Source organism: Cannabis sativa, chromosome 1 (assembly GCF_029168945.1).
Source record: "Cannabis sativa cultivar Pink pepper isolate KNU-18-1 chromosome 1, ASM2916894v1, whole genome shotgun sequence".
NCBI lineage: Eukaryota > Viridiplantae > Streptophyta > Magnoliopsida > Rosales > Cannabaceae > Cannabis > Cannabis sativa.
Window position 1 is genome coordinate 23,481,420 of NC_083601.1, and position 144,179 is coordinate 23,625,598.

General features: G+C 34.0%; 8 protein-coding genes, 1 long non-coding RNA gene and 1 other non-coding gene across 21 annotated transcripts; 3 read left to right on the forward strand and 7 right to left on the reverse strand.

Annotated features, from left to right (window-relative positions):
- Nucleotides 1-38,384: 38,384 nt before the first annotated feature.
- LOC115705225 (serine/threonine-protein kinase ATG1a) lies at nucleotides 38,385-43,879 on the forward strand. Of its 2 annotated transcripts, none has more exons than XM_030632493.2 (13): nucleotides 38,385-39,061; nucleotides 39,147-39,264; nucleotides 39,657-39,715; nucleotides 39,949-40,013; nucleotides 40,412-40,505; nucleotides 40,605-40,685; nucleotides 40,791-40,902; nucleotides 41,075-41,129; nucleotides 41,280-41,572; nucleotides 41,661-42,022; nucleotides 42,791-43,085; nucleotides 43,185-43,255; nucleotides 43,341-43,879. In XM_030632493.2, the coding sequence occupies exons 1-13, from the start codon at nucleotides 38,816-38,818 to the stop codon at nucleotides 43,572-43,574; spliced, it is 2,085 nt and encodes a 694-aa protein (XP_030488353.2). In that variant the 5' UTR covers nucleotides 38,385-38,815; the 3' UTR covers nucleotides 43,575-43,879. The 2 variants fall into 2 exon arrangements, with proteins under 2 accessions (XP_030488353.2, XP_030488354.2); XM_030632494.2 differs by having other exon boundaries at nucleotides 38,932-39,074.
- Nucleotides 43,880-44,246: 367 nt separating this feature from the next.
- Nucleotides 44,247-51,832, reverse strand: LOC115705224 (protein LATE ELONGATED HYPOCOTYL). 6 transcript variants are annotated; one of them, XM_030632492.2, is made up of 8 exons: nucleotides 51,457-51,832; nucleotides 51,009-51,034; nucleotides 50,586-50,780; nucleotides 50,354-50,465; nucleotides 50,014-50,075; nucleotides 46,598-46,819; nucleotides 45,080-46,498; nucleotides 44,247-44,962 (listed from the first exon to the last, which is right to left on the reverse strand). In XM_030632492.2, exons 3-8 carry the CDS (start codon nucleotides 50,625-50,627, stop codon nucleotides 44,546-44,548), a joined length of 2,274 nt encoding a protein of 757 aa, XP_030488352.2. In that variant the 5' UTR covers nucleotides 50,628-50,780; nucleotides 51,009-51,034; nucleotides 51,457-51,832; the 3' UTR covers nucleotides 44,247-44,545. The 6 variants fall into 6 exon arrangements, with proteins under 6 accessions (XP_030488352.2, XP_060962158.1, XP_060962154.1 ...); XM_061106175.1 differs by having other exon boundaries at nucleotides 46,685-46,819; nucleotides 51,457-51,793; XM_061106171.1 differs by having other exon boundaries at nucleotides 50,354-50,467; nucleotides 50,591-51,034; nucleotides 51,457-51,818.
- A 6,123-nt stretch (nucleotides 51,833-57,955) lies between these two features.
- On the reverse strand, nucleotides 57,956-59,457 carry LOC115705036 (uncharacterized). Of its 6 annotated transcripts, none has more exons than XM_061106157.1 (4): nucleotides 59,225-59,457; nucleotides 58,940-59,130; nucleotides 58,580-58,722; nucleotides 57,956-58,188 (listed from the first exon to the last, which is right to left on the reverse strand). In XM_061106157.1, exons 2-4 carry the CDS (start codon nucleotides 58,986-58,988, stop codon nucleotides 58,102-58,104), a joined length of 279 nt encoding a protein of 92 aa, XP_060962140.1. In that variant the 5' UTR covers nucleotides 58,989-59,130; nucleotides 59,225-59,457; the 3' UTR covers nucleotides 57,956-58,101. The 6 variants fall into 6 exon arrangements, with proteins under 6 accessions (XP_060962140.1, XP_030488134.2, XP_030488137.2 ...); XM_030632274.2 differs by having other exon boundaries at nucleotides 58,580-58,711; nucleotides 59,225-59,446; XM_030632277.2 differs by having other exon boundaries at nucleotides 58,940-59,457.
- A 3,296-nt stretch (nucleotides 59,458-62,753) lies between these two features.
- Nucleotides 62,754-64,577, forward strand: LOC115703767 (cathecol O-methyltransferase 1). The gene is made up of 4 exons (XM_030631000.2): nucleotides 62,754-63,396; nucleotides 63,491-63,801; nucleotides 63,902-63,966; nucleotides 64,086-64,577. The coding sequence occupies exons 1-4, from the start codon at nucleotides 62,978-62,980 to the stop codon at nucleotides 64,380-64,382; spliced, it is 1,092 nt and encodes a 363-aa protein (XP_030486860.2). The 5' UTR covers nucleotides 62,754-62,977; the 3' UTR covers nucleotides 64,383-64,577.
- Nucleotides 64,578-79,860: 15,283 nt separating this feature from the next.
- LOC115706440 (cathecol O-methyltransferase 1) lies at nucleotides 79,861-81,579 on the reverse strand. The gene is made up of 4 exons (XM_030634091.2): nucleotides 81,063-81,579; nucleotides 80,673-80,983; nucleotides 80,528-80,592; nucleotides 79,861-80,411 (listed from the first exon to the last, which is right to left on the reverse strand). The coding sequence occupies exons 1-4, from the start codon at nucleotides 81,473-81,475 to the stop codon at nucleotides 80,115-80,117; spliced, it is 1,086 nt and encodes a 361-aa protein (XP_030489951.2). The 5' UTR covers nucleotides 81,476-81,579; the 3' UTR covers nucleotides 79,861-80,114.
- A 4,538-nt stretch (nucleotides 81,580-86,117) lies between these two features.
- Nucleotides 86,118-86,206, reverse strand: LOC115708513 (small nucleolar RNA snoR31). The gene has a single exon (XR_004010008.2). It is a non-coding gene; the product is annotated as a small nucleolar RNA snoR31 (small nucleolar RNA).
- An 11,457-nt stretch (nucleotides 86,207-97,663) lies between these two features.
- On the reverse strand, nucleotides 97,664-98,065 carry LOC115705167 (glycine-rich RNA-binding protein-like). Its single transcript, XM_061106661.1, has 2 exons — nucleotides 98,051-98,065; nucleotides 97,664-97,891 (listed from the first exon to the last, which is right to left on the reverse strand). The coding sequence occupies exons 1-2, from the start codon at nucleotides 98,063-98,065 to the stop codon at nucleotides 97,664-97,666; spliced, it is 243 nt and encodes an 80-aa protein (XP_060962644.1).
- Nucleotides 98,066-98,229: 164 nt separating this feature from the next.
- On the reverse strand, nucleotides 98,230-100,422 carry LOC115706441 (cathecol O-methyltransferase 1). The gene is given in 5 exon segments (XM_030634092.2): nucleotides 98,230-98,718; nucleotides 98,836-98,900; nucleotides 99,054-99,144; nucleotides 99,146-99,365; nucleotides 99,935-100,422. Coding segments are annotated over 5 exon segments (1,083 nt in total). The 5' UTR covers nucleotides 100,345-100,422; the 3' UTR covers nucleotides 98,230-98,421.
- An 11,307-nt stretch (nucleotides 100,423-111,729) lies between these two features.
- Nucleotides 111,730-114,672, reverse strand: LOC115706445 (uncharacterized). Its single transcript, XR_009685032.1, has 4 exons — nucleotides 113,603-114,672; nucleotides 113,434-113,521; nucleotides 112,947-113,065; nucleotides 111,730-112,200 (listed from the first exon to the last, which is right to left on the reverse strand). It is a non-coding gene; the product is annotated as an uncharacterized LOC115706445 (long non-coding RNA).
- Nucleotides 114,673-138,186: 23,514 nt separating this feature from the next.
- Nucleotides 138,187-138,678, forward strand: LOC133032644 (uncharacterized mitochondrial protein AtMg00860-like). The gene has a single exon (XM_061106742.1). It carries the CDS (start codon nucleotides 138,187-138,189, stop codon nucleotides 138,676-138,678), a length of 492 nt encoding a protein of 163 aa, XP_060962725.1.
- Nucleotides 138,679-144,179: the final 5,501 nt, after the last annotated feature.

The window sequence follows — 144,179 nt, forward strand, 5'->3', positions numbered from 1 at the left end:
TCCAAACTACTTCAATAGCAGTAGAAGGTAGAGATCGATATTCAGATTATGTACTTGAGCGAGCAACATTTGCTTGTTTCTTTGAACCCCCATGTTATTATATTGGATCCAAACATAACACAATATCAAGTAGTAGATTTTTGATCATCTAGATTGTAGGCCCAATCTGCATCAAAATAACCTTCCAATGTGAGATGTTGTGTTAGTTTGAAGACAAGGTCAAGATGAATGGTTCCTTTGATATATCTTAGAACACGTTTGCAAGCAATTCAGTGTGCATTTGTTGGTTGTTGCATATATTGGCTAAGTTTATTGATGGCATAAAACAAATCTGGCTTTGTCAATGTGAGGTATTGCAGAGATTCAATAGTACATTTTATAGAGAGTTAGATCATGAAAAAGTGCACTACCTGAGATAGCAAGCTTATGGCCAAGAGATATAATAGTAGTGCAAATCTTGGCATCTTCCATGTTTATTTTCCTTAATATTTCTTTAGCATATTGAGCTTGATTGAGATAAAGAGTTGATTGTTCTTGGGTTGCTGGAAAATCTAAGAAAAAGATGACTGACCCCATAGCTTTTAAGGCAAACTAGTATCTTTTCCTGCAATTATCATGTTGCTGACATCGCTTTTAGCCAACGATAGTGAGTTAAATTAAAATGATTGAAATAACAAATATGAATAATGTAAAGTAAAGAAAATGATTTCTTACCAAAAAAAAAAAAATTAAAATGATTAAGAATGATTGAAATAACAAATATGAATAATGGAAAGTAAAGAAAATACGAGAATTATAAAGGCCCGACCCCTTAATGATGGTAACTACTCTCCCTTAGTTGTATTGACTTATGAGTAGATGAACAAGAAAACCTTGATCTTTCTCGAAAGCTCTTACAGTGATCTCTGAGTATTTTACTCTTAAATCTAGATTTCTCTCATGAGTTTTCTCTGAATGAAATTCGTGTCCTTGAATGATGAGATGAGTCCACGATGAGTCCATTTTTGTCTTATAAATATGATCAATTTATGTATTAATATTCTTAAATTGATTCTTTAAATTATTGATTAATGTAATTTTTTTTTAATATTTTAAAGACTAATCATGCATTTAGAGTCATTTGGAGGGATGTTAGCATATTTTGGTAGAAAATAGTGGAAGTCGGCGAGCTCAGTTTTACAAGACAAAGCTTAATTACAAATTTTGACAACCTTAGATGCAGAACTAGACTTGGAGCTCAACATAAAAGTTTTAGATCTCATTCTTAGCTTTCCAGAACATCTTAAATCGTCCAATTCGGAGTTGTAATGAAGAAGTTATGGCCAAAATACTAATCAGTAGCGTTGTACTTATATTTTTTTAAAAAAATAATAAAAAATTCCTAATTCTAAGGGGATTCATCTATCTTTTCAAGCACTATAAATAGAATCTTTTAGGCTGGAATTAAAGAATTCTAAAGCTACAAAATAGAGAGAGAAACTCAGAGAGAGAGAGAGAGAGAGAGAGAGAGAGAGAGAGAGAGAGAGAGAGAGAGAGAGAGAGAGAGAGAGAGAGAGAGAGAGCAAGGAAGAGACAGATCGAGATCGCGACTTCGAAGTGTTCTTCATTATAATTCTTTTCTTCTCCTTAAACTCTTATTATTTATTATGATTATCATTATAATGTCTAGTTGTGAGTAGTTTCCTTTTACTTAAGAATTATTTCAAAACCCGAGGCATAAATTCTTAATTATATTATTGAATGTTAATTTCTATTTTTCATTAGATATCAAATTGCTTCTATGCTTCTATGTTCAATGTCATGATTATTATTTTAATCTTGTTTAGATGGCCACTAAATTAGGTTTTACTTTAATCTACCGTCATCTTAAGATTATTATTCACCTAATAGTCTAGGATTCACTACAAGAAAAGATAGTAGTAGGGGCGACAAAAGTTGCCCCTAAAAACCTTTATAATCGTCCCTAAAATGTATTAGGGACGACAAGTTGCCACTAACATGTCGCTATTAATACTTCATCCCTAATGCTCCTTTTTAGAGGCGACAAAATAAGAATAATAATTTAGGGACGACTAATGAATATCGTCCCTAATGATAGGTTATTAGAGGCAATTATTTGTCGCCCCTAAAATTATCGCCCCTAATACTATCTTTTGTTGTAGTGATTCTAAGTGTGTGATAAATTGCAATTTTTAATTGTGATGAAAAATAGAACCTAGGTTAAATAAATTATATGTTTCATTAATTTGTTGCATAGATTAATCTATCTCCACAAATCTCAAAGCTTTATCTAAGTTAAGTAAATTGCATGCTTCGTAAATAGTTAATTATTGAGCGCTTTGCCTTGATTACATACAATAGGGAGATTGATGTTGGGTTTTGTGCCCTAAATAAAATCCATTTCAATATAATCAGATTTACTAGTTAATAAAGATCAGAAATAACATTTTATGTTGCATGGTTCACATGATTTATTTCATGATTATATTTAATGTATAAATTCTATTAAGTCCAGAACATATATATGCATTTATTAATGATTATAGTGTTGTCAGTACAGTGGAATATAATCTTGATTGTATGTTCGAAAGTTTAATTCCCTGATTTGTAAGTTCACTAGATTTAGACTGGCATGATAATCAGCGATAGGTATGCTTACACCTTGGATAAGTGTTATGTCCTTTCCAGGGCATTGGCAAAGTTTGCCAGTATCGGATGTATGGAGTATACATCGGAAGGGACCGACATTGAACTTTGATTAGATATGTTAAATTTACCGTAATATCTATTCAATTCAATATCACCTAGTTGATCCTAGATCAAATGATCTTAATCCTGATATGGTTAGGTTCGATCTCAAGAGTATTATACATGCTCTTTGATTTGTTAGTTAAGCCTACTTTTCGGTCAGGGTGATACGTACATTTTGGGAACATGATAGTATAATTGAGTGGGAGCGCTAACATAGATATGGAATCTATAACTTCTATAGGTATTTAGAAGTGAAACGATGATTTATTTCGAGCTTGGCTAAACAGAGATAAATGGTTTAGTACTCATTTCACTTCGCTGAAATATCATTTATACGGAGCTAAGTATTTTAAGGATAAAATACATTGAAAGGGTGTAACGGTAATTTAGTCCCTATACAATGTAAATCATCTATTAGAGGATCATTGATCAAATTAGGATTATAACAATGGATAATTAATAGCGTATCTATATCGTGGAACATATAGAGCGTTCTATATGACTGAGAGTGCAATTCTAAGTTCTATGCGTGGATTCAACAAGGAATTAATAAGTTAGTGGATTTACTTGGTAAATTCTTGATTTGCTTATTAGAAGCTCGGTTATATAGGCCCATGGTCCCCATACTAGTTGAGACCATACTGCTTGTAAGACTCAGTTAATTGATTTTGATTAATCAATTATAATTCTAAAGTTAGACTATGTCTAGTTTATGAATTTTCACTAAGCAAGGGCAAAATTGTGAAGAAAAGAGATTCTAGGTTTTATTTGTTAATTAAGAGACTTTATATGTCTAATTAATAAATATATTAAATGACAATATTATTTAATAATTAATTTTTAGTTATTAAATAATTGGAATTGGCATTTAAGTGGTTAAATTGGAAAATTGGCGTTTTTGAGAAAATGGGATGGAAAAATGACAAAATGGCAAAATTGCAAAGTGGGGCCCAATAACATCCTATGGCCGGCCACACTAAGATTTTACCATTTATTTTTCTATTATTTTAATGCCAAATAAATCTAACCTAAACCTAGGTGGTTACCTATAAATAGATAGTGATGGCTTAAGAGAAAGAGATTGATCAGACATCACATTCCTTCAGTAAAATTTTAAGCCTTCTTTCTCTATAGTCGAAACCATTCCCTTCTCTTTTCTTCTTCAACAATTTTGAACCTTGAGTGAATGAGTGAGTGCCCACACACATCAAGTGGTATCTCAATCATAGTGTGGAAGATTGTGAAGAATCCAATCAATAAGAAGGAGAATCATACTCAAGAAGGAGAGAAAGAGATCCAGGTTCAGATCTTGGTGATGCTTAGCTATAGAAAGGAATCAAGGGCTAGAGATATGAACGGAAGGAGTCATTATATTCCGCTGCACCAAATGTAAGGTTTCCTAAACTTTATATGTGTTTATTTCATTGTTTTAGAATTCATATTAGGATGTTAATGAAACATACTTGTTAGTAAATCTAGATCATGGTAAAATATTTCTAACAATTGAGATAATTGACTGCTTCAGCTTTATCTTCGAGATTAATAGTTTGATTGGAAACTGAAATTACATTCATTAAAAGGAATTAAAAATGATTGTCAAGGGTGGAGAATAACCTTTAACTATTTATCTCATATCGTAGTCTCAATTATAATTTGTTTTTATTTTCTTTTTATGCTATTTAATTACAACTCAAAACCCCCCTTTAATTTCTGTTTGATAGTGAATAATAAATTAATCATAGTTCTCATGGGATCGACCCTTACTTACAATTATACTAAAATGATTGGAGGTATATGAAATAAATATTAGTAAATTTGTTGTGGCTTACGACAGACATCAGTCCACGATTTATAGAGATTAATTACATCAATTTTATTTTCCAAAATCAATAAGGAATTAAATGAGAAATTTGTTTACTTTCTATAATTACAATAAACAGAATGAGAAACTAGGCAGGTTTTATTTCTTCTTTATTACTGCGAATCTATCCCATAAATTTAAGGATATTATTGTACCTTGGAAGCTTGAGGATATATATCTCTGAAATTATCTAATTCGCATCCCCTAGTTGGTGTATCCAAGCCACCTGCGTGATAGAAGCTGGTCAGGTGTTTTCGCATGCTCTGCTCGAAAATCTTAACATCTGTTTACTATTAAATCTCCCTACACAGTTCATTATAAGTGGGATTACCCATCCTGCTTATAGAATCTGTCACGTGTCACCCAAGTAGATATCACATCACCTTGTGTAGAAATTTGGGTAATACTTTCCCCAAGTCTGCGCGTGTAATACCCGGAATTAAGAAAAGGATTAGCAAAACCCTAATTAGATAATTATGAGTGAATTGAGGAATTATATTATTATATAGTTCAATATATGTGAAATTATATGAAATTTAACATGTTAAAGACCCCGTTGGTGAGCCAGGGGCATTTTGGTAATTATGACCCGAGAAGGGTAAATTGTTGAGATTAATTTAATTACGTGCTTAATAGAACTATATTATTATATAGTATGTCTGTGTTGTCTTTTCAGGTGTGTTCTGACAGGTTGGCGCGATATAGTCACAACCGGGAATTTCGGGCCGAACTAGGTTCGGGCTCGAAATGTAAATTGGATTGTTTATTTGGCATTTTTATTGGATATGTGATAATCTGAAATTTATTTGAAATTAATTGAGTATTGAATGACTATTTTACCCTTGTGAAGGTTTATGTGAGTATTTAAGCCCTAAGGACATTTTGGTCATTTGACCCCTAATTACTATATTTGGAAAATGGATTTTGTTAAGTTTATCAAAGTGAAAATTCTGGTTTTATTTTCCCCATCTCACCCGACCCCTCTCTCTCTCTTTCACTCAAAACCTCATGATTTTCAAAGCTTGAATTGTTGAAGAAAAGCTTAGTTTTGGCTTGTGTGAGGCTTGAGTTTGGAGGAAAGACCAATTGCTCTTATTTTATTGTGAATTGAGGTAACTTTTTATGATTTTAATCTTGTTTTTGTTGCTGAATTATTATGTTTGAAAAGCATGATTTTGGTGTTGATGATGATGGGTTGCATGTTGAGTAATTTGATGTTAATCTTGTGGAATTGGGTTTCTATTGGCTGTATGCTTTGTTGTTGAGCTTGGGCAGAAATTTAATGATATTTTTAGGTTGGATTTTCATGCTTAATGTGGTGTTATGCTGCTGGTTTTTTTTAGGATTGTGTTGGGTGAGTTCATGCCCTTGAACATGAAGTTTTGATGAGTTTGAGCATGATTTTGCTATGTTTCTCAATCTGGATTTTTGGTAATCTTATGAGGATTTAGATGCATGTAATGTGTTAATTGAGTACCTGTTATATGCTAGTAATCCTATATGTTAATTTGAGTGTTTAGTTGAGAAATTGGGGTTAAAAGTTTGGTTTGGAAGCTGAAAATTCGAAGAGGGGCTGCTGGTTTTCTGGGTTCTGCACCCAGATGCCGCGGCATGCGCTAAGCATGCCGCGACCCGCCCCTTGTAGCTGGAACCTGGGTTTTGTCCCAGGTGCCGCGGCATGGTCTGAGCATGCCGCGGCCCGCCCTCGTGTTTTTGTGCAGTTTCGAGTTGATTTTCGAAAGTTCGTAACTTTTGATTCCGAACTCCGATTTGGGAGTTCTTTATATCGTTGGAAAGCTCATTCCGAGCTCTGTATGATTATTTAAGTTGTAAATGCCATGCTTGAATTTTTATGAGTTGAAAATCAGGGGTTAACCCTAAGTGTGAATTATCCCGGATTTGTGTGACTAGGATTACCGGCACCTGATCAGGAGCACCCGGGGATTCGAAATCTTTTTCTATAGCTGGACAACAGGTAAGACAGTAGTTTGCACGTAGAGTATGCGCAGTGGCGCTTATGTGAATATGATATATGTGAGTTATTGTACCCGGGATTAGGGTTATTACCCTAATAGGAACGGTTTGCTAGCCTAGGGTTATTACTCTAGTGGAATATGTGTATAAATGCCATGCATGTTAATTGAAATGAAATTTAAGGATTATGCGCTCAAGGCATAATCAGGTTGGACTCGGTACACATAACCGAGATGAACCACTTCTAAGGCCTTAATGTAATTAGACGTGTGAGAGCAACACGTGGGTCTACGTCACGTAGATTTAATTAGATGTGTGAGCGCAACACATAGGTCTACGCCACGTAGACATAAATGGGCATGTTGATATAGTGATCAAGTCTGTGCTATACAGACATATATGTGAATAAGCATAATATATTTGTTATGATTTATATTGTCTTGCTGGGCTTGGCTCACGGGTGCTCTACTGTGCAGGAAAGGGTAAGGCATTAGCTGATCAGCCATGAGTTTCTGGAGCAGATGAAGAATGTACATGTTCACGCCACTTCAGACCAAGCGGGTTATGGGTCTAACAGTGTTGACTTTTGTATTCTGTTTTGCCGCTTAGGTCGGCTAGTAAGAAGGAACTTGTAATAATTTTGTAAATATTTTTGGGATCCCAACTATTTTTAAAAGTTTAAATATATTACAAGTTTATTTTCAGTCTGTTTAATATAAAGTTTAAATTCTGCGCTATTTTAATTAGTAATCCCGATTAGGGGATTAGGGTTTCATAATTATTTTTGGGTAGCATGCCTAATTATTTAGGACGTTACAATTTGGTATCAGAGCGCAAAGGTTTTTAAACTTCCTGTAGATCGGCCGAACATGTACATTCGTCGTCAGAGATAAGCTCGACTCATGGTGCAGTAAGTATTGAGAGTAAATACTTGACTGTATGTGTGATCATCTGTTTATCGCTTTCCATTTTAGGCAGTATGCAAGCATCTAGAGTATGTATGTGTTATGTGATGCCATGCTATAAATGTTAATTATTTACGTAAATATGTATGAGGTAAATAGATGAGTTAGGGTTTAAGGCATTAAATGCGTAAGTGTGGTATCGGTGCTTAACTCGCTGGGGTTGTTGATTTCAGGGGTACTAGTAATGGACCATCCGCAATCATCCAGACCACAGGGTGAGCAAGTAGAGCCCGGGGCTACTCGAACCGATCCACCAGCACCGCCTCTACCTCCGCAAAATCTGAGGGATAATGCGGAGGCTGTTAATGCTAATCCTCCTGCTGATTGGCAGCAGATGTTTCATGAAAAGTGAAGTGTTATACTTCGTCAAGAAGAAGAGTTGCAACGTTTGAGGCAACAAGCTACCCCAGTTAATTAAGGGTTACCACCAGCTCCTGTGCCTATGGTGGGTAACCAAGGGTTTGTTATGCCGCATCGGGACTCTGTGTTCGAGCGGTTTGTGAAGCTGCAACCTCCGGTTTTTCTGGGAGGTATCGACATTATTAAGGCCGATCACTGGATGGGCACTGTTACCCGGATCCTCGATAATATGGGGGTGACGGGAACTGAAAGGGTAAATTGTGCGGCCTTTATGTTTCAAGATCATGCCCGCGTCTGGTGGGACATAGTGAATCAAACCCGGGATGTCAGTGTGATGACATGGGATGAATTTAAGAAACTTTTTGAGGAAAAATTCTATAATGTGGCTGTAAGGACTTCACACCAGGAAGACTTTGTGAAGTTGACTCAAGGGAAGATGTCGCTGGCCGAATATACTCTGGAATTTGACCGGTTATCTAAATTTGCTGGTGATTTGGTGCCTACCGATTTTACCAAGAAACAAAAGTATGTTCGAGGACTGAATGCTACAATCAGCCGAGACTTGAAAATTACCACATCCCATGACACCCTGTATAAGAGGGTGGCAGACTTGGCCTTAATTGCTGAAGAGGCTGAGCAGCAAGTGATGAAAGAGCAGGCTGTAAAGGATGCCGCCATGGCATCAAATCCTCTTGCTGGTGGTAATTTCAGTAAGGGGATCGACAATAGCAACCCTGAGCACAAGCGGAAGGCTGAAGCTTCCGGAGCTTCAGGAGGAAATAGAAAGTTTCGGGGAAACAGAGGTGGCCGTCAAGGCTCCCGAGTGTCCTAAATGTAAGAAGCATCATCCTGGTGAGTGCCGAGCCAAGGCATGTTTCCAGTGTGGCGTGATGGGCCACTTTATCAGGGATTGTCCCCAAGCTAAGAGAGAAGAGCCTAAGAAGAATGTTACTCAGAACCCGGGGCGACTTTTCACTATAACTCAGGCAGATGCTGATGCTAGTCAGTCAGTTGTGACAGGTCAGTTATCTATTAATGGTTGTGCTTATACTGTGTTATTTGATTCGGGAGCTACTCATTCATATGTATCGAGTAGAGTGATAGAAAGTTTGCATAAGCCATGTGCTATTTATGCTTCGGGGTTTGGAACCCTGTTACCCTCGGGAGACCTGATAGTATCCACAAGGTGGATTCGGTCCTTGTCTTTTTGGATTGACGGTTGAGAATTGACCGCCAATCTAATTGAACTGCAATTATCTGATTTTGACATAATCCTGGGAATAGATTTTTTGTCTAAGTATGGAGCAATGATTGATTGTAAACGAAAGATGGTGGTGTTTGAGCCCGAGAGTGCTATCCAGCGGTGTTCGTAGGTAAAGTTCAGGGGGCACGCATACCGAGAATATCGTTGTTGAAAGCTAAAGACCTGATGGGTAGAGGTTGTCTAGGGTTCATAGTCACTGCAGTGGACACTAGCCAACCTGTGACATCAGGGCCTGAGAATACGAAATTGGTATGTGAGTTCCTTGATGTCTTTCCAGAAGATTTGCCGGGATTGCCACCTGTTCGGGAAATTGAATTTGTTATTGAACTGGCTCCGGGAGTAGATCCAGTGTCTAAGGCACCGTACCGTATGGCTCCAGCCGAGTTGAAGGAATTGAAGATACAGTTGCAAGAGCTATTGAATCTGGGATTCATTAGACCGAGCTACTCACCTTGGGGTGCTCCGGTTTTATTTGTGAAGAAGAAAGACGGAACCCTGCGAATGTGTATTGACCACCGAGAGTTGAACAAGCTTACCATTAAGAACAAATATCCTTTACCTCAAATTGATGATCTGTTTGATCAACTGAAAGGGAAGACGGTCTTTTCTAAGATCGATCTTCGCTCAGGCTATCATCAGCTGAGAATCCGAGAGGAAGATATCCCGAAAACTGCGTTCCGTACTCGGTATGGACACTATGAATTTCTTGTGATGTCTTTTGGACTCACTAATGCCCCGGCGGCATTCGTGGATTTGATGAATCAGGTGTTTATGGATTATTTGGATAGGTTCGTGATTGTGTTTATTGACGACATTTTAGTGTACTCTGAGACGGAAGAAGAGCATGAATTGCATCTCAGAGCGGTTTTACAAAGGTTACGGGATCACAAGCTTTATGCTAAATTTAAAAAGTGTGAGTTCTGGTTATCTCGTGTCTCATTCTTGGGGCACATAGTGGATAAAGATGGGATCATGGTGGATCCGGCCAAGATTGAAGCTGTTCGGGATTGGCCAGCACCGAAATCAGCTACAGAGGTTAGAAGTTTTCTGGGTTTGGTTGGTTATTACCGTCGATTCGTTGAGGGTTTTTCTAAGATTGTTGTACCCTTAACGGAGCTGACTCGAAAGAATCAGAAATTTGTTTGGACTGATCGGTGTGAGAAAAGTTTCCTGGAGTTAAAGCAACGCTTGATTACCGCTCCTATACTAACTCTTCCTTTAGATAAGGAAAAGTTTGTGGTATATTGTGATGCCTCGAGACAGGGTCTCGGCTGTGTGCTTATGCAGGCTGGGAGGGTAATAGCTTATGCTTCTCGGCAGTTAAAGGAGTACGAGCAGAGGTACCCTACTCACGATTTAGAACTCGCAGCGGTGGTATTTGCGCTAAAGATTTGGCGGCATTACCTTTATGGCGAGAAATGTGAGATATACACTGATCACAAAAGTCTGAAGTATTTCTTTACCCAGAAAGACTTGAATATGAGACAGAGGCGTTGGCTAGAACTGGTGAAAGATTATGATTGTGAGATTCTTTATCACCCTGGTAAAGCCAACGTGGTTGATGATGCCCTGAGTAGAAAAGGTCAGAGTCAGCTGAGTTCTATGAAGCAAATCTCCCAACAACTGGCAAATGAAATGACTCGAGCTCAAATTGAGTTGGTTGTGGGGCAATTGGCTAATATTACCCTGCAATCCACTCTTCTTGAGAGAATTAAAGAAGCGCAAAAACAGGATTCAGAATCGATAAAAACCCGAGCTAGGGTTTCGGCCGGGAAGGCTAGTGATTTTTCAGTGGATGAAACGGGAATGCTGAGATTTGGGAATCGAATTTGTGTGCCTATGGATGAGAACATCAAGAAAGAGATCATGGATGAGTCTCACACGACTCCTTATTCAGTTCATCCAGGGTCGACAAAGATGTACCAAGACCTAAAAACCATGTTTTGGTGGCCAGGCATGAAGAATGACATCGCTGAGTTTGTTGCAAAGTGCCTTACGTGTCAGCAAGTAAAAGCTGAACATCAGCGACCTGCAGGGTTGCTGCAACCGCTGAAAATACCAGAATGGAAATGGGAAGATATAGCTATGGATTTTGTGGTAGGTACGCCTAGAACCACGGGACAATTTGACTCTGTGTGGGTCATAGTGGACAGATTTACAAAGTCTGCTCACTTTTTACCTGTTCGGATGAACTTCTCCATTGATCAGTATGCTGAGTTATATGTTAGAGAAATTGTTCGTCTGCATGGTGTCCCAAAATCCATTGTATCGGATAGAGATCCGAAGTTTACATCAAGATTCTGGGAAAGTCTGCATCGAGCTATGGGAACTCAGTTAAAGTTCAGCACAGCTTTTTATCCTCAGACGGATGGACAATCCGAGAGAACTATTCAGATTTTAGAAGACATGCTACGGGCATGCGTGCTTGACTTTAAAGGATCATGGGTAAAGTACCTTCCCTTGATCGAGTTTTCTTATAATAACAGCTATCAGGCAACAATCAGGATGGCTCCTTATGAACTTTTGTATGGAAGGAAATGTAGATCGCCCATTCACCGGGATGAAGTGGGTGAAAGAAAGTTCTTGGGTCCCGAAGCTGTTCAGAAAACAAGTGAGGCAGTTGACAAAATTAGAGCGCGAATGCTCGCGGCTCAGAGTAGGCAGAAGAGTTATGCCGATCCAAAGCGTCGAGACATTGATTTTCAGGTCGGAGACATGGTATTTCTCCGAATATCTCCGATGAAAGGCATAAAACGCTTTGGGAAGAAAGGAAAACTTAGCCCGAGGTTCATTGGACCTTTTGAAATCCTTGAGAGGATAGGGCAAGTAGCGTACAGGTTGGCTATGCCCCCAGCGCTGGCAGCTGTACATAATGTGTTTCATGTTTCAATGCTTCGGAAGTATGTCTCAGACTCGTCCCATGTTCTGAGTTATGAAGCGTTGGAACTACAACCGGACTTATCATACGAGGAACAACCAGTGCAGATACTTGATAGAAGAGAGAAAGTCTTGAGAAGTAAGACCGTGGCACTGGTGAAAGTACTGTGGAGGAACAGTAAAGTAGAAGAGGCAACCTGGGAGCTCGAGACGGATATGCAGCAGAAATATTCGGAGTTGTTCAGGTAAAATTTTGGGACGAAATTTCTATAAGGAGGGGGTAATTGTAATACCCGGAATTAAGAAAAGGATCAGCAAAACCCTAATTAGATAATTATGAGTTAATTGAGGAATTATATTATTATATAGTTCAATATATGTGAAATTATATGAAATTTAACATGTTAAAGACCCCGTTGGTGAGCCAGGGGCATTTTGGTAATTATGACCCGAGAAGGGTAAATTGTTGAGATTAATTTAATTACGTGCTTAATAGAACTATATTATTATATAGTATGCCTGTGTTGTCTTTTCAGGTGTGTTCTGACAGGTTGGCGCGGTATAGTCACAACCGGAAATTTCGGGCCGAACTAGGTTCGGGCCCGAAATGTAAATTGGATTGTTTATTTGGCATTTTTATTGGATATGTGATAATCTGAAATTTATTTGAAATTAATTGAGTATTGAATGACTATTTTACCCTTGTGAAGGTTTATGTGAGTATTTAAGCCCTAAGGGCATTTTGGTCATTTGACCCCTAATTACTATATTTGGAAAATGGATTTTGTTAAGTTTATCAAAGTGAAAATTCTGGTTTTATTTTCCCCATCTCACCCGACCCCTCTCTCTCTCTTTCACTCAAAACCTCATGATTTTCAAAGCTTGAATTGTTGAAGAAAAGCTTAGTTTTGGCTTGTGTGAGGCTTGAGTTTGGAGGAAAGACCAATTGCTCTTATTTTATTGTGAATTGAGGTAACTTTTTATGATTTTAATCTTGTTTTTGTTGCTGAATTATTATGTTTGTAAATCATGATTTTGGTGTTGATGATGATGGGTTGCATGTTGAGTAATTTGATGTGAATCTTGTGGAATTGGGTTTCTATTGGTTGTATGCCTTGTTGTTGAGCTTGGGCAGAAATTTAATGATATTTTTAGGTTGGATTTTCATGCTTAATGTGGTGTTATGCTGCTGGTTTTTTTTAGGATTGTGTTGGGTGAGTTCATGCCCTTGAACATGAAGTTTTGATGAGTTTGAGCATGATTTTGCTATGTTTCTCAATTTGGATTTTTGGTAATCTTATGAGGATTTAGATGCATGTAATGTGTTAATTGAGTACCTGTATATGCTAGTAATCCTATATGTTAATCTGAGTGTTTAGTTGAGAAATTGGGGTTAAAAGTTTGGTTTGGAAGCTGAAAATTCGAAGAGGGGCTGCTCGTTTTCTGGGTTCTGCACCCAGATGCCGCGGCATGCTCTAAGCATGCCGCGGCCCGCCCCTTGTAGCTGGAACCTGGGTTTTGTCCCAGGTACCGCGGCATGGTCTGAGCATGCCGCGGCCCGCCCTCGTGTTTTTGTGCAGTTTCGAGTTGATTTTCGAAAGTTCGTAACTTTTGATTCCGAACTCCGATTTGGGAGTTCTTTATATCGTTGGAAAGCTTGTTCCGAGCTCTGTATGATTATCTAAGTTGTAAATGCCACGCTTGAATTTTTATGAGTTGAAAATCAGGGGTTAACCCTAAGTGTGAATTATTCCAGATTTGTGTGACTAGGATTACCGGCACCTGATCAGGAGCACCCGGGGATTCGAAATCTCTTTCTATAGCTGGACAACAGGTAAGACAGTAGTTTGCACGTAGAGTATGCGCAGTGGCGCTTATGTGAATATGATATATGTGAGTTTTTGTACCCGGGATTAGGGTTATTACCCTAATAGGAACGGTTTGCTAGCCTAGGGTTATTACTCTAGTGGAATATGTGTATATATGCCATGCATGTTAATTGAAATGAAATTTAAGGATTATGCGCTCAAGGCATAATCAGGTTGGACTCGGTACACATAACCGAGATGAACCACTTCTAAGGCCTTAATGTAATTAGACGTGTGAGAGCAACACGTGGGTCTACCTCACGTAGATTTAATTAGATGTGTGAGCGCAACACATAGGTCTACGCCACGTAGACATAAATGGGCATGTTGATATAGTGATCAAGTTTGTGCTATACAGACATATATGTGAATAAGCATAATATATTTGTTATGATTTATATTGTCTTGCTGGGCTTGGCTCACGGGTGCTCTACTGTGCAGGAAAGGATAAGGCATTAGCTGATCAGCCATGAGTTTCTGGAGCAGACGAAGAATGTACATGTTCACGCCACTTCAGACCAAGCGGGTTATGGGTCTAACAGTGTTGACTTTTGTATTCTGTTTTGCCGCTTAGGTCGGCTAGTAAGAAGGAACTTGTAATAATTTTGTAAATATTTTTGGGATCCCAACTATTTTGAAAAGTTTAAATATATTACAAGTTTATTTTCAGTCTGTTTAATATAAAGTTTAAATTCTGCGCTATTTTAATTAGTAATCCCGATTAGGGGATTAGGGTTTCATAATTATTTTTGGGTAGCGTGCCTAATTATTTAGGGCGTTACAGCGCGGGATCTTTTTGGTCGCATGTGGACTTATTCGGTCATTATCTGGTCAGATGATTGACACGTGTCCATTTTCTTCCCTTGATCCAACGTGACTAATGGAGTGTCTCTTCGCAATCTAGAGCATTAAATACCTTACTTTGAAGTTGTACCTCGATTCACGCAATGACAGTTATATGACACTGGATGCATGACGTTTGTACTTATTCAATGAGTGCTAACGTTCCTTTTTGGGGGAAAACTCCAAAATTTAAATTTTAAATTACTTAATTATCCCTCCAAATTCTTATAAAAAGGAATTTAAGCTTTCTTGACAATCTTTTAGCCATTTTTATTTCTTGCATATTACGAGAGCGAAAAATTCTCTTTTTCTTCTCAAACCAACAAAGAACCCTCTGTTGGAGATCATTTGCTGAAGTTGTCAAAGCAAACTCAAGAATATGCGAACAGTGAGTAAGTCATCTTCTTTTCTTTTTTATGTGATTTCCTTTGAATACATGCATTACATTTTTGAATTTTTTGATGTAATTCTGGGTCCTTGAATTTGTTCTTGACTGATCTAAGATTTAGACAATATTAGAGCTTTTAACTTCTAACTGATATACGTGTTGATTCTTTATGCTTCTAATTTCTCGCCATTTTGGCCAGAAATTATTTGAAAATATCCATTCATAAGTTTATGAATATCAGTGTTCTTTTAAACCCTTAATTTTTGGGGTTTCATTTTTGAGGTGAAATCCCTTCTTTTTTCTTTGAATTGGCTTGGTTGGCATATTCGATATGTTTTACCTTATTTTTCCCCATCTAGCTCTCACCCTTTGTCTCCCTCCTTTTGTAGATGAACCCTGGTGAGTTCTAGGGAGGTGAACATCATATCGACCAGGATCTCCTTCAACTTCTACAAGAATCATCCTTGGCTCGGTGCAGATTCATCTCCATTTAATGAAAGCTCCTCAACTTCTAACTTTGACGATTGGAAAGTTAACAGTGATCATTCTACGTCTCTAGAGCCTATGGTACAACATCAACAATACCCTGGCGGATAAGCAGAGAAGGGTACGATCGGTTCATTTTGGAATTGAACAAGGGTTAGAGGTGTTATCTTCCTGCTTCTTGGGCGTATAGGTTTTGACCTGGTGTTGTTGATATACTACCAAAAGGTTGACCGGCTCCATTGACCAAGAACACTACAGTAGCAGAAGTTGTTATCGTTGTAAGGCACACCTCTAATTTGAATTCTCTGTCCAAGGGTAGAATGATGGCAAGGACAAAATAGACCATGAAGAAGGCTTCGAAGTCCAACCCTCACTTTGCTCGGCTATTTACAATGGATGGAGTGAAGTAGGCTAGGCCTTTGAGCGTGGATGGTGAAATGGTAACTTGGGACATTGAAGTCCAAGAGATTGAGGATCAAGGCGAGGTCCATCCTGTTGGTCCCTCCGATGCTAAAGCAGAAGAAGAGGAAGATGGAATTCAAGTACTTCTTTTTGGCAGCTATAATGAGGTCAGAGAACCTATCTTTGAGCTAGGTGACGTCTTGGTGGTGAATTAGGACTATGTTGATGAGGAATACAAGGAGGCTCAACCCATGGGCACAAAAGGGAAAAAGGTCCTCGGTGGGTTTCTCCTCCGTCCACACTCACTTTTAAGAGATTAACAAATCTCTTTGAGGAAGGTCTCCTTAGGAAGGTGGAGGCATTCTTGCCTAGTCTCGGCCAACTGGCAATGAACCCTGGAGGTGGGTTTTGTGCATAGTCGGGTCTCATGCCAAACAAGGCACAATCCTACCCTTGCATCCATACTTTAAGGAGATAGACAACTACTATAAGATCTGTCCGACCCAATTCACCCCCAAAGGTATTAAGTACTTGGTCGTGTTCTTCGTATTGTACACCACACAGGGATGGAGTCAACCTTTCGCCCACGACAAAAACTAGTTATTTGACTTAAAATCAAGTCCAAAGCAAAATAGGTTGGGATATTTCTACTTTTCCCATGATGAATACCAGTGGCTGAGCGGCAGTACAAACAAGGAGGTGTCTAAGATCGCTGGGTTTATCGAAGATTACAACTTCGTCAAAGGCATGGATGCTGACCACCTTTCCTTCCATCATATTCCCTCCAACTTTCATCCTCGTTTTACCTTGGGTCTTAGGTCAAGATCCCAAAAGATTCTTCAGCTGTCAAAGTCAGCTGGAACATTTCCCTCCTGGCCACTACAACCAATTGTATTAAGTATGGGCTTTACGCGTTTTAGGAGGTTCGGGAGTCTGAACATGCAGCTGGGGGGATTAGTGCCGATCAGGAGCTCCAAATAATAAGAAAACTTTCAAGGCGAGTCAGGTGCCAATTGAACGGTCTATCAAGATTAGAGATGGCCTTGAAGAAGTTGCCTGTTCTACTGTCCAGGTGAAAGGAAAGGGGAAGGACGTAACAATGGAGGATGATGGGGATTATTTTGATGAGGATGCCCTATCATTTCTTGTTCGGGAGGGTGCAGCCCCCGAATTCCAAGGTATCTATTTTTCTACTTATCTTTATTTATTCTTACTTGTTTAGGTTTTTAACAAGTGTTTTCTTTCGTGAAGTCTTGTCAAAGAAAATGAAGTGAGCACTCAAGAAGAGGTCTGGTGATGCCTCTGGCCAAAAGTCACTCGCCAAACTCCCAAAGGTGGATAACGCTCTTCCCACTAGCATTACTTTAAGCTCCAAGACACGCCAAGTAAATGTTGAGAGGATCTCGACTGCCGTTGTTGTAGATATCCCCGAGACTATTCCCCTAACCAAGAAGAATTCCAAGACTTAACCTTTAGATGCATTAGCCAAAGGCTCTAAGGGGGCTAACACTAAGGGGCCCGACCTGCCAAAACCAATTGCTACTCTACTCACACTCCAACCAGAGACGAAGAAGGGCAAAGAGATGCTCAGTTTTTACCAGAATCATTTGATGCCCTAGGTTAACGAGCAGCTCACTAGGGTGGAGGATATGCTAGTGGAACTCTTGGTCGGCAGAGTTATGAAGGAAGTCACCAGGGTAAGCTTTTATCTTAAGATTTTTCTGTATGAATTTTTCCGTATATAAGTTTTAACTTTTTTTTATCCTTGCGGGTTAATTTGAAGTTGGCATATAATACTCCTGTGCCAAATCAGTAGCTCTAAAGGCTACCACGACCACCAATGACTTGAAGAAGGCACTAGAAGAGGCCAAAAAAGATGATGAATCGAAAGGCAAGTAGTTGGGCGAAGTGAACAAACAACTTATTGTTGCAAAAAAGTCTATAGATGACTTGAAACGGGAAATAAAAGACATTTCATCCACTGCCAAGCTTGGAGCAGATCTTGAGGAGGAATATAAGAAGGTGCGATAGCTGCTCAATGAAAGGGACGAACACACTTTTTCAAAACCAAGAGGTAAAAATTAAAGAACTAGCGAGTCTCTTTAGAAAGAGTTCGAGGGGAAGACTGTTGTGGAAGGGACCCTAGCCACTCAGAGGGAAGCACACCAAAAGGAGGTTAAGGAGTACGAAACAGGGACTTTAGAGGTCTTTTACGAGTTCTGGTCGACAAACCCTGAGGCTAACTTCGATTACTTAAGGGAAGATTTCCGTGCTAACTTCTTGGGCTTTTGTGAAGCTAAGAAAGCTGAGTAAGCAACAAAGAAATATGACGAGGGTTCTTCTGTCGCCCAAACTCATGAAGGCCTAATTGCTCAAGACTTGACTGCTCAGTATCAAGACCCTAGGACCCTCCTAGAGTGAACTTCTAAACTTTTTTTTTATATGTTCGACCTACAGGCCTTTTATTTGATACAACACGGCTGATGAGGCGGGTTAAACTTGGAATTATATTTACATTTTTTAAGATAAACGGCTGGCTAGGTAGCTTTTAATCCCGGAATCATTCTGCTTCTTTATCTTAATATAAATAGTTTCCTAAAATTTTGAATTTTATTTTTTGCTTTAGCTTATTTTTTACCAATGCTTGTATGGGTGTAGGTGCCCCCAAGTGATCTAGTAGACTTTTGACTCTTGGTCACTTGCATTTCATAAGTTTTATTTTATCTGTCCATCTTTTTGGTTTAGGCAAACCCTCTGCACACATGTTATGTAATCAAATAACTTGCTATAATTTGCAAAAAAGTATAAAATTGACACAATTTGAATGATAATTGATATCTTTATTCATTTATTAGTTTGTATGTGTGTTACCGTGGTAACGTACATTTATTAAATAAAAAGTCATTTTAGCCAATTTAAATATAAAAACTCTTGGATGGTATATTTTGACCAAAAGACATTATTAAAGAGTAATAATTTTTTTAAACTAACTATACTTTAAAAGTGGTTATCTGACCTTAGCACCGGTTGTTCTCTAAACCTTTGAGCGAGATTCGCTCATAAGGCCATCACTTAAGAGTAATGTTCAAGCATTGTGAAATTTATGTGGTCCATGGACCTTTTGCACTTATTGGTAGTATTTTCTTAAATGTTTGCTATTCCAATATCTTAGTACAAGAACTAGCTCCATATTTTCATTATACCGACCAAGCTTGTATGCTCTAGATTTTATAACTTTAGTTACTTGGTATGGTCCTTCCCAATTAGGTTCGAGCAAACTCGTTGCACTGTATCCTTAGTGCTTAGGAATACCCTTTTGAGTACCATGTCTCCGACAAAAAAATTCCTTACTTTCACTTGCTTGTTGAAGTAGCGAGCTACTTTTTGTTGATGAGCTAGTAGCTTTAGATTTGTTAAATTTCTTTTTTCTTCAACTTCATCAAGTAATTCTGCCAGGAGGGCATGGTTAGTCTGTTGGTTGTACGTCAACCTTCTATGGGATGGAGGTTCTAATTGTTGGAAATTATTTTACCAGGATCTATTTACTATCATGTATGTTGGATTAACCACCTAATATGAATTCTAAAACAATGAAAATAAACACATATAAAGTTAGAAAACCTTACAGTGGGTGCAGCGGAATATTATGACTCCTTCCGTTCAGATCTCTAGCCCTTGATTCCTTTCTGTAGCAGAGCATCACCAAGATCTGAACCTGGATCTTCTTTTCTCCTTCTTTGATGCAGAATTTCCATAGTCTTACATACTATGATTGAGATACCACTTGATGTGTGTGGGCACTACTCATTCACTCAAAGGTTCGAAATTTAGAGAGAAGAAAAGAGAGAGAGGCGTGTGAGGCATTTTCTGAGAGAAACAAAGTGATCAAAGATGTGTGTCTGTTTCCTCAAGCCAACACTTTCTATTTATAGAAAACCCTCTAGGTTTAGGTTAGAATTGCATGGCATTAAAATAATGGAAACTACAAATGGAATTTCCTATGCATAGGGCCGGCCATACAAAGGGATTGGGCCTCACTTTGCAACTTTCCCATTTTGTTATTTTCCATTCCCATTTTCTCAAAAATGCCAATTTTCCAATTTAACCTTTTAAATGTCAATTCTAATTATTTAATAACTTGGAAATAATTATTAAATAATATTGCCATTTAATATATTTATTAATTTAGACATATAAAGTCTCTTAATCAATAAATAAACCTAAAATCTCTTTTCTTTACAATTTCGCCCTTGCTTAGTGAAAATTCATAAAGTAGACATAGTCCAACTTTTAGAATTATAATTGATTAATTAAAGTCAATTAACTGAGTCTTACAAGCAGTATGGTCTCAACTAGTATGGGGACCATGGGTCTATATAACCGAGCTTCCAATAAGTTGAACCGAATTTACCAAGTAAATTCCCTAACTTATTAATTCCTCATTGAATCCACACTTAGAACTTGGAATTGCACTCTCAGTCATATAGAACGCTCTATATGTTCCATGATATAGACACGTCATTAGTTATCCATTGTTATAACCCTAATGTGATCAATGATCCTCTATATAGATGATCTACATTGAAAAGGCACTACTGTTACCGCTACACCTTCAATGTATTTTATCCTTAAAACACTTAACCCTGTATAAATGATATTTCAGCTAAGAGAAATGAGATCTCCACCATTTATCTTCGTTTGGTTAAGCTCGAAGGAAATCATCCTTTACTTTCTATTTGCCAAATAGAAGCTATAGATTCCATATTTATGTTAGCGCTCCCACTCAATTGTATTACCGTGTTCCCAAAATGTACGTATCACCCTGACCCAAAAGTAGGCTTAACTAACAAATCAAAGAACACGAGTAACACTCTTGAGATTGAACCTAACCATATCAGGATTAAGATCATTTGATCTAGGATCAACAGGTGATATTGAATTGAATAGATATTACGGTAAGTTTTAATATATCTAATCAAAGTTCAATATCGGTCCCTTCCGATGTATACTCCATACATCCGATACTGGTAAACTTTGTCAATGTCCTAGAAAGGACATAACACTTTTCCAAGGTGTAAGAATACTTATCGCTGATTATACCATGTCAGTCTAAATCCAGTGTTCTGACAAATCAGGGAATAAACTTTTGAACATATAATTAAGATTATATTCCACTGTGCTGACAACACTATAATCTTAACAAATTCATATGTTCTGGACTTAAAAAGAATTCATACATTATATACATATAATCATGAAATAAATCATGTGAACCATGCAACATAAAATGTTATTTCTGATCTTTATTAATAAGTAAATCTGATTATATGAAATGAGTTTTATTTAGGGCATAAAACCCAACAAACTCCCACTTGCACTAATATAAAACAAAAAGTGCATTTCAAATAATCATTAACACCTTGATATACAAATCAAGTGTAATAGTAGTAAACTCCTCGTAATAGGATCTGACAGGTTGAATTAAACACAACCTCTTCTCGACCATTACTCTTCCTTTAATCACAAAATCCCTGATAATGTGAAATTCCTCTCTATATGTCTACTCTCTTGGGATACTGGATTCTATACTTTTGGCAACTACTTCTTGGTTATTCAAGAAGTAACCCTAGTAGTTAAGGCAAGTTGGAACAGTGCCACAAATGTATAAAACTTTCCTTAGACTGAATAAGTATCTTTCCTGCAACTTTTAACATTCAGTCTCTCTCTGGTAGACCAAGAGATTTCAGATAGGTTTTTACACTTCTCCAAAATCACTACTCCACCCCCAGAGTAATCACCATCTTATCAGCAGACTTTCTAGCACAAAGGCAAGTCTCGAAATCTGATGTGGTGTAGTCTAAGAGTTTCAAAACCACCCTTATCGACTAACATATAGTTCCTCCTCTTAATCTTAAGATTTACTTGATTGTCTTCCAATGTTCCTCTCCTGGATTAATCTGATACTTACTCATTACTCCCACTCAACAGCAGGTGTCTGGTCTAAGGCATACTAAAGCATATCTGAGACCTCTCACTGTTGATTTAAGAAATTCTTCCATGGATTTATCTTCTCTGGAATAGTTGAAACTTTTCCTTAGATAAATAAAATCTATGCCTAGAAGTTGTGAAGCTTCTATAGATTGCCATTGGAAAGAAAATGCTTCAGCATCTTACTAAAGTAAGTTACTTGCATTAGAGTAAGTAATTACCAGGTATACCACAAGCCATAGGTTTAGATAAACTCAAACCTATAATACTAGGAACAAGAAGTTTTGTTAAGTCCATTGAATAGACTTATTAACGAAAATTTCCTTTCATGTCCTTGTAACAGAAAACTTTAGGTTACTCCATGTGAATGGATCAAACCATAGTTTTATTGGCTTTCTTCTTAGTTTCTTATCTTGACAATCCATTACTTGTTCAAACTCACAATGGATTTTAATCACTAGTGTCTTCCAAGTCATACGAAGGTGAAGTTCCTTGAAACTCTCCCACTACGACAAGGTACCGTGAATTATGTCTAAGAAAACTAAATGGTATAGACCTCTTCAGTTGTATTAAGACAACAGAGGCAGTGGGATCATCTTGTAAAATAAGATGATAGAACACTTTTGGAATCAAGAAAAATTAATCTCCTTTATTTGCTACTTTATTTTCAGACTTAGTCATTTTCTTAGAAAAGTAGTATTTGTTTAAACAAACACTTTCTTATCTAATGACTATGGGATGCTCCACCCCTAATCACTTAGAATAGCTAACAAACATGCAAACCAAGGTTAGCAGTTCTAGCTTTTCTTAAGATTTCGATTAGGTCATCCATGAATCTAGTAATGATTTACATTAAGTATATAATAATTGCATCATTCTGAAATTTTATTACCATAGAATGATTTAGGCAATGACTAGTAACTAATTATCAAAATGCAACTCGAATTTTTGGGGAGGTAAGTTTGGATATAATTCAAAATCAAATTAATGATCTTTGAACTGCATATCTACTAACTTTTTCTCCACCCTTATCAGTTCGCAAGATCTTTAACCACTTACCATTGCTAGAAATTCATGAAATTTTTCAAACATTTCAAATTTCTTTTGCGTAAGGTAAAATCTAGAGTGATCGTTTTAAGAATACAACGAAAACTCATATCCACCCCTGAATGTACATCCATCTGCGAATGAGATGATTATACTTTCAGTGGATATAGGCATATTAACTCTTTGTAGAGAATGATCTTGTCAAAACCACTATGAACAAGATACAAATGCCATAGATTTATAAAATGTGGTTGTATCTTTTAGTTACAACAAAGAGTTCTTAGAATAGTGCAAGGGGATTCTGGTCACAGAATACTAAACTCATACAGTTTAAATCCATTGAAAGAAAATGGTTATGAAACACTTGTGAAAGTGTAACTGTATAATTAGTAACTCTTTCTTGGACCACCACTACTAATCTAACTCTATTATTTGCCTATACAAGTAGGAGATATCTAAGATTGAGGATTTATATCATTTTGGGATAGAATTCCGGGAATATAATCATATGCGTCATCTAATTTCTTAAGAGAAAATATGACTTTATATGATTTATAGACCATTCATCCAATGATATGTTATTAAGCTAATTCGAAATGAATAAGCTAAGGGGAATTAGGATAATTTCGTTTTAAATAAGAATCCAACGATGCTCCGATTAGCGAGAGTCAAAGTAATCTTATTTATACAATCTTCTTGTTTCATATTGTAACATACTAGTCTAAGGTGTCATCAATTGATGAACAGCTAGATGTTGCATATACAATATTTATCTTTCGAGATCTAACATTATTATGTTAGTCTAATGGTGAAAATCCATTAGGGATTTATCTCATTAGAAAAACAAGCCAAGTTAGACCAACAATGAAGATTCAAAATTAAACTGCAATTTAATAACAGAAAATAACATGGTTCAATACAAATTCATACACAATTCAGAAATTATGAAAGCATATAGCAAGTAGGAATGACAAGTGAAAATACTAAAACATACAATCCTAAATAATTTCCAAGGTTTTCAACAAACTGATATCAGTGTCCCGTTTAGGCGAGAGTCAAAGCTACCATTCATTGAATAGAGTTGTCAGCTCATCTAAAATGATCAACATTCTAGCAACCTTTTATTCGATCAAGATTGGAATCCGCGTTGTCCCGTTTAGGCGAGATTCAAGGCTATTCTATCTTATGAGCTTCCACCATTGTTTCATATTCTTGCAAGTTTTATACAGTCGCCACCATTAGGATGATCGTAAACTATATAAAAAACGTACAAGATTACTTATCTTTCGAGATTAAACGGTGCTAACTTGCTAATGAACGTTCCTCCATTAGGGAGGATTACTCACTAAAACAATAGCTATGTAAAACCAATAATGGAGATCGAATATCCTAATAATAATAAAGCTTATTATTTAATGAAGGTCGTATTTTCTTCTAATATTTATTTTAAATATATATTTATTTAATCAAAATTTCCAATTTAGAATTAAAAATTTCAAATATAAATTTTAATTTAATATTGATAAATTATACTTAGATGGATATGAAAATAATGTGAATTATTTCCATCTTAGTAATAATTTCCATAAATATTTAGAAAATTATTCAATTTAAGTTGTTTCAAAATTAATTTAAATTAATTTACAACTTCAAATTTAATTTTCTGTAAATATATATTGCATTTCGAAAAATGAAGTGTATAACAATACTACTTTCGAAAATGCTCTAAAATAAAATAAAAATAAATCCTGAAAAATTACTCTAATTTTATGTTGACCCAAAATTAATAAAAATTAATTTTCAACAAAAATATAATTTTCCTATTTAATTAAATATCTAAGAAAAATTTCAAATATTTAAGTATCATGATTAAAAAATCAACTTAAATATTAATTTTCTATTTAATTAAATACACTAGAAAAATACTTCAAGCAAAACAGATAATATCTATCTAGACTTTCATGGACTAATTAATTCAATTTCTAATTATAATATATTTTAGTTCATTTATTTTAATTAATCATTAAATGAAAAATCATTGATTTAAGTTGGTCCAAAATTAAATAAATAATTTTCAACTTTAATCTATTTTTCAAATAAAATTCGAAATTTCTGCATTAAAGAAATACAATTTCGAAATTTTGGGAAATGATTAATAAAATAAAATAAAATATATTTTGAAAATTATTCAAATTTAAGTTATTCTGAAATAAGATTCCAAACTTAAAATAATTTTCAACTTTAATTAAATAACATGAAATCAACAATATTTAAGTATCGTGATGAAAATCAATTTAGATATTGAAATTTTCAATTTAATTAAATGTATTAAATTCAAGAAATAAATAATTAAGTATAGAGGAAACTTAATTATTAATTCTAGTTTAATACTAGGAAAATATTCTAAACTTAGATTGTACCAAAATTAATTATGAGACAATTAATTTCACAATCAATGATATTTTCCTATTTAATATTAGAAATAATAACTAGTACTAGAAATAACTATCTAGAATATATCATTAACTAAGTGTTTTTCTAAAATTAACTTTAAAATATTACATGAAAAAAAAAATTTCATATATTTTAAAAGTTAATTATGTTGCTAATTCAATTTTAATTAGGTTAGACTAATATAATTAACCTAATACAATTATTTAAATAAGGCAAATGGGCCTTCATAATTGGGGTAGTTCATGTGAGGGGTAGCTGGGTTCAGTATGTCGTACCCACTTCTATTGGCCCCCAACTCTCACACAAGGCCCAAAAGAGAGGAATTTAACCTTTAAATAAATAATTGTTATTCATTGAATAAGCTCAAATCTAATTGGACCTAAATAAATTTACTTATGTCAAAATTTATTTTAGCAACCTAGTCCATTTACTTAGTAAAACTTAAATGGGCTTCCTATATGTATCTAAGCCCAAAAGCAAACATATAGGCTCACACAGGTCAAATGATTTGGATGGACCCTATCATGTTACTAGGTTTACACAGATGAAAGAAGTACAAAATTTACTTGTTACAAATTATTTATAAGATCTATCGTCAATTGGACTATGATTAAAATCAGATCATTGGATCTGTCAACAAGTTAATCATAGCAATTTAGATCAGATAAATAATAGGTTTGTAAAAAAAATTTGAACAAACAATATTAATAAACAAACATTGTCCATGTAACATATGTGAAATAAGATATTAATATAATTAAATTATTATTCTTAAACTAACCAAATAAAGGAAACTAATTTTAAAATATCTAGGTTTATTTGAATCAAATTAAATTAAATATCTAATAAGATCAATGATTTAAAAGGAAAGAATCTTCAATATCACTTTCAGATCTTATAATTTAATAAAATAAACCAATTTTAAAATAGATTTGGTTAGATAATTATTATTTTAGGAATAAAATAATAGATGAATAATAATCACCATAATTATATGTCAAAATATCTCAAATTAGGCAATATTCAAATTTCTACAAAAATATCTATGTTATTTAAATATTTAAGATATGATTTATAAATTTCTAATAAGGAAAAAATTATATATATAGAAAAAATATCATTTTAAACTTATAATTTATAAATAATTAAATATTTAACAAAATAACAAATTTTTGAATTTGAAAAACATTATGGTAAGTATATCTATAAAAATATCTATGTTAATTTCAAATTTATTAATTATTTAATTTGTCATATAAGATAATTTTAATATAACATTTTAAATAAAAAGACAAAGTTATCTTTTAATTTAAAATATCTTAAATATCAAAATATCTAATCTTATAATTAAATAATAAATAAATATTAAAGAAGTTAACAAATTTTTAAATCTGACCATAATAGGAAATATTTAAAATTAGAAACATTCCAAAATAGAAATATTTAAAAATTAGAAAAATTCCAAATTGAAAATATTTAAAATTGGAAACATTTCAATTTAAAAATATTTAAAAATGAAAAAATGAATTTTGGGAAACAATCCCATGAAAAAATTGGATTTTTTGGGAAAAAATCCCAAAAATCGCAACTTTAGGGGATGGCTGCCCAGTAGGCTGCAACTGCAGCCCAGGAGGGCTGCTAGCAGCCCATACGCGCGCGGATCGTGGGGAGGGGCGCCGAGAAAACTCGGCGCTAGCAGGATTTTCGTGGGCGTATGTGGGCGGACAGCAGGGTGCACACGGGCTGGATGCTCAGCTCACGCGCGCGGAGGAGGAGCTTGTCCGAAGCTCCTGGGCGTGCGATTGAGCATCCATGCATACCCGAAATCCAATTTTTTCAAAATTTCATATCTTTTTCAATTTTTATCGGAATCAAGTTCCGTAAAAAACAAAATTGCTTAATTTTTCACAAGGAATCCAAATAAAATATTTTCAAAAATCGAAAAAATATTTTTCATGGAAAAAGGTACTGTACAACATATACATTCATCAACTAACACATAAACCAACATGAAGCCATCCAAATCAACACAAAAACATACAAATCATCATTTTAATTCATATTACATGAAAGTAAATCATTACCATGGCTCTGGTGCCAGTTGTTGGAAATTATTTTACCAGGATCTATTTACTATCATGTATGTTGGATTAAAAACCTAATATGATTTCTAAAACAATGAAAATAAACACATATAAAGTTAGAAAACCTTACAGTGGGTGCAGCGGAATATTATGACTCCTTCCGTTCAGATCTCTAGCCCTTGATTCCTTTCTGTAGCAGAGCATCACCAAGATCTGAACCTGGATCTTCTTTTCTCCTTCTTTGATGCAGAATTTCCATAGTCTTACATACTATGATTGAGATACCACTTGATGTGTGTGGGCACTACTCATTCACTCAAAGGTTCGAAATTTAGAGAGAAGAAAAGAGAGAGAGGCGTGTGAGGCATTTTCTGAGAGAAATAAAGTGATCAAAGATGTGTGTCTGTTTCCTCAAGCCAACACTTTCTATTTATAGAAAACCCTCTAGGTTTAGGTTAGAATTGCATGGCATTAAAATAATGGAAACTACAAATGGAATTTCCTATGCATAGGGCCGGCCATACAAAGGGATTGGGCCTCACTTTGCAACTTTCCCATTTTGTTATTTTTCATTCCCATTTTCTCAAAAATGCCAATTTTCCAATTTAACCTTTTAAATGCCAATTCTAATTATTTACTAACTTGGAAATAATTATTAAATAATATTTCCATTTAATATATTTATTAATTTAGACATATAAAGTCTCTTAATCAATAAATAAACCTAAAATCTCTTTTCTTTACAATTTCGCCCTTGCTTAGTGAAAATTCATAAAGTAGACATAGTCTAACTTTTAGAATTATAATTGATTAATTAAAATCAATTAACTGAGTCTTACAAGCAGTATGGTCTCAACTAGTATGGGGACCATGGGTCTATGTAACCGAGCTTCCAATAAGTTGAACCGAATTTACCAAGTAAATTCCCTAACTTATTAATTCCTCATTGAATCCACACTTAGAACTTGGAATTGCACTCTCAGTCATATAGAACGCTCTATATGTTCCATGATATAGACACGTCATTAGTTATCCATTGTTATAACCCTAATGTGATCAATGATCCTCTATATAGATGATCTACATTGAAAAGGCACTACTGTTACCGCTACACCTTCAATGTATTTTATCCTTAAAACACTTAACCCTGTATAAATGATATTTCAGTTAAGTGAAATGAGATCTCCACCATTTATCTTCGTTTGGTTAAGCTCGAAGGAAATCATCCTTTACTTTCTATTTGCCAAATAGAAGCTATAGATTCCATATTTATGTTAGCGCTCCCACTCAATTACATTACCGTGTTCCCAAAATGTACGTATCACCCTGACCCAAAAGTAGGCTTAACTAACAAATCAAAGAACACGAGTAACACTCTTGAGATTGAACCTAACCATATCTGGATTAAGATCATTTGATCTAGGATCAACAGGTGATATTGAATTGAATAGATATTACGGTAAGTTCTAATATATCTAATCAAAGTTCAATATCGGTCCCTTCCGATGTATACTCCATACATCCGATACTGGTAAACTTTGCCAATGTCCTGGAAAGGACATAACACTTTTCCAAGGTGTAAGAATACTTATCGCTGATTATACCATGTCAGTCTAAATCCAGTGTTCTGACAAATCAGGGAATAAACTTTTGAACATATAATTAAGATTATATTCCACTGTGCTGACAACACTATAATCTTAACAAATTCATATGTTCTGGACTTAAAAAGAATTCATACATTATATACATATAATCATGAAATAAATCATGTGAACCATGCAACATAAAATGTTATTTCTGATCTTTATTAATAAGTAAATCTGATTATATGAAATGAGTTTTATTTAGGGCATAAAACCCAACATTAATTCAATGGGCAACATTGCCTCATAAACCATAAGTCATGGCAAAAGGTGTCTGCCTGGTTGTTATCATTTTCAGTTGCTATGTACGATCAAAGTACCTCAAGTAGTTCCTCAAGCCAGTTACCCCGTGTTGGAATTTATTTTCCAGGATCTTAGATCTACTCATAAGTATGTTGTTTAACACCCTAAATATAAACTTTCTAAAACGATAATTAAACACATATAAAGTTAAGAAAACCTTACATTGGTAGCAGCAGAATAATGTCTCCTTCCACTCAGATCTCTAACCCTTGTATCCTTTCTGTCGCAGAGTATTATCAAGATCTGAGCCCGAATGTCCTTCTCTTTGTGTGTGATCCTTCACAGTCTTCCAATCTATGATTAAGGTACCACTTGCTGTGTGTGGGCACTACTCTATCACTAAGGGTTTCGAAATTGTGAAGAGGAAAAGAGAGAGAGGTAGGGTCGGCTATAGAGAGAGAAAGTGGAAGGCTCAGTTTTTCTGAAAAGGCAATCTTTTAATTTTTTGACAAAAAGCTTATTTTTTGACTAGCCATCACTTTCTATTTATAGGCAACTACTAGGTTTAGGTTAGTAATTATTTGGCATTAAAATAATGAAAATATTAATTGGAAAAATCCTATCAAGTGGCCGGCCACAGGTGTTATTGGGCCTCACTTGAATTTTGCAGTTTTCACAATTTTTATTTTTATTTTCTCAAAAACGCCAATTTTCCAATTCTAACCAATTAAATGCCAAAACTAATTATTTAATAACTAAAATAGATTATTAAATAATATTATCATTTAATATAATTATTAATTAGACATATAGAGTCTCTTAATTAATAAATAAACCTAGAATCTCTTTTCTTTACAATTTCACCCCTGCTTAGTGAAAATTCACAAATTAGACATAGTCTAACTTTAGAATTATAATTGATTAATTATAAATCAATTATTGAGTCTTACAAGCAGTATGGTCTCAACTAGAATGGGGACCATGGATCTATATGCTGAGCTTCCAATAAGTGAACCGAATTTACTAAGTAAATCCCTACTTATTAATTCCTCGTTGAATCCACTCTTAGAACTTAGAATTGCACTCTCAGACTTATATAGAGCATTTTATATGTTTCATGATATAGATATGCTATCTCATTTAACCATTGTTATAATCTTAATGTGATCAAAGATCCTCTATATAGATGATTTACATCGAGATGGAATAATTTTACCGTTTTCACCCCTCAATGTATTTGGCCCCTTAAAACACTTAGCTACCTCTAAATGATGTTTTAGTGATCTATGAATTAGTCACTGAAACAAGAGCTCATCCATTTACTTCTATTTAGCTAAGCTCGAAGGGAATCATCACTTGACTTCTATACACCAGTAGAAGCTATAGATTTCATATTTATGTTCAGCGCTCCCACTCAATCATACTATCATGTTCTTAAAATATACGTATCACCCTGACCCAAAAGTAGGCTTAACTAATAAATCAAAGAACATGAATAGCACTCCTGAGCTGAGCCTAAGCATATCAGGATTTAGATTCTTTTAATCTAAGATCAACTACTGATATTGACTTGGAAAGATACAACGGTAAGTTTATAATATCTTAACTAAGTTCAATATCGGTCCAGTCCAATGTATACTTCATACATTCGAAACTAGTATACTTTACCAATGTCATGGAAAGAACATAACACTTACTCCAAGTGTAAGTACACATCATCGCTGATTATCACATCAGTGTAAATCCAAAACACTGATGAAACATGGACTTAGTCTTTTGAATCATATAATCACAATCACATTCCACTGTGTTGACAATACTGTAATTGTGAATAAATATATGTTCTGGACTTAACAGATTTTGTGCTTATATATATAATAAACATATTAAACTATAAGCATGTAAAATTCATGCAAACATAAATCACTTCAAATTTCTTATATTGATAACTAATCAGATTGTAAAGGGTTTTATTTAGGGCACAAAACCCAACAAACTCCCACTTGCACTAACATAAAACAAACTGTGCATTTTAATCAATCTGTTGTCTTGATCTTCAGATCAAGTGTAGTATATTTGAATCCACCCAAACTTTTGGAAACAAGTTCATAAAAACATTATGAAACATCCTTTACTGTATGCTTTACTCATCAAGGGATACAAAAATCCTTACTGTTTTTAAAGTACATCTGAATAAACAGAAGACATATCTCTCATATTTTAAAATTTGGAACTGAGATGCTTCACACACTTTCTCGAGGTGCATAATAAGCACAGGTAGGGGTGTTCATTGGATCACATCCAATATTTTTAGGCCTATCGAGATTTAATCTGATTATATATTGGATGATAGATTTTACCATATGATTCGATCCAACTAATTTCAATCATCCAATTGATCCAACATCCAATGGATATTGGATTAGATCAGTTCTATCCATTGGATGTATTTCATGTATATCTATTAGTTTAATTTGGGTTTATCCAATATTTTAGATCTAATATTTATTGGATGAGATCGGATCCATCTAATATTTTAGATCCAATATCTACTAGATTGAATTGGACCTATCCAATTTAAAAAAAGTAAAATTTTAATGTTAATTTTGATATATACATATATTTTTCTTACGTATAACAACATAAAATTTAATTTTTCATTCAAACTAAATGAAAATATTCATTAGTTTGATTAGATATTGGATGTATTGGATTTTTGGACACTCCATCCAACATCCGATCTGATCCTATTGGATATTCAAAAATAACATCCAATCTGATCTGATCACAATTAGATATCCAATATTTGGCGGTCGATTGTTATTAGATTGGATTGATTTATGCACACCCCTAAGCACGGGTCAAAGGATTCGTAACACATGTGCTACAAAAATAGGTATTTTATCCTGGTTTTTAGGGGCATTTTATTTAAGTTTTTGCTAAAATAAAAATCGAAATATATGCTAGTGGGATAAAAAAGAATTTTTAATCCTGATTTTTATATAAAAACCCAAGATAAAAGAGATTTTCTATCCCGATTTTTATGTAAAAACCAGGATTAAATGTTAAAAAATACAATAAAAAATTAAACCCAAAAAAAGTTATACCAGTTCCATGAAAGTCACTATCACTTTTACAATCAGAGACCAAAATTTTATAATCAATCAATACAAAAACTATATTAACTTTACCAACCCAAAAACTAAAACTTTATTATCAATTCAGAATTTTACAATTTTCTCAAAATATACAAATGAAATCAGTAAAAGACAAGCTAAACTTTACACCAAAAAAAATCAGTACAATCAAAGCCACCACTGCCTTCGACAACCACAAACCGACACGAACAACGACTAACCATTAACCTTCCTCAACCACCAATCGTGAAGCTCCGTCCACCACGAAACCCCACGAACCTACAAGCACCATGGTCAATGAATTGCCACAGACCTCTGTCCACCTGAGAAAAGAAAGAAGGAGAGAGATCCAAACCTCTGTCCACCAAGAATCAAAGTTTCATAAAAAAAATGTAGAACAAGATCAAACAATACCTAGAGGTTTCCATAAGAAAGATCAGCGTCGCGAAGCCCGGGAGAAAGAGCCAGCATCGCAGAGGCCGACCGGAGAAGATTAGTCCAGCCTAGAAGATGGCAGCACGGAGAACATGGAGATAGAGATAGCAGCGGATGAGAAAGAAAGTGTGGGAGAAAGAGATAAAACCCTAAACCTAAATGTCTTTTTATATGGTCAATTATAAAAAAAAATTAATGAAAATAAGTTCAAGAAACCGTGTGATAGAATGCTTTATTGAAAAGCTAGAGACATGTTTGGCAAAATACCAAATAACCATAGTGGAAATATTATTTTTTGAGGTCCAACCAAATGGGGCCCTTGTTCCAACTTTTATCCCAGTTCTTAGCTAAAAATTGGAATTAAAAGTCTCACTTAAAATGTTAAGGTTGTGTTTGGTAAATGCATAAAAATAGCCCTTCCAACATTGTTTTTTGTGTGTTTGTCAAACAAGACCCTTGTTCGAAACTTTTTTCTTTAAGAATCCAACTATAAAAGTGAGATCAAAAGTAACAAAATAACTTTTGTCCCACTTTTTTTTTTCAAATTTAAAAAGTGGGCTAAAAAGTTCCTTTTGTTGTAGTGCTAGCCGTCATTTCACATCCTCATACGTCACGCACTTTCTCGAGGTGCATAATAAGCACGAGTCAAAGGATTCATGATATGTGTACTCTACATAAGGAAAACAAAAAGGTTTGCGAGCTTTCGCAACCTTCTACTTTGGAATTCCAAAGGGCCATACCCATTTGCAGTTTTGCATTTTACGATGAATCCAAATTGGAGCTGCAAGCCTTCGCGACTCTTGAGCCTCAAAGGCTTAGGAGATAAATTTTATACGTGCTTCCGAATAAGTGACACATGTACTTTCAAGGCCTAAGGTTAGTGGATCAACTCACCACGGAGTCAAATTATGACTTCGAATTCAAAGACGAATCCAACCTACAGACATGATAAAGTAGGACCTCATGGTCCCAAAAGAGCTACATGCTTAGAAGGCAAAAGGTCTAGCAGAGCGAATTTGGATACCCTCATAGGGTAATTCAGAATGGGCAACTGAAAAAGACATCTAAAGGCATCCAAAAATCATCCTACGATGCATCCTCCACACACATAATCCTTAAATTCAGAGGTTTATCCCCTACATCATACCTAGGGGTGCACACACCACCAAAAGGAACATACCTTTTTGACCAACGCCATATTCTCTAACAGTTACTGTACATAATGGGTTGCACATGACACTTCTCACCATCAAATGGTCTCCACTCGTACGGAAGATCATTATCTCTTAAGTTGGATCTCACCTAGCAGACCCAAAGTTAATATAAATTGTATTTTACCCCATTAGTGAGCCTAGTTGACACATATAAATCCTAGCATTTCTGGGTTTACTCATAAACCCGACTCTATCTTATAAATAGAATATTACCCCTTCAAGCAGGGGCGAAGCTAGGATTAGGTCAAGGGGGGCCAATATACTCTTCGAGATTAAATTATTTAGTCCACATATAAAATAGGATTAATACTATTTTAGACTTTGTATTTTACAAAAGTTACCGAATGAATTCTCTGTTTTGTAAAATGACAAATTGGACCCTGTATTTTTCAAAATGGTACAAAATACTAGTACTCTAAGCTCAATTTTCAATATTTTTTTTTAATAAAACTAACTTGAAGACAATTTATAGCACGCACTAATGCAGAAAATGTACACAGTTTTATCATAACAACTCTAGATCGAGTTTAATTAACTTTTATTTTGACAAAAAAATTAGCTTAGGGTACTATTTTGTACCATTTTGAAAAATACAGGGTTCAATTTGTTATTTAACAAAACCGATACTTTAATCAGTAATATTTGTAAAACAAAGATTCAAAATAGTATTTATACTATAAAATATTATATTTTTCATGCAACTATCAAATAAATAAAAATCATTATCATCAATATAATTTAAGATCAAATAATATATAATGTGATAATAATAAAATTTCAAATTTTGAGAAAAAATAATTTTACATCAGTCGAGTACTACATCATTTAAATATATTGAATGATAAACTAAAATAACGGTATGATTTTTTATATATTGTATATCAAAATTATCAACTTAAGAAATTAATGAATCACACTAAAAAAACTATTGAGTTCAAATAAAATTTTAAAATCAGCTAATATTACTAATAAGCTACAAAATTCACAAATTTTAATATTTCTTGAATTCAATACGAGTATAACAAATAAATTTCTGGTGTAGAATTCCGTATAATGATTCACATAGAAACTACCGAAGAAATCACCAATCCAAACTGTAAATTGGAAAAAAAAAATTAAAAATAGTATATAAAGTAATTCCCTAATTTTTTTAGTGACTATCAAAGAATAATATTTATTAAAAAATATTCTGTATATACTAATAAAGTGGTCGTAATAGTTGTTTACATATAGAAATTTTAAATGATATATATGAATATTAATTGGATAATAAAATCATATTAAATAATTTTAATTTTATTTTTATGTGTAATTTTAAAAATATATTAAAAATAATAAATTTATACAAAGAACTCTAAAGAATTTTTTTAAAAAATATCATACGATTTCTTTTATATAAAAAAGGCTAATTACGTCAAAAAAAGGCTAATTAGTATTTTTGCTCCCTAACTATAATATGTACCAAATCATGCCCCCAAACTTTTGAGGCCGTTAAAAATTCCCTCCAACTATTGAGGATGTTGAATTCAAGGACTTCCGTCCAATTTTATTAATGGAAGTCTGACATGAATGAAACTTCAAGTGACATGATTTGATATATGTCAAAATTTCAGGCACATGATTTGATACATATTAAAGTTCGGAAAGCATGATTTGATACATATCAAAGTTCAGTGATACGATTTGGTATAAGACAATATTCATTTTAGTAAAAATAAATGAAATTGAACAGAAATCCTTGAATCTAACAATCTCAATAGTTCGAAGGAAATTTTAACGGTCTAAAAAGTTCAAGAAACATGATTTGATATATATTAAAATTTGGAGTATCAAATTCCTAATTAGCCAAAAAATTATTGGTTAACTATGTTTTCCAAATTTATATGTTTATAATGAAACAAGTTATTATTTGTAATGGAAGAAGTTACATTTATTTGTTTATTTGTAAGTGTGCTAATTTTAATACTATGTAATTTCTCTTTATTTAATTTGTTATTTTATTTTTCTTTGTTTATGTTGTTATCTACATGCATGCGTTGTTTTATTATGCTTTCCAGCGGGAATTAAAACTGCAAAGCATAATAAGTTTTTTTTTTTTTGAAAAAAAGCATAATAAGTTCTTCAACCAAAAAAAAAATTGAAAAATCAAAAACTAATAATACATTCATAAGCATAGAGAGAAGAGAACAAAAATTAGAAGAAGAAAAAATGGAGCAATTAAAAGAATGGCTATTTAGGATTTCTATTCTCAAGCTATGTCATATGCATTATTTTGTCCCTTGAGTTTTTCAATTTGTCACAAATTGATGGTGTAATGTTGTACATTAGTTTTTCTATCAAGTTTTGTCACATTTGGCAAACAAAATAATGACATAAATATTTAGTCATTTGTCACGTCATTGTTATGTCAAAGTCACGTGCTTAATTAATATTAAAAAAATAATTTTTTTAATTAAATTTTACGTTAATTGATTTTTGATTCAATAATTTTTATTTTTTTAATGTTAAATTATATATGTGTGTTGATGTGACAATTAGATAAGTATTTATATCATTATTTTATTTGCTACGTATAATAAAATTTAATAAAATAACCAATTTACGACTAAAAAGTTGAAAAGGTAAAATAATAGTCTAAAAAAAATCTAAAGTTGAGATGGTAAAATATGTCATATGGGGCAGAAATCTAAATTGCCTAAAAGAAAACTAAAAACAACTATATTCATAGAATCCATAATCAATGGTTAAAGAAAAGTGCCTCAAGGGATCATTAAAAAGAGAAGCACTTTATTTTTTTCTTTGTTGTTCTTCTTTATTGTATCTTGTTAAAAAAGAGGAAATTAAATTGTGTGAGCACGATGATGAGAAAATTAAGGAGAATAGTTAATACTTTTATATGTAAGATGTACCAAGTCGTGTTTTGGTAAGGTACTTTTTCCCTTAATTATTATTATTGTTTGCTTTCGTATTTCTGTACTTATTTTAGAGCTTTTATTGATGTTTTATCAAATCTTTGAACCATATGAGGGAAAAAAAGAAAAAGTTAAAGGTCCAATTTTGGTGCTGTTGTTTTGATAGCACATATCAGAATTAGGCATCTCCTTCAATACCATGGACTCGTAGACTTTAATAATATGCCAACCACCTTATTGATATCGTTAACTTCCTGTTATAATCTCTTAGTCAATTTCTACGCTAAAAAACAACACATGTCTTGAATAATTTTTTTTTTATTTTTTTTATGGCGGTGTTCTCTACAATATCATCTTATAAATTTTTGAAAAATTTCAAATACTGTAAATTATTCAGAATTTTTCAAAAATATATACTGTAACTATAACGAATACCGAAAAAAATTTAAAAAAATATATTTGAAATGAGAATAGTTATAATGTATTATTCTCTCAGATGTTATATTGTTATTGATGTAATTAAATATTCAATCTATATGATTTAAAAAAAATAATTTTTAAAAAATATCGATAATTATTTGTGGTTCACCTATTAAAAAAAATAACCAATAACAATCTTATTGAAATAATATTTTCTCAAATCATTCAGAGACAACCGCTGCAATCTTATTGGCTGTGAACTTCTTTTAATAAAGAATGCAAATAGACCAAATTATGTAAATTTGACACAAATGAGAAATGGGCAAACCTAAGTTTTCAAATATAATTAAAAAATATATTTCTGTTGGGAAGAAAGAATATGTGTGACTTTTGTAAAAGTAGGCCTTCGTCACTATTTGGATGTGATAAATGTAACATTTTTTTTTGAATAAAAATTTCAGTATTAATTTTAGATACATTAATTATCTTACATTACATTTATGGTTCTTTTTTTCAGTTTGAAAACGAAATTTCAGATTAATATCTATGTCAGTTTTAAAAACATTTTAAATGTTTGTTGGTGATTTTTTTTTGAGGGAGTTGTTTGTTGGTGATCAATCATCAGATTTTTACTAAACGATGATTTTTTTTATTTTTATATTTTCTGAAAAGGGATAATCATTGAAACTTCGGCAGCATTAATAATTAATAATTAATAATAACAATAATTTAAAATAAATAATCCAATATTTATTATTATTATTATTTGAATATGAGCAAGATATGAGATTTTTGTGTTGTGGTCTAATTGATAAGCCATCCACTCATCTTCTTTCTTTCAAATTCTGAGCCCAAAACACCAAATAAAGTTTTTTCAACTCAGTTTCGAACATATATTCACGATCAGCGTCGTTTCCACACATAAAGCTAATAAAGGAAACCACTTTCACTATGATCATTGTTCCATTAATTTCTTCCACTATCAACCTCCTCAGAAGAAAAACCAAAAACCCACCTTCACCATCCTCCTTCATATTCAAAACCCATTAAAAGATAAATTTTTTAAAATTTTTTTTAATAAATTTTTGGTAGTCATGTTATTCTTTTGAAACCAATCAGAAACCAACAACAACGACGACGACCCAACTGGGCATTTCGCTTATTCGTGCTATTTGGTCAACTGGGTCGGTTTCCAGATGGATTTTCGGGGGCCTAGTGAGACCCGTTTGGTCGGAGACTATATAATGGGTCCGAGAATCGGGTCTGGTTCATTCGCCGTGGTTTGGAGGTCCAGGCATCGGCAATCGGGTCTCGAAGTTGCAGTTAAGGAGATTGATAAGAAACAACTGAGTCCAAAAATCAGTGAGAGTTTGCTCAAAGAGATTTCTATTCTCAGAACAATTGATCACCCGAATATTATTCGTCTTTTGGAAGCCATCGAGGTAAATCATACATGTGAGTATCTGCTTTTTATGGTTTGTAGTGATATATGTATGTATGTAATGGTGTTGGCTATGTGTTTTGCAGACCGATGAAAAGATTTACCTTGTTTTGGAGTACTGTGACGGTGGCGATCTTTCTGGTTATATCAATCGCCATGGGAGAGTTTCAGAAGCTGTGGCTAGGCACTTTATGAGACAATTGGGTATGCCGATATTTGCCCAACCTTATAAACTTGTTTTTTTTCTTAATGTGGGGATTAAATTTGTCTTTATTATTGTTTTTAATTAATTGTTTAACTAAAAAGAAAATTAAAGATACAAATTTGTCTCCTTTTTCGTAATGCTATTTTAGCTGATCAAGCTAATGTCGTTACTGCTTAGGGAACAAAGAGTATTTGCTCAACCGAACTTAAATTTGGATTTTTATGCTTTTTTTAGTAGGCTATTAATATGCAATTAATGATTTACCTATTGGGAATAATCTGTTGTGTCTAATATTAATATCACTTAGTTTACTTTCGTGAATTGGATTGATGCATGTGATGACTAAGTAGTAACGGATTATAGTGTGCGCAATTTGGATTTTCCTTTGCAGCTGCAGGACTGCAAGTGCTTCAAGAAAAGCATCTCATTCACAGGGATTTAAAACCACAGGTATTTTCTTTCTTTCTTGCCAAGAAGCTGGATTTATATGGTTTTGCAGGCTATTTGGATGGTTTTTTTTTTTTTGTTTGTTTAAATGGGATTCATGATTCTATGTCATTAACTATCCGAGAGTTTGTTTAGTTTCTGGTCATTGGGTTTCCAGGCTGTGGTTGATTAGTCAACCGTGGTTTTACATTTTGTTTTTGGAGTGATATCCGCATTGTTTTCTGTTTAACTTGCAGAACTTACTCTTGTCAACGCATGAATCCACTCCACTACTGAAGATAGGGGATTTTGGTTTTGCAAGGTAAAAATATATGTGATAGGCTGTTTGATGTTCCAGGTCTGTTGCCTTCTCATTGTTATTACGCAAAAGGACTGTATTATTTTTCAGGAAGAAGCTATTTAGTACTTTCTTTTAGTCCCATTTATCTCTGTAAATTTTTGCATAAAGAACATGCTAAGACCTAAGAGCATGGATCAAATTATGTATCAAGGACAGATGAATTTGATTGTTTTATATGTGTAGTTGAGTTATAGCTTAATGGTTTTTAACAATGGAAAATCCAGCATTATAAAAATTGTGTACAGCTTTATTTGGCAAGACAATCTTGAAAGCTTCTGTTACTCTTGCCTAGTCATTTTTGTTTGAACTATTGAAAGATTTTTAGTTACATTGGGTTATTTTGTTGTATTAAATTCCAGATCCCTTATGCCTCAAGGTTTGGCTGACACATTGTGTGGTTCACCCTTATACATGGCTCCGGAGATCATAAAGAACCAAAAATATGATGCAAAGGTGATGCAAGATAGTAATTGGGATAATTTTGACTGTACTTATTGATATTTTTACGACTATTATATTCTCCTTTTTCATTTTGTTTTGTTTTGTTTGCAGGCTGACTTATGGAGTGTTGGGGCGATTCTTTTTCAGTTGGTGACTGGAAGGCCACCATTTGATGGCAACAGTCAATTGCAGGTTTGCAGTGAAGTTAAAATATAATTCTGTATAAAAACTAGAACATATTTTGAGGTTTGCATAATTTCGGTTTTCATTGTGCTTTTCTGATTCATTGCTGCCCAGCTTTTCGAGAATATCATAACATCTACTGAGCTGAAGTTTCCTGCTGGTTCTCTGGAAGAGTTGCATCCACACTGTGTAGATCTTTGCAGATGCCTATTACGGCAAAACCCAGGTATTGGGGGTTGCTAGTGGAAATGTGTATCTGGTTATTGGTATATTTGTTTAGTTTACAACAGAGATCAAGCATGTTTCGAAGTTTTTAACTGGCAGTGTTACATTAGTTTCATCTTCAACTTGCATAACTTAAAAGTAATATACATATAAATTGAAACACCAATTTGCAGTTGAGCGACTAACATTCAAGGAGTTTTTCAATCACAAGTTCCTCAGGGAGCCAAGGTAATCTTGTAATTTGAAATTTTGATATGCTTTTTGTATTTTGTCTTGGTCTTGGATTGGGGTTGAGCGCCATTTTAATCTTGGATCTCTCCGTTAATTAGCCTGTAAATAAGGGACTCAGAATAACTTTCTTTTTTGTATCTTCTGTAGGTCCATGCTTGATGCTAGGAAGTCTCCTTTTGTTCTGCCTATAGAATTAACTGTTGAGCCGTCCAATGCTTCTGCCCTTGGGAAGAGGTCAGAATTGCCAGCTGTTCTTCCTCTGGACTCGTGCAGTGCACATTCAAGTGCAAAATTTCCTATTGGACTTGAAAATATAATTTTGCAAAGAAAAGAGGGTGAAGGTACATCAAGCAATGTTCATGGGCTTATGCCAAATATTGTGAGTAATGAAAGAAAAAGATATATTGATCAAGAGCCACAATCATCTTATCAACGACAAGGTTTTCTTTTTCCCCTCTTTTTCTGTTTGGCATGTATAGATCTATTCACCTGCAATGTTTGACAGTTGATTTGTGATGACATGTCCAGTTTCTGATTCCATGGAGTCCATTGAGAAAGATTATGTCCTTGTCAATCCTCATTTTGCTTCATCAGAATCCATCTCTTATTTTCTGGAAACGTCACAACTGTCTAACTCCAAAACTGGAGTGTCTACCTATGCTCAAAAGCAGAATGAACAGGGAAGACCAGTTATACAAGAGGAGGAGCTGGCTGAAAGCTCTATTGGTGGTTTAGAGGGCTCACTGAAGCATGGATCAGACCTATTACCAACATCAATTCCTTTATCTTTATTGAGAGAAGTGCAAGAACTTTCTATACTGCATCCTTCCACTAGGCTCCAGTTGTTGCATCAGTATGTTGAAGTTCTTACCGAACTTGCACAAGAAAAGGTGTGTTGCTTTGTCTCTTACAAAAACGATTTTGTTTTCCTTTGCTACTCGAAGAAACCAAAATGTTCTTGAATTATAAAAGTATCATGTCAACTGTTGCCTTTGCCAAATTTCCATGGAGTTCATTCCTAGTGATGTTTTTCTCAATTTGCTGATCTCTCTCCAAACTTCGTTTCATTACATTAGCTCCAATTATGACCCATATTTGTGTATATAGTTGCATTCATGACTTGGTAGATGCTTTTGGTGAGCAATAACTTCTTTTCTCCACATACTTCATAATATTATTTGTGTCTTTGACCCTGTAATTTCTAGTTGCATGTTTCAAGCTCTTTTCTTTGTTGACATTTACATTTTTTTCTCCCTCTGTAAGAGTGGGTTATTAGAAAGCACCAATTATCAGTATAATCAAAAGTTGTTGCTTCATCATTTGAAATCTCTTTTGTTTTATTGGTCAACCATTGCTGTTTTTTTGGGATTGAAGCTGTAGTCTATACAATCCTACTAAAATAGCTTTATACATTGTACAAATTACCAACTGGAGTGTAGTAAAGGGTAATAAGTTCCCCGAACCATGTTTGCATTGCCAAAATGTACATTATCATTATTATTAGGATGAGAAGCACGTCCATGCGTCTGCATTCTGCTGATGTTCCCCCCACATTTTTGTAAAGTAACATTGAATTTTATTTGTGCTTTTTGTAAATTGACTTGCCCTTTTGAGGATGGTTGAAAATGCTTATAATCCCTTTATTACTCTACCTGCAGTACGATACAGAATTCTATCTGGAGGCTTTTTCAACTGAGTTGGTTATTTTGGCTATATGGAAAAAAGTGCTCCAAATTAGCAGCAATTGGCTGGCTTCTTCTGAGAATGAAGCAACTGGTAGCAGTGTAGCGAATGAGCCCAAACTTGATCAGAAAGGTGCTACTTTAGCATCAAACACTGAGGGAAACCTTGATTTTAGCCAACCTTCATGTGTTTCCTTGTGGGCAGAAAAATCATTTCTTGTTGCATTTAATCGTGCTGAGAAGTTATCAAATCATCTCCGAAACATAGATGGTGAGTGAGCCTCTTGTCGAATTTCTCAACTCATACTTTTCTGTTTTGCTCCGTCCATCACCGGGTTTGAGTGTTCTCAATCAAATCATTACTTTGCAGGTACTGTTGACATGCCAGATGCGATGGAAATAATATTTCGAAAGGCACTAGCATTTGGTACCAATGGTGCTGTAAGTATACTCTTATAACTGCCATGTTTGTCAATGTCTTTAGTCTTTCTTGCCATTGACTAAGACTTTATACTCCGTGTTTCAGGTGGACGAGTTCGAGAACAAAAGTACTGCAGCAGAGAATTATTCAAAAGCGCTACTTCTGCTTTCCTTTATCGCAGGAGAAGCAGCAATGCTGCCTCTAAAGCCTCCATTTTCGTTAACTCCTGCAGGCAAGAAGCGAATCCAACAATACATTTTGAACTTGCATTCTCGGCAGACTAACTTTTTAAAGGCACAGCCTTCTCTTAAAGAATTTCTTGACTCTCATAAAAAGTAAATAGAACTGGTTTGTACAGCTATTCTTGGAGGTTCATCTTTTGCCAAGGCAGATTACTAATGTTGGCCGTTGTGGCAGTAAATCAGCCGCCTATGCAGCAGGCAGTTTTTAAGTCTCTGACATGGATATACTCTTTTCTAACTTTTGTTTGGTGATGGAATACCAAAGAATGTCTATAAGTTAGATAAGTAAATACTAGATTGTTGACATTATGGAACAAGAAACTACCTTAGTCTGTGTAAATGAACTGTCTATTCTTTATTTGGACAAGAAATTGTACATATGAATAGAAATTGTTACGTGTATAACTGGTCACTACAGCAAATCTTCTGAATTTTCTAATGGCTCAAAAATGCCATCAATCAATTTGCTGATTTGTTTTGTTTTGTTTATAAAGTGATTGCACATATACAAACACATTTGCAGGCCTCGGCCTAGAGAGTAAGAAAGTTACCTAAAGTTCCCAGTTACATATGATAATGAAAGGAGAAGAGAGCCTCTTGATTACACTTTCAGAAAGTATCTATTACAATATCATAGAACAAAAAAAGAGCAGTTAATAATAATATATACCATACTTGAGAAGTAACTCTCAAGTATATGAAAAGCTTAAGTACAACAGAGAGGCTTCTTGAGCTCCCACAGCAGTGATGTAAAGTGAGAAATAAATAATGATCATAATAAGATTAACCATTCATGTAAAAAAAAAAGACATTGTCTTCGAAAGACTGGCCAGATGAGAACACGTTAAATATTTTCTTGTCTAAATGTCTATCGAGGGAGTCTTTTAAGTAGAGTGGCATAGGTTCAGATAGTAATGAGCAACGTAGACAAATAATATGGTACACACACCTACACGACAAGTTGCGTGAGATTCAATAGTCAAATAAGGCATATAAGGATAATAGACAAAGGGGAGATTTCGAAATTTACATGCAATAACAAAGGTTTCCTCAAAATTGCATGCAAAATCAGATATTAAGTTGAACCTCTCCTTCCAAGCGTAGCCTTTTGGTTCCTCTCTCCTCCACCTGGCTGCTGGTATTTCCCACGCTGTTCTCTTTGGCCTCAACTGAGCACCTTTTGTAAGGTTTGAATCCTGTTCTATGAACCTTGAGCTTTCCTTGTCCAAGCCCTATTGTCAGCAAACTTTCGTCTAAATTTTCCTCATCTCTAAGTGGTCCAATTTTCTCCAATTCTGGATGGTTAGAACAAGACCCGCAAGTCTTACTGTTGAGATCTATTAATGATGCACCTACATCTTTGTCCTCCTTTTGTTTTTCTTCCATGCAGCCATTCTGATTCTCCTGCTTCATCAGGTCAGGTGGAGGTGAAAAGCTTTGAGGTAACACCTCTCTTGAGAATAATGCTTGAAATGCCAGCCGTCCCTGAAAAAGTAACACTTCGTTAGTAATAGCATAAGCAATGAACTAAGAATCAGATGCAGCAACCTTAAAACAACAAAAGACAGTAGTAAAAGTTTATCAATAAATGTGTCAACATACCCCTTGAGAGACTTCCTTCCAAGATTCAAGAGGGTTGCAAATGCTTTTACTACGACGATTACTACACTCGGAAACTGATTGATTGGCTTCTGGTTCTTGCAATTCTTCCTTGACATTCTCTTGCTTCTCTAAGGCATCTGTCTCGACTTCACTGCTAGAAGCTGTGTTGGAACCACAAGATGAGCGGTCAACCGGCTTGGTGTTTTTTGGTTTATTAGAATCAAGCTCAGTTGCTGGGACAGTATTTTCATGATCAGCAACTTTTACATTGGAATCAGGTTTTCCTCCCCCACTTTCCTCAGAGTCTGATGAGGACCCTGTTGGAGATTTTGAACCTAAATGTTGAGCTTGCACAGCTTCCGAGTGTTCCGGATCCACTTGTTCTTGCAATAGAGGAATAAGAGGTTTGTCTTCCTCTCCTGTTTTGGGTGCAGGACCTTGATCAAAGTCCATCGAAGGAACTCCACTTGTGGATGCTGGAGGGACAGCAAATCCAGTGTGTAGGGGAGTACACAATGGAAGCATCCCATGGGCTGCCCACCATGCAGTTGCAGCAGCTACAGTAGCAGCAGCAACCGCTGCCATACTTGGAGCAGAGTTCATTTCTCTTGGTGAAAATCCACTTTGGTTGCATGCAAGAGAATCTGAAGAAGTTTCTACATTGGAATAGGGCCAATATGCAGCTGCAAAGCTTGCTGCGGCATGTGCTACTGGGTTTTGAAGAAGTGTAGATACAATGAGACTGTAAAATGTGGACGACATATGGAGGAAGGACTGATAGTCCTCTTGATTGGGGCGAATTGAGGTAAATTGAGGATGTAAAACCGGAAATGATGGATGGATTGAAGATCTTGATGCATTAGATTGATGCTCAGTAGTAGTAGATGCCGCTGAATTTGTGAAAAAATTAGTGTGGCCATTAATCTCTCCTATTGGATTAAATGTGGTGTCAGTAGGAGTTCGAGTACAATTTCCAATGTTTCCATCAAGAACATGCACAGGCACATGCCTTGGGTAGTTTTGAGTGGTTTGCATCTCCTCAGTTGGCAATCCATTATTCAAGTCATTCATTTTTTCACCTTCAACCAATTTCTCATATGAAGCATTAGGATTTTCCAACTTTAAGCCTTTGCTTGTGTCATTATCTTGTGCCATCTCCTCGGCATCGGACTTCTGCTTGTTTTCATTCCTGTCAAATTCAACAGTGACATAAGATCCACCTGTGTCATCCTGATTCGCCTTTTTCATTAAAGGCACAAATTCCCTAAAAGTGCAAGCATTTCCAAGCCCCACAGGTGGCTTAGGTAGGGAGCTTTTGTGAACAGAAGAACATTGAGTATCTTGAAGCTGGGTGAGACCTGAGCAATCGTCATCGTGGTTTTCTTTCGCCTGTGTTGGTTTTCCATCTCCATCCGGTCCCTGATTTTGAGAAAAAGAAGTCGCACAAAAATTATGAACTGAAGTAAGAACTGGGGTGAATGAACAATGTTTCAGATAACAGGGAGAGGAGGCAATAACCTCAAGAACTGGCTCTTTCTCCAAATCCAGTACTTGCTTACAGTGAGAAGATGATTCTGATAAATATTTTTCATCTTTTCCTCCTACCTGTGATGTGAGAGGACCAACACCAGTCTTTCGAGGGTAAGGATTGCTAGGTTTCCTTTTAGGGCGTGGAGGTGGAATATCTATATCAATGGCGCGCCCTACTGGAACACCTTTAACGAGAGCCTCCTTTTCCAACTGTAATCAATAAATAAATCAGCATTCCATGTATCAGTTGAAGTAAACAAAGTCCATTGTCACGTCAAACACAATAAACGGCCATAACTCAGATCATCTCTTACAAAACCAAAATTTTTCCTTCCTAGAATAACAAATTACTTATGACACAGCAGCAGTTTAAAATCAGAAAATAGCTATTTAATATTGATGCAGTAGAAGAAAATCTCAAAATTCTTACAAGTTCATGTGGGAATAAATAGATTGTGGCCTGTGGCCTGGTCTAGGACTAGATGTGATGGTAATGAGAAGAATGGAATTAGAAATTGGTGGCTTTCCATGAAATGCCATTACAAATCATGTTTAAAACTTCCAATGATGTGTGAAAGCTTTTCCCCTGAATTTACAGACAAAGCCATTTTAAAAAAGAAAAAAAAAATGTATAATGTAACAAATTGAAATGTAAAAAATAGTAAGGACTACCAGGGACTGCCCTCAGTTATTAGTGCATATTTAATTTCGTTTTATATAATCCTAGAAGTTCTATGAAGGAAAAGAAAAAACAAAAAAGCAGAAAAGGTCAATCACATCAGTAAACCAATTGACAACAATCGATCAAGTTAAACCGTTTGGACTACCCTAGAAACAGCTACCCACATGGCCCAGAAAAACTCCTGCTAGTAGTTTTTTCTTTTAGTATTTAAATGGGGTAAGAATAGATGTTATACACAATCCTAACAATTCTAATCTCAAGATTACATGATTAACCAATATCAAAGTAGCCTGACACTAGAGTATATACTTAATCAAGCAATATCAAAGTAGGTCAATACTGGATTATTTCCCTTTAGTATATATGTATATGTATACACACATAGATATAAATTATGGGAGTGAAGGGATCTAAAATGTACGCCTCCAAAATTGAAATCAATGTGAATTACTGATAGGCTAAATGTGAGATTATAACTCACGGTCTATCAACTACCAATAGGCTAAACAAGTGGCTGCAGTTCCAGTCTCTTCACCTATCCATAATTCTGTAAACGATCTATTCTGCAATGCCTCCACTCCTATTACAGACATTAAAACAGAAAATCATGCTTATTTTTTGACCAAATGACGGGTAAATCTGATCTCACCAAGAGTGGAGGTACTTAACATAAAACTCATTTGTTTTCATTGCTTTAACCCCCATGATCCATCTCAGTATGCCCACCACAAGAAAGCAACTCTTTGTAGAACTAATAAGGCGATGGAAACATTTGACATTTCTTCCTTAAGTCTCTGTATGTAGGAGAACATCTTCTATTAGTTCCACCAACTCTACTATAATAGCATTTCACTGTTAGCCGATGTCTCTGGAAAGACAAATACTTCACTAATCTAGCGAACTTCTTCAGTGACTCAAACGAACCCAAATTTTCTCTACCCCGAAAACCTAACTAGTTTATTCATATCATGACTATATCATCCATATAAAAATACTGTATCATAACTGGTAAAACTTCTTTCCAGATAACTAAGCATTCTAAGCCACAAGACATTGCTGGCCACTAGCCTAATGATGAAAAATATCCCAGTAAAAGGCCACTAAGAAGGAAGCATAAAGGATCTACTACAAAGTCATGAAGTTGGTTAATACAAGGCATATCTGCAGAGAAGAACCTACCAAAAAAGGTTTTTTTGATCTTGCCAAAACACTACTGAACAATGCCTATGATTGCCAAAAAGTAAACTGACTCCTTGTTTAAATGTTAAGAAATTCACTGGCAGACTGTACAAGATGAAGCCAAAACTAAAGTGGTGGTTGGATCTAATAAGCTGTATAATCTCCATGTACAATTGATTTGAACTTATGACCATTTCTTCAAACATTGGCTGCTTATTAATATACAAAAAAGAGGGGCGGGGTTATGGCTGGTTTGGCCAAGCCCCCCTTCTATTATAGAATGAGAATCACTAATGATATAGGGATAGAAACACAAGGATATTCGGTAAAACATTTTTTAGATTAAAGCTCCATTATCATAAGAATGTGCCAACTTGATGGGGAAATATGACCACAAAGCCCAGATCTATCAGACTGTCAAATCAACTCATCAATAATACAACTATCGGAAAAAAATATTATATTACAAGGAACCTCTAAGATTTAACTTACCTTAACAGCTGCACAAGCTAAGATAACACAAGAGCATACTAACCCAACTCATATACTGTGCTAAAAGGTTAGGCCCTTTCAGACCAAGAGTTTGCAGAATACTATAGAATCTATGCTATTCTGAACCTATAATTTATTTATCTTCATTCAAGGTGAGAGAAGTAAAAACATCCTCAAGCAATTTTGAGAAGGTAATACAAACCTCAGGTAGTGTAATGACAACCCTATTATTTAATTTTAAATCTATCTCTACTGGGTACCAAGTGCCCAACCTATCCATCAAAAGTACCTCAATATAACTTTATTTTATCTTCCAAATTTTACGTCTTCTAAATTCCCTCTTGAGATATTATGATAAGGGAGATTCGTTCATACTGATATGAAAACCAAATAATCTTTCAGTCTACAGAGGAAAAGCTAACTGTCCAAAATAAGAACTTCAGAGCTAGGAAGTTTAGCAATCTCTGCAGATGTTTTATGTAATTCATAAGCTTGCTAACTATTGTATGCTAGAGTAAATGGAACAGCTAACTTTTTCTTATTCTCATTCTTACCCTATTAGTACTAGCTGTATAAGTAGCTACCGCCAAAGTAAGATGCAAAAGGCACCCAATCAATCATGTAGCATAATAGAAACGCTACATGGACCATTAAAAACTGTGACAACATTATGCTTACATATATATTTCTGACTCATGTCATAAAAGAAAGATGTTTTTGTTCACCAGTATAAGCCTTTGCAGTGTTTCAAGGAGATCCAAAAAATTGGCCCTTTTCCCACTACAACAACTACTTACTGACCAAGATTTATTTTTCCTTAATGTATGTCTGCATGTAAAAGGAATAATAAAATATACTTCTCATAATTGTATCAAACATCAAACAGGCAAAAACAAATCTAAAATTGGTAAAACATCACTCAGGCAAACTAAGAAACTATATTTCAGACAATAGAATTGCAAATTATAAGACTGATATTACTGATCACCAAATGGTTAGTAGTAAGAAAACATATCTCATAGGAGAATAAGGTAAGAAGGTACCAATTGACCTTTGAAAAGAATTTCTGTGCATGACTTCTGATTTGCACAGCAGTCTTTGTTCCTATATGTTCTGCGAACCACCAAGTAGAAACAAAAACAGGAAGAGAGAGAGGCAGGCGCCCGATTAAGAGAAATATACAGAAACTAGCATTTATGTCATTGCTAACAGGAGATGCCTTGCGGGTTGAACTCTTTTACAAGAACTCAATTTTTTTTTTCAAGTTAGTGTAAATATGCATATACTACCTTAAACTATAAAACTTGACTTAGAGCATAATAGCCATAAGTAAGGAAGAGAAAGAACAACAAATATGAAAAAACAAGTTAGAAGTATATCCAAATAGTAACCTTCAATACGCTGCCAGGCTCGTCCATAGAGCTTCAAGGCCTCAAGGAACCTATTATGCTCCTCCTCTGTCCATCGCTCTCGTTGCTTTGTAATAGTATACGGCTTTCGTGTCTGCCATTACAGAAGTTTTATAAGTCCAACTTTAATACCCATCACACGTTTTTAAGTTCAGCATAATGTTTAATTATCACAAAGATAAAAAAAAAAAATTGAATGGCACATCAATTTCACCTTAATAATAATAAGGTCTTCTCCGGAAGAGTATGTGTCCATTATCGGACCTGGGCAGCTGCCGCTGCTTCAAATCCTCCCTGACGAGCAACGGGTAAAAAGAAAACTTCCCATGATTTCGGACGGAATCAAAAGCTATTACCAGTAGAGCCGTGGTTGTAGAAGTAGTCAACAACGCCTGATAAAGAACTGTCACTGCAAAAGAAAACAAGTGGCAGCAATCGGTAGAGATCCGTCTCAAATTCTTAATTCAAGAAGATTAAGCAATTTGATTTTCTCGAGCAGCGAAGTTACTAATTTTGAATTATATTAGTACAAAATACAATACGATTTTGAAAATTTTCAGAATCCACCGCAAAGAGAGATGCAGAGAGATACTTCTCCGAAAGAAGTAAAAGTAAATTCCTTTTTCAGAATCCTCACCAAAACGAACCCGAAGACGCCAAAACCTTTAAGAGCGAGACACAAAACAAACAAGATAAGAGAAAACTTGAATCAGTACTCAACAACAACAACAACCATTTCTACATCCACCCCTCAAACAATGCATCAATACAGTGCTTTGCTTCGTGGTTTAAGTTTAACCATCTGTTTGGTTGCCAGGAAAATAGGAAGAGAAGGAAAAACAAAATTTCAAATCAAATTTAAACCGAATCTCACATAGCCAACTAAACAAAACCTCTCCAACAGAGTCAACAGCTCAATTGGCAGGCTTACTTAGTCGATCCAGCTTTTATTTTTAAAAAATACATATATATTTTCCAATCAAATTTAGAAACCAGTTTTCCTTTTTCCTCCAAGCTCCTCAGCAACCAAACTGAAAGTAAATTTTAAAAAAGAAATAAATAAATGCATCAAAATTACTCCATACCTTCTGGTAAAGACATGGTGTAGTATTAAACAACTCCCAACCAAATCGTATGGTGCTCGATCATGCATGAAAGCCAGCTCACCGTGAAATCTTCCTTAAACTCATTGTTTCCGGCTATGGAGAGACGAAAATTGACCAAAGAAAATAAATTGTAGTCAAGCAAAATCAGAAAAGATGAATAGGGGAAGAGATCAAGGGTAGGAGAAGGAAAAGAATGAAAGAAGAGAGTTTTAGTAGTAAAGGAAGGAAGCACCATCAACAGGCAAGCATTTCTGGGTCGATCAATCTCAGCCACAACTATTTCTTGTGGGTTTATTATTTTCTAATAATATTTTTTTAAATAAAAATAAAAAATTGTACCTTTCTTTATTTTTTTGAGGCTACAAGCCCAGACCTGAAACGAGTGAGTTCTTAGGATGATGCCAAGTGGCAAGAATTTAGTGGCTAGATACACAGCATCAGCGCACCCTTTCGCTTTTTCCCTACTCCTTTTTCATTTCTTTAATATTTCTTTTTTTAATTTTCTAAAACTTGTCGTAGCTCGTCTCATCAATTCTCGTCCACAAACTCAAATACTGGGATGAGGAGGGATACGTCTGTAAAAGCGCATCGAGGGAGCCACGTGGGTCCCCTTGATGACGTGGCGAAATTGTATAGTTGGCCGACTTGGCGTTCTGGGGTCACGTGCGTACTGAGTGGACAGCTGGGTGGCTAGAAACTTCAGCTGATATGAGATGAGAGAGAAAGAAGGAGATTTTGAATGAAGAGAAAAAAGAGAGGGTTGTGTTGTGTTTTGTTTTCTTGTAATCTGCCACGTGTAGGTTCTAGAAACATGTGGTTAGTGTTGGTGTTTGTGGGCTTTGAAATAAGTTTGGCCCATGTAATGAAATCAACCAAGGAAATTGCCTCCACTAGATTCTCGTATGAAATGTTTGATACACAATCTATATACATAACTACAAAATAGCATTGCTCTAACTCAACTACAAATGCTAACGGTGCTCACTTAGCTACTCAGTGGAGGAGCCAGCCACAAATATTAGGGGTAAATTTTTTTTATATATATAAATGGGCATTAATAAAAAAAATATTTTTATTAGAGAAAGAAATATAAACTTTATAACGAAAAAAATTAATATATTAAAATAAAGTGAAAAATAAAAATTTTATGAGAATAAATATGAAATTATGTGAAGAAAAAAAATGAGAAATATAAATTTATAAAGAAAAAAAAAATGTGATGACAAAATTAAAAAAAATAAATTTATGGAGGTAAATTTAAAAATATACAAAAAAATTTATACAAAAAACTAAATTATTAAAAGTTGAGTGGGAAACATGTGTCCACACATGACCCCATGTCTCTTCGCCTCAGTAGTTAGTGTTAAATTATTATGGTTATTAGGATTTTTGACTTCGGAATTTTCACTTATATTAAATTATGTTCTCAAATTTATTTAGTTGTTAAAATTTTATTTTGAGATGATCAGATTTAAGAATTTTTATTTAGTTCAATTATACTAATATGATGATTATCTAAGTATTAAATTGTACTATTTAAATTTTAATATGCACAAAATCATGTTTCTAAATTTTAACATATACAAATGTTGTTATTTGAATTTTTATTTACTTTTTGTTTGTAAGATTAGAAGAAAATTTTTGAATTCAACAATTTAAATAGTTCAATAGAGATTTTTAGTGGCCTAAAAATTTAAAAAATACGATTTGGTATATATTAAAATTTAGAAAACACAAATACTAATTAAGTTATTGTAATTGGTATAATTTAATATTATATCATTTATTTTATTTCAATAATAAATATAAAATACCATTAATTATTTACAGGACAATCCTAATTCCTAACTGCTCTAACTCAATACTATATTTTATGTAGAAACAGGTAGCGAGTTTATATCTTTTATTGTAAAAAAAAATATATATATAGTGGTATTGGTTGATCCCTCTTAGTAATTCTCTTTTAAAAAATATATATTTATACATTAAGGACGTGTATAAAAAATAATGAAAGAATATTAAAAAATAAAAATATGTTTTTAGTCATAACTTTGGATATATGAGTCCCATTTCGTTTTTTAAATACATTTTTGTGAAATCATACTTCTATTATTTTGGGTCAAAATTTTATCATAAATTATAAATTTAAAGTGTGTTTTGGAACACTTTTTTAATGAGTTTTTATTTTTTTAGTTAAAAAAATAAAAATGTTTTTTTAAAAAAAAAAAAAAACATATTTTATAAATTTGTTTCCACTATTTAATTTTTAAAATGAGAATAAAAGATTTTCAAAATTTTGAAAAAAAAAATACAATTTCAAAAGAGAAAAACTTAACAATTTTTTTCTCTTTCTTAATTATAGTCAATTTATATTTTCTTTCATCAATATTTTGGACTCTAACCCTTACTCCAAACTCGAAACCTGGACCTGAACCCCGAAATCAACCCTCGATTCCCATCTTAGACCCAGACCCAACCTTGAACTAAATTAGACCTTGGACCCGACCTCAGACCCAAAGCTTGGACCCGGACCAGCCTTGACCCCGGACGGTCGGACCCTTGGACCCCCACCCTACTGGAGCACGAACCCCTACCTCGACTCTAGACCCGAACCCCAGACTCAAAATCCAACACTAACTCGACCCCAAACTCGAACCTCAAACTCAGATCCCAGCCCTGAACTTGGAGCCTGACCCCACGCTCAGATTCGGACCCCAAACCTCGACCTCGAACTCAAATCCTAACCCGAACCTTAAACTGTTGGGTTTTATGCCCTAAATAAAACTCCATTTCAATGCAATCCATTTTATTCAACATCAATAAAGAAACAGAAGTATTTTTCATTCATTTGTGTATGTTTTGGTTCATCTTATCAATTGCTTGTCTATTTGATTTATAAATTCATCTGAAACCCTTTTCACATATTTGATCATGTTTATTGTGTTGTCAACACATTGGAAAGTAAACATGACTATGTGAATAAAGATTCCTAGATTTATCAGACACAAAGTTTTACTGATATGATAATCTAGAACAGAGTTTACTTGCATTTGGAGAAATGCTATGTTCTTTCCAGAGCATTGGTTAAAGTAAAGCTTAGGTTGGGTGCATGGAGTATGCATCGGAAGGGACCGATATTGAACTTTGACATAGATTTAATTAAACTTACCGTAATATCTATTCAAGTCAATATCGTCTAGTTGATCCTAGATCAAATGATCTTAATCCTGATATGATTAGGCTCAATCTCAAGAGTGTTATTCGTGTTCTTTGATTTGTTAGTTAAGCCTACTTTTGAGTCAGGGCGATACGTACATTTTGGGAACACGGTAGTGCAATTGAGTGGGAGTGCTAACATAAATATGGAATCTATAGCTTCTATCTGGCGAATAGAAAGTAAAAGATGATTTCCTTCGAGCTTGACCAAACGAAATAAATGGTGGAGTACTCATTTCACATAGCTGAAATATCAATACGGAGTTAAGTGTTTTAAGGATAAAATACATTGTAGGGTGTTACGGTATTCTAATCCATTTACAGTGTAGATCATTCATATAGAGGATCATTGAACAAATTAGGATTATAACAATGGATAACTAATGACGTGTCTATATGGTGGAACATATAGAGCGTTCTATATACTGAGAGTGCAATTCTAAGTTCTATGTGTGGATTCAACGAAGAATTAATAGGTTAGTGAATTTAGGTTATAAATTCTTGATCTACTTATTGGAAGCTCGGTTATATAGACCCATGGTCCCCCCACTAGTTTAGACAATATTACTTGTAAGACTCATTTAATTGGTTTTGATTAATCAATTATAATTCTCAAATTAGACTATGTCTATTTGTGAATTTTTCACTAAGTAAGGGTGAAATTGTAAAGAAAGAGTTTTTAGGGCATATTTGTTAATTAAGATACTTTGTATGGTTCAATTAATAAATACGATAAATGATAATATTATTTAATAATTATTTATAGTTATTAAATAGTTAGAATTGGCATTTAAATGGTTGAATTTGAAAATTGGCGTTTTTGAGAAAATGAGATGCAGAAATGATAAAACTGCAAAATTGCAAAAGTGAGGCCCAAATCCATAATGCCATGGCCGGCCACTTTTATAGGCTTTATCATCTGATATTTTCATTATTTTAATATCAAATAATTCAAACCTAACCCTATGTGGAATGCTATAAATAGATAGTGAAGGCTTCAGGAAATAAACAACTTTTCACATCTTGTTTCCTTTAGAGAAAAACCTAAGCCTTCTCTCTCCATACCTAGCCGCCACCTTCATTCTCTTCTTCTCTCTTGTAAATTTCGAACCTCTTAGTGATAGAGTAGTGCCCACACACAGCAAGTGATACCTCAATCATAGTGAGGAAGATCGTGAAGAAAGACATTCAACAAGAAGGAGATTCAACACTAAAGAAAGGAGAGAAAGAGATCCAAGTTCAGATCTTGATAATACTCTGCGACAGAAAGGATACAAGGGTTAGAGATCTAAACGGAAGGAGACATATTATTCCGCTGCACCCAATGTAAGGTTTCTCATACTTTATATGTGTTTAATTTATAATCGTTTTAGAAGTTCATATTTAGGGTGTTAATCAACATACTTGTGAGTAGATATAAGATCCTGGTAAAATAATTTCCAACATGAACCTCATAAGTCATAATCCAGACCCTGAATCCCAGCCCCAAACCTAAACCCCAGACTTAGACTCACATTTTCTCACCTAGGGGTGTTCGCGGTGCAGAGTTCAAATTGGTCTATGTGATTTAGAGCTGAGTTCATTGTTTCCTATTGTTTAAATTTTTCATAGAAATATAGAGAATCTACATTAGGTCGAGTTTATATTTCTTAATCCTAATATTTAACATTTTTTTTCATGTCTTTCATCTTAGTGAGAAGAATTATCTTGTAATTGCATTAATGAATAATAAAGTGGATAGTAAAGGAGATTAGAATCTCTAATTTCTCATTTATATATTTGAATTAAGTTTATTGTTCTTAATCTTCATTAAATTTTGTTATTTATTATTTTTATAACAATTCCAATTTTGATTGTCAAATAGAAAATAAAATAGGCTATTGGTACTTCATAATCAATCTTTGTGTGAACAATATCGGTCTTACCGAATTAAACTACAAAAGTGATTACATATACTTGCGTAGCTCATAAATCTCACAACATAGGTAAAGGTCAGGACTGAACAGTTGTGAGTATTGGAGCTTAGTGAATATTATACTATCTAGATGGTTAGATCTAAGTGTTTAGATCTTCAAGACAGTATGTGCTCAATTTTGTTAATCGATGGGTGACACTTTTTGTTACAGGGTATTTTGTTGTATTTAAATTAGTACGAGATCCCGAAATTTGTAAATCTTGTATTTTAGTTATATGTATAAGTAAAGTTGTGTTTATTATAAAATTTTTTGTTAATCATGTTTTTCAATGAACCCTTTAGTTAGCAAAGGCTTGCACAGTAATTAAAAAAGTACTACAGCGTGCCTAATCTAGTAGAGTTACACTTTGTTAATGGATCCAGTCCATTATCTTGATTGGACCTTCGGTCGGGCCTGTTGTAGCTAAATTTAATCATATTAAAATTAAATGTGTTCTTTAACCGAAAACACACATAACATTTACCCCCTAAATTTTCAAAACTCAAAGGATTTCAGAGGCTTTCATTCTTCTTTCTAGATGGCGTGAGGGTAGGTGGCTACTTAAAAAAGGTGAAAATACTTTTTGAATTCCAAGTAGAAAATTTGTGGGTGACAACTTCTCTCTTTTTGAAATGAAGTGACATGTGGCATTATTTCTTTGGTTCATACAAATTGCGTTCATTAATAGAGCGCGTACAACATAGATTTACGAAACGACAGTTGATCATATCAGCGAGTGTCCCAAGAAAAATATCATCATTTGAATATTTCGATTCTAAGTAATGCATTGGATGCAAACTGACATCTTTCTAGATTGTTGGTTGTATTTGGTGTTTTCTTGGATATTTTAGCCATTGATCTGAGAGCACGTAAATCACCATCTTTGTTGTATAAATACAGTAACATTTCGATTTTTGTTTTATTTTTTATTTTTATAATTTCATTTAATTTTAAAATGAATTTAGAATAATATTATTAGTTGTACTAATATAACGTACCACGTACACAAGAATATACACATAATAGTGTAATAAGTCTATGGTGAAAGTTAATTGGATGACACCTTAAATTTGCTAACAGTTCAGTAGTCCGTTAAAATTTAAACTTGGAGAGTTAAGTGCAAATGAAACGATAGCTAAGTTTAACCGCTATCACTCAAATCTTTTGCACGAAAAGTCCCAAATTATTCAATAGAGTTACAAAGCTTGTCAATTGACATGCACACATATGAAATAATCTCTTTCATTCCTTTAATGTGGAAGGCAAGTTTCCGTTTACTTAACACATAGATAAACAAATATATAAGATATGAGAACAAATTAATATATTACTTTAAATGCAATTTGCAAGATGTTGGCTGAAACAAAGAATCACATAAATCAGATATGGAAAGTAATACAAATGGGATAAAGCTTATAATAAGCCTTAACCCTTGTATCAGTGAGAGGCTCACTCAAAAGGATAATTCATCACCATCGGTGTAATTTGGGAATGTTACACATTTGTAAACTTTGCAACTTGTACACAGGACATATCCAACCTGCACTAATGAAAACATTGCAAAGGTTTACCCTAAACCAACTGTAGATCAAAATCAAGAGTTTTCGGTCAATTATTAAACAACCTTCATTTAACTAGTTTTCAAAATCCTACTAAGCAGATTTGAATATTATTGTTCTAGTTTTACTCAAGACTATAATGTAATGAAAAATGCTAAAAAAAATTCTAACCAGTTCTTCTCCTTTCAATTTGGAGTAGCATGGACACTCAAAGCTACACTATCTAGCATAATGTGTGTGTTTTAAGAGTAGCTCTTACAGATCAATTTTGCACCTACTGCAAGCTAAATTTTCAAAATTCAACCAAATAACATTAAAAATTCTAAACACTATTTTCACTACTAACATATTCAAGGAAATCAAATTACTTACAGCTCTACAAGTTGGGCATCGACGGTAGATTCGATTGTTTTCAGCCTTCACATTGGTTTTTTGCCCTTTACAAAACTCACAAACTAACCATCCTCTACCATTGCAAGGCTCACACAAAATCCCACCTTCAACCTTTAAAATAACTGGACCATTGTCAGAATATAACAACTATACTATATCAAAAAAACCAATCTAACCCAATAAACACGAGCATTTCTATATATATGTGGCGCGTTATAAGTGGGTAGTAAATTCTTATTTAATTATTAAATCAAAATATGTAAGACTTAATATTAAATATATGTAATTCATGTAATAAATTTACATCATTAAAGAAAAACTTAAACAGTCAAAATCTACCTGTTGTTGTTGGACCGACGCACAACGCAGAGGTTTTACGAAACGACATGTCGTTAAGGGAGACAAGGAGAAAAGTGGCGACCTTGGGAGTACAGGCGACGGTGCCATAGATATTGTCAGGTAAGAATTTGTCATTGGAGTGAGTTGAGCATTTTGATTAAGCATTTTGATTTTGGGCAGCAGTGAAGTTACTAATAATGATATTAGTACAAAATAGAATTAGACGGTGAGAGAGATTACTTCTCCCAAGAAAGTAAGAGTAAATTCCTAATTCAGGATACTCACCAAAACCTTTTAGAGCGAGAAACAAGATAGAGAAGACTTAATGAATCAGTACTCAACAACAACACCAACCATTTTCTACATTTACCTCTCAACAATGCATCAATATTCAATAATTTGCTTTGCTAGAAAATTGGGGATGAAAAAAATTTAAAATCAAATTTAGTTACACAGAACCACCATACACTAAAACAAACCAAGCATTTTCTGGGCTGATCAACCTCAGCCACAACTATTTCTTGTGGATTTATTATTTTTTTTACAAATATTAAAAAAAAAAAAAAATTGGACTCCTTCCTTTATTTTCTTGGTGTTGGTGGGCTTTGAAGTAAGTTTGACCCATTTTAATAAAAATTGGGATTTTTTTAAGAATATACTAAATTAAGTAACTTTTTACAAAAATGACGTTTTTTTTAAAATGAAAACAAAATGACGTGACACGACAAGGAGTGTGTTTTAAAAAATTGGGCCGAAAAAACCGGAATTACAAGCCCAATATACAAATCGTTAAAAAATAGAAAATTACCATAAAAACGTCAACTAAACTTAACATAATAAAAATAACGTCATTTTTGAAAATAATTTCCAAAATAAGGTGGCCCATGAAAATTTCCCTAAAAAAAATTGGACTCCTACTTTATTTTCTCGATTCTAAATAGATACTTAAATTTTGTTTTTAAACGTAATACTTATATTATAATTTTAGAATTTTTAGAAATAATGAGCTGTTAAATGTCAAATAATTAGGGAAATTTACATGGTATACTAACTTTTGTAATTTTTTTACAAAAATACTGTCAGGCAGAATTTTTTACTTTTTTACTGTGTTTTTTTATAAGTTTCATACTGCAGTATACTGTGTTAAGTTTTCACTGGTGTTCTACTAGTGTTTTACTAGTATTCTACTGTTGTTTTGAGTTGTTCTGCTTTGTGTTTTACTGGTGTTTTATAAAAACACAGTATTTTTGAAAAGATTTCCGTGTGACAGTATTTTTGTAAAAGTTAACCAAAATTCCAGTATTTTTGTAAATTTTCCAATAATTATAACGTAATAATTTGATTGATAAAAACTATTAATTTAAATATTTTATTTAAAAATTAATTTAAATATACCAATAAAAAAATAACATGTGAATAATAATTGACATTTAACGGCTATATAGCTACGAAAGTTCCAAAAATATAACTTAAATATTAAGGGCTTTTTTATTTTTACACTTTAAAAAATATTTTTTTTTCGCATTTTTACAGAATTCTACATAGAAACTCCTATTGCACCTAGTGCTGCAACCTAAATTGCAACAAAAAATCGTATAGAAACCCTATTGCAACCACTTTAGAAACCCAAACCGTAAATTTAAAAAAAACAAAAATTAAAAAAACAGTATATAAGGTAATTCTCCTAAATATTATTATTGTTAAATATTAAACTTAAATATTTATCTACAATCAAGAATTAAATGTAACTATTTATATTGCAAATTACTCTGGGTACACAATCTATTGTTGCACTACTTTTTTTTTTTTTGAACAATAATGTCAGATAATTACTTGTCGGAGTCTGATGGCTGGACTTGAGGAAATTACACTCTATACCTTTTTATATTGTCTTTTTTTTTTTTTTTTTTTTTTTTTTTTTTTTTTTTTACCCTCTTTTTAAAGTCTATCATTTTTTCCTTTTTTTTTTTTTAAATATTGTACAAATTTTACCCCTGTCACTTCAAGATACTCTCCATGTGACTCTCTTATGTCAGGGTATTTTGAGTACAATACATATAAAAAGAGGTATGTTTCAATTAAATATAAAATTAGAGGTCAATTTGATCAATTAATTCATACAAGTGGTATTTTTCAACTTACCCGCTGGACTTTAAACGGATAAGCCCATTTACCTCTCAAATAGAAACCGTGTTCATTTTGGGCCTACATTGGGCACAAGAAACTCTGAACAAAAAAAAAACCATTTTATTCAAAGCAATTTAAATCGGAAATCTTACAAAAATAGTCATCTTTTTTTTTTTATTATTATTATTTTTACATTTTTACTCATATATATATATTTATATTTTTACTGTACTATATTTTAAAAAATATTTTGCTAAAGTTTAAAAATTAAAACAACTAAAAAAATTAAAAAAAATAACTCTAGAGGAACTTAACAAACAAAATGAAAAACAACTATAAAACAATATAAAAACAACTACAGAACAACAAAAAAATAATAAAACATTGACCATGCAATATGTAAAACAATATCAGCTCCTCAACATATTTTTGTATTACGAAATTATTATTATTTTTTACTTAGTTTTAGTAATTTTTTTTTTGTTGTTGGTATTATTACATTATCTTTTTTTCATAAAATTTATTGTTACAATGTCATACTTTTAACTTCTTTTTCTCTCTCTCTCTCTTCCTTTTTTTTTCTTTTAAAAAAAAATTAATAACAATTAAAATGACAATTTATTTTTAAAAGCTAAATAAATAATTACATTAATAATAAAAATATTAAATCTTCAGATTTCAAAATAGGGTATATAATATAGGGTGATTCTACAATGCACCTCTTTAAAAGGGATCTACTGATGCACCCTCTACTTGTTTCGGCATCCAGAAGATTTTTTTAATCTATTTTTTTTCATATTCATGTGTGCGTTATAACTATTTAAGATATCCTATAAAATTTTGAGAAATTCGGAATAATTTAGAATATGGAAAACAATGTTCAAATAATCTATTTCACACGCAAATAAAATAAAATATTCACGCATGCAACACACTGTTTGAACACGATTTTCGACGTATTAAACTTTTTCGAATTTCTTAAATTTTTGCAGGATATCTTAAATAACTATAATTTACATGGCTACGAGAAAAAAATTGAGTAAAAAATTATTTCGGACACTAAAATATATGGAGATGTATCAATGTATCTCTTTTAAGGGAGTGCATTATAGAAGAGATGTATCAATGCATCATTTTAAGGGTTGCATTATAGAATTTTCCTATAATATAATGCCTAATATATAATTAATATGTCAACATCTGCATATTGTGCCAATAAAAAAACAAAAAAAACTTATCATTGTATTTAAAAAAAAAATAGCAAGAAAATAAATTAAATATATGTATCTACATCTACAAAGCAACTGATTCAAGAAACAAAAAATTATCAAGAATAAACTAAAAATATACACAATAAAAAATACACATGAATAAAAAATAACTATAAAATAATTGTTCAACGAAAAAAAATTAAAAATCACTTAAAAACAACTAAAAAATAAGCCTTGTTATGAATTTTTTTTTTTTTTTCAAAATATATTTATATAGTGTTTGTTTGCAGGTTAGTATATATTATAATTATTTTTAATGTAAAGAGTGGTTGGTTGTTGGTGTATGGTGTACGGGCAAATTCTATATTGAATAATTATGTTTAGGTAAAACAGAGTATTTCTGTTATCTACTACCAATGATGCTATCATGCTAATATAAATAATGCCCTACTTTACGTAAAGCTGAAAATTTGTGCAAATATTTTATCATGTTAAATGTTTTTTTAGTTATGAATTTGAATGTCAACAAAATACACGCGTATATTAGGTGAAATCAACTTTTAATTTCTGGTTTTAAATCGATAATCATTCAGCAGTGGCTATATAAACCACCCAAAATTCATTGAAAGAGGTCACAAACAACGTTACTCTAAATTTCCAAACCTTAATTTACTTTTCTTCCAAATACAACAAAATTGTGATGGGTTCTGAATTGGAAGGCACCACAGAAGTAGTAGTTGATCTTAAAAGAAAACAAGAAGAAGAAAGCTTCTGTTATGCTGCTCAGTTGTTGAACACAAATGTGTTAACCAAGTCCTTGCAAACCACAATTGAGCTAGGAATCTTCGATATCATAGCGAAAGCCGGGGAAGGAGCTAAGCTCTCTGCGCGGGAGATAGTGGCGCAGTTGCCAACCAACAACCCCGATGCGCCCATGATGGTGGACCGCATCCTTAGGATGCTGGCCAGCTACTCTGTGCTCGTATGCTCTGTAGTGGCCGATGATCAAAGGGCTTACAGTCTTAATAATGTCTCCAAATGCTTTGTCACTAATGAAGATGGTGTTTCTTTAGGCCCCTTGATGTTGTTGTTAGAAGATAAGGTCTTCTCGGATAGTTGGTATAGTATAGTTTGCAATTTTTTTAATTTGACTTATTTTTCTTATGTTATTTTAGTTCCATAAACTATTCTAACCCTGAAACAATAATTTCAGGTCACAACTTAAAGGTGCAATACTTGAAGGAGGGATACCATTTAACAGATTCCATGGAATGAATGCCTTTGAGTATCCAGCTTTGGACTCAAGATTTAATAAGGTTTTTAATAAAGCAATGCAAAACCAAACCACTATGATTATGAAGCAGATTCTTGAGTTTTACAAAGGCTTTGAAAACCTTAAGCAACTTGTAGATGTTGGGGGTGGTTTGGGAGTGACTCTAAAAGAGATTACCTCCACATATCCACATATTAAGGGTATTAACTTTGATTTGCCTCATGTTGTACAACATGCCCCATCTTATCCAGGTATTTAATATATATAATTAATGTTATAGCTTAATCATTATAATTTTATACAAAGGATTTGGTCTTTAATTAGTCTAGTTTATCAATATTAATGTTGCAGGGGTCGAACATGTGGGTGGAGACATGTTTGAAAGTGTTCCAAGTGGCGATGCCATTTTTATGAAGGTCAGCATTAAAAGCTTCCCAATTAATTATTTTAGTAGCTAATATAATAGGCTCTGTTTCTTTTTATAGTGTATAGTAGTAGTACTTTAACTAATTAACGTTACATACATATATTTTAGTGGATACTTCATGATTGGAGTGATGAGCAGTGTGTGAAAGTATTGAAGAATTGCTACAAAGCTATACCAGAGAATGGAAAGGTTATAGTGATGGAAGGGCTTCTTCCAATGTTGCCTGAAGCTAGTTATGGTGATAACATAATGTCCAAAACAGATGTGTTAATGATGACTCAAAATCCAGGAGGAAAAGAGAGGAGCAAACAAGAGTTCCAAGCCTTGGCAAGTGGTGCTGGATTCAGTGGCATCAGATTTGAATGTTGTGTTAGCGGCTTTTGGATCGTGGAATTTTTCAAGTAGAGAATATATATGGCTTTTTTCAATTATGAATAAAAATTGCCATGCATATGGCTTTGATTGAAGATATTAGTAGAGGGATTATTTACTCATAATAATATGTGTATAATTAATATAGGGAATTATGCTGTACTGTATATCAATTTAAGAGCGTACGCTGTTATCATATTCTTATCATATATTTTAGTGAAGTTAAAAGAATTGAGGAAAAAACAGAGTAAATGGCAGAGCATCTGGCAGAGGGCACAATCGACTTTCTGCTTCCTTTGTTTTCCAAATTTATTGGAGTGCTGATGTAATAGAATTTTTGTGATTTTATGCCTTTACCGTTAGGATTGGGATATGCAATATTCCTTTTGTTTTGCTTTAACAAACTCTGTACGCGTAGACCATTTATTGGCTCTTGTAATATTCCTTCCCTGTGCCCAGTGGCTATATAATATGCAGCAGCCTCACTTATAATTTTGAGCTGAGTTTTACCATTTCTATTCTCTGTTACTTTCTTCACTTGGTATCAGAGCAAACCTTAGGCGTCTGCCATGGCCGATCCAACTTCAGCTCCAGAACAATAGCAACAACATGTGGAAGGTTCAGCTACTGCGCCCTCTTCAGAAACTTCACACCAGCACCAATCGAGACCATCAGCCCAAGCTATGAGTCCCTCACTAGTGACTACACCTTTCAGTAGCACTCTAAGCCAACCATTCACAATGAAGCTCGACAGAAACAATTTTCCCTTGTGGAGAACGATGGTCTTTACCATCATTCGAGGTCACAGACTCGAAGGCTTCATCAACGGCAAAAGAGCGTACCCTGAGGAGTTCATTACTTCAGGTATCCCTGGCTCTCCCGACTATACTATTTCCATTAATCCTGACTATGAGAACTGGCTTGTTCATGACCAGTTATTAATGGGTTGGCTTTACGATTCGATGATGGAAAGCATCGCGTCCGAAGTTATGGGCTGTCAATCGGCCTTTGCTCTCTGGACAGCCCTTGAGAATCTCTTTGGAGCCTATTCTCGTGCTCATACTGACGATCTTCGCACCAGACTACAGACAACAAGGAAGGGCTCAACAACCATGACCGAGTACCTCAAACAAAAACATATGTGGGCTGACTCACTCGCACTTGCTGGTGAACCATACCCAGAAAGACATCTTGTGTCTAATGTTCTCTCTGGCTTGGAGATTGAATATCTCTCAATCGTCTCCCTCATTGAGTCCAGATCTGAAACAACATGGCAAGAGTTACAAAGTATCCTTCTCAGCTTTGACAACAAGCTCGAACGTCTATCTGCCGTTCCTCCAAGCTCACAGACCCACTGGTCAGTATGGACCGAGAAATACAAACCAGCAACATCAGCAAGGGCGTGGTTCGTCGACAAATTCAGGTTCCTGTGGACGAAGTGGAAACCGAGGCAGGGGTCGTGGAGGTCGATTTGGAGGACCGAAGCCTACTTGCCAAGTCTGTGGCAAGTATGGCCACTCAGCTGCAATTTGCTACAACAGATACGACGAAAATTACATGAGAAATCAACCACCAGGAGACCAAAATCAAGATAAACAGATCAATGCTCTTGTTGCTACTCCACAGGTTCTAAATGACGATAGCTGGTATGTGGATAGTGGGGCAAGCAACCACTTAACCACTAATGAAGGACAGATGAACAATAAAACAATGTATGGTGGTAAGGAGAAGATTACTGTTGGTAATGGTAATAAGCTGACTATTTCTCACATTGGCTCAAGTCAACTTAAAATTATTTCTCACTCTCCTTTAGTTCTTAAAAACTTACTCCATGTTCCAAACATTACCGAAAACTTGATTAGTGTCTCCCAACTTACTGCTGATAATGATGTATCTATTGAATTCTTTTCTCTTGTTTGTTGTGTGAAGGATCGAGAGACAGGGAGAGTGGTTCTGCAAGGAGCTCTTAAAGACGGTCTCTACAAGCTCAAGACATCTCTTTCCTCACAGTAATACAACTCAAGTGTCCAACCTCCTATTTCCAAGTCGTCCCCCTTTACGGATGTTGCTACTGCAACTTTAGAGTCCAATAAACCTAGTGTTAGTGAGTCTGTCTTAAGTTTGTGGCATAGAAGGCTTGGTCACCCTTCTCATGCCGTGTTGAATCAAGTTTTAAAAACTATTGATGTAAGGCCTTTTATGAATGAAAAACTAGAGTTTTGTGATGCTTGCCAATATGGGAAATCCCATTGTTTGCCCTTTAAAAATTCAACCAGCCGTGCCCCAGGGATTCTAGACTTTGTTCATACGGATCTATGGGGGCCAACACCTGTTAATTCCCACACAAATTTCAGGTTTTACATCCACTTTGTGGATGATCACAGCCGTTATACTTGGCTCTTTCCCTTAAAACACAAGTCTGAAGCTCTCTCAGCATTCACTAGATTTAAGGCCTTGGTGGAAAACCAATTTGATAGGAAGATTAAAGCCTTGAGAACTGATTGGGGGGGGGGGGGTGAATTCCAAGCATTTACTGACATTTTCAATCAAAGTGGTATTTCTTTCCAACACTCTTGTCCCCATACTTCAGAACAAAACGGAAGGGCTGAGCGTAAGCATCGACATATAGTCGAAACTGGCCTCACCCTTCTAGCTCAGGCACACATGCCTCTAAGGTACTGGTCAGATGCATTTCATACTGCTGTACAACTTATTAATCGGCTTCCTACTGGCGTACTCAATGGGAAATCTCCATATGAAATCATCTTCTCCCCGAAACCCGACTATAAGTCCTTAAAAATTTTTGGTTCAGCATGTTTCCCGTGTCTGCGTTCTTACCAAACGCACAAGTTTCAGTTTCACTCTACCAAGTGTATCAATCTTGGTTATAGTGAAGCACATAAAGGGTTTAAGTGCCTCAGTCCCCAGGGTCGTATCTACATCTCCAGACATGTTATTTTTAATGAACAAGAGTTCCCATGTGAACATGGATTCTTTAACAACTATCAGCCTGAACAAATTGTCACTCTTGACACTCCTAACTCATGGTTCACTCTTCCCACTGTCACCCGTGACACTTCTACTGAGTCCACACCAGATATCACTCTTTCGACTCACACAAATGACGGCTCTTCTACTGCAGAACCACTTCCACAGTCCCCTGATCGCACACAACAGCAGGTAACTTCTCCATTACATCATACTGACTCTGTTCTCTCACCACACTATCAGTCCTCTTCTGTTGCTTCACAGGCTCAAGACTCTCCAATTTCCACTCATAACTCATCACAAGTAAACTCTCCTGCTGCTGCATCACCATTGATGCCTTCTCATCCTATGATTACTAGGGCCAAGGTCGGCATTTACAAGCCGAAGGTGTATCTCAACCACGCCAAATTTGATCTCTCGCTTCATGAACCATACTCTCTCGAAGATGCACTTCGGCATGAGGGGTGGAACCGTGCTATGAGCGAAGAAATGACAGCCCTCTGTCGCAACCGAACCTGGATACTTGTTGACCTAAATACCATCCATGTTGCACATATAGTTGGCTACAAATGGGTCCATAAGATCAAGCTTAATCTTGATGGTAGCTTCCAACGCTTCAAAGCACGTCTTGTTGCCAAAGGTTTCCACCAACGTCCTGGAGTTGACTTTGGTGAAACCTTCAGTCCCGTGATCAAAGTCGCTATTGTTCGTGTTGTTCTAACAATTGCTGTCTCTCACAACTGGGAAATTCAACAACTCGACGTTAATAATGCATTTCTCAATGGGGTACTTGAGGAAGATGTATACATGATGCAACCACCGGGCTTTGATGACGCTACTAAACCTCACCATGTCTGCAAGTTAAAGAAGTCCATTTATGGGTTGCAACAAGCTCCTCGGTCTTGGTACGATCAGCTAAAAAGAACCTTACTTGACTGGGAATTTGTTAATTCGAAGGCCGACTCATCTCTATTCATGCTGAAGACTCAAAAATTTATTATTATGGTCCTAATTTATGTGGATGATATCATAATAACAGGGAACAACTCCAAAGAAATCGAACAGTTTATTGACAGGTTTAACAAAGTGTTCTCACTAAAAGACTTGGGTGACTTGAACTACTTCCTTGGGATAAATGTGTTTAGGGATGACACTGGGATTTATCTATCCCAAAGGAAATACATAGCAGAGATACTACAGAAATATAAAATGGAGAATGTCAAGCCAAGCCCGACACCTATGACAGCAGGGAGAGTTATCTCAATTAATGATGGAGTTCAACTTGAAAATCCATCTCTCTACAGAAGCATAATCGGCGCGGCCCGACATCTCCTTCGCCGTCAATAAACTGAGCCAATTCCTTAAGTGTCCTACTTCTGTCCATTGGGGGGCTGCCAAAACAGTGCTAAGATACTTAAGGGCACCATGCGCCTTGGCATTCACATTGCACCGAGTGACAATCTGAGCTTACAAGGTTTTTTAGACGCAGATTGGGCATGTTGCCCTGATGATTGTAGATCAGTTGCTGGATATTGTGTGTTCCTTGGTGAATCTCTGATCTCGTGGTCGTCGAAGAAGCAAACAGTGGTTGCACGCTCTAGCACCGAGTCAGAATACAGATCGTTGGCACATCTTGCTGCTGAATTGGCTTGGCTGCAAGAACTCTTGAAAGAAATGAAGTTTGAAATGCCAACAACACCGATAATTTGGTGTGACAACATGAGCGCGAGTGCTTTGGCTTCTAATCCTGTGTACCATGCGCGTACAAAACACATAGAATTAGATGTCCACTTCGTGAGAGACAAGGTGCTGCAGAAGAAACTCGAAATCCGCTACATTTCCTCGCATGATCAGGTTGCAGACTGCTTGACAAAGAGCCTGTCACCTAGCCGCTTTCAATTCCTTGTAAACAAGCTCAGCATGACAGAATCTCCGCTTCGCTTGAGAGGTGGAGTTAAAAGAATTGGGGAAAAAGCAGAGTAAATGGCAGAGCATCTGGCAGAGGGCACAATCGACTTTCTGCTTCCTTTGTTTTCCAAATTTGTTGGAGTGTTGATGTAATAGAATCTTTGTGATTTTATGCATTTACCGTTAGGATTGGGATATGCAATATTCCCTTTGTTTTGCTTTAACAAACTCTGTACGTGTAGACTATTTATTGGCTCTTGTAATATTCCTTCCCTGTGTCTAGTGGCTATATAATATGCAGCAGCCTCACTCATAATTTTGAGCTGAGAGTTTTACCATTTCTATTCTCTGTTACTTTCTTCACTAGTGATATAATTAGAGATATTTTAACTACTATTCTACGAGATTATTAATCGAAATAATATAAATTATGTTATCATGATTACCTGATCATGTAAGTTCTTTTACTAATAATTTATAGAAACCAAACCATTGACAATTATGTTGGAATTAGGATAATCAATAACTATTTGATAACTAGTTTATTATTATTATATATCAAAGTTGTTAAACAGACCCTTAATAGAAAAACGTTTCTTTCTCCTTTATTGTATGTATAAGAGAAATGAGATCTAGTAGTTGGGACTTGGGGGGCTGCTACTTTGAAAATGTCTTATTAAGTCGTTGTTGCTCTACTTTGTTTTGACTAAACTAATACAAGTAATTAAATCCAAAACTAGATATATATAAATATTAATGGTATTAGGTATGGGTTATGTACTGAAATAATTATTTATAACAAAAATGCACATTATCCTATAACTTTATTTATATATAAATTTATGTCACAATTCTATAAATTTGCTACATCAAGTTTTTAATTGTATACTGCAGCACAATATTACAAAATTGATGTAAATATATCATAAAATCAATTTTTTTTTTTGTTGTACATAGCATATTTTTATATCTTTAATTAAAAATAGTTCAATTGGTGAAAAATTCTAAATTTGAAATGGTGAACATGTTCCATCTTTGAAATTAAAAAGTTGATCCTTTAAAAAGAAACTCTAAAATAAAAAAAATATAAAAAATTATTTTTATATATAATTAAAATCCTTTAATTATTTTAAATTACATGATTATTGTGTAATTACTTAATTAAACAAATATGTCAAACTTTATAATTATTGTATTTTTTTTTATTTAAGCGTTTATATATTACATCAGCATAACCTGAGACTCGAACCCAGGACCTCCAATACACACGCACCCCCTATGGCCACTTGAACTAGTCTCAAGTGGTTAACTTTATAATTATTGTAAATTACACTAAGTTCCAGTTTCATAGTAATTTTCTAAATGTGCCCTCATCTAAAAAAATTTAGCGGAACTATGATTTTACTTAATTAATATAAATTAATAAATTCGTAAAGTTTTATTGTATTAATTTAATATGGCCAATATAGTCAATTTTGATTTATTAGGCCTATTCAATTTAGGTTTATGTAGTAAGTATGTTCTTGGTTTAGGGAAAACTGAGAGGGAAATTTAATTAGTTATACATTTATTACATAATTTTTTTTTTTTCAAAACCAAAACTATTTAACATTAGTAAAATATGTCATTTTTCCCTAAAACCCCATTCTATTCCTCTCATTTGAACAACCATCTCTCTCTTTCCCCCTTCTCTCTCTTGCTCTCTACAACACGCACATGGAGGAGGTACACAATCGACCCACAACCACAAACTTGGTCCCTTCTTTCCACGACCACCATGACCACAGACCCAAGGATCCACGGACCCAATGACCACCGCGGACCCAACGACTTCTCCATCAACCACGGCTTCACAATTGGCAATGTTGTCAAGGAAATAAATTGTATAATCAATGTTTGTTATGTGTGAGTAGATGTTAGATTTAGGGTTTAAAATGGCCAAATTTAGGTTTTGGGTAAAAAATTGGTTTTTTTGTCAGGCCCGATGGTGGTCCGATAGTGGTATCATGCCTTCTTATTGTTAAAACGAGTAAAGGTTGAAAACGAAGGTCCGATGGTAGCCCGATGATATGGTTTGATAGGATCCGATAGTGGTCTGATGCCTTCCTGGCGAGCTTAATGAATGGAGCTTAACATTTCTATAAATGTAGATATAGTCCGAATAGTACTCCGATAGGCACCTGATGCTACTTTTTTTATGTACAAAAACATAAAAAAACATAATAAAAAAAATGGGTAGCATCGAGCTACCATCGGACCACTATCGGACACCATCAATATAAATGAGATTAGGGAGTATGGATGGTGAAGTTAGAAGAGAATAGAAGAAATAAAGGTATAATATATATGAATATAAAGTGTGCCTATTTTTTTAATTTTAGTAAGCTTGTGTTCAAAAATTTAATATACTAAATTTCCCAACTCAGATATAATGATACACTTTCGGGAGTGGAGACTTCCCAAATACCTTCCTTCTAGTCTCTACATTATTAAATCCAGTCTAAATTATTATATAAATTCATAAAAAAAATTATATATTAAATATTTGAGACCTATCCACTTTTTTGTTTTTTAAAAAAGCTATTAGTGGAATAAAAAATTGTAAGTTGAGGATTTTTTTTTTTTGATATTAATGTTTTATTATTTAATTTTTTTGAGACCTTAGACAATATATATATATATTTTTTAAAATGGATGAAGCCCCAACCCATTCTGATCCTTTATTGGTTACTGTTAACCAAAAGAAACGGTTAGTTAGTTTGTTAGAGTTAGTTAATTCAAGATTTCTTTTAATTATAAGTTGTTGTAGCTACACTAATAGAATTAAGATCCCTTTAATTCGGGTTCGTCTTCCCTCGACTTTGAAGGGCTTCCGGTGTACTGGACTGGTGTTTACTCGCCTGCAATGGAGGAATTTCTATCCAAGACCACTCAACTTCATGTCTCGGATGAAGAAGAATGGGAGGTGGATAAGAGTTTATCTTTGACGATTGCTAAAAACAATTTGCGAGGGAGACTTTGCACTAATGTGGATCACAGCAGGGGCTTTCTCAAGAAAGTCCTGGGGAGAATATGGAGACTCAAGGAAGCGGAATGGAACATTAAAATTCAAGAGAAATTCGATTCAGGTATGTTCCTATCCTTTTCTTTTGCCTCTGAACAAAACCAGTCAAGAATTCTAGCCAAGATGCCGTGGTATTTATCTAATGGATTACTGATTTTGGGGAAGATGGTGAATACTAATGATTCTTGGAAGGATGATCTTACAGCCTTTCCTATTTGGGGTAGAGCTCTTGGGGTACCAATAGACTATTTAACTGAAAAAAAAAAAACTTTGAGATTGGCTTCCATGGCAGGGACGGTCATTTCGATCAATAATGCTGATGTATCAAAAATGGTGACTAATGGTTTCTTTAGATTTCAGATTTGGATGTCGATCAACAAACCAGTTTGTCCGGGGTATCTATTACCATGTGGGGGATCAAAGAAGTGGATCGCATTCAAATACGACGAACTGCCATTCATGTGTTTTCAGTGCGGACGTATCGGACATAATCAAAAAGATTGTTCTGTGGAATACAAAGAAATCGCAGGAGTTATGGGGGAGAAGGCTAAAGCTTACGGGATATGGCTAAAAGTGGAACAAGAAATACGGGATGGCTTTCAAGAAGGATTAACAGGACCAAGAATAGAACTACAGAAGGGGATAAAGGAACAGAGGAATGGGATAGGGCCTGACAGGGGAATGAAACTTTCGAACTCCTTTTCTCTTCTCACAGACCCCATGGAAACAAGGAAGATAATTATGGATGAAACACAAATGGGTAATGATAATGACGGTAGTACCGTAGAAAAAGGCACAACAAGTGTCAATGTTATGATACCACAAAAGCTAACTACAAGCGATCTTAGGGAGGATTTGGGTATCCAGGAAGAGGTGAATAGGGCGAAAAGAAGAATGTTGGAAGTTGAATCAATATCGGGGGTTGGCAAACTCCAAAGAACTGCGAACCTACCTATGACAACCATGGAAACACAACAGCTATATGATGTTCCAATCACGTTTCAACAAGAGAAGGATGGGATAGAAGGAGGACCATCTTTCGTCTTTGGCCCGAGTCAACAATCAATATCTAAGGCACAAAGGCGAAAGGTAGCAGTGAAAAAAGATGGAAAGAACAGGAAAAGCAAGGCGGAGAAGATACCGATTGGGGTTTCTCAGGAAGGGGATTCGACAATTGGAGGTACGATGGAAGAGGTGCACTCTGCAGGGCAGGGTCGCCTACAGCCATGAAAACACTTTTGTGGAACGTTCAAGGGATGGGGAACCCTTGGACGGTCCGTACATTGAAATCCCTGGTGAAACGATGGAATCCTGATCTAATTTTTCTTTCGGAGACTCGATTGAAAAAGGAGAAAGCTGAAAATCTTCGGGTTGCTCTGAGTTTTGAGGGTTGTTTTGTGGTGGAAGCGCGGGGTAAAAGCGGTGGTCTCATCTTACTTTGGTCCAACTTGATCGATTGTAATATCCTTTCCTTTTCCTCTTTTCACATTGATTCTTTCATAAGAAAAGAGGAGGATCAAGGTTGGCGATTTACGGGGTTCTATGGCGATCCGGATCCTAATCAAAGATGCGAATCTTGGAAACTACTTACAAGGATTGGAAGGATGTACTCGGGGCCTTGGGTGATAGGGGGTGACTTTAATGAGATTTTGAGAAGAAAAGAGAAGATGGGAGGACAACCAAAACTGGGTCATCTTATTACGAATTTTTGAAAAGCACTTGATGGAAGTAATTTGAAGGAAGTAGACTATGAGGGTAGTTGCTACACTTGGTGTAACGGACGGCAAAATAACTTCATTTTTGAGAGACTTGATCGAGTGTGTGGTAACTCGGAGTGGTTTCATATCTTCCCTGCTGCCAAAGTTTTTCATCTCGAAAGAGTGAACTCGGACCATTGTCCTCTCCTCCTTCAGTGTTTGTATCAAACCAATGAGAATGTGACAGGATCTAGGTGGCATTCTAGGTTCCATTTTGAGAGTGCTTGGGCTGAAGAAGAAAAATGTTCTCAGATTGTGACAGAAAATTGGAATAGAGGGAACAGTAGTACCACGGCTTATGAGCTGAAGAAGAAACTAACCGATTGTGGGAATGCTCTCAATCATTGGAACAAGGCAAAAAAGAAAGAAATGAACTTGAAGCTCAAGGAGTTGGAAGACAAAATAGCCAGTCTTTCTTTGAGTACGGCTTCAACAGATTGGCAGCACCTAAAAGAGGTTGAACGGAAAAATAATATTCTCCTTGATAAAGAAGAAAAGTTTTGGAAGCAACGGAGCCGCGCTATTTGGCTAAAAGAAGGGGATCGAAACACAAAGTACTTCCACAGGAAAGCAAATACTCGAAAAAAGAAGAACTCTATACTGGGTATCATGGACTGCAATGACAATTGGGTTACTGGAAACAAACGGGTGGGCCAGGTTGCTTGTAACTACTTCCAGCAGCTGTTTGAAGCTAATTCAGCAACTAAGGAAGAATTGGAAGAGTTCAAAAGTGCAATTCCGAACAAAATATCCCGAGAAACAAATGAATTCCTCAAAGCTCCTTTCACTGCCGAAGATGTTTTCCAAGCTATGCGTAATATTCACCCTCAAAAGGCTCCGGGAAATGATGGAATGTCGGGGCTGTTCTACAGAATGTTTTGGCCGAAAATAGGAGAAGAAGTGACCAAAGTTTGCTTGGGAATCTTGAATGATGGAAAACCGATTGAGGACATAAATGACACCCTTATCTGCCTAATTCCGAAAATAGACAAGCCTACCCGAATGTCGAACTTCCGTCCTATTAGCCTTTGTAATGTGGTGTACAAGATCATAGCAAAATGCCTTGCGGGCCGTATGAAAAATAGCCTTTACCAAGACATCTCGGAAGAACAAAGTGCCTTTCTGGCGGGTAGGTTGATTCAAGACAATGCTATCATTGGTTTTGAAAGCCTTCATTGTATGAAAACGAGAAGATTCGGTAATGGAAGGAAAATGGCGCTCAAGTTGGATATGTCAAAGGCTTATGACTGGGTGGAGTGGAATTTCCTTACTACCATGATGGAAGGGCTTGGGTATGATGAGGAATGGATAAACAAAATCATGAGATGTGTGACTAGTGTTTCTTTCTCGGTTCTAATTAATGGGGAAAAGATAGGAAATTTTAAGCCTTCTCGGGGTCTTCGTCAAGGTGACTCTCTATCCCCCTATCTTTTCCTTATTTGCTCGGAAGGTTTATCTTGTCTAATACAAGCGGCTGAGAGGGCTGGCACTATTAATGGGGTTCGGTTTGGTAGAGATGGAGTTAAAGTGTCTCATCTATTCTTTGCGGATGATAGCTTCATGTTCCTTGATGGAAATATCGACGAATGTGATACTATGTCCCACATTCTGCATCACTACTCTCGGCTTTCGGGGCCACAAATCAATCTTGATAAATCTGAAGTGAGCATGGGCAGCCGCATTTCTCCTCAATTGGGTCAAAGCCTAGCTAGTCGTTTGGGGGTTAAACTTGTCGCACATCACACGAAATACTTGGGGCTGCCTAGTTTCATCGGTAGAAGGAAAAAATAGGTGTTTGAGGTAATCAAAGATAAGGTGTGGAATAAACTTAAAGGCTGGAAAGCTTCAATGTTCTCCCAAGCGGGGAAAGAAATTCTGATAAAGGCAGTCATCCAAGCCATCCCGAGCTATTCCATGAGTTGTTTCCGCCTCCCAAAGAAGCTCATTACTAGCCTTCATTCTTTGGCTGCCAACTTTTGGTGGGGGGATACAAAAGAAAATAAAAAGATCCATTGGGGCATGTGGGCCAAAATGTGCAAACCAAAGGAAGAAGGAGGTTTAGGCTTTCAAAGTTTAACGGAGTTTAATCAAGCTCTCTTAGCCAAACAAGGGTGGAGGTTGATTCACAAACCCCACTCCCTTTTGGCTAGAGTTTTGAAATATAGTTACTATCCTAATACTTCCTTTCTTCAAGCCAAGTGTCCCCCTGGAGCTTCATGTATTTGGCAAGGCATCATATGGGGTAGGCAAATTATTGAAGAAGGAGGCCGGTGGAGAATTGGGAATGGAAGAACGACTCGAATTTGGGAAGACAAGTGGATCCCCCGCCCAAATGGTACTATTCTTTATCGGCATGAAGGAATAGCCCCAAACACCACTGTTCATACCCTTTTGAATGAGGAAGAAGATTGGAATAAAGAGAAGATCCTCATCTATTTCCACTCCGAAGACATCCCCTGGATATTGGGAACGCCCATAGATACGCAAGTGGAAGATACCATGATATGGCCTTTCTCCCCGAATGGAAATTACTTAGTAAAGAGTGGTTATAGAGTGGCTCGGGAACGAAATCTCCACCCGACTCGATGTTCAAACATGGAGCCCATCCACGCGTGGTGGAAAATGTGGTGGCAACTTCAACTCCCCCCCCCCCCCCCCGGATCAAGCTTTTTGGTTGGAAGCTTTGCCATAATTGGCTTCCGGCTAAACTCAACTTGGTTCATAAGGGCATGTCAATTGATCCCCTTTGCAATCAATGTGGAAGGTATGTGGAATCTCTCCCTCACGCTTTATGGTCTTGTACTAAGGCTAAACTAATTTGGAAATGTATGCCTTACTATAAGCTTATTAAAGATTGTCACAGCCATTCTATGTTTGATATACTCATGGAGATTCGACATAAGCTGTCCAAAGTGGAGTTTGAGGAAGTGATTAAAATTTTTTGGGCCATTTGGGAGAACCGAAACAAACATTGGAACAATCTTCCTGTGTTAGAAGGGGCTCAGCTTATTGAGTGGGTTTTGAATAACTACCCCCCAGTAACAACCACAACATCTCCTTATGTACTGAAAAGACCGAACCTAAGACTGATCTAGGCAGGTGGTTGGCCCCCCCAGAAGGAGTGTACTGCGTCAACTGTGATGCAGCTATGGATCCTGGAAAAGAAGGTGTGGGTTTGGGTTACATTTGGAGAGACTGGTGCGGGAATCCTATAGCAGCAGGTATGGTCTTTCTCCCCCAATTCTGCTCTGTTCTCTTAGCTGAAGCTGAAGCAGTTTTAGCTGCTATGAAGGCCGGTCCGATGGAAACCAGCAGCCATTTTGAGGTTAGAACTTATTGCAAGCAGCTGGTGGATGGGTTCAAGATGGACAACAATGATCTAAGTGATGTTTGTATCATCTACAATAAGATAAAGCGTCATCATCGTTTCCCCTATTGTACAAAGCTCAAGTTTGTAAATAGAAACTATAACGAGATTGCTCATAGGTTAGCAAAAAGGAGCCTTGAGAACAAGTTATCTCAATCCTTTTTCACTATTTTTCCCAATTGGTTAGCTAATTTTTGTAAAGCTGACCTCTATCATTCTTTGTAAGTTTTGAGCTTTGTTTATAAAGATGATTTTTCAAAAAAAAAAAAAAAAAAAGAAAAAAAGAATTAAGATCCCTTTTAAAAAGTGGTGGCTCATATGTTAAACCAATTTAAATTTGACACGTTAAATTAATTTTTTATTTGAATTAAATCTTTAACTAAGTTAACAAGTCAAATTTAAATTAGTTTAATACCGAGATACCATTTTTTAACCATGAATCTTAAATACTCAATTTTTTCAGTAAAATTGATAAGCTTTTTTGAGCAATCTTTTCTTTTATTCCCTATGCTCTCTTTTTTCTGTTCTTAGTTTTCTTTCATTGCCCTCGTTAAGCTCTTATAGTTACCACTCTCCTAACAAAATAAGTTCTTGAGAGTCAATAATTTTAAATATATAATTACAATATTACTTACTATGAGTGTTATGTTTGGAGATTTTATAAGGCTTAATTATTCAATATTAAACATGTAATGTTAATTAATTTGTCACAAAAAGAGAACTCTTATGGCACGTTTACTATACAGTAATCAAAATCAGAATAAATTAATGGAGAAATATAATAGAATAAATAAAAAATAATCGGAATCAATATTTGTAATATGCTGTTAACTAAAATTTTTTTGGAAATGAAATAATTGTGATTTATCTTGTTTACTTTATAGAAAACGTAATTGAAATGCTTAAATTGACTAAATTTCCCTTTTAAGTTAAACTATATTATATGGTAGTTATTTTGTAAGACATATTTTAAAAGATAAAATTGTCATAATATATTTAATATTAAAAATAAAATAAAAATAATTAAAATTCATTACTCTTAATGACATTCCTTACAAAATTAGTGGGGGAAGTTCTCCTTTTCTTTTCTCCCTTATTTAATCAATTAATTCTCTATTTCCTAATTTTAATAATGTGAGTAAATAAATGTAAGAAAATGATTACTTTACCATTAATTTCTATTACGTATTAAGTTCGTCTAAGTGACAACTAACAGTTATTATTATTTATTTATTTTTAAGACGTTAGAATCTTTTATAAATTGGTTATATTGTTCTATGTATTAGGATCAATTTTTTAAAAAGAAAGTAGTCATGTTATTTAATAATTTTTTTAAAAAAATGGAGTTATGATTCTATAATATTACTTCCCTATTATCTTTGTTATTGGTTCTTAAGGATTAGTTATTGATACTGATTATTGGATATTACATCTATCTTTTTGGAGGTTTAGGCTAATTATTATTTTTACCCCTAAACTTTAACTATCTAACTATTGAGATAGTTAGATTTAAAGATTTTTGTCTAATTTTAGTAAAAAAAGTCTAACATGGATGAAAGTTCAGGTGACATGATTTAGTATATGTCAAAGTTCGAGGGGCATGATTTGGTAGATATCAAAATCTGGGGAGTATGATTTAGTACATAAACAATCACTGAAATAGTAAAATTAAATGAAATTAAACATTAAATTTAACGGCCGGAAAAATTTAGGGACATCATTTAGTACATGTTAAAATTTCAGAGGTAAATATCCTAATTAGCCTTTATTAAACTGCACAAATTTAATTAATTATAAGATTGTTATTAATAAAAATATTAATTTTTGTTATATTTTACTTCAGTACTATAAAAATATTAGTGGTTATTTGTGTACTTATACTTCATATTATGTTTGTAACTAAAGTTAGTATATTTTCTTGTTTTTTCTTTTCTTTTACATGTTGCTTCTCTGTGGTTTAAGCAAAGTGTATGGCTGTTATGATAATATTAGAGTGGTTTATTTCTTTAGGCTTTACAACTTATCATGTAATTGAAACGGTTTGTCTAGTAGCTACGTCTAGTTTTAATAAAGGCAATCATTTTTAAATAATCTTGTATTATTATTAGATGTTTCAGCAAATTTGTTATCTAAATTTTTAACAACATCCTTAATTCATATTCGTTGGACGACGAATGACTGCACATAGATTAGCAATGCATGCAAATGGATGAACAACTTGTTTCGTAAGATAATTTTCCTTATTATTTTTCGGATACTTAGTTTATTGGTTATTAGATTGTTCAACTCTATTTTATTATTTTTCTATTAAGGTCTTTTAACAACTTTGATATATAATAATAATAAACTAGTGATCAAATAGTTATTGATTATCCTAATTCCAACATAATTGATTATCCTATAAATTATTAGTAAAAGAACTTACATGATCAGGTAATCATGATAACATAATTTATATTATTTCGATTAATAATGTCGTAGAATAGTAGTTAAAATATCACTAAAATATATGATAAGAATATGATAACAGCGTACGCTCTTAAATTGATATACAGTACAGAATTCCCTATATTAATTGTACACATATTATTATGAGTAAATAATCCCTCTACTAATATCTTCAATCAAAGCCATATGCATGGTAATTTTTATTCATAATTGGAAAAAGCCATATATATTCTCTACTTGAAAAATTCCATGATCCAAAAGCCGCTAACACAACATTCAAATCTGATGCCACTGAATCCAGCACCACTTGCCAAGGCTTGGAACTCTTGTTTGCTCCTCTCTTTTCCTCCTGGATTTTGAGTCATCATTAACACATCTGTTTTGGACATTATGTTATCACCATAACTAGCTTCAGGCAACATTGGAAGAAGCCCTTCCATCACTATAACCTTTCCATTCTCTGGTATAGCTTTGTAGCAATTCTTCAATACTTTCACACACTGCTCATCACTCCAATCATGAAGTATCCACTAAAATATATGTATGTAACGTTAATTAGTTAAAGTACTACTATACACTATAAAAAGAAACAGAGCCTATTATATTAGCTACTAAAATAATTAATTGGGAAGCTTTTAATGCTGACCTTCATAAAAATGGCATCGCCACTTGGAACACTTTCAAACATGTCTCCACCCACATGTTCGACCCCTGCAACATTAATATTGATAAACTAGACTAATTAAAGACCAAATCCTTTGTATAAAATTATAATTATTAAGCTTAATTACCTGGATAAGATGGGGCATGTTGTACAACATGAGGCAAATCAAAGTTAATACCCTTAATATGTGGATATGTGGAGGTAATCTCTTTTAGAGTCACTCCCAAACCACCCCCAACATCTACCAGTTGTTTAAGGTTTTCAAAGCCTTTGTAAGACTCAATTGTCTGTTTGGCAAGCATAGTGGTCATGCTTTGCATTGCTCTATTGAAAACCTTATTAAATCTTGAGTCCAAAGCTGTATACTCGAAGTAGTTCATTCCATGTAATCTGTTAAAGGGTATCCCTCCTTCAAGTATTGCACCTTTGAGTTGGGACCTGCCATTGTATATTAATTTAGTGTGTAACAACAGAAATTAAAAAAAGTCGTATTTGAAAAATTGCAAAACAAACGTACCAACTATCCGAGTAGACTTTATCATCCAACAATGAGATCAAGGAGCCTAAAGAAACACCATCTTCATCAGTTACAAAGCATTTGGAGACAGTATTATGACTGTAAACCCTTGGATTATCGGCCACTACTGAGCACGTGAGCACAGAGTGGCCGGCCAGCATCCTAAGGATGCGGTCTACCATCATGACCGCATCAGGATTGTTGGTTGGTAACTGCGCCACTATCTCTGCTGCCGAGAGCTTAGCTCCTCCTCCGGCTTTCGCTATGATATCGAAAATTCCAAGCTCAACTGTGGCTTGCAAGGACTTGATTAAGATATTTGTGCTCAACAGCTGAAGAGCATAACAAAAGCTTTCTTCTTGTTTTGGTCTTTTGAGATCAACGATTACTTCCAATTGATCCGAACCCATCATCTTTTTTTTTAGTATGTTAATTATAGGTTTGGAAACTTAGACCAATGTTGTTAATCTGTGATCCCTTACAAAGTTTTGGGTGGTTTATATAATTAAGCCCTGCTGAATTGTCGATTATTCAAAGTCATAAATAGTTTACTAAATTACAAATTGCAGTAGCAGCCCCAACACGCAACTATGAGTGTTCATTGTACAAGATCTAATAATGTTTTTAGGAGTTTTTACAAAGATACTGATTTTTAGCAAAAATTTACAATTCTACTGTTAAACAAAACTTTTTTACAAAAATATTCACTTTTTATAAATCAACCGTAAAATAACAAAATAGAACAATTTAAACAACAGTAGAACAGCCGTACAACAACATGTGAAAACTTAATATAGTACACAGTATTTAAAAAAAATACACAGTACTTTTGAAAAAAAATCTACCTCACAGTAAAAAAGAAAAAAAGTTAAAAATTTCAGTATGTAGTGTAAAAATCCCATGTTTTTATTACTATTCAGATCTGATCTAATTATATATTGGATGTTAAATTTTACCATCCGATCCAATCCAATTAATTTTAGTTACCCAATCGATCCAACATACATTGGATATTGGATTGGATCAGTTCTATATGTTAGATGTATTTTATATATATATATATATATATATATATATTGGAAATGTCTATGGTAGAGACTTTAGTTTTGTTCTTATGGTAGGGATACTTTTCTAGCCTTTGATTATTGATTTAAGGTAATAAAGTTGAGAAAATACGATAGTAATAATGGAACCTAGCTTATAGTATTTTTACACATTTTTTGTCCTTACACTATTGTCTTCTTCTTTTTTTTTTTTTAAAAAAAAAAAAAAAACGAAATCTAATAGTTATTTTATTTTACTTTTTAGTATACTTAATTAGTATGTTGTTTTATTTTTTATTTTTTTTTTCATATTCTTCTAAAGATATTTTTTTTTAGTATGTTGCTTTCAAAAAATATTTATTTTAATAAGCTTATTGAGGACCCTTTTTAAAATTTATTTCCTAAAATTATATTTTATGTCTTTCTTAGATTTGTTTTCTTTATAATAAAATTAGTTTTTGAGCAATACAATTTTTTGGTTCATAAAAAATCTAATAATAAGTACAATAATTCATAATAAAATATAAATTAATATGTATACATCAACGTATATTTAAATAAGCATATAATTAAGTAAATCATATTAAAATAAATGAGTAATTTACGGTATAAATATTTAAGTTTAACTTTCGATTGCAGATAAATAATTAAGTTTAATTTTTGACAGAAATAATATTTAAGCTAAAATTCTAGAACCTCCCTAGGTACCAGGCCATTAAGTGTTAAGTTAATGGCCACATGGCAGACCCTAATTAGCCTAGATCATTAAATTTTATTTTTTATTTAAAAATTAATTTAAATATACCAATAAAAAAATAACATGTGTATAATAACTTCACTTAATGACCAGGTAACTTTTGAAAAGTTCTAGAAATATAACTTAAGTATTATTACCGTAAAAAATTAAACTTAGATATTTATCTACAATAAAGAGTTAAACTTAGGTATTTACGCCACAAATTACTCAAAAATAAATTAATAAACATTTTTTAATTCATATTAAAATAAATTAATATTACACATGATTGTGTAATTTGTTTGAATTTTATTTGTAGGGATGTTAATCAAGTAGCACATACTGTAGCCAATCATGCATTGTAAACAATGTTACATGTGCCATTTGGATTGGGATTAAACTTTTTTGTGCTCGTCATGCTTTATAGTTGGAGTGGCAATTAGTGTTGGTGTGTCGTGTTCGTGTTGTGCTGAGGTCTTAAATTTAATTAAAAAGTTGTTGACACGAACACGACACGTGACACAAAGAAATTAAAAAATACAGACACGAACACGACTTGAATAAGTTCATGTCGTGTCGAACTCACAAAATCGCATATTGTGTTGGCGGGTTGAAAACTAAATTATAGATTTTAATGTCATCATGCCATGTTCGTGTTATGTTGAATTTTAAAATTTATTTTAGATGGTAAATACGAACACGACCCGTAACATACAAAAATGATAAAACACAAATACAAGTAGCAAAATTTTCGTGTCATCGTGCCATTTAATTTATTTATTAATTAGACTTAATAAAGTCTCTTAATTAACAAATAAACCCTTAAATCTCTTTTCTTCACAATTAAGCCCTAGCTTAGTGAAAAATTCATAAATAAGACATAGCTTCCTATAAATGATATTTCAGTAAACTAATATAATCACTGAAATAAGAGGTCTTCCATTTATCTCTATTAAGCCAAGCTCAAAGGAAATCATCATTTCACTTCTATGTCCAAATAGAAGCTATAGATTCCATATCTATGACTAGCGCTCTCACTCAATTGTACTATCATGTTCCCAAAGTTGTATGTGTAACTCGAACGAAATGGTAGGCTTTGACTAACAACTTTAAGAACACAAATAACACTCTTGAGATCGAACCTAACCATGTCAGGATTAAAATATTTTGATCTGAGATCAACCAGATATTGACTTTAGAAAGATGCAACGGTAAGATTATAATATCTTTACCAAGATTTATATCAGTCCCAATCCAATGTATACTCCACACATCTGATACTAGCATACTTTGTCAATATTCTGGAAAGAACATAACACTTATCCAAGGTGTAAGTAAGCTTTATCGCTGACTATCACATCACTGTAAATCCAGTGCACTGATGAATCATGGGACATTATCTTCTGAAGCATATAATCACAATTACCTTCCACTGTGTTGACATCACTGTAATTGTGAATAACTATATGTTCTGGACTTAACATAAATTGTATACTTTAAACCATAAACATGAAAACTACATGTAACCATATGATTTCTAATCTTCTATTGATAACAAATTAAATTATATTGAAATGGGTTTAATTTAGAGGAGTTCATGTTGTTAGTGTTCTTAGTTGTTACTAAATAGTAACTGTTCTTAAGCATGAATATAGTGAGTGTTAGTTATAATTAGTTGTAGGTAATAAGTTATGTGTATACCTTCCTTACATTGTAATCGGTTTTCCAGGTAGAATAAGAGTAATATATGACTCTCATTATAAAGAAGGTACAACAGGAATAACCACCTTCAACTAATTTTAACCAACAACCTGCTAGACACATGTTTATAGCAGGTACTAGTAGTTTGTAACAACCAAAAGCTTTGTAAAATACCTATTTCTGTCCGATTTTGTATTTTGCACACACTCCGTGATCTAACGTCATAATTGCTTCAATCCCTCCATGATCTATAAATTTTAACGTCCTTGATGATTGGATTGGAATAATGTTTCCCACCGCTTACTTGTGTGCAAAGCTATATTATCTTTGCAAGTGTCGTGGTGCTCGGTTCTCCATTGGGTTGTAAGCGAAAACACCTGTGCTTATTGGATGTAATGCGCTAACATCAGCTATAGGGCAATGATTTTCCATTTGGTAAATGATGAGTATACGTCATGTTTAATTATTTGGAATCATAAATAAAAATCAATAAATATTGGTACATATTATAAAATTAAGTCGTTGAAAAAAATGATTATTACATAATTATCTTAAATTATTGATAATTATGTGGATGCATAAATATGAGACTTTATTTAATTTAGAGAAATAATTTATTCGATATGCAATACTTAATTAAGCAACCATAAATCAGAGAACATATCATATATACTAATTTAATTAAACAACCATAAATAGAGAACATATCAAAGTATTTTTGTAAATAAGATTAATTTTAGATACAATAATTAAAAAACCTCATTACTAATTCTAATTTGTTTAAACTGTTATTAGTTTATTTTTTTATGCTCTGCAACAAATAATCATACTCTAAATTCTTTTTTTCTTATCCACTTACATTTTATTTTTATAATTTTGTAAAATACATTTAACATATATAATAGTACAATTTTTTTTATAATATAGTAATAACACAATTTCAAGAAAAAAGAAATTCATTTTATATATATATAAAAAAAAATTACCTTCTTATTGTACTATTTTTATTTTATAAGTTTTTTTTGGTATTTATTTAATAGATATTTTTTTGGTAAATATTTGGTCAAATAAAAATACACTATGATTACAAGGCTGGGTTTTATAGGGTATAGTAGACTTTTTTTTTTTAGGAAAAGTCGTTAATATTTCAAGAAAAAGTAACGAGATAGAACATCTATTTTCACCAGAGCAAGCATCACAGACCCCATAGATCAAAAGTAGAACTAACCAAACTGTTCTCAGATGACCGTCTTGAGAATTGACATCCATAATCATCATTTAATACATAAAAAAAAAATATATAGCTTCAATCAATTTGCAATGAAAAATAAATTAAAGCTAAAATTATCATAACATCAACATAAGAATGGATTCTTGTTCTCATCCACAGCTTTGGCAAACTATGTAGGAAGGTGTCTTAAAATTATTCCAAATTTCATCACTTGATGGTGGTTTCAATACCATTGAAACGAAAAAAATATCAAAAACAAATTCATTCATATAACATAAATCAAGAGATTAAAATCCCAGATCTACATTGAAGATAAAAATTAATATAAAAAGCAAATACGATTAAATGATTCAGAAGCAAATCCAATGACCTCAATCGATACTAAAGTATCACAGATCAAGTGTTGGATAACATTGAGCTTCATCCTAATCAATCATTAACCAACCAAACAGAACCAAAACACATTACGAACCAACCAAATCCTAAAGCAACGAGTATTATCAAACCCTTAAAATCTAACTTCTCCAGTTGCCTTCAGCGGCGCCACCACCACTTCCTCTGCTGGGAACCACCACCTTCACATCGGCCTCCGTATCCACCACTACTCTCGCCTCCGTATCCACCTCCCTCATGACGGCGGCCACCGCCTTCGCGCGGCTGTAGCCACCACCACCTCCATAGCCTCCACCTCCGCGGTTGTAAAAGGGCGGAGCCAGAATAAGATAGTAGGGGGGTAATATCAAACAATGCATACAAAATTGAAGAAAATATGATAATTTTTAATTTTTATAAATATTTTATATAAGGAACTAGAAAATTTAAAAGTGATGTTTTAAGGTTTTAGGACCTAATTTAATAGTACTAATATTTATTACTGTTAGTTAAAAAATTACATTAATTATATATTACGTCACATTTATATATAATGTATAGTATTTAATTAAATTTAGGAGAGTACAATATATTTTATTTTAAAAAATATTATGGGCTCGTTTGGAACACCGTATTAGGTCGTATTATATTGTATTATATTGAATTGTATTTTATGCAATATTTTTGTGTAAAACTATATGTAGTATCAACTTTTATGGACACTTAATATATAATATTTTAGTATAAATTAAAGTTTAACATATTATATAAAAATATAATATGAAAAACCGTGTTTTTGCAAATGTCAGTTGTATATAAGAAAATATAAAAACTGTAAGCGTTTGCAGCAGCAGAAAGTAATTCTGCTACAGCAAAACGAAACAGGCAGAATATAAAATATTTGCAGAAAAATAAATAACTTGACACAAGAGATTTATACGTGGTATCAGTGTTCTCCCGAACACTCCTAGTCCACGGGGCCACGCCCAGAGAATGAAATCAATTAATAAAGTATCAAAATTACAAAGACAATTGACTTAAACAAGTTTAGACTCCCTCTAAAGTATTGCCGCAATCCTTTGTAATCCACTTTATGAATCTGACTTCTTGAAACACCTTCAAGCCCGAACTCCCTTCGTCTTTGAAGTGTGAGTGCTTACTTCCTCCCGAAGTAAGGCTTTAACAAGTCTTCTCCCGAAGACCAAGTGCTTACTTCCTCCCGAAGTAAGGCTTCAACGAGTCTTCTCCCGAAGACCAAGTGCTTACTTCCTCCCGAAGTAAGGCTTTATCAAGTCTTCTCCCGAAGACCAATCTCTTGTTCAGTCAAGTAGTTCTTCACAACCTCTAGGATAGAGTAAGAACAGAAATAGAACAACTAGAACCTAGGTGAACAACTAGGCTCTCACAAAACAAAGAAAGACTCTCTTCTCTCAAAAGATAAATGTAGAAAATGAATAATGGAAGAGGTAATTCGAATGGTTGCTCTCTAGGCTCTATTTATAGATCATAGAAACCAAAGAGGCAACCACAAGTTCGAATTAGCAGCTGTACAAAAACTTTCCAAAAACAAACACGATCTGCTACATCGGATTCGGATGCTGACGCAGCAGATCTGACCAGAAACGGGAAACTTACTAAAATCGGGTCCGATCCTCTATCAATGCTTGATTCCTGCAAAAAACAGATTAGATATTCTGATTGTATCAAGAAACAATCGAAATTAATAAGGAAAAGGCAATAATCAAAGTTTCCCTAAAAAAGACAACTTTCCAAAAGAGAATTCCTTCTCTTTTGAGAAGTTTTCAACAAAGGAAAGTTCAGCTGAAAGTGCAACTTTCCAAACAAGGAAAAGGGCAACTACAATCCGAATTTATAAGGTAAGAAATCGAATATGAATGCACACCAATCTTACCATAAATGGAAAAATTATTTTGTCAACTAACTTGCCAAAAAAAGACTTTACAATCTCCCCCTTTGGCACTTTAGATGAACAAAATAATTTTTAACACAAAGTACCTGCAAGTTAAAGTTAGCCATAACAAATAACTACTCCCCCTGAGTAACACAATCGAAAACCAACAATAACTAAAGAAACATGCTAACTTTTAAACCAAATAAGTTTACAAGTACCAAACACAACTCCCCCTGGAAAAAGGGTCTAGAGTTGATAAAAACAAATTGAATGCTCAATAAAATGCACATTAATTAAAAAATATTTTGACAACTAAATTGCCAAAAAAGGACCTAACAATCTCCCCCTTTGGCACTTTAGATAATCAAAATATTATTAATTAACAAACACCTACAAAACAAAGTTAGCAAAATAAACATAAAAACTCCCCCTGAGAAGCACAACATTAAACCAAAATAAACAACTAACTTTGACCAAAGATGAACACAAACACAAACCTCAACTCCCCCTAGACAGTTGAGTATACAATTACTCCCCCTTTTTGTTTATCTATAAGGGCCAAAGACAAAAAGAAATAAAAAGATAGAAATATGTCCAACAAAAACAAAAAGAAAGAAAACTTATGCCCCATAAAGCTTGATCAATGAGGACAACTGCTTGGACATCTCTTGCTGAACCTCCTCCATGGCAGCAAGACGATTGGAGCAGCAAGAAGAGCAATTGAGGGGGCTTGTTTAGATTCCACCATTTTCCTTTTTGAGATGCCCTAGGTTCTTTGTTCTCACTATTTTGATCTGAAAGAGACAATGAACAGCAAACAAGCAAGAGAGACAAAGAAAAAGAATCGGGTAGGTGGTGAGAGTGAATGACAAAAATTGGTTGAAATAAACATGGGAGAGTTTAGCAAAAAGGAAACCAATTTCAACATATTTGAGAAACCACCAGCCCACGATTACAAAAGGAAACTGCCCACTCCTTGCAACTTCTTTCCCTTTTTTTTTTCAAAAAAAATAAAAGGAAACTAGAATTACCAACAATATTTCCAAAAATAGGTCAATCTTTCAAGATTAAAGACACATTACATATAAACGATCAATCTTTAAATGGAAACATATCAAAAATAAATCAAAGAAGAATGAATGTTGATACTTACCATTTATGCACAAGATTTTCTTGACCCATGAAGCAAGTCACACGCCTCCCTCTTTTTTTTTTTTTTTAATTAAAACCGAAAATAAAATACAATGTGTACAATAAATATATGTGATTCGAATCAAGCAAAGAAATCAAATATCATTGACAATTGACAAAATAAAATACATGTTATGCTTTTAAGGAAAATAACTAATTAGTATCTCATAAAATAATCATACTAATTGATGTTAAGGAAAAAGATATGCATGTTACTGAAAATTGTGTACCAGGATTATCAATTTAATTTTCATAGAGGAGACTTACAGAATTGAACACACTTGTCAGACATAAGTGTGTGCAGTGAAAATAGGATCATTGTCCTTGGCAAGATTTTTCATTTTCGCCTTTTTCATTTTGATCCCGCAACTGGATGCTTTCACACCATACTGAAGGTAGCCCTTTTCTATGGTAGTGCATCCTCATCATAGTTGCTAATTACAATGTTCCAGCTTACTCATCAGATGGCTTTCACACCTCAGTATGGGTAGCTCTATTCCAGCAAGGGGCCTGACAAGACTGAAACAAAAATTGCTCAACTCTGTATAAGAACATTATTTAATCCTAGACACACATAAAGAGTAACATGAACCTTTTAGCACAACATCACAAAATATGATCAGACTGAGATCCTAACTAATTATAATCCAAAAGCATAAACATGATTTGTCAAAATACAATGATAGAAGATTAAGAGCTAGAGATGAATCACATAACACTATTGTACAAGAATTATGAACAGATAAAATTAAACAATGCAAACTCCCAACGACTTTCTGAGGGAGTCAAAGCGACTTGCATCTAGGGCCTTTGTGAAAATATCAGCTAATTGTTTTTCAGTATCAACATATTCTAATTGCAATGATTTATTTTCAACAAGTTCCCTGATAAAGTGGTGTCTTATATCAATGTGCTTTGTTCTAGAATGTTGAACAGGATTTTTGGAAATATTTATGGCACTAGTATTGTCACAAAAAATAGTCAAAACACCCAATTCAAACCCATAATCAATCAACATTTGTTTCAACCACAATAGTTGAGTACAACAACTGCCAGCGAGACGATGTACTCAGCTTCGGCAGTGGATAAGGAGATGGAATTCTGTTTCTTGCTATGCTAAGATACTAGATTATTCCCAAGAAAGAAACACCCTCCACTTGTGCTCTTTCGATCATCAGCATTTCCTGCCCAATCTGCATCACTAAAACAAGCAAGATTTGAATTGGTATCTTTCGAGTACCAAATTCCATAATCAGGAGTGCTATTAACATATCTAATAATCCTTTTTACAACTGATACATGAGATTCCATAGGATTACTTTGATATCTAGCACACACTCCCACACTGTAACAGATATCAGGACGACTAGCAGTTAAATACAAAAGACTTCCAATCATGCTACGATAGAGTGTAGTGTCTACCTTTACTCCATTCTCATCTTTTGTTAATTTCGGTGTGGTGCTCATAGGAGTACTTACCTGCTTAGCCGATTCAAGGCCAAATTTCTTGACCAGGTTCTTAGCATACTTGCTTTGAGATACAAATGTACCTCCTTCCATTTGTCTCACTTGAAGACCCAGAAAGAAATTAAGCTCACCAACCATGCTCATTTCAAATTCACTTTTCATTTGATCAACAAATACCTGCACTTCATGGTTAGATGTAGAACCAAAAACTATATCATCAACATAAATTTGAGCAATGATAAAATCAGATTTTATATGTTTGATGAAAAGAGTTTTATCCACACTACCTCTGTGATAGCCATGAGAAAGTAAAAATTGAGTCAACCTTTCATACCAAGCTCGAGGAGCTTGTTTCAGACCATACAAAGCTTTTTCAAGTTTGTATACATGGTCTGGAAATTGAGGATCTTCGAATCCTTTTGGTTGCTCAACATAAACTTCCTCATTCAAAATACCATTTAGGAAGGCAGATTTCACATCCATTTGAAGCAATTTAATATTCAGAATACAAGCAATACACAAAAGTAAACGAATTGATTCTAATCTTGCAACAGGAACAAAAGTTTCATCAAAATCAATACCTTCTACCTGTGTGTACCCTTGAGCCACCAAACGTGCCTTGTTTCTCACAATTGTACCGAACTCATCACTTTTATTTTTAAACAACCACTTTGTTCCAATAACATTTATACCTTTTGGTCTTCGGACCAAAATCCATACCTTGTTGCGAACAAATTGGTTGAGTTCCTCTTGCATTGCATTGAGCCATTCCTCAAAGGTCATGGCTTCCTTCACATTTTTCGGTTCATATTGAAAGACAAAGCAAAGAAAGCTGATTAAATTAATATACCTTCTGCGAGTTACCATGCTTTCTTCAGGATTTCCAAGGATGAGATCTTTTGGATGATTCAGTTTGACTCTGGTGCTTGGTTCTTTCTGAATAGAGTCAGTGATGATGTTTGGATGAGTCAAGATAGACGGTTCTGGTTCTCCAGTTTCAGTTGCAGCAGCAGATTCGTCATTTGCAGCATCAGCAATGGGTTCTGCTGCATCAGGATCTGCTGTTACAACTTCTGGAGGAGTATCCATGAGACTATCTATCTTGGCTTCTGTTGAAAACTCTGAAAAATCTCTAAAATCATCAACAACCACATTAGCTGATTCCAAAACAGTTTGAGTTCTCATGTTATAAACACGATAAGCTCTACTGTTTAAGGAATATCCAATAAACACACCAACATCACTTTTAGCATCAAATTTACCAATATGCTCACGATCTCTATAGACATAACACACACATCCAAAAACATGAAAATGACTTACATTGGGACGCTTACCTTTCCAGATTTCATAAGATGTTTTTGAGGTACCTGGACGAATAAACACTCTGTTTATTATGTAGCAAGCTGTGTTAATAGCTTCAGCCCATAAGCGCTTTGTCAACTTCTTGCTATTTAACATCACTCTTGCCATTTCCTGCAATGTTCGATTCTTCCTCTCAACAACTCCATTTTGTTGAGGAGTTTTGGGAGCTGAAAATTCATGAGTTATACCTGTAGACTTGCAAAAATCATCATACACAGAATTTTCAAACTCCTTACCATGATCACTTCGAATTCGAACAATTTTCCCAATATTACAACCTTTCTCAACTCTTAATCTCAGACAAAGAGTTTTAAAGGCATCAAAAGTGTCAGATTTTTCTCTTAAGAAATCTACCCAAGTAAAACGAGAGAAATCATCAACACACACAAAGATATATCGTTTACCATTCAAACTTTCAACTTGGATTGGACCCATAAGATCCATGTGAAGCAATTCCAATACCTTTGAGGTATTGATATCAGACACAGGCTTGTGAGTGATTTTTAATTGCTTTCCAAGTTGACACGGTTCACACTTACCTTCACTTTCCTTACCAAGCTCGGGAAGACCTCGAACAATACCTGCATTTGACAGTTTTTTTAGGTTTTTAAAATTAATATGCCCAAGCTTGGCATGCCACAGATCTGTGGTGTTGTTGATAGTTGAGTGACAAGTAAACACAGGGGTTAGAGTGTAACAGTTATCATTGGATCGAAATCCTTGCAAGATACATTCATTGTCATCATTCAGAACATAACAATGATCACTATCAAAAGAAACAGTAAACCCTTGATCACAGATTTGACTGATGCTAAGTAAATTAGCCCTCAGTCCTTCAACTAACATCACATTTTTCAGTCTAGGTAACCCTTCAAAATTTAGAGTTCCCATACCAACAACTTTTCCTGATAAGCCATTACCAAAAGTGACTTCTCCACATTGCATAGGCCGAATGTTAGTCAAAAAATCCTTGTCACCTGTCATATGTCTAGAGCAAACACTGTCAAAATACCACATTTGAGATGCAGCAGTTTTATCAGAAAAACCAGCTAGACACTTCTTTTTCACCCATATTTGTTTCAAACCTTTATGTTTCTTTTGAGATTTTTTCAAATTATCAAAATAATTTGTTTTAAACAGGTTGTTCAATGTGAAACATTTAGGTCTGATATGTCCTTTTCTACCACAAAAATGACAAATGGGAACAAATCTTTTTACCCGAGATTTTACCTTTTCGAAAATCCTGGAGATTTTGCGGCATCGAAGTCGTTCTTGTGCCACGTGCCGTGAAACTGTTACGGCAGAGTTTGTAGCCTCACGGTGATTCGTTGGAACACTAGATTTTACAAACTTCGTGACTCCAGAACTTTCCATTCCATTAGAACCAAGGCCTGCAAAACCTCTCTGACCTGCATTCTGAGCTTTTTCAAAAATAGAAGATCCAGGATTAAGCATTTGAACATTTTTCTTAAAGTTTTCAAGTTCCTTCTTCAATAGAGAGATTTTTTCATCTTTATCACAAACACTTGTCTCATATTCTTTTATTTTCAACTCACACATGTCAATCTGATGAGACAATTTTTTATTCAATTTATTGAACTCTCTATTTTCAGAAGCAACCTGAATCCATTTTTCATACATGACTTTGTATGATTCGGCAAGAGATTCTTCACGGATTTCGGACTCATCCGAATCGATTCCTCTTGTTTGGTGGTATTATTCGGACATACCAATCTATCTTTCACTGTGAATCACACAACACATTAGTCATAACGAGAGGTTAGGGCAACATTTTCGATAATATCTTCATCACTTTCGGTTTCATCATCACTCCAAGTGACATTGAAACTTTTCTTATTCTTTTTCAAAGTGTTTGCACACTCGGATTGAATATGCCCAAAACCTTCACATTCCCCGCACCGAATTCCCTTTTTGTTAGAGACGAAGGTTTAATGAAAGTATTACCTTTTGAGCCTTTCGAAATATTCTTTTTATTTCCCATCTTTTTCATATATTTCTGAAAATTCTTAGTTAATAAAGCAATCTCATCATCACATTCACTATCAGAATTTTCATTATCAGCAACTTTCAAAGCAATACTTTTACCTTTATCAGCAATGGATTTGGGTTTGTCCTTTTGTTTAATCTGTTGATTTAATTCAAAAGTACGTAAGGAACCCATCAATTCTTCCACTTTCATAGTGCTAAAATCTTTAGCTTCCTCCATTGCCAAAAGTTTCGTATCAAACCTTTACGGAAGAACTCTAACAATTTTTCTCACAAGAACGAGTCATCGAAGCTTTTCTCCAAGAAAGCAAAATATTCATTAGCAATGTCAGATAATTTTTCATAGAATTCAGTTAAAGTTTCATTATCAGACATTCTAAGCTCATCAAATTTAGTTTGAAGCATGATAAATCTAGATCTTTTCACATCAGAAGTTCCTTCAACTGAGTTTGAAGAATCTCCCACGCTTCCTTAGCAGAAACACAAGATGATATAAGTTTAATGTAACCCTCACCTACACCATTAAAGATAGCATGCAAGGCTTTGCTATTGTAGGCAGATAGTTTATCATCTTCAATAGACCATTCCAGTTCAGATTTTATAATAGTATTACCTGAAGAATCTGTCTCAACTGGAGGAGACCAACATGATAGAACCATTCTCCACGCCTTCTCATCTTGAGATTTGATGAAGGCTCTCATTCTAACTTTCCAGTAAGGATAGTTAGAGTCATTAAGCAATGGTGGTCTAGAAATAGAACTTCCTTCTGCAAAAAATGACATTCTAACAAAAACGTTATAGGACCACACTAAGAGTTTAGTGTCCCGCTCTGATACCAATTGAAAAACCGTGTTTTTGCAAATGTCAGTTGTATATAAGAAAATATAAAAACTGTAAGCGTTTGCAGCAGCAGAAAGTAATTCTGCTACAGCAAAACGAAACAGGCAGAATATAAAATATTTGCAGAAAAATAAATAACTTGACACAAGAGATTTATACGTGGTATCAGTGTTCTCCCGAACACTCCTAGTCCACGGGGCCACACCCAGAGAATGAAATCAATTAATAAAGTATCAAAATTACAAAGACAATTGACTTAAACAAGTTTAGACTCCCTCTAAAGTATTGCCGCAATCCTTTGTAATCCACTTTATGAATCTGACTTCTTGAAACACCTTCAAGCCCGAACTCCCTTCGTCTTTGAAGTGTGAGTGCTTACTTCCTCCCGAAGTAAGGCTTTAACAAGTCTTCTCCCGAAGACCAAGTGCTTACTTCCTCCCGAAGTAAGGCTTCAACGAGTCTTCTCCCGAAGACCAAGTGCTTACTTCCTCCCGAAGTAAGGCTTTATCAAGTCTTCTCCCGAAGACCAATCTCTTGTTCAGTCAAGTAGTTCTTCACAACCTCTAGGATAGAGTAAGAACAGAAATAGAACAACTAGAACCTAGGTGAACAACTAGGCTCTCACAAAACAAAGAAAGACTCTCTTCTCTCAAAAGATAAATGTAGAAAATGAATAATGGAAGAGGTAATTCGAATGGTTGCTCTCTAGGCTCTATTTATAGATCATAGAAACCAAAGAGGCAACCACAAGTTCGAATTAGCAACGTACAAAAACTTTCCAAAAACAAACACGATCTGCTACATCGGATTCGGATGCTGACGCAGCAGATCTGACCAGAAACGGGAAACTTACTAAAATCGGGTCCGATCCTCTATCAATGCTTGATTCCTGCCAAAAACAGATTAGATATTCTGATTGTATCAAGATACAATCGAAATTAATAAGGAAAAGGCAATAATCAAAGTTTCCACTAAAAAAGACAACATTCCAAAAGAGAATTCTTTCTCTTTTGAGAAGTTTTCAACAAAGGAAAGTTCAGCTGAAAGTGCAACTTTCCAAACAAGGAAAAGGGCAACTACAATCCGAATTTATAAGGTAAGAAATCGAATATGAATGCACACCAATCTTACCATAAATGGAAAAATTATTTTGTCAACTAACTTGCCAAAAAAAGACTTTACAATAATGGAAGAGGTAATTCGAATGGTTGCTCTCTAGGCTCTATTTATAGATCATAGAAACCAAAGAGGCAACCACAAGTTCGAATTAGCAGCTGTACAAAAACTTTCCAAAAACAAACACGATCTCGCTACATCGGATTCGGATGCCGATGGCGGATACGACCGAAACGGGAAACTTACTAAAATCGGGTCCGATCCTCTATCAATGCTTGATTCCTGCCAAAAACAGATTAGATATTCTGATTGTATCAAGATACAATCGAAATTAATAAGGAAAAGGCAATAATCAAAGTTTCCCTAAAAAAGACAACTTTCCAAAAGAGAATTCCTTCTCTTTTGAGAAGTTTTCAACAAAGGAAAGTTCAGCTGAAAGTGCAACTTTCCAAACAAGAAAAAGGGCAACTACAATCCGAATTTATAAGGTAAGAAATCGAATATGAATGCACACCAATCTTACCATAAATGGAAAAATTATTTTGTCAACTAACTTGCCAAAAAAAGACTTTACAATAATGGAAGAGGTAATTCGAATGGTTGCTCTCTAGGCTCTATTTATAGATCATAGAAACCAAAGAGGCAACCACAAGTTCGAATTAGCAGCTGTACAAAAACTTTCCAAAAACAAACACGATCTGCTACATCGGATTCGGATGCTGACGCAGCAGATCTGACCAGAAACGGGAAACTTACTAAAATCGGGTCCGATCCTCTATCAATGCTTGATTCCTGCCAAAAACAGATTAGATATTCTGATTGTATCAAGATACAATCGAAATTAATAAGGAAAAGGCAATAATCAAAGTTTCCCTAAAAAAGACAACTTTCCAAAAGAGAATTCCTTCTCTTTTGAGAAGTTTTCAACAAAGGAAAGTTCAGCTGAAAGTGCAACTTTCCAAACAAGGAAAAGGGCAACTACAATCCGAATTTATAAGGTAAGAAATCGAATATGAATGCACACCAATCTTACCATAAATGGAAAAATTATTTTGTCAACTAACTTGCCAAAAAAAGACTTTACAATCTCCCCCTTTGGCACTTTAGATGAACAAAATAATTTTTAACACAAAGTACCTGCAAGTTAAAGTTAGCCATAACAAATAACTACTCCCCCTGAGTAACACAATCGAAAACCAACAATAACTAAAGAAACATGCTAACTTTTAAACCAAATAAGTTTACAAGTACCAAACACAACTCCCCCTGGAAAAAGGGTCTAGAGTTGATAAAAACAAATTGAATGCTCAATAAAATGCACATTAATTAAAAAATATTTTGACAACTAAATTGCCAAAAAAGGACCTAACATAATATATATAATACAATACAATACGACTTAATATACATGATTTTTGAATAAGCTAACCCCATCCACCACATCCCCTTTCTACTATAGTAAGTGTGTAATTTGACCACAAATTATATAGCTCATTTTATATTATTAATAATATATACATGAAATTATTTAGATCATCATTATGATAAACTAAAATATATATATATATATATTTATATATATATAATTTGAGAATTGAGGGGGGCCAAAGCCCCTGTAAATTACCATACAGCTCCGCCCTGGTTGTAACCACCGTTGCCGCCGCCGCCGCTTCCGCGTGATTTGGCCTCGTTAACGGTGATATTACGTCCATCAAGATCTTGGCCGTTCATGCCCTCGATGGCATCTCTCATCACCTTTTCGTTAGAGAAAGTAACGAATCCCCTTGATCTTCCAGTCTCACGATCGTTAATGATCTTCGATTCAAAGAATTTTTTTAAAAAATGATACTTTTAATTCTCACTTTTTTAATTGGGGGTGAGATTTTTTTTTAAAAAAAAAATAAAATTTTAATAACCTACAAACCTATAGATTTTATACAATTTTGACTTTTAAAAGTCATATAAATCAATAGCTAAAAAAATGTGTGCATAGTATAAGAACAAAACCATAGTTCCTACCATAGAATTTCTCTATATATTTATTGGTTTAATTTTTCATATTATTTTTGGGATACATAGTTTATTGGTTATTAGATTGTTTAACTTTATTCTATTATTTAATAATATATTCATTGCTTTTTTAAAAAAAATAAAAAATAAACATGTAAACAAACAATTATAAATCAAATTAAACAAAATAAATTCTACCACTTTATTATTGATATATATGAATGAAAATTACAAAAGAAAACATAAAACTCATCAGAACATATGAGCGCATGTGAAATTAAAAGAGAAGAGTGATGAACTCATTTTTATTGGTAAAATGATTTGCAAAGAAGGAAGAAGTAGTAGTGATGGATCTACTGTCTACATATCTACTTGAAAAATTCCATGACCCAAAAGCCGCTAACACAACATTCAAGTCTGATGCCACTGAATCCAGCACCACTTGCCAAGGCTTGGAACTCTTGTTTGCTCCTCTCTTTTCCTCCCTGGCATTGGGTCATCATAAGCACATCCGATTTGGTCATCAACTTATCATTATAACTATCTTCAGGCACCATTGGAAGAAGGCCATCCATCACTATAACCTTTCCATTCTCTGGTATAGCTTTGTAACAATTCTTCAATATTCTCACACAGTGTTCATCACTCCAATCATGAAGTATACACTAAAATACATACATAAACGTTAATGTTTTAGTTAAACTACTATATAGGTAGGTAGCTGCTATATATATATAATAATTAATTGGAAAACTTTCAAATTAACTTATTATTATACGTACCTTCATAAAAATGGCATCCCCACTTGGAACACTTTCAAACATGTCTCCACCCACATTTTCGACCCCTGCAACATTATTAGTTAATAAACTAGTCTAATTATTAAAAACCAAATACCAAGTGGCATTTATATGTATAATTTGTTGTAAACTATATTAAGCTAACATTATATATATATATATATATATATATATATAAATACACATGTGTGTGTTAATACCTGGATAAGATGGGGCACGTTCTACAACATGAGGCAAATCAAAGTTAATACCCTTAATATGTGGATATGTGGAGGTAATCTCTTTTAGAGTCAATTCCCAAACCACCCCCAACATCTACCAGTTGCTTAAGGTTTTCAAAGCCTTTGTAAGATTCAATTGTCTGTTTCGCAACCATAGTGGTCATGCTTTGCATTGCTCTATTGAAAACCTTATTAAATCTTGAGTCCAAAGCTGTATACTCAAAGGAGTTCATTCCATGTAATCTGTTAAAGGGTATCCCTCCTTCAAGTACTGCACCTTTGAGTTGGGACCTGCCATTGTATATTAATTTAGGTGCCGTTTGGTAACACTTTTGTTTTTTAATTTTTAAATCACAAAGTGAAAGTAAAATTTTTGTTTTTAAAAATTTTATTTTTGAAAAACAAAAATGCGTTCTGTAACCACTTTTGTTTTTCAATTTTAAAAACAGTAAACAAAAGTGTGTTCTGTAAAGCTCATTTTCATTTTTATTTTTTTATTTTATTTAAGTCGTGTCTAGGTCTGGGGTTGAATTCGGGTTCGGGTCAGCCGGGCTCAACGCCAGGGCCGTGGGGAGGGGATTTGGTTTGGGTCTGGTTGGAGTCCAAAATATTGATTACGAAAAAAAAAAACTGTTTAAAAAAATATTGAAAGTGATTTTTTTTGTTTTAAAATTTTGATTTCTGATTAAAAAATTGAAAAATAAAAATAATTTTATAGAATATGTTTTTAAAAAATATTTTCACTTTTTCAATTTTAAAAACAGAAAACTGATTAAAAAAGTGTTACTAAACGCAACTTTAGTGTATAACAATAGATATTAAAAAAAAGTCATATTTGAAAAATTGCAAAACAAACGTACCAACTATCCGAGTAGACTTTATCATCCAACAATGAGATCAAGGAGCCTAAAGAAACACCATCTTCATGAGTCACAAAGCATTTGGAGACATTATTATGACTGTAAACCCTTTGATTATCGGCCACTACTGAGCACGTGAGCACAGAGTGGCCGGCCAGCATCCTGAGAATGCGGTCTACCATCACGACCGCATCAAGATTGTTGGTTGGTAACTGTGCCACTATCTCCAGTGCAGAGAGCTTAGCTCCTTCTCCGGCTTTCGCTATGATATCGAAAATTCCAAGCTCAATTGTGGCTTGCAAGGACTTGATTAAGATATTTGTGCTCAACAGCTGAACAGCATAACAAAAGCTTTCTTCTTGTTTTGGTCTTTTGAGATCAACGATTACTTCCAATTGATCCGAACCCATTATCTTTTTTTTTAGTATGTTAATTATAGGTTTGGAAACTTAGTGCAATGTTGTTAATCTGTGATCCCTTACAAAGTTTTGGGCGGTTTATATAATTAAGCCCTGCTGAATTGTCGATTATTCAAAGTCATAAATAGTTTACTAAACTCCAAATTGCAGTAGCAGCCCCAATACGCAACTATGGGTGTCATTGTACAAGATCTAATAATGTTTTTAGGGATTTTTATAAAAATACTGAATTTTTGGCAAAAATTTACAATTTTACTGTTAAATAGAATTTTTTTTACAAAAATACTCTCTTTTTATAAATCAACCGTAAAACAACAAAATAGAACAATTAAAACAACAATAAAACAGTCGTAGAACAACATGTGAAAACTTAACATAGTATACAGTATTTTAAAATAATACACAGTACTTTTGAAAAAAATTCTGCTCCACAGTAAAAAAGAAAAATGTTAAAAATTTCAGTATGTAGTGTAAAAATTCTATGTTTTTATGGCTATTCAGATCTGATCTAATTATATATTAGATGTTAAATTTTACCATCCGATCCAATCCAATTAATTTTAGTTACCCAATCGATCCAACATCCATTGGATATTGGATTGGATCGGTCCTATATGTTAGATGTATTTGATATATATTTATTGGTTTAATTTGAGTTTATTTAATATTTTAGACTTAATATTTTTGGAATCGGATCAGATTCATCTAATATTTTAAGTTTAGTATGTATTGAAATAAATTGGATCAATCTAATCCAAGAAAAAACAAAACTAAAGTTAGAAATCAGTCACATTATTTAAGAAGTCAAAAACGTGATTCTAGTTATTATTTTTTAAATATATATGTATAAATATTATTTTTAAATATCTTAAGTCTGAAAAAAGAAAGCCAAAAAACTAAAAACATGAACTTAAATAATACTAATAAAAGATTAAATACTCAATAATACTAATTAAATACTCATTTTTAAATATAAATTTTAGAGTAATTGGTCCATATTTATAAAATAAAATAAATGTAATGCATCTGAACCCTTCACGTATCTATATTTATAAGTTAACGGAAGTGGTAGTAACGGTGTAAGAGAATTTTAAAATTATGTATTTTTGCCTCCAAAAATAAACATTAGGTATTTAATTGTATAAAATCTGAAACATTAGGTATTTATGCCACAATTTATCCGTATTAATTTAATATGGCCAATATTATAGTCAATTTTGATTTATTAGGCCTATGCAATTTAGGTTTATGTAGTAGGTATGTTGTTGGTTTAAGGAAAACTCAAAGGTAAATTTGAATAATTATGCATTTAATGGACAATTTTTTTTTTCTAAACCTAAATTATTCAATATTAGTAAAATATATCATTTTTTCCTAAAACCCCACTCTCTCTCTCTCTCTCTCTCTCTCTCTCTCTCTCTCTCTCTCTCTCTCTCTCTCTCTCTCTCTCTCTCTCTCTCTCTCTCTCTCTCTCTCTCTCTCTCTCTGTAAACACGCACATGGAGGAGCACACAATCGACCCACAAGCCACAAATTTGGTCCCTTCTTTCCACGACCACCATGACCACAGATCTAAGGATCCACGGACCCATGGACCTAATGACCACCGCAGACCTAACTACTTCTCCATCAATCACAGCTTCACCATTGGTAATGTTGTCAAAGGAATAAATTGTATATTTTTTTTTTGATAATTAAGGCCTTTTATTGAAAGCAAAACAAACTCACATAGTAGCCACAAAGGAATAAATTGTATATTTAATGTTTGTTATGTGTGAGTAGATGTTAGATTTAGGGTTGAAAATGACCAAATCTGAGTTTTGGGCAAAAAACTAGTTTTTTCGTCAGGCCCGATGATGGTCTGATGCCTTCCTGTTTTTAAAACGAGTAAAGGTTGAAGACGAAGGTCCGATGTAGCCCGATGATATGGTTCGATGGGGTCCGATAGTGGCCCGATGCCTTTCTGGCGAGCTTAATGAATGGAGCTTAACATCTATACATGTAGATATGGTCCGATGGTCACCTGATGCTACTTTTTTTATGTACAAAAACATAAAAAAAAAATGGGTAGCATCGGGCCACCATCGGACACCATCAATATAAATAGGAATAAGGAGCATGGATGATAAAGTTAGAAGAGAACAGAAGAGAGAAGGGTATAATGGATATGAATATAAAGTGTGCCTATTTTTTTAATTTTAGTAAGCTTGTGTTCAAAAATTTAATATACACCAAATGTATGCATATAAATTCAAATTTCCCAACTCAGATACACTTTCAGGAGTGGAGACTTCCCAAATACCTTCTTTCTAGTCTCTAAATTATTAAATTTAGTCTAAATTATTTTATAAATACATAAAAAATTTATATATGTTATAAATATTAATAATTATGTGGATGTCCAAATCTTTTATTTTATTATCATTAATTGTAATCAACATTCTTTTTTTCTTAGTTTCCCTTTTTCTTAGTTTCTTAATATTTGACTCTTGTATTTATATAAATAGGGGTTTACCCCATTGGAATAAACAATTGAGAAATTCTCATTCACTTTCTCTTTCTCTCTTCATCTTCTTCTTCTTTCTTCTCATCTATTCTATATTATTTTATAACACGTTATTAGCACGAGTCTCTGCCCAAGCTTCAAGCATGAGTCTCTGCCCAAGCTTCAAGCATGAGTCTCTGTCCAAGCTCCAATGTAAGTATTTTGTTAAAGTTCTTGAATTGTTTCAAGGTCACGATACACTAAATATATATTTATATATATACTTATCTGACTGAAACAATTTCAAGAATCCTTTGTTTTCCTTTTTTTTTTCTTTTTATCTATATATTTATATATTATATATGTATGTATGGGTGCACTCTTAATGGTTATTACCCATGAATGGGTAAAATTAGAAAATTTTGAGTTTTTATACTTAATTTTGCTATCTAATTAAAAAAAAAAAAAACTCTTATTTTTATATCATATGGGCTGAGATTGTTCCATCGATAAAAAAAAATTAAAAAAAAAAAGTTTTTAGCAAGAAAAATAAGAAAAGAAAAAGTTAAGTTTGAGTTAAATATTTTTGTATGAACATATTTTTGATATAGTGTAAAAAGAGATATTTTTTGATATTTTTTTAATTAAGTAGTTAAATTAAGCATAGAAATTCAAATTTGTGATTTAATTATTCGTTATTATATCAAAATTCGAAGGTTTGATATTTATAAAATTAATATTTATAGTTAAATTTGTTTAGTAACCATTCATGGGTAATACCCCTTAAGAAGTGTTCCATATATATATATTTTAATTTTCAATATTAAAAGTTTCAATAATGTAAAAAAATTTATCTAAAATCAAAACAATTACAAGTATGTTTGCATATATAATAATATTTATGGTATTCATAATTAATAATATTCTTAATATTAATATAATCTAGAAACACAAATATATTGAAGAACTCATTACATAATCTATATAGATTATATAAATAATTTATGTAATTTTCCCAATCAACTCATTACATATAAATAATGTGAGCTAGGCATGTCAAGTAGTATGTTTATCAAATTTATTTGCATGAAAATTACTCGATTAGTTTGCTAAGATAAAGGACGGGTACATGCTTTGTAGTGGCACAAAAAGTGATAGTAAATGTTTCTCTATTTGTAGTTAGAAGTGAAAGAATATAAGAATAAGATTTCATTGAAGATAAATAGTTTAAAGTAATAGTAATAATTAAGATAAATGTAATCTAATAAGTATCTTCATTTTTTTAATTAATTATCCCACTATACATTGTATATACATCATACATATATATTATTAATTTATACATATTTATTGATTAATCTGTGAAATAATTTTAATACATGAGTATCCTCTTATTCAAAAAAATACATTAGAATCCATCTAGCTTATATATTTATTTATAATTTCAATTTTATAAGAATTTTATTTATGTTTGTAATTTTTTATTTGTTAATATTTTAGTTTACTAAATTATACCTGCTCGAACCGTTCGGTTTTGTTTCCTAGTATAAAGTAATTGTCAGAAGAAAAACAAAAATATTCAATCAAGTTGAAAATGTCAAATTGAGGTTGTTTCCAAATTGAGTAACCAATCAAGTTTTTTATGGTAGGTCCCGCAGATTTTAAAATTTGAAAACATAAAATTGGATTAGTATTCTATACCAATCACACCAACACTATCTAAGATTTTAAAATTATATATTTAAATTGAAGATAACTAATTAAGAAAGATGCCGTTAGTACTTAGTATTGTGTCACTTTAACTGTATTGTATTGAAAGTATTTCAACAGTAGTGACACATCAATTAATTTTTTATTTATTAAAAAATTAAATTTTTAACTAAGTCAACAAAAGTAGTTAGCATATTTAATATAAATTAAGTTAGTTGACGTATTAAATTTAGATTGATTTAGCACAATATGGAACACCACCTTTTATTAGAGATCTTAATTCCACTTCAACATAGACAATAGTAAAATGTTGTAGACAAAATTTGAATAAATGCATTTCACGGTAGACTTTGAACTTGAAGATGTCCTTCTTTGGGACATACTACATGTTGACAAAGAAAAGTCTCACAAAATGTTCATGAACTATTGGGCACCTGTAGTGCCCAACACCTTCGATAGGTAGCACTTCACGAATGGTTATCGATATTTCTTAAAAATTATTTTCTTAAGTTATATGGGACCTTATATTTAATTACACTATTAGCGGTATGACATCGAAGAAGGTGCTAGCCATCAGTAATACTGATGAGTGCACATTTGTACACGAATTCCTAGTCAATTACTAGTTAAATTAGTATTTATTTCTTAAGTTTTGTATAATGTGCAATATTATGCTGAAAGTGATGAAATTATGATAAATTAAAAGTGAACCGTACATAATTGAGCAAAGTGTCGAAATCAAGGAGCAACCAAGTCGAGAAACAAGTTGAAGTGCAAAAAATTGGTGCTTGGTGCTATAGCGTAGGGTGTAGGCGCTATAGCGCAGGACTAGGAAAAAATATTGCAAGGAAAAAAAGATAATTTCAGCACGTGATTATTTTGGGATATTTCTCTTAGGCGCTATAACGCAGGGTGTAGGCGCTATAGCGCAGGGTGTAGGCGTTATAGCGCAACACTTATCTTTTTTAAAAATAAATCCTAATTCTAAGGGGATTCATCTATCTTTTGTTGGCCTATATAAAGAATAATGTAAATTGGATTGAGGGACGACTGAAGAGATAGAAACAAGCAACTCTGAGATTAGAAAACACATTGAAGAGCAAGAGAGAAGGGATTCGAAGTGATTATCATCAACTTTCATCATTAAGAGTTTTTTTCTTCTTCTTCTTCTTTATTCTGTTGTTTAGTTATTTAATTATGAACATGATTATCGTGGTTATTATGTTTGTGATTATGAACTAAATATTAGACTTTTTATTTGGGCTTACATTAACTTTTATTGGTTTTATTAAAACTTGGGTTGATTGGATAGTTCTTTGTTGTGTTAGCCCATATTGTTAGTGATCAATAGTTGATGGACTTAGCATTTGTGTGTATAAAGTCTAGGTGAAGCAGAAGTGTGGGCTTTTCTAGCTAACTGAAGCCTTCAATGAGCATGCCCAGTCCAACTAGGGTTATGTAGGTCCCCTCGCTAACTCTATAATTACATATTGTCTTATTACAATTGTATACTTTTGATAATCAAATAGCAATTAAAATTGCTTCTCATTCAAAGGTCAAGGGAGGAAGACTTAGTTGATAGTATTGCACTATCAAATTGCGGTAATTGCTATGGATCAATCAGGTTTGCATACCTAATTATTACTGTGTTCTGTATTATATACAATTTTGTATTTTGGGTTGGTTAATTTATCTAGCATGTGGTATTAGATTGCCAATTGTACATAATTTAGGACCTATTTTTTATTTTATAATTGATATATGTTAATTTTCTCAAATTACATATTATTTTCGTTATTATTTTATGTTGATTTTTTTGTTTTTCAATCTTAAAAATTTAGGGGTTTTATTAATTGTGAAATTCTCTTTCTGTTGATATATTAAATTGGAAGAATTTAATGATTAAACTTTTAGGGTTTATATTTTTTAATTATGAAATTTATTCCAAATTGAACGCATAGATAGAGTAAAAATTCAATCCCGAACAAAACCCCTCAATTTTCCAATGTTTTCGTCACATTTTTTGGCCGAAATTCGTCCAGACCCGACTGGCGCAAAACCGAGTCGCGCGACCCACCTGGAGCAACGCCTGGAGGTTGAAGACAACCAAGGTCGGTCCTGAAACAAAGTGGGCCACATGGAAAAAAAAAATGTGGGACCCTTATGTTAGAAAAAATGTGATATTTTTCAAAATCAGTAAAAAAATTATATAATTTTAAAAGAGAAAACAAAATTTTGGGCCCTTGGGCAGGGTGGGCCCTAGGCACAGGCCTAGCCCGCCTATGCCCAGGGCCGGGCCTGAAGACAACCTACTGGGACGAAGTCCACTTGCAGCTTTCGGAGAGTGAGGGAGAGTGCGGTAGTTTTTGAACTCCGTTTTCGACGATTTTTTTCTTCAAAGTTATTAGAATTTAATTTATGATTTTTTGGTGATTTTTAATTAATTTTTTGACTCCATTTAATAATTATTATTATTTTAATTATAATTATATAGTTAAAAAATATTAAAATCATTTTTGATGATTTTTTAGAATTCGTGAATCATAGAAATTTTTTTGGGTTTCTTCTCATTATGTTTCACAGTCACTCCCTTATTTGATTTATCTTGACTATGTAATCTCCACCAATACTCTTTTTTTTACATCTTTCCATTATTTGTTGTTTTACAATTTGTAAAACTTGAATGTTTGATGCAAAAATAATGTGTTATGTGGACACTTTATTTTTTATTATCAATATATTATAAGCAATTAATATATCTCTTTTTGAAAATTTGGTTGAAAATTATTAAATTTTCAACGATTGTTTTAGCACCAAATTTCATATATTGTAGAAAATATTTATTTTGGTTGGCTATATGTGTAATTACTTGCCCAAATATAGTAGTTATATATATTAATTCATATTCCATGAAGTGAGTTAATATTAAATATGTATATTTTAATTAGGGTTTTTTTATTTTTACACTTTAAACGAGTTTTTTTTTTTTTTTTTTTGCATTTTTACGGAATTCTACATAGAAACTCCTATTGCAACTAGCGCTGCAACCTAAATTGCAACAGAAAATCGTACAGAAACCCCTATTGCAACTAGCGCTGCAACCACTTTAGAAACCCAAACCGTAATTTTGAAAAAAAAAGTTAAAAAATAGTATATGGGGTAATTCCCCTTTTAATTATTTGTCCAAAGGTAATAATTTAAATATATATTTATTTATTTATTTGGCTTGAATTAATATATATTATTTAAGAAATTTACACTACTACAATATAGCCTTTTAGTGACACTATTTAGTGACATACACAAAAGTGTGGGTCACTAAAGAGTTAATAGTAATGTGCGTCACTAAAAATATGGAGTGTCACTATTGAGTAAAACCCAAAATTATTTAATTTTTATTACTTTAAAAAATATTACTCTATAGTGACACACCAAACGTGATTGGGTAAATATTTCTCAACGCACCTAGCGCGTTACTATATAGACGTTGTGTCACTAAATGGTAACTCTCATAATTTCTATAATTTTTTTTAAAAAATACAATATTGATCTATAGTGACACGCCAAGTGTGATTGGGTAAACATGTCCCCAGGGCCAGCCTTGAGCATACGCGGGATAGGCCTGTGCCTAGGGCCCACCTAGCTCAGGGGGCTAAAAAAAATTTGTTCCCTTTTAAAATTACACATTTTTTATCAATTTTGAAAAATACCACATTTTTTTCTTAAATGAGGGCCCAAAAATATTTTTTTTCCTATGGCTCACTAAATTTCAGGGCCAGCCCTGCATGTCCCAACGTGCCAAGCGCGTCAATAAAAAGTAACTATTTATTTTATTTTTTAAAAAATAAATTATTTATTTCTCTTTTAAATAATAATAAATGTATGTAAAAGAATTTATAAAGACAGCTGGACTCTTTGATTGTAGTTAAATAAGTAAAAATATAAAATAAAATAAATAAAAAAAAGATTCGTATGTATAATTCAACCACTCTCTCTTAATTGGTGTAATAATCAAAATATTGACTATTATTCTATAGTACATAGTTTTACTATTCTCGTTGGAGAGATAGTGGATTGCTTAGAATTTTTCTCATTAAATAGTATTTTACTAAATTCTAAGAAATTATGTTATTTTTAGAATTTTATAGATCATTATGGGCTTTAGGTGTAGTCCATTTTGAATGTGACTTAGAAAAAATATAATTAACAAATATAATTTGTTTGAACCGCATTATATGACATGATAATTAAGTGGTCAAGGTGAATAATGACTCGTTACATAAATACCAATCGTGGACAAATATTTATTTTGAAATCTAGTAATCTATTAGTTATATGTTCAAGTAATGGACACTTGAATGATATATGGGAATTAAGTTACATGAACAATTATATGATATGATCTATACTATAGTAGGAATTGAATAGAAGGCGTCATATGTTCATTTTGATATATAGGATAGAATGATATTATTTAAGATAAATATATAGAAGTAGTTATTGTAGGAGGTATCAAGTTTGGACGTAGTTTTATATTTTGAGAGATGCAAGAAGAATAATCAGACTTATTAAGATTAGGCATATGGAGTAGAACATGCATTCAAAGTTTAGAATTTTAAATCTTAAGATTTAGTGGACACCACGTGGTAGTCGTAGAGAGATATGCTCACTTAAATAACTAAGGAGAATATCAATTTTTAGCATAGCATTCACTTGGTTTGGGAAACGATTAAAGGAATCTTAATTTATATTTAACCATTGTACACGTGGTGGTGGACATCGATAAAATAGTAGACTTGATCATGGTAGAGTAAGATAGGTGAAGGATTATTAGATAGTAAATGAGAAATGCTAAAGGGCACCACTGGTGCCTAGCACCCTCCTACGTGTCAATATCGCTATTGGTGCAATTAAGTATCGGGTCCCATATAGTTTAATATAATAATTTTTATAGAGTATCGCTAGCCAATTGCAAGTCGACACATTTAGAAGGTGCTAGGCACCACTGGTGCCCAATAGCAATGCTCATAGTAAATGTACTCAAATTTCAAATTTGAAATTGGTATTATGCGGTTGCATGGGAAGTGGGGAGCTTTGTTATCACCTCGACTGATTGTGTGAAGATTATCAGAACAGTTAGGATTTAAAATGAGTATTAGCATATTATTCAAAATTCAAACCTTAACTAAGGGATACGACATAGGTAAGTGGGGTGGGGTATGAGAAGCCTATAAATAGAACCTTAATTATTCATTCATCTCAACACTCATAAGACCTAGACTCAAAAATCTCTCTCTTCATTCTGAACTGTCATCTCTCAATCCCTCATACTTATCACCCTATCCATCATACATAACCATAATCACATCACTCTCTCATCTTGTCAACATCTAAACCAAATTCATATATAAACAACAAAACCTCAAGTCATTTTCACCACCTTACAACACTATTAACGTCCATCAAGTCTTCTTTTATTAATTCTTTCATCCATTTTGTTGAAGCCATTACCATAAACAACCTTCATTATTCTCCCATATATAAATATATATATATCCTTTATTATTTTGGCATCACCATCAACATCATTTATATTCAAGTTTTAGTGCTCAACTATATTTGATTAAAAGCTAAGGTATATCATTCTAATTTTTTTTTTTTTTTTGTGTAGAATTAAGGTTAAGTTTTATATATATTGTTACAGATATAGGTTAGTTAGGACAGTTAGTTAGTAAGGTATTTCTGTTATTTGTTGGTTGACTCTGTTTTGCTTCAGTTGTATCTGTATATAAACTCCTCTTGTAATCTTTCTTTAATCAATAACAGATTACCTTCTTTTCTCTTTTCTTCTCTCTGCTCTTAAACATCACATGGTATCAGAGCTCTCTCTCATTCGTTAATGGAGATCCCTTGTACTTCTAATGGTGGAGCATCAAGATTGAACAATGCTCAGACAGAGAACAATCATCAAGCAATGCTACCTAAATCGTACCCTGTTTCATTCACTCATTCTCTCTCAATTAAGCTCGATGAGCACAACTATCTTCCATGGCGTCATCAAGTTTTGGCTTCGATTAAAGGGAGTCGACTTCAAAAATATATTGATCCTGATAAAGCTCGACCAAAGTATCTCTCTGCAACTGATGAAAGAAATCACACAGTCAACCCAGAATTTGAAGATTGGGAACAGCAAGACAATCTTCTGGTTTCTTGGTTACTCTCATCCATGTCTGAAAAGACCACAAACAGAATGATAGGATGTGACACCACTGCTCAAATATGGCATGCTCTAAATGAGTACTATACAGCTCTTAATGCTGCTAATATAGGGTTATACAAGACTCAACTACGCAAAATTAAGATGACAGGTTCATTAAATGACTATCTTCTCAAGATCAAAGGGATAGTTGATCTTTTTGCTACTATTGGCCACAAACAGATGCCTCAAGATGACATTGAAGCCATATTCAACGGATTACCAGCTGAGTACAATGTGTTTGTCACTTTGGTCACTACAAGAAAGGATGTGTAGACTGTTGCAGAGATAGAAGCCTTATTAATGGCTCAATCGGCTTGAATTGACAAACACACTAAGAATCTTGATATCCTGAAAGCTGAAGCTAATCTCTCTCATTCAAGATTCAATGGTTATAATCCATATAACCGTGGACCCTACTCTGCACCTACTATTCCACCAGGATTCAACTGTTGTGGTCCCCCTCATTCTGATGGTTTCACAGGAAATCCTATGGCTCGTGGTGGTGGTCCTGCATCTAACAGAGGTGGTCCCAATACTCAACATGGCAATCCCTTCAACTCTGGACGCGGCCCAAGTCAACAAACACTACTACAAAAATGACTTTTTGCTTCAGTTTTTAAGTGACACATAAAGTATTTGCTTCAGTTGGTGTAACCGATGTTATAACCGTAGACGCAAATATTAATTTTTTTGCTTCAGTTATGAACCAACGCTAATTGGTTTTTTGCTTCAGTTGTTAACCGAAGCTAAAAAAAAAGTTTCTGCTTCAGTTCATAACCGAAGCAAAAAACCAATGCACTAACGCTAATTGTTTTTTGCTTCAGTTATGAACTGAAGCAAAAATATTTTTAAAAAAATTTAAAAAAAAAATCTGAAACCAAGCAATTCTGACCAAAGATAAATACAATATCAGATCAATCCCTTAATGAAAAATAATACAATATCAGATAAACGATATAAACATTTATTAATACACCAAAAAATAAAAATCCAAATCTAACTATTAAAACAAAGAAAAATGCCAAGAAATACTCTCTCGGGTTTGAAGCCATGCAAGAACTAGCATTTGTACATGTTTAATCACTATATATTCAAACAAGTTTTATCTTTATAAAAGCATCACATAATCTGTCTATAAGATTTCAAGCTGAAATTCTTACTTCTTCCATAAGAAGACAATAATAACAAAAATAGAAAAGGAAAGAAAGGCTTGAGAAAGAACCAATATGCCTGGTTTGCCCAATGATCAGAGACCGATTCAACATTAAACTCAATGCTGCGGCACTTAAAATCTTGTACATTTCATACCCAAGACCAGCCTTTGATGCCTTGGCCAATACAAACTCATGTTGGCAGAGCTTCTCTAGAGAAACATTTCGAACTCAATGAGCACCTGAAATTGTAAAAATTCAAGTAACAATTATACTAGTACTCTTAGATGCCAAACGATAGAATATTTGAAAATTTCTAAATCAGATTCTATATTAGCCTTTAAAGATTGAAATTTTATTGGGAAATTGATAACCTGAAAAATATACTAGCATCTAAAGACTATAAAAACAGGCAGCAAATAACCCCATTTATAGCTGAACAAAAAAAGTCCTTTCCTCATCTCAGATATGTTTATATCAAACAAAAATCTCAACAATAACATTTTTAAATATAAATAAACATAATACATTTATTCACACTTGCTAAGATCTAAACAAGGGAAAAAAATAAAAACTTTGAATCATTTCTCAATCTTATTGTTAAAAATTTTATATGTAATAAAACAAGATACTTATTGTTTTTTTTTCTAACACAAAATTTCTTACCAAATTCCACTTAATGCTTGATATGAAATAAAAGAAACTGTTACAATTCTAGTTCTACAATTTCCTCCCTGCTCTTCCATGTTGCAAGAAAGAGAAGAGAGTTCAAATTTAAAATGTAAAATAACTAATGGATTACATATTATATTAAGTTGTGTGCACCCAACCAATTATGAAGAGAAAAGAAAACAAGGGAACCTAATGTGGAAACAGGAACATAACTACCCACTGTCAACAACATCAACCTAGTTAATACTATATCTTCTAATGTTTTCTATTCAACTTTTATTTCTTTCAATGGACCTTTTGGGATTTTACTTAATACCTTGGCGTCAAAAACTGCACATTGCTTCTTAAACTCGACTAATGCCTTCTCACCAAATGAGTCCACATGGTCTTCATACTTCTCGTAGAGCACTCACACCGTGTGCAGCAAGACAAATACTGTTTTTTGAATTACAAAATAGTATCATAGACTGACAAAATTTAAGTAAGAAGATAACAGAAAGTGGTAAGAAAATTCTTACATATGTAGAACAGAGTCATGAAATTGCACCAAGATACTTATTGTTTTTTTTTTTCTAACACGAAATTTCATACCAAATTCCACTTAATTTCAATAAAAGTCTAAAAACAACAACAACAACAACAACAAATTTAAAAAAAAAAATCAAATTCAAATAAATAAATAATAAAACTAAAAGAGGAATCATCCAATAAAGAACTCAAAAACCGGCCATCAATTTCAATGCAGTTTAAATGTTTAGATAATATATTTGTAAGGCAAAAACGACAAGCAGAAAAAAATATACCTTGAGTCGTCGAGCACTACTTTTACTGACGTCTTGTTTGTTTCATCTTGGGATTTTTGTTTCAGGTGCAGGGTAAGGGTCGACGAAACTACAAGCATTTAGTGCTCATGAATTTTAGATTGTCCTAAAAGAATAATTGAACCCACTCAAATAAACTTGACAGAAGTACCTCAGTAGCTATCTTTATTTTTTCTTCATGATTTCCCCTTGAAAGCTTAAAATATTTAGTAGTAACCTGCAATTTTTTCAAACCTTCCATAGTTCTTAAAAAGTAAGGAAATATATATATATATGTATTATTTTATAAGAAATGTTAAACTTTTACTTTTTGTGTGCAGATATTGTTACTCAAAAATTTATGTAAATATATATTACATAGAACGAAATCCCGTATTAAAAATTTCACAATGCATAAGTCTTTTATCCACGTTATGACAATTTGCACATACAAAATCACAGAAGAAATATTAAATATTTACTGGAAAAATGGTCATGCTAGCTAAAATAATCCAGAATAGAATGCTAGAAATCATTTCCAAAGAAATTTGGAAAGGAATCAATGTACTAATAAAGTAATCATATCCAAATCAAAATATTGTCTCAATTTATCCAAGTCAATAGAACAAACAAACATTATTATTATTGTTATTATTATCATCACTCACAATACAACTGCAAGACTACAAGAAATTGAACTTCATTATATTATCATCACTGATAATACACACTCCACACAGTCCACATCTAATCAAACATTAAATTAATCCAAAGCAAGAATTGCTCATCCCTCACCCCTCAATCTAGCTAATAAGTTGCCACAATTTCTCACCTTTTTAAATTTTAAACATTAAATTGATAAAGCACAAATTGTTCTTAGCTATCAATTTGACACAACAATATATTGACAATACCAATACCAAATTTGATCTTTGATCATATAAATAAAAAATTATACCTAACAACAAAACTAGATAAAAAATATCATGCTCGGCAAATCCATCACTCTACCATATCAGTTAAACAAATGATTTCTAACCTAGGAACTCCACGACAGAGATTAGAACTCAAATGATTCAAATAAGCGTGAAAATGAGAATACTTTCTCGATTCAATCCAATATTTTTCAACTAGGTTTTTTAATTTTAAAATATATATATACATATACCTGAATAAAAACAACAATGTTAGAGTAATTTTGTGCGAACTTGACCTGAACAAAAATGACAATGCTAGGGAGAGAGCTTGCCTTTAACGGAGGAGAGAACGAGAGGGGGAGGAGCGAGCGGAGGAGAGTTTTTTCGACTTCAATGGGGTTTGTGGTTTGGAGCAGAGAGAGATAGAAGAGAGCTGCGATTGGGGCGGAGTAAGGTGGTGCGTCAATGGCCAGAGCTTAGAGAAGAGGGCAGAGTGCGATTGGGGCGAGCAGTGGGGTTTGGGGCAAGCTTTGATCACCGTTCATGGGGTTTGGGGTTAGGGTAGAGAAAGAGAAGAGAGTAATGGCTTTGGTTCAAAATGGGGAAGACTCACGAATTGGGGATAAATTTATAATTTTTTTTAAAAATAGAAAGTTCATTTTTAGTGTCAGAGATATCACCGACACAAATTCATTATTATTTGCGACGGTGACCAACCAAAGCAAAAGGATAAAGGTTGACTTTTGCGTCGGTCAACAACTTAGACCAGACGCGTTGACCGACGCAAAATGTCATTTTTGTAGCAGTGAAATGAATCAAAAGGCCCAATGCCAATTGTGTCACAAATTTGGTCACTTGGTCAAGCAATGCTTTTATCGATTTTATAAGTCTTTCACAGGCCTTGAGTCCTTTGCCAACTTTCCTGTCACAGCCAACATTGCTGAGATGCCTACTGCCTTTACCACACCAGAAACGGTTCAAGATGACAATTGGTACCCGGAGTTAGGTGCTTCTCATCATCTTACACCTGATTCATCCAATCTTGGGGCAAGCACTTCATATGCAGGTAATGAACAAGTTCTTGTTGGTAATGGTGCTGGCCTGAATATTGAAAGCGTTGGTAAGTCTATAGCCCATTCTCCTTTCTCTTCTCAACAATTAATTCTCAATAATCTTTTACATGTGCCTTCCATAACAAAAAATTTACTCAGTGTGTCTAAATTTGCTCAAGATAACAATGTTATGTTTGAGTTTCACCCTTTCTTTTATTGTGTCAAGGACCGAGCTAGAAGACTTTGTTGGTTGGGAACCTTGAGAATGGACTGTACAAATTTGACTCAAGTCAGCTGAGTATTCTTTCATCCTCATTTGCCTCTGTCCCTGCATCACAGCCTACACCTTAGTGTCACACTCATCATTTGTCTAGTTTTATTTCTAATTTTTCCTTATGGCATAGCAGGCTTGGCCACACTGCTGCCAAAATTGTAAAAATGGCTATCTCAAAATGTAATATCTCTCTGTCTAATAAAAATGTTTCTGATGTTTGCCAATCTTGTTGTCTTGGAAAATCACATAAGTCACCTTTTTCTAACTCTACTACCACTTATAGTGAACCACTACAGCTTCTCCACTCTGACTTATGGGACCTGCACCCATCAATTCAGTAAATGGCTATAGATATTACATCAGCTTTGTTGATGCTCATTCTAGGTATACCTTGTTATACCTTCTTAGAACTAAAGATGAGGCTTTGCCTACTTTCACCAAGTTCAAAACTCAAGTTGAGTTACAGTTGGAATATAAAATTAAGACACTACAATCAAATTGGGGGGGGGGGTGAGTTTAGAGCCTTTACTAACCTCCTTGAAAGTTTTGGAATTGTTCATAGACTAGCATGTCCTCACACCCATGAACAGAATGGGGTTGTTGAGAGGAAGCATAGGCATGTTGTTGAGACTGGTCTCACTTTTCTTGCACAAGCCAACCTTCCTCTCAAATACTGGGATGAGTCATTTAGGACTGCAGCCTATCTTATTAATTGAATGCCCTCACCTATACTCATGAACACGTCACCTCTGGAGGTGTTGTTCAAAACCGTCCCAGACTATGCTAGTCTCAAGGTGTTTGGGTGCTTGTGCTATCCCAATCTCAGGCCCTACAACAAAAACAAATTGTAGCATAGGTTTGTCCCTTTAATTTCTTGGGTTATAGTATGGAACACAAAGGGTTCAAGTGCCTGTCCAAAGACAACAGGCTCTATATCTCAAGAGATGTTGTCTTTGATGAACACACTTTCCCTTATTCTCCCAAACCTAGCACTTAACCTTCTTCTACTGAACCTTTTCCTCATTCCACTTCTGGTGTTCCTCCTTTGGTTTCCTTTCTAAATGTCAACAATCCCCCAACACCACCAACTGTCATTCCTCTTAACAGTCAAACTGTTCCTGTCTCAGCTGCACACGATCCTGTGTTTATTGAACAATCTCAACCTTCACATGTCTCTATTGAACCTGTGTCAGTCAGGAAAAATGATGTTGTTGCCCCTATGTCTAATATTCTTTCTAGTCTGCACAATACCACTGCAACACTCACTGATGTTCCTGTTACTCTATCTCCCAATGTCAATCCATCCTTGACATCTACCAACAATGCTGTCAATATTATGCCCACTATTACTAACAGTTTATCTGCAGATGCTTCACTTTCATCAACATCCACACATCCTATGACAACTCAACTCAAAGCAGGGATTAGAAAACCAAAGGCCCTGTTAGCCATTTATGAGCCCAAATTTGTTAAATCTGCTCTACAGGAGCCCCACTGGTTTAATGCAATGTCAACAGAGATGGTAGCTTTAAAGAAAAATAAGACTTGGGTGCTTGTTCCATTGCCTGAAAATCAAACTTGTATAGGCTGCAAGTGGGCTATGAGGATAAAACACAATGCTAATGGGTCATTCAACAAGTGTAAAGCAAGATTAGTGGCAAAGGGATTTCATCAATAGGTTGGATTTGATTTTTCAGAAACTTTTACCCCTTTTGTGAAGCCAATAACAATTTGAATTGTTCTTACTGTTGGAAATTATTTTACCAGGATCTTAGATCTACTCACAAGTATGTTGTTTAAACACCCTAAATATGAACTTTCTAAAACGATAAATTAAACACATATAAAGTTAAGAAAACCTTACATTGATGCAGCAGAATTAATGTCTCCTTCCACTCAGATCTCTAACCCTTGATTCCTTTCTGTAGCAGAGTATAATCAAGATCTGAGCCCGAATGTCCTTCTTCTTCAAGTTTGATCCTTCACAATCTTCCAATCTATGATTGAGTTACTGCTTGCTGTGTGTGGGCACTTACTCTTTCACTAGGGTCACGAAATTGATGAAGGAGAAAAGAGAGAGGGATTTCGGCCTAAGTATAGAAAGTGGGGAAGGCTCAGTTTTTTTGAAGAGAGAAACATCTGTCAGAAAGATGATCTGAAAACTTGTATTTTGACTGAGCCATCACTTTCTATTTATAGGCAACTACTAGGTCTAGGTTTAGAATTATTTGGCATTAAAATAATGAAAATATTAATTTGAAAAACTCATCTAAGTGGCCGGCCATATGGTGTTTAGTGGGCCTCACTTGATTTTGCAGTTTTATCAAATTTTATCTCTATTTTCTCAAAAACGCCAATTTTCCAATTCTAACCTTTTAAATGCCAAAACTAATTATTTAATAACTAAAATAGATTATTAAATAATATTGTCATTTAATTTAATTATTAATTAGACATATAAAGTCCATTAATAAATCAATAAACCTAGAGACTCTTTTCTTTACAATTTCACCCCTGCTTAGTGAAAATTCATAAAATTAGACATAGTCTAACTTTAGAATTATAATTGATCAATCACGAATCAATTAATGAGTCTTACAAGCAGAATGTTCTCAACTAGAATGGGGACCATGGATCTATATGCTGAGCTTCCAATAAGTGAACCAAATTTACCAAGTAAATTCCTACTTATTAATTCTTCGTTGAATCCACTCTTAGAACTTAGAATTGCACTCTCAGACTTATGTAGAGCATATTGTATGTTCCACGATATCAATATACTATCTCATTTAACCATTGTTATAATCTTATTGTGATTTAAAGATCCTCTATATAGATGATTTACATCGAGATGGGATTTCTTTACCGTTCTCACCCCTCAATGTATTTTGCCCCTTAAAACACTTAGCTACCTGTAAATGGTGTTTAGTGATCTAATGATTAGTCAGTTAAACAAGAGCTCATCCATTTACTTCTATTTGCTAAGCTCGAAGGGAATCATCACTTGACTTCTATACACCAGTAAAAGCTATAGATTCCATATTTATGTTCAGCACTCCCACTCAATCATACTATCATGTTCTCGAAATATACGTATCAACCTGACCCGAAAGTAGGCTTAACTAATAAATCTAAGAACATGAATAGCACTCCTGAGTTGAGCCTAAGCATATCAGGATTTAGATTCTTTTAATCTTAAGATCAACTACTGATATTGACTTGGAAAGATATGTATAACGGTAAGTTTGTAATATCTTAACTTAGTTGCAATATCGGTCCAGTCCAATGTATACTCCATACATTCGAAACTAGAATACTTTACTAATGTCCTGGAAAGAACATAACACTTACTCCAAGTGTAAGTACACATCATCGCTGATTATCACATTAGTGTAAATCCAATAACACTGATGAAACAGGGACCAAGTCTTTTGATACATATGATCACAATCACATTCCACTGTGTTGACGATACTATAATTGTGAATAAACATATGATCTGGATTTAACTGATTTTGTGTGTATGAATGTAGTAAACATATTTAACATATTAAACCATTAGCATGTAGAATTCATGCATACATCAATCACTTCAAATTTCTTATATTGACAACTAATCAGATTGTAAAGAGTTTTATTTAGGGCATAAAACCCAACAAACTCCCACTTGCACTAATATAAAACAAACTGTGCAAATAGGTCAATCTGATGTCTTGATCTTCAGATCAAGTGTAGTATATTTGAATCCACCCAAACTTCTGGAAACTAGTTCATAAAAACTCTTATGAAACATCCTTTACTATATGCTTTACTCATCAAGGGATACTGAAATCTTTATTGTTTTAAAAGTACATCTGAATTAACAGAAGACATATCTCTCATATTTTAAAATATGTAATTGAGATAATACAGTGTAGACTTTTCTTCAGTGATATAACTTTCTGGTATTTTCGAATAGACCAAGTTATAGTTCTTCTCTGGTAGAGCTTGAATTATTATTCAATAATTCCTCCACCCCCAAAGTAAGCACCATCTCATAGAATTTCGAAGTTAGATGGTGTGATACAAAGATAACTGATACACAGTTCCTTAATATCTGACATATAGATCACTTTCATAAATCCTTCTTGAATATCTTCTAATGTTCCCTATTTGATTACATCTCAGATAGCTCCCACTCAATAGCAGATGTCTGGTTAAATAATACTTTTAACCTCTGATTGTTTAGAGAGTTACCTAGTTGTGACTTTTGTATTAGTCTGAAACTTTAAGTCAAGACTAAGTCATCAACATAGCAGACTAGTATTTGAAGTGAAAAATACATGCCAGAGATTAAGTAATCAAAATTAAGATACCATAAGATTTTATGAGGATTAAGAATTCTTGGTTCAAGTCATTCGAATGGACTGAACTAGAGTTCTTTATCTTATTCTCATAATTCTGATAAGCTATACCTATCCATGTGAATGGTTAGATTTGCTTTTCAGTAGTGTTCTTAAGTACCTATCACAATTATCAACCTAATGAAGATGGGTATAGAACTTTAAAATTCTCCCACTCAATTAAGGTAGTGTGAAACTTTAACAAAGAACTTTCAAAGGTATCAAACTTTTACTTACAACAGTAAAAACGAAATGGAACATACAATCAAGATCAAGAATTTATATTGACAATAGCTGACTCATTATATTACTTCTATGTTTAAACAAGATATGTGTTTCATAGGGAATTGTGGAATATACTCCACCCCTAAGTATATACATATAGGGTACTATGGATAACCTCCACCCCTAAGTATATAGAGATTATAATCCACCCCTAAAGGTTGTAAAGATCATGATTCTCTTAGTGTGATAGAGTTTATGTGGAGTTGAATACTATCCAGAGTTCGTTAGATATAAAAGATCGTTGAACTGCATAGTTTTCTTAACTTTTCTCCACCCCTATCAGATCATAAGATCCTTTTATTAAACAAATTCTTAATAATTGTATGAGAATTAACAATTATTGATAAACATAGAAATAATTTCTAGTGTTTATATAATATAACTCTATGAAGAGTTGTAAATATTATAGAATTTGCATCAATAATAAAAACACTTACACATACAAACATACAAATATAATGTGGTAATAATTGATGAAGATAAAATAAATGAAGCTCAATCTCATAATTTGCAATAGTGAATTTCGAAAATAAAATTTATTAATAATAAAAAATGTATTGCAACAATATGAGAGAAACAGGGATAAATATCCCTAACTAAAATTTGAAATCCAAATTGTCTTTAAACTAAAACAATTAATTCAAAAATTGAAGAGCTTCATCTTCATCTGGACGATTTCACCCTTGGTCCAGCTTTCTGATCCAACTCAATTGAGTTCAAGTAGCTTGGCCTATAAGAAGAAGAAAACAAATAAACAAAGTTAGTCCAGAATCATAAATCCAATTGGATAATAATTCACTAAACTTTTAAAGTTTATTAATGGAAATACCTTGTTTCTTTGCAAGAAGTTTAGGACACTGGGGTTTCCAATGACCTTTCTCATTGCAGTAGAAACACTTTCCTTTAAGTGTAGCAACACTAGAAGGAGCAGCCTTTTTCATGGCTTTTGTTCGCTTCTTGGTGTTCTTCCACTTCTTCTTCGATTTGGGCTTTGAAGCAGAGGCAACATTTGCTTCAGGTTTCATCGTCCCATTACCATTACCAGGATGAGGTTTACTCCCTTTCTTCTTGGGTCCTCCAATCAAATTTTCATAAGTTTGAAGGTCATTGACTAATTCATGAAAGTCAATTTCCTTCTTATTCATGACATAATTTGATGTGTATGGTAGAAATGCTGGAGTCAGGCTATTCAAGATAAGACTAACTTGAGTAGCACTGTCCATTTCAGCACCATGATCCTGGGCTTCTTGGAAATAACTAGACATGAGGAGAACATGGTCACGCACGTTTTGATGAGGTTCCATCCGTGCATTAATGTACTTCTTAGTCGCGTCAAAGCGTGACTGAAGCGATGCCTTACCGAATAGCTCATTTAACTTCGTCATAACTTCAGCAGCCTTCTCAGTTTTAGAAAACCGAGTTTTGAGGGTGTCAACCATGCTAGAAAGCATAAAGTATAGAGCTTTGTCATTTGCTTTACGCAACGCTCATACTTTTCTTTCACGGCTTTGGAAGCATTATCCCTGTGCACTTCGGGTGACGGCTCAGTTAAAACAGACAAGGCACTTTCTCCTATGAGAGCAATATTAATGTTCTCATTCCATTTATTAAAGTTAGATCCATTCAGCTTATTTTCAATCAACAGTGATAACATGGGATTCATTTTGACAAAACAAGATACTACAAAATAATAGAAATCAACAAATAGAAATTAATAATGGTTTAACACAAAATCAATTCAGAAATTATAAGCACATAGCAAGTAGGAATGATATGAGAAAATACTTAAAAATTCAATCCTAAATAATTTCCAAGGTTTTCAACAAACTGATATCAGTGTCCCGTTTAGGCGAGAGTCAAAGCTATCATTTATTGAATAGAGTTGTCAGCTCATCTAAAATGTTAAACATTCTAGCAACCTTTTATTCGATCAAGATCAGAATCCAGCGTTGTCCCGTTTAGGCGAGAGTCAAGGCTATTCTATCTTATGAGCTTCTACCATTGTTTCGCAATTTGCAAGTCAAATATGGTCGCCACCATTAGGGTGATCTATACCATATAAAACACTTACAAACCACTTATCATGCGAGATTAAACGGTGCAAAATTTCTAATGAACGTTCCTCCATTAGGGAGGATTACTCACTAAAACAAACGCGGTGTAAAACCCACAATGGAGATCGAATATCTTAATAATAAAGCTCATTATTTAAAATGTATTTTCTTTATTATTCTAATAAATAAATCTCATTAAATTCTATTTAAGAATTAAAATTCAAAAATAAGAATTTAATATAATATTTATAAAATTATACTTAGATGGTGATTGAAATAAAATTAATTATTTCCATCTTAGTAGTAATCTTAAATATAAATATTAAGGAAATTAATTTAAGTTGAATTAAATAATTAGCAACTTAAAAATTTCCTTTGAGAATATATTTATTGAGTTCGAAAATTTAAAGTATATATTAAAAATATATATATAATTTTCGAAAATAACAATGAAAATAGAAAAGAAATACTTCAAGCAAAAATATCACCTATCTAGATATTCTTTTGACTAGTTAATTCAATTTCTAATATATATATATATATATATATATTGTAAATTCATTTATTTTAAATTAATCAATTAATTGAAAAAATCATTGATTGTAGTTGGTCCAAGAATTAATTAAAATAAATAATTAATTTACAACTCAATCTATTTTTCAAAAAAAAAAAAAATTCGAAAATATTGCATAATTAAAATGCAAATTTCGAAATTGATTAATAAAATAAAAATATATATATATTGAAAATTATTTAAATTTAAGTTGAAAAATTAAATTTCAACCTAAAAATAATTTTCTATTTAATTAAGTGTCATGAAAAATCAATAAATATTTAAGTATCATGATAAAAATCAACTTAGATATTTAGATTTTTCAAGTTAATTAAATGTATTAAATTCAAGAAATAATAATTAAGTGTAGAGAAGGCTTAATTATTAAGTTCTATTTAATACTAGGAAAAATATACTTAATAAAATTGTACCAAAATTAATTATTTAAATAATTAATTTCACAAAGTATAATATTTTCCTATTTAAATATTAGAAATAATAAGTAGTCTAGAAATTACTATCTAGAAAATATCTTATTTGACTAAGTATCTTTTCAAAAAATTTGAAAAATATCTAATTTAAGTTAGATAGAAAAAATCTAAAACTTAAATAATTTCAAATTTAGATTTAATTAAATATCAAAAATTAAGTTGTAACCACTTAATTTGAAGATATCTTTTTAAAGTTAATATTTGAAAAAATATTAACCAAAAAATATCTAAAATATTCCATTTTAAGTTAATATTTGAAAAGATATTAACTTAAAAAATATCTTAAGAATCTTTAATAACTAAGGCCTAGGATTCCTCAACTTGATTTAAAATTTAAATCAAATATTCAAATTTAAGTTAGATAAGAAAAATCAGTTGATACAACTAATTTATAACTTAAATAGGAATATTTAATTAAATAAGCTCCAGAAAGAATCTTAGTTAGTTAAAATTCTATATTTAATTAAATACAAGAAAAATACAAATAGTTTGTCTAGAAATAATATCTAAACTAAAAGTGTTTTTCTTAAAATTAACTTTAAAATATTAAAATGAAAATAAATTTTCATATATTTTAAAAGTTAATTATGTTGCTAATTCAAATTTATTAGGTCAAACTAATATAATTAACCTAGTACAGTTATTCAAATCAGGCAAATGAGCCTTCACAATTGGGGTAGTTCATGTGAGGGGGTGCTGGGTTCAGTATGTCGTACCCACTTCTATGGCTCCCAACTCTCACACAAGGCCAAAAAGAGAGGAATTTAACCTTAAAATGAATAACTGTTATTAATTGAATAGGTCCAATAACTAAATGGACCTAAATAAAATCTATCATGGTGTGACATTTTATTTAGCAACAACCTATATGCATCTATATAATAAAATAAACATATAGGCTCACACATGCACACTTTGGATGGATCCTATCATGTTGCTAGGTCATACACAGATGAAAGAAGATTGTAAAATTTACCTGTTACAAATTATTAACTTGACCAAGGGAGCCATCAGATCATTAGATCTGGCAAAAAGTAACCATGGCTATTTGCAATCAAGTAATAATAGGTTTTGAAAACTTACACACAAGCTAAAACCACATACTCCTGCAACAAGGTTAACTGGATAGTTGGAAGTAGGATTTATTTAATTTTAAATAAACAATTTTGAAAAATAAATAATTAAATAATTAAAAAAAAGTTAATTTAATTTTCGAAAAATAAATAAATATTTATTTCGAAAAATAAAAAATTTAAATTTCGAGATTATTTAAAAAAAAAATATTTAAAATTAAATCTACAATTTTGAAAAATTAGGTTTCAACCACTCTAAATATCATTTCAAAATATGCTAACTACTTTTAAAAATTAAATGTTATTTTAAAAATTAAAATTAAATAAAAATTAGAAAAGATAAATGAAATATCTTTTCAGATTTTAAATTTAATTTAAATGAATAAAATAACAAAATTTAAAAGTTAGCAAAATATCTTACATCTATTTAAAATTACATGATTATAAATATCTTATTTTAAATTTAAATAAGGTCAAAATATCTAAAAAGATTTAATTTTAAAAAAAAAAATATCTTAAAAGATAAGATATAATTAAAAATATCTTAAAAGATAAGATATCTTAAAAATATCTTAAAAGATTTTATAAATATCTTATAAAATCTGACCTTAAATTTAAAAAATAAGATAAGATATAATCAAATTTTAAAAATAAGATAGATTTTTTAAGCAAGAAGATAGATACTAATTCTATTCAAATTCAAATTACACTAATATCTTGAATTAAATTTAAAAAATATTAAATTAATTCAAAATGATAATTAGAATTGAATTAGGAATAGTAATAGTATATATACAAAACCATACAAAAAATCGGAAGTTAATTCCATGAAAAAGCATGAAAAATCGAAGAAAAACGAAAAAATTGTGAACTGTACGGACAGTTCTCGCGATCCTTGAGAAAATATCAAGATGCCCCGATTTTTTCCAAATCTTCAAAAAATCATAACTAATTCAAATAAAATCCAAATTAAGTTCTGTAAAAGGCTAACTTGCTTAATTTTTTCCATACTATCCAATAAAAATAATTCCAGAGATAAAATCGCAATTATTTTTCACGAAAATTTTACAAACATCAATCAATCATCAAATAACACTCAATACAACATGATACCATCCAAAGAACATACAAACAATCGTTTTAAAGTCCAAATTTCATGTAAGTAAATCAATTACCATGGCTCTGAGGCCAGTTGTTGGAAATTATTTTACCGGATCTTAGATCTACTCACAAGTATGTTGTTTAAACACCCTAAATATGAACTTTCTAAAACGATAAATTAAACACATATAAAGTTAAGAAAACCTTACATTGATGCAGCGGAATTAATGTCTCCTTCCACTCAGATCTCTAACCCTTGATTCCTTTCTGTAGCAGAGTATAATCAAGATTTGAGCCCGAATGTCCTTCTTCTTCAAGTTTGATCCTTCACAATCTTCCAATCTATGATTGAGTTACTGCTTGCTGTGTGTGGGCACTTACTCTTTCACTAGGGTCACGAAATTGATGAAGGAGAAAAGAGAGAGGGATTTCGGCCTAATTATAGAAAGTGGGGAAGGCTCAGTTTTTCTGAAGAGAGAAATTTCTGTCAGAAAGATGATCTGAAAACTTGTATTTTGACTGAGCCATCACTTTCTATTTATAGGCAACTACTAGGTCTAGGTTTAGAATTATTTGGCATTAAAATAATGAAAATATTAATTTGAAAAACTCATCTAAGTGGTCGGCCATATGGTGTTTAATGGGCCTCACTTGATTTTGCAGTTTTATCAAATTTTATCTCTATTTTCTCAAAAACGTCAATTTTCCAATTCTAACCTTTTAAATGCCAAAACTAATTATTTAATAACTAAAATAGATTATTAAATAATATTGTCATTTAATTTAATTATTAATTAGACATATAAAGTCCATTAATAAATAAATAAACCTAGAAACTCTTTTCTTAGTGAAAATTCATAAAATTAGACATAGTCTAACTTTAGAATTATAATTGATCAATCACGAATCAATTAATGAGTCTTACAAGCAGAATGTTCTCAACTAGAATGGGGACCATGGATCTATATGCTGAGCTTCCAATAAGAGAACCAAATTTACCAAGTAAATTCCTACTTATTAATTCTTCGTTGAATCCACTCTTAAAACTGAGAATTACACTCTCAGACTTATATAGAGCATATTGTATGTTCCACGATATCAATATACTATCTCATTTAACCATTGTTATAATCTTATTGTGATTTAAAGATCCTCTATATAGATGATTTACATCGAGATGGGATTTCTTTACCGTTCTCACCCCTCAATGTATTTTGCCCCTTAAAACACTTAGCTACCTGTAAATGGTGTTTAGTGATCTAATGATTAGTCAGTTAAACAAGAGCTCATCCATTTACTTCTATTTGCTAAGCTCGAAGGGAATCATCACTTGACTTCTATACACCAGTAGAAGCTATAGATTCCATATTTATGTTCAGCACTCCCACTCAATCATACTATCATGTTCTCGAAATATACGTATCACCCTGACCCGAAAGTAGGCTTAACTAATAAATCTAAGAACATGAATAGCACTCCTGAGTTGAGCCTAAGCATATCAGGATTTAGATTCTTTTAATCTTAAGATCACCTACTGATATTAACTTGGAAAGATATGTATAACGGTAAGTTTGTAATATCTTAACTTAGTTGCAATATCGGTCCAGTCCAGTGTATACTCCATACATTCGAAACTAGTATACTTTACTAATGTCCTGGAAAGAACATAACACTTACTCCAAGTGTAAGTACACATCATCGCTGATTATCACATTAGTGTAAATCCAATAACACTGATGAAACAGGGACCAAGTCTTTTGATACATATGATCACAATCACATTCCACTGTGTTGACGATACTGTAATTGTGAATAAACATATGATCTGGATTTAACTGATTTTGTGTGTATGAATGTAGTAAACATATTTAACATATTAAACCATTAGCATGTAGAATTCATGCATACATCAATCACTTCAAATTTCTTATATTGATAATTAATCAGATTGTAAAGAGTTTTATTTAGGGCATAAAACCCAACACTTACTATAACTATTACCAAAGGTTGGGCTATAAGACAGTTGGATGTGAACAATGTCATCCTTAATGGTTACTTAAAGGAAGACATCTATATGCAACAACTGTTGGGTTTTATGCCCAAAATAAAACTCATTTCAATATAATCAGATTTACTTATTAATAAAGATCAGAAATAGCATTTTATGTTGCATGGTTCACATGATTTATTTCATGATTATATGGATATAATGTATGAATTCCTTTTAAATCCAGAACATATGAGTTTGTTAAAGATTATAGTGTTGTCAGCACAGTGGAATATAATCTTTATTATATGTTCAAAAGTTTATTCCCTGATTTGTCAGAACACTGGATTTAGACTGACATGGTATAATCAGCGATAGGTATTCTTACACCTTGGAAAAGTGTTATGTCCTTTCTAGGACATTGGCAAAGTTTACCAGTATCGGATGTATGGAGTATACATCGGAAGGGACCGATATTGAACTTTGATTAGATATATTAAAACTTACCGTAATATCTATTCAATTCAATATCACCTGTTGATCCTAGATCAAATGATCTCAATCCTGATATGGTTAGGCTCAATCTCAAGAGTGTTATTTGTGTTCTTTGATTTGTTAGTTAAGCCTACTTTTGAGTAAGGGTGATACGAACATTTTGGGAACACGGTAATGCAATTGAGTGGGAGCGCTAACATAAATATGGAATCTATAGCTTCTATCTGGCAAATAGAAGTAAAGGATGATTTCCTTCGAGCTTAACCAACCGAAGATAAATGGTGGAGATCTCATTTCACTTAGGTGAAATATCATTTATACAGGGTTAAGTGTTTTAAGGATAAAATACATTGAAGGTGTAGCGGTAACAGTAGTGCCTTTTCAATGTAGATCATCTATATAGAGGATCATTGATCACATTAGGGTTATAACAATGGATAACTAATGACGTGTCTATATCGTGAAACATATAGAGCGTTCTATATGACTGAGAGTGCAATTCCAAGTTCTAAGTGTGGATTCAATGAGGAATTAATAAGTTACGGAATTTACTTGGTAAATTCAGTTCGACTTATTGGAAGCTCGGTTATATAGACCCATGGTCCCCATACTAGTTGAGACCATACTGCTTGTAAGACTCAGTTAATTGATTTTAATTAATCAATTAAAATTCTAAAAGTTACACTATGTCTACTTTATGAATTTTCACTAAGCAAGGGCGAAATTGTAAAGAAAAGAGATTTTAGGTTTATTTATTGATTAAGAGACTTTATATGTCTAAATTAATAAATATATTAAATGGCAATATTATTTAATAATTATTTCCAAGTTATTAAATAATTAGAATTGGCATTTAAAAGGTTAAATTGGAAAATTGGTATTTTTGAGAAAATGGGAATGGAAAATAACAAAATGGGAAAGTTGTAAAGTGAGGCCCAATACCCTTTGTATGACCGGCCCTATGCATAGGAAATTCCATTTGTAGTTTCCATTATTTTAATTCCATACAATTCTAACCTAAACCTAGAGGGTTTTCTATAAATAGAAAGTGTTGGCTTGAGGAAATTGACACACATCTTTGATCACTTTATTTCTCTCAGAAAAAGCCTCACACGCCTCTCTCTCTTTTCTTCTCTCTAAATTTCGAAATCCTTGTGAGATGAGTAGTGCCCACACACATCAAGTGGTATCTCAATCATAGTATGTAAGACTATGGAATTTCTGCATCAAAGAAGGAGAAAAGAAGATCCAGGTTCAGATCTTGGTGATGCTCTGCTACAGAAAGGAATCAAGGGCTAGAGATCTGAACGGAAGGAGTCATATTATTCCGCTGCACCCACTGTAAGGTTTTCTAACTTTATATGTGTTTATTTTCATTGTTTTAGAATTCATATTAGGTTGTTAATCCAACATACTTGTTAGTAAATCTAGATCCTGGTAAAATAATTTCCAACAACTGGCACCAGAGCCATGGTAATGATTTACTTTCTTGTAATATGAATTAAAACGATAATTTGCATGTTCTGTGTTGATTTGGATGGTTTCATGTTGGTTTATGTGTTAGTTGATGAATGTTGATGTTGTACAGTTTCGTTTTCCATGAAAAATATTTTTTTCAATTTTTGAAAATATTTTATTTGGATTCCTTGTGAAAAATTAAGCAATTTTGTTTTTTACGGAACTTGATTCCGACAAAAATTGAGAAAGATATGAATTTTGGAAAATCGGGATTCAAGGTTGTCAAGGGTGGTGCTCATGCGCACCAGACCCTCGAATCAGCCTCCCCATCCGCGCGCGTACCTTGGTCCATCACCCTACAGCTGACCGAGTTTTCTCGGTCAGGCACCCTGCAGGCGCCGAGCTTCCTCGGCGTGAGCACCCCATCCGTGCGCGTGACAGGCTGCTAGCAGCCTCTCCTGGGCTGCAGATGCAGCCTACTCGGCTGCTTTCCCAAATTGCGAATTTTTGAGGTTTTTTCCCCAAAAATCCAATTTTTTCATGGGATTGTTTCCCAAAATTTATTTTTCCAATTTTAAATATTTCTAAATTGAAATGTTTCCAATTTTAAATATTTTCAATTTGGAATTCTTTCCAATTTTAAATATTTTCTATTTTGGAATGTTTCCAATTTTAAATATTTCCTATTATGGTCAGATTTGAAAATTTGTTAACTTTTTTAATATTTATTTATTATTTAATTATAAGATTAGATATTTTGATATTTAAGATATTTTAAATTAAAAGATAACTTTGTCTTTTTATTTAAAATATTATATTAAAATTATCTTATATGAAAAATTAAATAATTAATAAATTTGAAATTAACATAGATATTTTTATAGATATACTTACCATAATGTTTTCAAATTCAAAAATTTGTTATTTTGTTAAATATTTAATTATTTATAAATTATAAGTATAAAAATGATATTTTTTCTATATATATCATTTTTTCCTTATTAGAAATTTATAAATCATATCTTAAATATTTAAATAACATAGATATTTTTGTAGAGATTTGAATATTGCTTAATTTGAGATATTTTGACATATAATTATGGTAATTATTATTCATTTATTATTTTATTCCTAAAATAATAATTATCTAACCAAATCTATTTTAAAATTGGTTTATTTTATTAAATTATAAGATCTGAAAGTGATATTGAAGATTCTTTCCTTTCAAATCATTGATCTTATTAGATATTTAATTTAATTTGATTCAAATAAAACCTAGATATTTTAAAATTAGTTTCCTTTATTTGGTTAGTTTAAGAATAATAATTTAATTATATTAATATCTTATTTCACATCTGTTACATGGACAATGTTTGTTTATTTATATTGTTTATTCAAAAACTCTTTTTAACAAACCTATTATTTATCTGATCTAAATTGGTATGATTAACTTATTGACAGATCCAATGATCTGATTTTAATCATAGTCCAATTGTCAATAGATCTTATAAATAATTTGTAACAGGTAAATTTTGTACTTCTTTCATCTGTGTAAACCTAGTAACATGATAGGGCCCATCCAAATCATTTGACCTGTGTGAGCCTATATGTTTGCTTTTGGGCTTAGATGCATATAGGAAGCCCATTTAAGTTTTTACTAAGTAAATGGACTAGGTTGCTAAAATAAATTTTGACATAAGGAAATTTATTTAGGTCCAATTAGATTTGGGCTTATTCAATGAATAACAATTATTTATTTTAAGGTTAAATTCCTCTCTTTTGGGCCTTGTGTGAGAGTTGGGGGCCATAGAAGTGGGTACGACATACTGAACCCAGCTCCCCCTCACATGAACTACCCCAATTGTGAAGGCCCATTTGCTTTATTTAAATAATTGTATTAGGTTAATTATATTTTTTTTTGAGAAATGATGAATTTTATTAAACCAAATCATCCATAACCAAAGATGCAACTACCATAGGTAAAGCATCCCCAGACAAAGTACAATCAGCCTCAGAAAGAGAAGATCGCGCCAGAACATGCGCAACCTTATTAGCAGATCGTTTTACAAAATTAAAGGAAACATCCACAACAACCGAACATAGAGCCAAACATTCAGAAATTATATGACCATAAGGCGAGGCCATTTGTTTAGACTGTTGAATATCTCTGATGACTCTTAAGCAATCCGACTCCACTACCACATTTGTCCAAGCATTTGCTTTAATCCAACTCAAAGCTTCCTTGATACCAATAGCTTCAACCTCATGCGGCTTCAAGAGACCCATTTTACTCATCTTTTTTGCTTGTAACACTATTCCACCCGCCGTTCTAGCCACTAGTCCAATACCAAAACGCCTTTCATTAGTGAAAATTGCACCATCAACATTGATTTTTATTGTAGGGAATTGAGGAGGGGTCCAATGCTCCAAGGATGTATCAACCGAGCCATTAATCTCAAGAGAAGGCTGGTTATTTTTTTGGGCATTATACCAATCAATAAAATTCAGCTTTGCTAATGTTACAACATCACTTACCACCGGCTGTTTAGCATTCCAAACCAGTTCATTACGATGCTTCCAAACCGACCAACACACCATTGACGCCTCCAACCGTTCAGCCATGGTCCATCTGACCAGTCCCTCCTCGAACCACGCTGCCCAAGTCATAGCAGCAGTCGCGACGGCAGGAACCCGAACCAAGCTCCAGCACCCTTGAGCAAACGGACACCGCACCAGTACGTGCAATGCCGTTTCTGGTGCTGCATTGCAGAACGGGCAGAGGGTGTTGATGGGCACATGCTTCGTCATGAGTTGAAACCTTGTAGGTAAGCAGTTTGTTGAAGCTCGCCACAAGAAATCTAGTACTTTCGGGGGGAGTTTCAGCTGCCAAAGTTGCTTCCAAAAACCAGAGTTGGCAGCCATATCAATGTTACCTTTGATCTGTTGTTGTAGGCCATAAGCACTCTTGACCGTGAATAATCCATGATCCTCCTTCATCCAATACCAAGTGTCATTGACATAGTGTTGTGAGAGGGGAATTTTGAAGACTAAAGCTTGATCACGCTCGGTTAGCACATCCAAAATCACCTCATCATCCCATTCAATTGCATCGGTTTTCATAAGGGAATTTACATAGTTACCAACAAGAGCTGGATGTCGAGATTCAATAAATGGATTCAACTCATCAGCTAGCCACGGGTCCATCAATATATTGGTTGTAGATCTGTAATATCCAGTTTATATACATATATTGGTATTTAGTATATTAAGTGTGATACAATTATATTGTTATTATTATTATTATTATTATTATTATTATTATTATTATTGTTGTTGTTGTTGTTGTTGTTGTTGTTGTTGTTGTTGTTGTTGTTGTTGTTGTTGTGCGTGTGTAACTAGAAAAGAAAAATATATATATATATTAAATAGTGAGATAAATAAATAGTGAAGCATTAGATTAGTTAGTTTAAAATTTAAAATTTAAATTTAAATCAGCATAATTTTATCTGATTAGTTAGATTTTTATTTTTAAATTTAAACCTATTATACGATATGTTATATACGTATATACTCTAGAACCCTAGCAGCCAGATAGTATTGTATTCCTTTATTCTCACCATCTCTCAATTTCCTTTTTTTTATTCTCTCTATTGAACCAAATCAATTGTTTTAATCTTAAGAGCTTCGGGGTTAGCAATCAACCGATCATCGTTCCGTGTCTTCGAAATCTTCAGGTAAAATTCGTACTTGTTTTTATTTTCGTTTTCAGAGAAATAGGCTTTCATAAAACTATCATATCTCTCTCCCCATAGGTCCGTTTTCAGTGATCTAGGTACCGTTTTAAAGATAATTTAATGATCTATATTTTTTATGAAGAAATTCTTTCCTAATTCTGATTATTTCGATGTCAAAAAATTCATGTTTTATACTGACTGTCGATTTACAGCTTTTTAAAATTTCTTTCCGATATTGCCTTAGTAAAAGTGTGATATCTCTCTCGATATCTATTATTTTACAGCGATTCTTGTACTGTTAGAAAGATAATTCAATAATCCATATTTTCTTTGAAGAAACCTTTCCCTAGTTTGGAGTTCTTACCAGTCAAAAGTTAGGATTTTTACTCGGTTATGGTATTTTGTTTTAAGTTTCGTTTTAGAAAAAGTGTCTTCAGTAAAAATTCAATATCTCTCTCACTTTTGATCCATTTTAAAAGATCTTTATCTCGTTTTAAAGCTTAGAAAAATAGCTACATTTTTTTATGAAGAAAGTATTGTCTAGATCGGGGTGTAACTATTTTTAAAACTTTTATTTTTAGGCTGTATTCAGAAATCGGCATGATCCAGGATTTTAAAGAAACTGTTTTGAGAAAACATGCATAACTCCTAGGTTATAGCTCCGATTTTGGTGATCTTTATACCGTTAGAAAGGTCTTTCAATTAACTAAAAACTTTGTGAACAGTAGAACTTCTAATTCAAACGTTTTATAAGTCAAATTCTAGGCTAAACTTGCTGTACAGTAAGAATAATAAATATATTGAGTTTATCGGTAGACTAAGGGTTTCACTAATTGTTATAGGGCCTAGAAGGTATCGTAGGAGTTAATTACAGCGGAGTTGAGGTAAGGAAAAATAATTATACTTTATACTTGCTTTTTATATGGTTTGAGTATCTAGTATGATTGCTTGAATAAATTGTATTGAAACTGTGGAATGTGATAGTTTCGGTGAAATAGTGTTTTATCGAGGAATTGTATATGGCTGTTTAATCATGTTCCAGGTACTTGGAAGTGGTTGGAAACCACACATGTATGGTGATGTGGTAAGTGAGGCAGTGTACGTAAGGGTGCACTGGTTATTGGTACTGCGTTCTGGTTAAGAACGTAAGACACTCCAGATTTGTATGGAAGCTGGAGTGTGATTGTGAGTGTGAGTGTGTGGTATTTCAGTATTTGTGTGGCTGCCTCTATTTATACTTATGATTAGGTTGTTGTATGTTTGATGTATATGTTTGTGCTATGATGTGTGAATGCTGGTACATAGTATTTTGTTTTTTCCTTACTGGGCTTTGCAGCTCACCCCTTATTTACCCCCTATGTGCAGATAAGTAAGCCTGTAAGCTTTCGGTGACAAGTTGAGTCTGGGCAGCATGGGGTGTATCTCGTGTGATCATGTAACTGCGTGTGGTCTTGGCCATCTTCCGCTGAAAGTTTTTTTTTAATTTATTAAACTTATTGAGGATGTTGTCGTTTAAATTTTCTATTACTTTTCCCTAAGTGGTAATACTTTATTTTCAACTGGGTACCCATGTTTTGAAAAGTGTTTTTTTTTTAATAAAGGCAACATTAGTATCTTAACGCCAGTTTATTTATGGCATCTTATTTTACGTAAGTAAGGGCGTTATAAATGGTATCAGAGCCTTGACCCAGCCGAAAGTGTGGTCGACGAGGACGTCGGACCCCGTAAGGGAGGGTGATTGTGACAGTCAATAGTCCCGTGATCCGTAAGGGGAAATACCGGGTAAGCTGTGCAATCCCACACCGCCTGGGGAAGGTCAAGTGGGATGATTCTAAGACTCTGTAGGTATGGGACTACACAGTTGAAGAGAGCTTAAATGGATTGATTGGTACTACCTATGTCAACAAGGTGCATCTTATTTTTCGGTAGCCCATCTCGAAAGAACTCCACAGTTAAGCGTGCTTGGCCTGGAGCAATTTCAAGGATGGGTGACCTCCTGGGAAGTTTTCCCAGGATGCGTGTGAGTGAGGACAAAGCACGCTGAAAATACTCGTGTTGGTCTGTAGGGTCAGTCATCAATCTAGGAAGCAGCCAGAGTGGCGTACTAGTGTATAAGAGCCATTAGTCCGTGGGTGTAAGGGCCCAATGGAGGCTTGAAGCGAGGACGTTACAAATGGTACCAGAGCCACAGTTACATTGATCTTGAATTCACGCGACATACACACCATCGCTGTAAAGGATCAACTTGTCATCTAGTATGTATGCTTTATATATGTTATGTCTTATATGTTAAATTTGGTTTAGTCTTTATCTTTTGATTTTCCTTTAGTTAGCTAGAAGTTTAGGGTATGGTTAATCGAAACAATTAACTGATTCTTCGGAGTTAGAATTTTAGTATAACTCAAACAATTTTCTTATTAGTGTAATTTTTTTTTATGAGTGAAGATTATTTATTTTACATGGTGAATTGTTGCTTGATGATTTACGTTTTTTTTAAGTTTATATAATTTAGTGTATAGATATTTCCTTTTTGAGCGAGATACATCTTTGGTTATTTTTTTTCTTACCGCTACCATCTCCTTTCTTTTGAAGAACAAGTTAAGGGATTTGATGGAAAACGTTGAACCCAGAAGATCAAACCGGTTGAATGAAAGAGCGGCTGTAAGAGACCGAGCTAGAGGTCGAGGGCGAGGAAGTGCTCGCGGTCGAGGCAGGGGAAACCAGCATGTCCCTACCGAGGCGGTGATCCAGGAGAATCAAAATGCCCCTGTAAATGGACAACAACCAGGTCAAGGTGGGGGCAACCACCAAGTCCCTGCTGGGGTAGTTGGTCAAGAACACCAAAACGCCCCTGTAGTGGTGCCACCACAACAAGAAGATTTGGCGCAAGAAGTTGCTCGTCTCAGGGAAGAAATTAGGAAGCGAGATGAAGAGGCTCACAACCGTCAGGAACAATCCAATCAAGGACAACATCGATTTTTGCCGGTGCAATACATGCCTGTGCCGGAGGGTCGATGGGAACCAATATATGAAAGGTTCCGCAAGCAACACCCACCAAATTTTGAAGGGGGCTCAGATCCAATGGAAGCTGAGGAATGGTCAAGAATAGTGGAAGGTATTGTCGAGTACATGCGGCTTGGCAATAGAGATAGTGTAGCTTGTACTGCTAGTTTATTGAAGAAGGATGTTTGCATGTGGTGGGACGTTATTAAACAAACACGGGATGTGGCCGCAATGACTTGGGCTGACTTTATGCAAGTTTTCAAAAAATACTTCCGTAAAGCAATACGCTCAGCTAGAGTTAATGAGTTCACGAACCTGAGGCAGGGTAAGTCTACAGTTACAGAGTATGCTCGGCAATTTGACAGATTAGCAAAGTTTGCCACAGATCTGGTTCCTACTGAGTTTTTGAGGATTCATCGTTTTACTGAAGGGCTCGACTCCCGAATAAGTCGGGACATAGCGATGTCAGGAGTAAGGGCAACCACGTATGCTGAGGTACTGGAAAAAGCCCTAGAAGCTGAGTTGTGTGAAAGTCGTATACAGAAAGACAATACAGCAAGGTGGGAGGCCAAGAAGGCCAGTGATGGAGGTAATGATAACAAACGGAAAGCTCTGAGTAACCAACACAACGAAGCCAACAAGAGAAACAAGATAGGGTCCAATAGCTATAAAGGGAAGAAGCCATATGTGGAGTACTCACTATGCCCAACATGTAGTCGTAAGCATCCAGGAGAATGTCGACTAAAAGGCAAGACTTGTTACAAGTGCGGACAACCAGGCCATTATAAGAAGGACTGTCCGCAATAGGGTGATCAACTCAAGGATGACAAACTTGTCCTAGGTCAAGTATTTTCACTAACCAAAGGGGAGGCTGAGACTAGTAACACTGTGGTTGCAGGTCAGATTTCTATCTCTGGAAAATTATGTCCGTTTTATTTGATTTTGGAGCTACGCACTCATTTATTGCTTTAAAGATGATAGATAAGTTAGAACTACCGTATGTAAACTTTAGTTATAAGTTCATGACGGAGTTGCCCTCGGGCGAGGTTATGATATCATCTAGAGGAGTGCGGGATGCGCCAATAAGGATTGCAGACAAGGAACTTAGTGGAGATCTGATAGAGCTGGAGATGAGGGATTACGATCTTATCTTGGGTATGGATTGGCTATCACGACATGGAGCAACAATAGACTGCCGAAAGAGGACAGTGACTTTCACCCCTGAATCTGGAGAGGCATTCATATTTGAAGGAATCAAAGTCAAGTCAAGCTTACCGCTAGTTACAGCCCCGAAAGCACAAAGGATGATACGTGCGGGATGTCAAGCATACTTGGCCGCATAGTAGACAAGTCAAGAGAAACCACCCTCGAAGCCAGAGAATGTCCACATAGTATGTGAATTCCAAGAAGTTTTTCCGGAAGACCTACCAGGGCTACCCCCAGATAGAGAGATAGAATTTGTGATTGAGTTAGCGCCAGGCACAGCACCAATCTCGAGGGCTCCATACCGCATGGCTCCCAATGAATTGAAGGAATTGAAGGCTCAACTACAAGATCTTTTAGACAAGGGGTTCATTAGACCAAGTTACTCACCTTGGGGTGCGCCAGTGTTGTTCGTCAAGAAGAAGGACGGTAGTATGCGGATGTGTATAGACTATCGAGAGCTGAACAAAGTGACTATAAAGAACAAGTATCCCTTGCCTCGCATCGATGATTTGTTTGATCAGTTACAAGGGGCGATCGTCTTTTCAAAGATCGACTTGAGATCTGGGTACCACCAATTGAAAGTCCGAGAGGAAGATATAGCAAAGACGGCATTTCGAACACGGTATGGGCATTATGAATTTCTAGTGATGTCATTTGGGTTAACCAATGCCCCAAAGAAATTCCGGCCTTCATGGATTTAATGAATAGAGTATTCAAGGAATATCTTGACAAGTTTGTGGTGGTATTCATTGATGACATACTCATTTATTCAAGGACAATGGAAGAGCATGAGGAGCACTTAAGGCTAACTCTAAGTAGACTCAAAGAGCACCAATTGTACGCCAAATTCAAAAAGTGTGAGTTACGGTTGGAGAAAGTGGCGTTTCTAGGCCATATAGTGTCCAAAGATGGGGTAGAGGTGGACCCTGCGAAAATTGAAGCAGTGAAGAGCTGGCCAAAACCAAAAACCGCAAGTGAGGTTCGGAGTTTCGTCGGACTAGCTGGATATTATAGGAGATTCGTTGAAGGGTTCTCAAAAATAGCCACACCATTGACGAATTTGACTCGAAAGCAACAAAAATTTGCATGGACAGATAAATGTGAGGAAAGCTTTCAGACATTGAAAGATAAACTCATAACGACACTCGTCTGTGTGTTCCAACTAACAAAGACAAATTTGTAGTATATTGCGACACATCAAAGCAAGGGCTTGGGCGTGTGTTGATGCGTAATGAGAAGGTGGTAGCCTATGCCTCTAGGCGGCTAAAGGAGTATGAGACAAGGTACCCAACTCATGACTTAGAGTTGGCGACGGTGGTCTTTGCATTGAAAATGCGGAGGCACTACCTCTATGGAGAGAAGTGTGAAATATACACAGATCACAAAAGCCTAAAATACTTCTTTACGCAGAAAGAGCTCAACATGAGACAGAGGCGGTGGTTGGAACTGGTAAAAGATTACGATTGTGAGATACTGTACCATCCTGGAAAGGCTAATGTAGTGGCGGATGCACTTAGCAGACGCCTTGGCCCATACAAGCTTATCAATGTTAAGGGCATTAAAAGTGTCGTTGCAACAGGAAATCGAGAGATCTGGAATAGAGTTAGTAACAGGAAAGCTAGCTAACCTCACAATTGAATCAAATTTATTAGAGAATATCAAAGAAGAACAAGCCCAAGATGAATTTTTAATCAAGAAGCGGGTCGAACTACAAAATGGGAAAGCCGGGGACTTCTCAGTTAATGAAGAGGGTATTCTACTATACAAGGCAAGGGTGTGTGTACCTAAGAAAGTGGAGTTGCAATCAAAAATCTTACAAGAGGCGCACACTACACCCTATTCTTTACACCCAGGATCAACCAAAATGTACAATGATCTGAAAGGTAGGTATTGGTGGCCGGGAATGAAAAATGATATAGCAGAATTTGTAGCGAAATGTCTTACCTGCCAGCAAGTTAAGGCCGAACACCAGAGACCTGCAGGGCTGTTGCAATCTCTTGATATTCCTGAGTGGAAATGGGAAGATATTGCTATGGATTTTGTGACATGGTTACCGAAGAACAGCAAACAACAGGATTCCATCTGGGTGATTATTGACAGACTCACTAAATCAGCACATTTTCTGCCTGCGCGCACTAATTACAATGCAGAGCAATATGCTGGACTGTATGTAAAAGAAATTGTAAGGCTACACGGAGTCCCAAAGACCATTGTATCTGATAGAGGTTCAGTTTTTACTTCTAAGTTTTGGGAAAGTGTGCAAAGTGCTTTGGGCACAAAACTGAAGTTGAGTACAGCATTCCATCCTCAAACTGATGGACAATTGGAACGAACTATTCAAATACTAGAAGACATGCTACGAGCTTGTGCGTTGGATTTCCCAAGTAACTGGAGCAACTATTTGCCACTAATGGAGTTCTCGTACAACAATAGCTATCAATCTACAATAGGGATGGCACCCTATGAAATGTTGTATGGGAGGAAGTGTCGATCACCACTACACTGGGATGAGGTTGGCAAAAAGCGATACTTAGGCCCAGACCTAGTAAGAGAGGCCACTGAAGCGGTAGAAAAGATTCGAAATATAATGGTAACTGCACAAAGCCGCCAGAAAAGTTATGCCGACGCAAAGAGACGGAATGTGGAATTTGCAGTGGGTGATAAAGTGTTCCTTCGAGTGTCACCTATGAAAGGGGTTATGCGTTTTGGAAAGCGAGGAAAGCTAAGTCCAAGATTTATAGGTCCTTTTGAGATATTGGACAGAGTGGGACAGGTAGCTTATCGACTGGCATTGCCACCAGTATTAGCTGAGACGCATAATGTGTTCCATATTTCTATGCTACGAAAATACGTGTCGGATCCATCACACGTGCTGAACTATGAAAGAATGGAGCTAAAGCAGAACTTGAGTTATGAAGTGCGACCAATTCACATTATAGAGAGAGGAACGAAGGAGTTAAGGTCCAAAAGTATTCCTCTAGTAAAAGTTCTGTGGAGCAACCGTTCAGAAAGGGAGGCAACGTGGGAAATGGAGGGAGACATGAAAGAACAGTACCCCGAACTTTTTGGTAAGTCTAATTTCGAGGACGAAATTTCCTTTAAGGAGGGTAGAATGTAATATCCAGTTTATATACATATATTGGTATTTGGTATATTAAGTGTGATACAATTATATTGTTATTATTATTATTATTATTATTATTATTGTTGTTGTTGTTGTTGTTGTTGTTGTTGTTGTTGTTGTTGTTGTTGTTGTTGTTGTTGTTGTTGTTGTTGTGCGTGTGTAACTAGAAAAGAAAAATATATATATATTAAATAGTGAGATAAATAAATAGTGAAGCATTAGATTAGTTAGTTTAAAATTTAAAATTTAAATTTAAATCAGCATAATTTTATCTGATTAGTTAGATTTTTATTTTTAAATTTAAACCTATTATACGATATGTTATATACGTATATACTCTAGAACCCTAGCAGCCAGATAGTATCGTATTCCTTTATTCTCACCATCTCTCAATTTCCTTTTTTTTATTCTCTCTATTGAACCAAATCAATTGTTTTAATCTTAAGAGCTTCGGGGTTAGCAATCAACCGATCATCGTTCCGTGTCTTCGAAATCTTCAGGTAAAATTCGTACTTGTTTTTATTTTCGTTTTCAGAGAAATAGGCTTTCATAAAACTATCATATCTCTCTCCCCATAGGTCCGTTTTCAGTGATCTAGGTACTGTTTTAAAGATAATTTAATGATCTATATTTTTTATGAAGAAATTCTTTCCTAATTCTGATTATTTCGATGTCAACAAATTCATGTTTTACACTGACTGTCGATTTACAGCTTTTTAAAATTTCTTTCCGATATTGCCTTAGTAAAAGTGTGATATCTCTCTCGATATCTATTATTTTACAGCGATTCTTGTACTGTTAGAAAGATAATTCAATAATCCATATTTTCTTTGAAGAAACCTTTCCCTAGTTTGGAGTTCTTACCAGTCAAAAGTTAGGATCTTTACTCGGTTATGGTATTTCGTTTTAAGTTTCGTTTTAGAAAAAGTGTCTTCAGTAAAAATTCAATATCTCTCTCACTTTTGATCCATTTTAAAAGATCTTTATCTCGTTTTAAAGCTTAGAAAAATAGCTACATTTTTTTATGAAGAAAGTATTGTCTAGATCGGGGTGTAACTATTTTTAAAACTTTTATTTTTAGGCTGTATTCAGAAATCGGCATGATCCAGGATTTTAAAGAAACTGTTTTGAGAAAACATGCATAACTCCTAGGTTATAGCTCCGATTTTGGTGATCTTTATACCGTTAGAAAGGTCTTTCAATTAACTAAAAACTTTGTGAACAGTAGAACTTCTAATTCAAACGTTTTATAAGTCAAATTCTAGGCTAAACTTGCTGTACAGTAAGAATAATAAATATATTGAGTTTATCGGTAGACTAAGGGTTTCACTAATTGTTATAGGGCCTAGAAGGTATCGTAGGAGTTAATTACAGCGGAGTTGAGGTAAGGAAAAATAATTATACTTTATACTTGCTTTTTATATGGTTTGAGTATCTAGTATGATTGCTTGAATAAATTGTATTGAAACTGTGGAATGTGATAGTTTCGGTGAAATAGTGTTTTATCGAGGAATTGTATATGGCTGTTTAATCATGTTCCAGGTACTTGGAAGTGGTTGGAAACTACACATGTATGGTGATGTGGTAAGTGAGGCAGTGTACGTAAGGGTGCACTGGTTATTGGTACTGCGTTCTGGTTAAGAACGTAAGACACTCTAGATTTGTATGGAAGCTGGAGTGTGATTGTGAGTGTGAGTATGTGGTATTTCAGTATTTGTGTGGCTGCCTCTATTTATACTTATAATTAGGTTGTTGTATGTTTGATGTATATGTTTGTGCTATGATGTGTGAATGCTGGTACATAGTATTTTGTTTTTTCCTTACTGGGCTTTGCAGCTCACCCCTTATTTACTCCCTATGTGCAGATAAGTAAGCCTGTAAGCTTTCGGTGACAAGTTGAGTCTGGGCAGCATGGGGTGTATCTCGTGTGATCATGTAACTGCGTGTGGTCTTGGCCATCTTCCGCTGAAAGTTTTTTTTTTAATTTATTAAACTTATTGAGGATGTTATCGTTTAAATTTTCTATTACTTTTCCCTAAGTGGTAATACTTTATTTTCAACTGGGTACCCATGTTTTGAAAAGTATTTTTTTTTTAATAAAGGCAACATTAGTATCTTAACGCCAGTTTATTTATGGCATCTTATTTTACGTAAGTAAGGGCGTTACAAATGGTATCAGAGCCTTGACCCAGCCGGAAGTGTGGTCGACGAGGACGTCGGACCCCGTAAGGGAGGGTGATTGTGACAGTCAGTAGTCCCGTGATCCGTAAGGGGAAATACCGGGTAAGCTGTGCAATCCCACACCGCCTGGGGAAGGTCAAGTGGGATGATTCTAAGACTGTGTAGGTATGGGACTACACAGTTGAAGAGAGCTTAAATGGATTGATTGGTACTACCTATGTCAACAAGGTGCATCTTATTTTTCGGTAGCCCATCTCGAAAGAACTCCACAGTTAAGCGTGCTTAGCCTGGAGCAATTTCAAGGATGGGTGACCTCCTGGGAAGTTTTCCCAGGATGCGTGTGAGTGAGGACAAAGCACGCTGAAAACACTCGTGTTGGTCTGTAGGGTCAGTCATCAATCTAGGAAGCAGCCAGAGTGGCGTACTCGTGTATAAGAGCCATTAGTCCGTGGGTGTAAGGGCCCAATGGAGGCTTGAAGCGGGGACGTTACAAGATCCATCGCCAACCATCTTCCTAACCCCAGCCCGAACCAATGCTTGAGCTTCAAGCACACTTCTCCAAATGTAACTTGGATTAGAACCAAGAGTAGCCGTAAGAAAAGACCCCGTAGAGAAGTAGCGAGCTTTAAAAATTTTACCCATCAGAGTATCACCACAAGTGAGGAGTCTCCACCCTTGCTTGGCCAAAAGCGTAAGGTTAAAATCTCTAAAGTCTCAAAACCCCATGCCACCATTAGCTTTGTGAGCTGAAAGCTTATTCCAATTCATCCAATGAATTCCTTTTTTAGAAGAAGATCGCCACCAAAATTGGCTAATAGCTCGCTCGATATCATGGCAAATGCCAACTGGGATGAGAAAGACATTCATAGTGTAAGCTGGGAGGGCTTGAACAACCGACTTAATAAGCACTTCTTTACCCGCTCTAGAAAGAAACTTGTTGTCCCATGTTTGAATTCGTTTATGCACCTTATCTTTCACAAAACCAAAGGCGGCATTCTTGTTTCTTCCAATCGAACTTGGGAGTCCCAAGTACTTGCTATTCTCAGCTGCCTCCTGAATGCCCATTCTAGTACAAATTATTTGTCTCGTTTCCGGGGAGGTATTAGTACTAAAGAACACCGAAGACTTTTCAAAGTTTACTTGTTGACCAGTAGCCATAGAAAACATTTGAAGCAATTGAAGCACACGAGTAACTTCCCCATTCGTTGCCTTACAATAGAGAAAACTATCATCAGCAAATAACATATGAGATACCAATGGTGCCCCGTTAGCCACTTTTATTCCATGGATCCACTTCTTCTCTTCAAATCTTCTGATGACGGCAGAGAAGCATTCAGCGCACACAAGGAACAAATAAGGAGAAATGGGATCACCCTGAC

Excerpts from the sequence above, each read along its gene's own strand:
- LOC115705225 (XM_030632493.2), top strand. The coding sequence starts at position 38,816 with ATGGATTTTCGGGGGCCTAGTGAGACCCGTTTGGTCGGAGACTATATA. Across the intron at positions 39,265-39,656 it reads GCACTTTATGAGACAATTGG|CTGCAGGACTGCAAGTGCTT; the intron begins GTATGCCGATAT and ends TTTCCTTTGCAG. Across the intron at positions 41,573-41,660 it reads ATCATCTTATCAACGACAAG|TTTCTGATTCCATGGAGTCC; the intron begins GTTTTCTTTTTC and ends TGACATGTCCAG.
- LOC115705224 (XM_030632492.2), bottom strand. The coding sequence starts at position 50,627 with ATGGACACATACTCTTCCGGAGAAGACCTTATTATTATTAAG. Across the intron at positions 46,499-46,597 it reads AGAAAGAGCCAGTTCTTGAG|GGACCGGATGGAGATGGAAA; the intron begins GTTATTGCCTCC and ends TCTCAAAATCAG. Across the intron at positions 44,963-45,079 it reads GGAAGGAAGTCTCTCAAGGG|GGACGGCTGGCATTTCAAGC; the intron begins GTATGTTGACAC and ends TTACTTTTTCAG.
- LOC115705036 (XM_030632273.2), bottom strand. The coding sequence starts at position 59,104 with ATGCTTAATCAAAATGCTCAACTCACTCCAATGACAAATTCTTACCTG. Across the intron at positions 58,712-58,939 it reads CGTCGGTCCAACAACAACAG|GTTGAAGGTGGGATTTTGTG; the intron begins GTAGATTTTGAC and ends GTTATTTTAAAG. Across the intron at positions 58,189-58,579 it reads GATGCCCAACTTGTAGAGCT|GTTGGATATGTCCTGTGTAC; the intron begins GTAAGTAATTTG and ends TCATTAGTGCAG.
- LOC115703767 (XM_030631000.2), top strand. The coding sequence starts at position 62,978 with ATGGGTTCTGAATTGGAAGGCACCACAGAAGTAGTAGTTGATCTTAAA. Across the intron at positions 63,802-63,901 it reads ACATGCCCCATCTTATCCAG|GGGTCGAACATGTGGGTGGA; the intron begins GTATTTAATATA and ends TTAATGTTGCAG. Across the intron at positions 63,967-64,085 it reads GCGATGCCATTTTTATGAAG|TGGATACTTCATGATTGGAG; the intron begins GTCAGCATTAAA and ends CATATATTTTAG.
- LOC115706440 (XM_030634091.2), bottom strand. The coding sequence starts at position 81,475 with ATGATGGGTTCGGATCAATTGGAAGTAATCGTTGATCTCAAAAGACCA. Across the intron at positions 80,593-80,672 it reads ACATGCCCCATCTTATCCAG|GGGTCGAACATGTGGGTGGA; the intron begins GTAATTAAGCTT and ends TTAATGTTGCAG. Across the intron at positions 80,412-80,527 it reads GCGATGCCATTTTTATGAAG|TGGATACTTCATGATTGGAG; the intron begins GTCAGCATTAAA and ends CATATATTTTAG.
- LOC133032644 (XM_061106742.1), top strand. The coding sequence starts at position 138,187 with ATGGATTTAATGAATAGAGTATTCAAGGAATATCTTGACAAGTTTGTG.